A 144,179-nucleotide genomic window follows, 5' to 3' on the forward strand; every position below is an offset into this window, starting at 1 on the left:
ATGCTGAGACTTATAGTGCCTCTACCACTTTTGTATCAGTCTACATGTGCAGGCTGGTACCACAGTGGCAGAACATGCTGGTAAGGGGCAGCTGTCCCTTGTATTGCTACACTTCTTGGGTGCAGGGGCGTATCCATAATGGATGCAGGGTGTGCGGGGAACACGGACCCCTAGGTCCAGGGAGGCCCCGCACTGCACACCCTGCATCCATAGTATTACTTACCTCTCCGGAGTCCTACGTCGGCGCGGGGGTCCAGCACTGTAAAACGACTGGAAAATGGCTGCGGCGGCCATCTTCCCGTCGTTTGCGCATGCACAGTACAGGAAAAATGGCCGCCGCGGCCATTTTCCTGGTGACCTGTGCATTCATTATAGACTCTGGGCACACTCTAGTGCCCAGGGTCTATAACTCTGGCGCTGGCCACGCACAGCTTGGTGCGCTGCCGGCCGGAGAGGAGGGGGCCCGTGTCAGAGACTGAACACGGGCCCTCTTCTCTCTAGAAACGCCCTACTTGGGTGCTTTAGAGATTTGGTGTGTGTCTGGTTCTCAGGCCTTTATTCAGATTTGGACGAAAACGTAACGCTATATGCCTTGCATGTTTTGCGGCCTATGCAGAGTTGGTGGCATACGCAAGTTTGCGGCTGCGGCCCCCTCCCCTTCGCGTGTCTGGACCGTGAATGGAGACGTGGCTTTCTTTGAGTACTAAAAAAAATACTAAAAATCACAGTACACAATGCGTGCACATTTCATTTAACAGACGGATAGTACAAATAAGTAGCTTGGAGCTTCTGAATAGCGAAGTGAACCAGATGCAATTTTAATATTTATTTTTCCATCACAACACTTGTATGCAGGGTTCCCCTTCCCCATCTGGGTATTAATCATTTTAACTTGTGTAAAACGAGTGTTTGGTGCAGTGTAAAGTGACTGTTCCAGCAGTTTTGCTGATTTGGCATAAATGGGTGTGATTTTAAACATTTGCGAACATTTAGACACAGTCATAGTCAATGTGCAACTTACACTAAGGTGGGTAGCACCCGCAAGTCAACTCCAACCGGCTACGTTTGCAACCCACAGCGCTCCTACCCTCTTGCATGAGGGGTTTGCCGCTGCCGAAGGAGAGAAGGAGACAGTCCCAGCACCTCCGCAATGGATCTGTCAGGTGCAGGGACCGGAGCATGCACAAAAGAAGCTGTGACACTGTCAGAATGCGGCCTGGGATCATCCGCTGCCCACCTCCACGCCGGCGTCCTTGAGCTTAGGTGTTCAGTCTCCGGGGGTGGAAGTGAGTGGTGGCTGAGTATTCTCCCTGGGGTCTGCTAGGGCATTCGGTCTGTGCGTCCTGGTTCCCGTGGTGGCGGACATGGGCGCAGCCATGTTGGTCCATATCACCCGACTAGTCTCTCCCAATGGTAGTCCTGCGGTCACTCAGCGGATCCAATGACCTACTACCTAAGGGTATTTAGTCTGACTCCAGGAAGAGAAAGCTGCTGTTCAACTTCGTTTTCCCAGTGACTGTGATGCCAGTTTTTGTACCAGGCTCTAGGTTACTTTCATAGCAAATCCCACAGCTAGTACGTGTCTGGCTATTGGAGCCAGCTCGCATCTATATCACGTGCCATTCCGAGCATATCCGTGTCTGGATTCCTAGTGACTTACTTTTGTGTTACTTCAAGTTTCGCTTCAGATATTCCTCTTGTGTTTACCCAGCTCTGGTTCATTTACCAGTTTCCTGTGTCTTATCCTGTACCATTCCAAAGCACTAGTTTCAGTAGCTTTCCCTGCGTCTGGATTCATGAAGCACCTTCCTTTCCCCCACGACTGGATCTACAGTGAATAAGTTCACTAACCTGTGTCTGAGTTCCCTGCACAGTTATTTGTATTTCAAGACTGGATCTACAGAGTGCCTATACACTAACCTGCGTCTGAGTTCCCTGCACAGTTATTTGTATTTCGTGACTGGATCTACAGAGTGCCTATACACTAACCTGCGTCTGAGTTCCCTGCACAGTTATTTGTATTCCGTGACTGGATCTACAGATTGTCTATACACTATCCTGCGTCTGGGTTCACTGTACACCCGGTATCTCTCTGTATCTGGATTACTGAGCTTACATTACACTATCCTGCGTCCAGGTCTTCCGAGTTTCCCAAGGCATCCAGTATCTGATCTTCCCATACTAATTTTATACTAGTCTGTGCATGAATTTCCTGTGTCACTTCCTGGTGTAATCCTGCCTCTGAATCACCTGCAACATTTCATAGAGCATACCAGCGCATCATTCCACAGAATACATTGCATCCATTATCCTACATACTCCTGTCCGTTTTTTAACTCTAGGTTGCATACGCAGTCTTCCACTCATCTTATTAGTATCATCCCCTAGTCTCCTCGTCACTCCTAGGTACCTAACCAGAGGGAGTGACCTGCTCACTCGATGCGGCCAAATCCGAATAGGAGGGGTCACTGGTGATGACCACCGAATGGGTTAGACTCCGCGCCTCTGGTTAGGTCTAGCCAACACAGGGTTTGACCTTTATTGGTGACACTACTACTGTCACTCCTCTAGCTGTTTCCTATCCATCCTGACACCCCGGCTCCCTGTCCTCCACAGATGAATTCCTTATACCGGATAGTGACTGACACCACACATGCAGAAAACATGGCTTCTAGGGACTACATCAGCTGCAGCCCCTAGAAGCCAGGTAGGGTAGGCTTGCCCGAAAGGCAGAGGAGCAGCAAGCCCTGACTGGCAGTCCTAGGGAGAGAAAACACCTTCCAATGGGAAATCAGTGCCAATCACAGAGTGTAGCTAGTGCATTCACGGACTGCAACTGGCTGACTGAGGTGGCGGATTTTACTGGAGGAGGCTTGGGGGGGGGTGTGCAGACCCTTGGTAAAATCCACCACTGTTTGCAACCTTTCACTGGTCTTTATAGTTTCAATTCACAATGCCTTTACTGTACTTTAGCTGTGTCTTCAAACCACTGTGTCACGCTCAGAGGTTTTGTTTTTGTGAATTCGGCTTGGGATCAGAGAGAATGACAAAATGCGTGATGCTTGAAGACTCTGGTTATTTCAGGCGACTTGGGCTGAAATCGTCCGGATCTGTACTTGGACTGAACCGGACTGGATCCGGACTTGGACTTAATACGAATAGTACAGGTGATTTGCTGAACTGGGAGCAGCATCCACTGTAAGGGACTCAGGAACAGGTCTCTGAGGAGCACAGGCAGAGCTGTGGAAGACATTGCACTGGAAACCAGACTGTGAAGCAGGAAGTCTCTTTATATTACTGCCTGAGCACTGATTGGCTAACAGTGTCAGGTGTCCGCTGTAGTGAATGATTGGCGAAAGGGAACCAGGCGCTGAGTGGTGCATGGAATCATGTGACCGCTGTAGAGACAGAGACTGGAGGATCAGCGGTCAGCTGACTGAAAGTGTCATGGCGGCTCCCAGTCACCAGAGCACATGGAGAACGCCGGATCTGGTATCTCAGAGAAGACAACACTGCACACTAGAACCATGCAGGGAGAAAGATCAGCACTAAAGGACTGGAACAGTACATCCACATGATCTCTGCAGCTCAGGTCTAAAGGTGCCCATACGGTGCAATTTTTTACACGATTTGGCCGTTTTCGATCGATTGTAACGACCAATCATGTAAAAAGTGGGCTATTCCTGGACAATGCCGATGCGCGTCCCCGGCATCATGGATCAACTGAACCTGCAGTAAGATTTCAACCTATCTTGTACGACGTGACACACATGGGGCCTCATTCAGATCCGCTCGGGTCAATGGGGCACTGCGCACGCGTGAGCCCCGGAGCGAGTGAGAAATTCACTCGCTCCGGGGCTCGCTACAGAGGGGGCGGCTGTTGATGTTGATCAACAGCTCGCTCCGTTTTGTAGACGGGGAGGGAGGGTGGCTGGTCTAACGGAGGCGTTCCTGAAGGAACGCCTGCCGTTTGTGGGCGGCCCTACTGACATTACTCGTGATGTCAGTAGTGAGCTTCCTGCTCTATTTGAGCAGGAAGCTCACTTGGGCTTGCGGCAGACAGGACCCTACCACAAGGGTCTCGTCGCAAGCCCGATGGTCGCGATAATTGCGACCATCACCTGGCCGCTCGCAAAAGCTGTGGGTGGTTAGCTTAGCGAGCGGCCAGGAGGCCAAGTAAAAAAAAAAAAATCGGCTGCCCTGATTCAGAGCGAGCGCTCGCTTTTTGCGAGTGCCTCTGAATCAGGCCCATTATTTGCTGTTTTGGTTGCTGAACGATACGATGTCCCTGACCACTCCCCTCCTCCATTTTGTGACAGATGGCGTTGGAGAAGCAGATGCATCGTGAGGTTTGCTGCAAAGGATATATCGTTAATAGTTTGCAATCGTTTTACGACAGATCTAATTGTTTGTACAATCGTTCCATTGGCACAAATCGTAAAGAATTTCAAGGGAAATCGTAAACGAGATTGGATCGTTTACAAATCGCACCGTGTATGGGAACCTTAACTCATCAGCTCTCACAGACAGAGAGAGACTCACAGATGTGCAATCAGTTCAGAAATGAATCCAGGAGCTAGTAACACAGACATGCTGCAGCCTGCAGGCAATCTGGATATCCTGACCTGCAGAGCAGGTTGCAGAGGTAAGTCACAGGACAATTAGTAAAACATAAGTCGGAATCGTGACACACTGGCTGCATCTAAATGCCTATTCTGTTCCTCCGTCCCTGTCAAGTTGTGCACAGTCTCATGTCCGATCAGGGCTGCCATCAGGGGGGGGACTGTCGGGACTGGGGTCCTGGGCCCTGACAAGGATGGGGACCTGTCTGCAATCCAGCTGCCTGACCACTTTGTCGCCCATCCACATTCTTGCCTGCTGCCCATCGCGCGGTGTGATGCCATTACTTCACACACAGGGTCTCATAAATAAAAATAAAAACTTACTACACAGGCTGGTGTGCGGACGGCAGGTGGGCTGGATGGAGGGCGAGCAGTGGGCAGGGAAGTGGACAGAATTTTATTTTTCTATAGAGATCCGGCGTGTGACATTATGGCATCACACCGCGCCCCTGAAAGAGAGGAGCCGCGTCGCAGGGGGACTGGTGTAGGACTCTGAGCAACAAGAACAAGGTAAGTGTGGTGGCTGGCTGGGGCTGGAGAGACAGAATGGGGGCTGGATGTGGAGACACAGAAGGGGGGCTGGCTGGGGAGACACAGAAGAAGGTCTGGCTGGAAAAACAGAAGTGGGTTGATCGGTGAGATATAGAAGGGAGGCTAGCTGGGGAGACTCAGAAGGGGGACTGGCTTTGGAAGCAGAAAGGGGGCTAGGTGGGGAAACAGAAATGGGATGGCTGGAACTGGAGAGACACTGCATGGATGGTGTTGCAGAAACACTGGAGGGGGGCTGCCTATTAGCCCTGTGTCTGGCCTACTCCTAAAAAAAAGATGCGTAGTGCGACAAGACGCTTATGAGCACTTAAAATAAATTGCAAGTTGCGGAGGAAAAAAGCTGCATCTTGCACTTACATCTGACTCATGGATAAGGCTCTCACTGGCTAACCGTGTAAATACAAAATATATGTCATAATAGAACTTCAGTCAGTATACTTTCCCACCATTAGAGCTGAGGGCCTGATTCAGACCCGGATGCTATTTGCGTCCGCTCGCTGGCTAAAAGGGGCCGGCTACTTAAATCATGTGCTCGCACTGCGTCACGTAAAGCCGGCCGCTAAGTAATAGTGAGAGGCCGCACTATGCGCTCGCACCTGTATGAAGACGCCCATTTGCCACTCGCAACACACGTCATCTCCGGCAGTTGTAGGATTAATCGGGAACATCGAGAGCCATCGGAGCTGCTCGCAGTGCTTGTGGTAGCCTTTTCCCACCACAACATTGCCAGCAGTTCTGGCTAAAATACAACCCAGTCACGTGTGTAATGACGCTACTTTGCTAATTATGCACGCCCATTAAACGCCGTTCTGACGGTCGGGCACGCCTGTGTTCGCAAATCCACACCCCCTTTTTCAAGCACCTTCCCCTGTTACCACCCACAAACGGCACTATCTGTCAGTCAAAATAGCGGCCCGACTGCGTCCTACAGGCGAGCACTTTCCCATCGCAATGACTGGTTCGCGCACGCGCATTGCGACTCATACGCATGCGCAGGTTGCGAAAAATCGCTCAATGTGAGCACAGCATAGCGTCCGGGTCTGAATCAGGCCCAGGGTTCACAGTACAATGGGCCTATTGGAGAGTGGGTACTATGCTAGTTGGGGTAGCATATTTTGTATGACTTTGATCTGCATATGCCCAGGACAGTCGATGCACACACTGGATTTGTATGATCATGCTAGAGATGTATATTGGAATCCGATGATTAGCAACTATCCACGTTCCTGATCCAGTTTAAATATTTTTTCTATCAAATTGCAGGTTTTCGATGGTTGCCAGTCATCAAATGCAGCTTTCTGATACCCATCCGTTGGTTGACAGCTTCATATGCAGCTGCAGACCCCCCAAAGTGGTGTCCGCAGTTCAATTAATGAGCACATAGTAACCATTGATGGTTATATCATCGAATGGTTTTGATTAAATGACTTGTAGTCATCGTATAACTTAATTTGATGTCAGAAGAGGGGCCGTATTAACCCATGGCCGGGCCCCTAGGCTTTTAGGTATTTCTGGCCCCCAATCTTTCACCCCACTACAGCTCACAGCCTGACCCTGGTACGTTAGGTACTAGACCGCAGTACATAGCCCTATATCCATTTTAATGGTCTTCTGAAGAATTCTATGCACTATGCACTTACCAGTAGGCTGCGTCCGTCCTGGTGTGTGCTTTCTGGATTTTCAATCCAGTTGGCTTCACGCCTATCTTGGAGTATCCTTACTCTGCACTCGGTGGTGATTCTCTAGTGGACGGCTGGAATCCCCACAAGTCCTGCGGAATCTCATGTCCCTGCGTGTGCTGAGGTCTGGAGGAGAGAGATCTTCTTCCAGGTAGCAGCAGTGACAGTAGCTGTAATGGCAGTGGTCACATGTCTTCTCATGGAGGTGCAACAACCGTGATGCTAGTGCGCTATTGGTCCGCTGTCTCCTCCCCATTGTTTCAAAACTAACCTCAGCTGACTACGAGTGAGCCTTACAACCTTCCTGTGGGGCCCCTAGCCTTCAGCCTAGTCAGCCTTATGAATAATACGGCCCCGGTTGGAAGCCCGGCAACCATTCAATGCCGTTGTCCATCCCTAGATTCTGCCACTTACTCCTGCCTGCGTCTGAATGGGCGGAACTAACGTCATCCAAGTTACACAGGTGTGATTATATGCAGGCTGGGATTACGCATATACCTCTTGTGATTGGCACTTTGGGGGTCATTCAGGCACGGCCGCAAGCGCTGAGCGCTCGCAACCGGGTTGATGTACCCCCACTGGGCCTGCGCATGCGCGAGACCCGGCTAGCGATGGGTGCTCTGTCGCTAGGGGTCTCGCACCAAAGGGGGCGAGCTGTCGGTGTTGAGTGACAGCTCGCCCCGTTTGGGAGGCGGGCAGGGGGCGTGGCCGGCCAAACGGAGGCGTTCCCAAAGGAACACTTGCCGTTTGGGGGCGGCCCCACTGACATCAGCAGTGATGAAAGTGGGGAGCTTCCTGCTCGATCAGAGCAGGAAGCTCCCTGGAGCTTGCGAGTGCCGAGACCCAACCTTAGAGTCTCGTCGCAAGCCCCGATGGTCTTGACCATCGCGACCATCACCCTGGTCGGTCGCTAGAGCTGTGGGTGGTAACCCACATCTTAGCGATCGACCAAGAGGCGGCACTACAAGATGCTAGCAGCCGCCCTCATTCAGAGCGACCGCTTGCATCTAACGACCGCCTCTGAATGAGGTCCTTTGTCCTATCTTCCCTGCCACAGACAGGTGCTTTCCTCGTCGCTCATGCACAGATTATGCTTTTGTGAGCATAGGCGTAACTAACGTGGGTGCGGCTGCTGTGGGGCCCCCATACCTCTAGTTACGCCCCTGTTTGTGAGCACGTGTAAGCAACTTTTTATTTTCTCTGCGTACACAACATGGACAGTTGTTACTACAGTAATCAAGGATTGGTACATTCAATCAAGCACGGGATTTACCACTGGGTTTTAATTTCAGGGTTAAGTGCCCGGAGCTATTCAATAATTTCCCACAGTAATCCCGTGGCTAACACACACTAAGCCACAGTTGCCAGGTTAAGTGCCCAGAGCTATGCAATTACCGCCGACTAGCCCCGGAAGCACTAGTTAACGTGGATTTCTGGGCCTGATTCAGACCCGCTCGCGAGCGATATGCGGAGTCGGCTCCGTCGTGCGCATGCGAAAGACCCGGATAACGACGGGCAAACCGTCGCTCCGGGTCTCGTACCAAAGGTGGCATGCTGTCGATGTTGAGTGACAGCACGCCCCCTTTGGTGGGCGGGCCGGGGGGGTGGCTGCCTAAACGGAGGCGTTCCCATCGGAACGCCTACCATCTGGGGCCGGCCCCACTCACATCACAAGTGATGTCAGTGGGAGTGGTTTCGGCTCTGTTAGAGCCGAAAGCTCTCTGGGGCTTGCGGCAACGAGACCCTACCCCAAGGGTCTCGTCGCAAACCTGATGGTCGTGATGGTTTTGACCATCGCGACCATCATCATGGCCGCTCGCTATAGCTGTGGGTGGTCACCGACAGCTATGCAAGCTGCCAGGAGGCCGCTCTAAAAAACCAGAAGGGCGGCTCTGAATTAGCGAGCGCTCTGTCAGAGCGACCGGCTCTGAATCAGGGCCACTGTTCGCACCTCAGGAGGGTACAAGCAGATATCCGTGTTAAATGCAACCTCTGAGCTAGAGTTTGGCAATAATTAAACAGATTCGGGCACTTAACCCAGGAACTAACACCTTGCAGCAATTGAAATTGCCCATACATACTTCTCCTAAGTAATGTTTCTACATATGGATACTTTTTACATATTCGTACAGGATTTTCCTTTCACTTATATGGAAACGCACACACCAGAGTTTACAGTTCCCAACATAACATGATCACTGGGCACAAGACAGTTATAATCTATTTGAAATTTACTAAGGCCCGTATTGAATTTAGAGCGAAAAGTCCGAGGCCGGACTTTTCGCTGTCATCTGAGGTTTTGGGTGCGAAAAAAGTATCGCGTGTGTCTCCACTTATCCCCGTATTCAATTCCAAATCGGCGAAAACGGGACCCGGTGAGAATGAAATGAGCGAAAAGTGATGTAATTTTTGGGGAAATCAGTCTGACACCCCCCAAAGATGCTCTGACATGGGGGTTCACTATGATTACCCCTGATTAGCCCTGCTGAATGTATTTGGGGTCTTTGAATGGTCTCAATAGGCGCTATTTAGTGTCTTTGGGACAGTGGTGAAGAATAGCATTTAGCTTTTATTTTTTTTTTTAAATAAGTAGGGGGAGATGTATTAACGGCGACATCGCCGTTGCGGTACATCCCCCCCGACTTCGCGTACATACCGCGGTTCATTACCGCGGTATGTACCAAGGATTTCGCAAAGGACAGCTCTCTCGATGAGAGCTGTCCTTTGCGATGCTGCCGGGCAGAGGGACTTCCGGGTTGAACACCCAGAAGTCCTTCTGCGCATGCGCAGAAGGCCGCGGGCCGCGGGGGCTCATGGGAGGGATCCAATCGGATCCCTCCCAGCCCCGAGCGTCGCGCTAAGAAGCCCATAGGCTTCTATTGGGTAACGCCACCTGAAGGTGGCGTTACCTAGCGACGCAAAGCAGCAGAATGCGCTGCATTCTGCTGCTTAATACATACGGGGAATGCGGTAAAACCCCCGAAAACTGCATTTTCGGGGGTTTTACAGCATTTTGCCGTTAATACATCTCCCCCGTAGTTCCATAAAATTTGGGGTACATGAAAATGGGTGCAAGCAAATTTTAAAGTTGCTAAAGTTAAACATTAAAAAGCGCCAAAAACGCACCTTTGGCAAGCACCTGCAATCCCAAATACATCTCCCCCATACTACCAGACCCCCCCAAAAGCTATTTCACTCGTTTTTGATTTTGTACCCCCACTTTAATTTTTTTGCCCGCCCACTTTTTCAAAGTGCTTTTTTGGGGTGTCTTTTGAGGGGGGTTTTAGCATTTTTTTTAATGCAATTAGCGTCAAAGGGGGTGTAAAAAGTGTTTTGGGGAGTTGCCGCAGTTTTGCACCCCAAAACCCCAATTCTGCACCTTTTTCCGCCTGGTATCCATTTTTGAAACTTTTCCGCTGGTCACAAGGCGCAAACTTTTCGCACCAGTGAAAAGTCGGACAAATTGAATACGGGGATAAGTTGAATCAGCGAAAATGATGTCATGGGCGAAAAAGTTTTGCCGAAAACGGCTTTTCGCTCAAAATTGAATAGGGCCCTAAATCACACAGTACACATAATAAAATGGATGACAGAGCCAGTAACCTGCATCCACAATAACTGATAGGAGCTAGGGGCCTGATTCAGAGCCGGACGCTATTTGCGCTCGCTCGTTCAGAAAAAGGGGCCGGCTATTTAAATTGAGCGCTCGCTCTTTGCGGTCTGTTGACGCCTCTATGTCTGAGTGAGCGAACGAAACAAGCGCTTGCTATTTTGTAAAGACGCCCCCTGGCCGCTCGCATCCTACGTCATCTCCGCTATTTATTAGATTAATCGAGTACATCGAAAGGAGTCTGAACTGCTCGCAGTGCTTGTGGTAGGATTTTCCTACCGCAATCATGCGAGCAGTTCTGGCTAAAAGACAACCAAGTGATGTGGTCGAAGACGCTGCTTTGTTAATTATGCACACCCTTAAAACGCCCGTTTTGACCGTTTGGCACGCCTGCGTTCGGATCACCACTCCCCGTTTTCAAGCACCTTCCCCTGTTACCACCCACAAACGCCTCATCCTGTCACTCAAATTAGCAGGCACTCGCTATTTTGCGAGCGCTCGATTTCCGACCGCACTGACTGGTTGGCGCATGCGCATTACGACCCATACGCATGCGCAGTTGTGCGAACATCGCTCGGAGCGAACGAGCGGTCGCTTATGAGCGGCTTTGAATCAGGCCCTAGATCCCTCTGTTAGAGAATGTACCCGACCAGCAATCGTCCATAGCCTAGGATACCGTTTATATTTACCATTTAGGTCTATTTTGCTTCAGCAAGCCAATTTAATAGTAAACTTGACATCTAAGGGCCTGATGTACGCTAATGCCGCCGCTCATTTGTAGAGGCACCGGGACTCATGCGCTGTAATAAAAGCATCGGCAACTGCGTATTTATCGACATAGCATACAGGGCCTGATTCAGACCCGCTCACGAGCGCAGGACGCTCGCAAGCGGATCGATGGTGCCCTACTGCGCATGCGCGAGACCCGGCTAGCGACGGGGTAGCCGTCGCTCCGGGTCTCGCACCAAAGGGGGCGTGCTGTCGATGTTGATTGACAGCACGCCCCCTTTGGTGGGCGTGTCAGGGGCATGGCTGCCAGACGGAGGTGTTCCCATAGGAACGCCTACCATCTGAAGCCGGCCCCACTGACATCAGTAGTGATGTCAGTGGGAGTGATTTTGGCTCTGATAGAGCCCAAATCACTCCAGGGCTTGCGGCAGCGAGACCCTACCGCAGGGTCTCCGTCGCAAGCCCGATGGTCGCGATGGTCAAGACCATCGCGACCATCATCATGGACGCTCGCATAAGCTGTGGGTGGTAACCCACAGCTATGCGATCGTCCAAAAGGCCGCTCCAAATTTAACTAGGACGGCCCTGATTCAGAGCGAGTGCTCTGGTCAGAGCGTCCGGCTCTGAATCAGGCCCAGAGTGTGAGTGACAAATTTGTCAAGACCATCGCGACCATCATCATGGACGCTCGCATAGCTGTCGGTGACCCGTCCAAGAGGCCGCTCCATTTTAATGTAGGAGGACCCTGATTCAGAGCGAGCGCTCTGGTCAGAGCGTCTGGCTCTGAATCAGGCCCTAAATTAGTTGTAATTAAAATAATGTTAGTGTTTTTGTTAAAAGGAAATTAAAAAAAGGAAACAATTATTAAAAAGACATTTTTAATTGTGTACCTGACACTTTATTTGGATTTAATTTGGTCTAAGTAATTAAGGGACAAAAAAACATTGGGACTGATTCAGAGCCGCTTGCGAGCGCACAGTGCTCGTAAGCGGCTCGATGTGTGGCCACTGCGCATGTGCCGCGTCCGGAGTGCGCATGTGTGAGTCCCGCTGAGCGACTGCAGTTCGTTGCTACGGGGCTCGCTACAAGATGGGGCGGCTGTCGATGGTGAGTGAGAGCTCGCCCCGTTTTGTAGGTGGGTAGGGGGGTGGCTGCACAAACGCAGGTGCTCCCTTAGGAACGCCTGGCGTTTATAGAAGGGGTTACTGACACCACTACTGATGTCAGTAGTGGACATTCTGCTCTATTAGAGCAGGAAGTCCACCTGGCCTTGCAGCAGCCTAGACCCTACCACACGGTCTTGTCGTAAGGCCGATGGTCGAGATAATCATAGATTGTAAGCTCCACTGGGGCAGGGACTGATGTGAATGGCCAAATATTCTCTGTAAAGCGCTGCGGAATATGTGTGCGCTATATAAATAACTGATAATAAATAAATAAAAATAAATAATCGCGACGGTCTCCAGGCCGCTCGCACAAGCTGTGGGAGGTCTCCCACAGCTTTGCGAGTGGCAGGAGAAAAAAAAAACGCCCACAGACCCTGCGAGCAGCCAGCGGCCGCGAGCGGGTCTGAATCAGGGCCATAATTTGATAAAATATAAATTCTCCGGCTATCTTTCTTTGCTGGTCTAAGGAGCCAAATTAGCCACAAATTAGGTCCCATGTCTTTTTTACTCTGCAAATACCAGCAGCTGCAGCTTGTTGCAATACACTAACAAAATCGCTGTAAAATAATGCGGCTTTGAAAGGGAGAAGTGGCGGCTTTTAGTTTGCAGCTTCATAGTGATAACTTGATTAAAAGTTCTTATTTTAATCAGGGGTCTCTTTAGAGAGGAGGGGGCCCGTGTGTATTCCCCGTCATGGGCCCCCTCCTCTCACCCTGGCGGCCGGCAGCTGACTGACCGGCAACCGCAGAATCAGTAGACTCTGGGCACTAGAGTGTGCCCACAGTCTACTGCGCATGCTCAGATCTCCATGAAAATGGCGCAGCAGCCATTTTCCCGGCAATTTTCTATACAGCGCATGCGCAAAACTCAGGGAAAATTTCCACAGCGGACATTTTCTGGCGTTTTGAGCAGCGCTGAGAAACCCAACGTGGGACCTCGGAGAGGCAAGTTCTAGATAATATGGGTGCAGGGTGTGCGGGCCCGTGTGTACCCATTATAAATACGCCCCTGATTTTAATGTAAAACGTCAGAATATATGGCCTGTTTTAGAGGTGGATGCGGATCCTGTCGCGACCGCAAACCCGTGACCGCGAACCCGTGACCTTGGGGAAGATGTGCGAAAATATACAAATGCCTCAGCTGCTTTGTATTGAGATGCCCTCTAATGGCACTTCAAGTCCACTACATGCCTATCCAGATGCACCATCGGCTGCACATCGGTGCTAGCATCGATGCTCTGAACATCCTATGGGCACTCAGAATGTCCGTGTCAAATAAGCCGTCGGAACCTTAACCACTGCGTACGAGTTTGCAGTCACAGACACGCCCCCAAAATGGCCGCAACACGCCTGCGTTTCATTTGCCTCCCCTCCACCCATTACCTTCCACAAACGCCCCCTGGCTGTCAATCACTCTGCGTCCAGTCCTCACAGCGACCGCCGTGGATAATGATACTTGACGTACGCTCAGTACGACTCTGACTCATGCGTGGTACAAAAGTAATCGCTCAACGCCGGGAACATCAGCATTTCATCCGCCCTGTGAATCGGGACTATAGTGCAGTCCCTCTGGTACTCCCCTCCTAACGAATAGTCGGACGCAATATTGTTGTTTGCGCAGTTGATCAATTTTTTTATACTGCTCATGAGTCGCCTTGCCCATGGGTCCAGGGTCCGTGCGCAGAGAGTCGCAGTTGCGATTGAGACGCACCGTCTCAGAAATGTCTTGAAAATGTATCGGGCGTTTCTTGGCAGTTACAGCGAGGTGGCTAAGAGGGCGCGCGGAGATGGGTCCACCTTATGGGCAAAAGTTCTTGCACATTCACACGCACGGCGTTACCCCAGGGAAGGGCATTTGCAGAAAGTTGCAGGTGTGCGTTCAAGCAATAGATGCAGCTCCTAAGTTTATAGCACTGGTTTATTATATCAGCTTAGTCAGGCTACAGGTATGACCTCCATCCATCTTAGCAGGCCGTGACCTCTGGGGTCATGTATCAAACAACCTTCTGTAGAGGACAACCGGAGGTGTTGCCCATAGCAACCAATCAGCTTCTACTTATCATTCATTTAATACATTCTATAAAATGATAGCTAGAATCTGATTGGTTGGTGTGGGCAAAACCCACTCTTGACCTCTTGAGTAGGTTCAGTACATCTCGCCCATAGTTTTACATCACCTGAAGATGGCCAAAACGTCTGTATGACGCACGGCAGCAGATTAGCTATGTAAAAAAAATACTTGAAACTGTCCTGAAAGCAAGGAAAACATTTACAATATCCAAGATGGAGTCCAACAAAGGCAGTAAAAAAAAATACAAACGTTAATATTCAAATGTAATATCGATGGAATGAAAGTCACTTTGCGTCCTCTTTGTCCGTCTCTGAGAACGCGGTCCACATGTCTTTGAAATCCAAAGTGGTGCCTGTCATTCTTTTGAAGAGGTCTTTAATGTCATCACAGGTGGTCTCAAAGTGAGTGGTGGCGTCATATGATCGGGAGATAAAAATCTGCAAAAAGACAAATGAATACCCTTAGCAGTAATTGGAGGGTATACAGGTGTCTGGGCACGTTATATTATGGAAGTGTTGTTATCACCATACAAGTTGGACAATGTAAAATATTTTATGTTTCTCTAAACTTTCTCTTCCTGCCACCCATGAGGTTTAGGAATTTGGAATCCAATCGACATTGCTTTGTGCTACATTCTTTTCCTGTCCACAGGGGTACCGAAAGGGGGGGAGTGGGTACTGTGTATCTGGACCCGGGCTTGTGGGAGGGCACCGGCAAGGGCAGAGCTGTAACTAGACTTTTTGGTGCCCTGTGCCAGAAAGAGCATTAGCGCACCCCCCCCGTTATTTTTCAAATAGGTACATAAGAAACGCACCCGAAAAAGGGCCATGGCCTCATGGGGAAGGGCCAGGGAAGAGATAGGAGAGGCCAGAAGATGCTGGGGATAAAAGAAGAGGAAGCTACAAGTGAGAATGATAATAAACAGGAAAATTAACAGGCCCAAACAGCGCCCCATGCCCTGCGGTGCCCTGTGCCCTGGCACTGGTCGCACTACCCTAGTTACAGCCCTGGGCGGGGGCCTGCTCCAGCTACTGAAAGGGACAAATATCCCCTGTTTGCATAGTATATTTAAATTATGTGGGGGCGTGGCCAGACCTGGATTTGCCACGCCCTCCAGGTACTCTGGCCCAGCTGATCTCTGAACTGCCCTGCCTGTCCATCTCAGTCTGTATTTACTTGTATCCAATTGTGCCATCCATCACCTGTTAATTATCACTACTTATAAAGAGTACAAGTAATACATCTCCCTTAAATCCTGGTGACAACCACGTATTGGCAAACATAACCAGTTCTATGGGTTACTGGGGTTTGCTATAAGTATTTATAAATGTATGCAAATGCAAGGCCGGCTCCTGGGGTCGGAGCACACTGTGCTGCCTCTGTTAATAGCGCCCTATAGTACTGCGCGGCGTAGCCGTGTGCGAACAGAAATGGGCGTGGGGCCTAATTACCATAGTCCACGCCCCCTAAGTGATGTTATTTGGCGGCGTGTCCGCATGGCACGCCTCCAAATTACATCATGCTGGGGGTAAGCCGGGCACTCCGTCACTAGCTGGGCTTCCCCCAGCCATCTCCCAGCACTGCGCGCAGCATCCATTCAGCTACTCCGGGGTCCGGCACCGCCGCACAGCTGCGGCAGTGGGGGTCCCCGACCTCCCGATTTGACCACCCACAGGCCACTTCGGCCCATAGGTGGAATAGCGGGACAGTACTGTCCCGCTGAAATCGGGATGTTGGAGAGGGGTGCGCCCTCTATGCGGTGGCGCCCCTGTTCGACCGCACTGGTCGAACACCCCTTGACCCTGTGCAAGTGTGACAAGTTTGCACTACTCATGTACAACCTTGATCGGTGCCTATGGTCTGGAATTTCAAGGACAAAATACCAATAACCAAAGTTATCTGCTGCTGTGAAACACAATATGAATAAGTCAATACGAAGTCAGTTCAACAAGCAATTGTGTATGTGACAGGGGGGATACGGTTTTGGGGGGCTCATCCCAAAGCACTTTTATCCGGCTGACGCTCATATGTAATATCAAAGTACAAGTTATATGGCGCTGGCTTCTCTCCTTACCTGGCTTTTTGTTCCATCGTGTTTCGGGATGTACTGGTCCGTAATGGCCACAAATCTTAGAGAAAATTAAACATAACATTTTTTGTTAGCTGTTGTGACCGTTAATATAAACACAACTAAGCACAATAATGACCTAGACATTGGGAGTGAATAGACCCTATATTAGTAATTGCACACCCTACATATTTATGCCAGTTATCCAATACAATCCCCTACTGTTTTACTGCAAAAAAAAAGTGGTGGTTGCTATGGACACGAGAGTAAAAATACAAAAGAAGATTTGCAACAAAAATAAAGTAAAATACACATAATACATTTGGTGCTGCCCCCTGAGCAGAGCAGCCTTTCACATCTGCCTACATATGCTGAACAAAGATATGACAGGTAATGGAAATAAATAGGGGGGAGGGGCAAAATAGTGCAATATATTTTAGTAAATCTAGAATATAATAATCTCTTTATATGTATATATCTGCCATAGAGCAGAAGGGAGGCCCTGTCCCGGCCTCACAGCTCTAAGTGGCAGCTATAGTACAGGAGAAAAGAGGAGCAGGGAGATGCGAGACTGAGCGCACGTGCGCAGGGGGTGGCTGTTGGATGGGATTGGAGCAGTTGATAGAGAGGGGGCAGGGCTGGACAGAGCAGGGGCGGGGCAGAACCAAGGGCAGACTGAGGTGACTCTTTACTAGTCATATACATAAGACTGTCTGAGTGTGACTGGCCACTATTATTAATAAATAACAAACTCTCAGCCAATGAGAAGCGGCTGCCGACTGTCATGCTCATCAGTGCGTATTTGGAATAGTGGGTTGAGCACCCGTAAGTAACACACCCCCTGACAGGTTTTTGTTGGGGTCTGCATTGGTTTGCATCCTCATTTCGGCCTCTCTCAACATAAAGAGGCGTAATCGCAAAACGCGTCAGGGCCTGCATAGTGCAGTACAAAAAGGTACAATTTGCACCAGAAAATGTGTTTATGTCCAGATCTCAATCAGCCCCTTCATATATTAAAATAACATCCATATTCTGACTCGCGAGCAAAAAAAAAAAACCCGATCTCTTAGCAATGCCTTGGTACCATAACATGCCGCTGAGACACATCACGCCAGTCTCCTACGGGACCTCACGCTTAATAGATTCTGCCCAGTTTACTGTATTAAATAAATAAGTCTTATTGAAACTGCCTGTAAATGTATACAAGTGGGAAAGAAAAAGATTTGAACAACTTTAATATTGTGCCCTTGCCCTACTTCCCATCTTGTGATAACATGGCGACCTTCTGGGCAGAGACCGACTCTGTGGGTCGTTTTTGATGTTTCACCCCCTCCTGCCACCCTGTGAAGGTTACACAATCTCATTGCCAGAAGTGTAACATCAGCTCACACCAGGAATTGTGACTCATCACAACTGTATTTCCTGCATTCCGCTCAGGTTCTAGGAAATTTACCGTCCACTTCGCAGTTGCAAAAGAATAAAAAAAAAACAACTTTAATTCTACAATTTTACAGCTTTACACCCATGAGCTTGTGGTAACTTCCTTCAAGTACTGAAAGGGTTAACTCTTGGGAAGAGAGCCGGGCAATCCTAATCCGGGCTAATGCCTGCCAATGCAGATGTCATAATCTCCGCCTTGCAGGTCATGTGCCAAATATAATGGTTGACACCAATTTATAAAAATGCCTAAAATTGAAATCCAATCGATATAAGTACAGGTATGGGATTAATTATCCAGAATGTTTTATCCGTGATGTGGAGCATGATGTACAAATTATATAAAAAGATATTAGTGCGGATGACGATCTTAATGGTTTTAACTTTCTGGAAAGCTGTTTTTTTTTCAATAAGTGTGTCCTTTATTTATTTCATATTAGAAATCTTTCCCTTTCAGATGCCCTGTTATTCAGCTGGTGTCTTGTTCCTTGTTTGAAAAAAATAGTAAAAATATTATTACTATTATTATAATTATTATTAATAATACTTGTCAGAAATGGTTGGGTACGGGATACCAGGGGTCGAGATGCCGGCAGTCAAAGGGCCTGATTCAGACCCGCTCGCAAGTGGGTCGATGGCCGAGCAGTGCGCCCCCGCGGCGTGCGAACTGCGCGTGCGCGAGCCCCGGAGCAAGTGAGAAATTCACTCGCTCCGGGGCTCGCTACAAACGGGGTGGCTGTCGATGTTGATCGACAGCTCGCCCCGTTTTGTAGGTGGGTCGGGAGGGGGGTGGCTTGCCAAACGGAAGCTTTCCCGAAGGAACGCCTGCCATTTGGGGGCGGCCCTACTGACATCACGAGTAGTGAGCTTCCGGCTCTATTAGAGCCGGAAGCTCACTGGGGCTTGCGGCAGATGAGACCCTACCACAAGGGTCTCGTCACAAGCCCGATGGTCGGGACCATTGTGACCATCACCTGGCCGCTTGCTAAAGCTGTGGGTGGTCACCCACAGCTTAGCGAGCGGCCAGAAGGCCGGTCAACAACAAAAAAAAACCGCCCTTCAGACCTGCGAGCGGGTCTGAATCAGGGCCAAAATACCAACAGTGGCATCCCAACAGTCAGAATCCCGACAGGTTTAGGTAAGTACAGCGCCCCTCTCCTCAGCTCGCAGCACAGCTACAAGAATCATTTTTTATTTTTTTTTACTCCTAAGGGGGCATGGCCACGTCTCCTGCCGTTAGGCCGCACCTCCCGCCATTAGGCCATGCCTCCCGCCATTAGGCCATGCCACCTTCCCCAGGGCCCGGCTTGCCTCTCAGTGCCCCCGTTAGTTATAACCTTTTTATGAACATCTCAGAAACAAAAAAACAAAACACATATTTATATTATTCTCAGGAATTTGGCCAGAATAAAGCTTTCTTGCTGCCCATTGTATGTGAGAGAGGTAGGGGAGGCTGGAATATTTAAATAGTACTCAGGGCTGTCTAAAGAGGATGCAGTCAGGAAGCCGACGGTCGAAATGCCGACCTCCTGTTTCCCGACTGTCTAATCCCGGCAAGGTACTAATGACAGGTGTCGAAATCCCAATGTCTGTCATTAGACCTAAGACGGGAGCCCGACGCCCGGCATAACGAATGAAGATAAGCCGGATGCCGAGCGTGGACAGCCTCAGGGGGGAGAGGGTTAGGTTTTAGGGCTCCCGGGGGCACTTAGGGTTAGGCACCCCCCCTGGAGGGTTAGGTTTAGGCTAGGGGAAGGGGGGGGTTAGGGTTAGGCACCCCCCGGGGAGACTTAGGTTTAGGCTGCAGGGAAGGGGGGGTTAGGGTTAGGCACCCTCCGGGGAGACTTAGGTTTAGGCTGCAGGGAAGGGGGGGTTAGGTTTAGGCACTTGGGGGGGAGGTTAGGGGTAGGCACCCCCCCCCGGGAGGGTTAGGCTAGGGGAAGAGGGGGTTAGGGTTAGGCACCCCCGGGGGGAGGTTAGGGTTAGGCACCCCCCCCAGGAGACTTAGGGTTAGGCTGCGGGGAAGGGGGGGTTAGGTTTAGGCACTTAGAGGGGGGTTAGGCACTTTGGGGGGAGGTCTGGGTTAGGCACCCCTAAAGGAGGGTTAGGGTAGGGAGTTGGGTTAGCGATACTTACCCAAATTAACGATCGTAATCTTCACCCCTACCGGGCTTCCGCTGTAGGGATTAGAGGCATGCTGCCGGTGGTATTACATACTGATTCCGTCTAAAGCTGGGTACACACCTGAATGACCAGGTGACCCAGACGCGATGTAACAATATATTGCACCAACGTTCAAACTGCATGATCCGCTGTACGACTGTGCAATATATATTGTTACATGTATAATGCAACCATATTGCACCATCCATGGCATTTTCCCATCTGATCATCGCAGACAATATATCATTTAGGACCTCATTCAGAGCCGCTCGCTATTTGCGGTCGTTCGTTCAAAAACAAGGGGTGGTTATTCAAATGAACCGTTCGCTCATTGCGGTCTGTTCACGCCTCTAAGTCTGAACGAGCGAGCAAAACTTGCGGTCGAAATTTTGAAAAATACGCCCCCTTGCCGCTCGCACCATACGTCATGTCTGCTATTTATTAGATTAATCGAACAGCGTATGAACTGCTCGCTATTCTTGTGGTTGGTTTTTCCTACCACTATATTGCGAGCAGTTCTGACTATAAAATAACCAAGTAACGTGGTCAATGACGCTGCTGTATTAATTATGCACACCTTTTGACCTTTAAGCACGCCTGCGTTCTGATCTCCACTCCCCGTTTTCAAGCACCTTCCCCTGTTACCACCCACATACGCCTCCTCCTGTCACTCAAAGTAGCAGGCATTCACTATATAGCGAACAAACGATTTTCGGCTGCACTGACTGGTTCGCGCGTGCGTATTACAAACCGTACACATGCGCAGTTGTGCGAACATCGCTCAGTGCGAACGAGCGGCCGCTTACGAGCGGCTCTGAATCAGGCCCTTAGTGTGTACCTAGCTTTAGACCACACTTGCCTGCTAAACCCTAAATCAACATAAGAATAATAATGTCCAGCAATGCAGCGTAGTACTACATGCCATCGCCGTTTGCGGAGGTTTGACTGCATTTACCATCTGTATCAACTATCAAGCACTAGAAAGCAAAACCCTGTGGATCTTACAAACGACAGGCAACGCCATCTATGGGCTTCTTTTTGGATAATTCTCTGAGAGGGAGCCAATAGGATTCCTCATTGGGTCCCCGTTCGCTCGCGCATGTTGACTCCTATGTCATAAACCCATAAGTCTACACACCGCAAAGGACGGCTTACCGGAAGTGCTGTCCTTTGCTGTTTTACTGTAAATGCCATTGCACATGCATACGGGCAGATATGCATGCGGTAAGTGGCGGGATGTACTGCATTCAAAGGGGTCTATTTACTAAGCAGTGTTAGGAGACAGAGGGCCTGATTCAGAGCCGGACGCTATTTGCGGACGGTCGTTCTGAAAAAGGGGCCGGATATTTAAATTGAGCGCTCGCTCTTTGCGGTCTGTTGACGCCTCTATGTCTGAGCGAGTGTTCGAAAAATGCGCTCGCTATTTTGTAAAGACGCCCCTTTGCCGTTCGCATCATACGTCATCTCCTGTATTTATTAGATTAATCGGGAACATCGAAAGGCGTCTGAACTGCTCGCAGTGCTTGTGGCAGGATTTACTTCCCGCTATCACTGCGAGCAGTTCAGGCTAAAAGACAACCAAGTGACGTGGTCGATGACACTCCTTTACTAATTATGCACTCCCATAAAACACCGTTTTGACCGTTAGACACGCCTGCGTTCGGATCTCCACACCCCGTTTTCAAGCACCTTCCCCTGTTACCACCCACAAACGCCTCATTCTGTCACTCAAATTAGCAGCCTCTCGCTGTTTTACGAGCGCACGATTTCCGACCACAATGACTGGTTGGCTCATGTGCATTACGACCCATACGCATGCGCAGTTGTGCGAACATCGCTCGGAGCGAACGAGCAGCCGCTTACGAGTGGCTCTGAATCAGGCCCAGAGTGAAAAGTGATAAGAAAGTGATAAGGTGTCAGCCAATCAGCTCCCAACTGTCATTTTTCAAACACAGCGGGGTATATTTACTAAAGTGCGGGTTTTTAGAAGTGGAGATGTTGCCCATAGCAACCAATCAGACACTAGCTATTATCTTCTACAAGGTGCTAGATAAATGTGAAGTAGAATCTGATTGGTTGCTCTGGGCAACATCTCCACTTCTAAAAACCCGCACTTTAGTAAATATACCCCAGCCTGTGAGATGACAGTTGGGAGCTGATTGGCTGGCACCTTATAATTTTCTTATTACTTTTCAATCTGTCTCCTAACACTGCTTAGTAAATAGACCCCTAAATGCGATGCTTGATACATCCCGTCACATGACTGTCTGGACTGTTACTACCTTGGGGGCAACGATTGGCCAGTGAATGGCATTTCCGGCAATCTAAAAGCTGACAACAATGAATAATATGCTTAATTGTGTCTAGTACAGGAGAAAACCACGCACAACCAATTTTACTCTCAGTGCATTCATTTACATTGATGAACAGGATATTTTTGGAAGACAGAAAGAGACTGTGGGACAAAGAGAAAAACCAGGGCACTCCGGACAAAGCAGCCTTTGCAAGCAAACTTGGTAACACTCATCTAGATGCCAGGTAAAACTGGAACATGAATATTATTATACCTACTGTACAGATAAAAGCTTTTCATAGCTTGTTACATGTTCTGCAGATGGGACATGGGAATATTTGCAAACTCTGGTGTCCAGAATAATAACCTAATATAACAGGCGGCCTAATGCCATATTCCACTCACTTCTGATCAACAGGTTCCAGGAGTTCTAGAGCCGGCTGGATCTCAGTCTGAGGATTCTCAGTTTCCACGGTTGTGCTAATTATAGCGACGTATTTCCCATCTGATGCCACACAGTGCGAACAGGAGACCATACACACATAGATGTCTGAGCGGGGGGGGAAAGACAGCAGCCTGCAGTTATAATCACCACTATTAATAATCACATATATCCACACTCTGCAGGGCCCAAGCTCTCCTTCCCTGACTGGTCCATGTGGGGGTCTGGGAAGTCTGGACGCATGTTGCTAGGGAATGTACGAAAGACACTTTAGCAAAAACAACAATTATTATTTCTGTTCTGCAAAGCGAATTAAATGGGGGTACACGGCGCAGATGCCTAAACTCCATATTTACAAGGGATTACTTTTCTTGACAACAAAGCAATAGTGTCACTGCGAGTGTAAGGTGGCGTGTTGTCAGTTCCTTATTTGAGATAAGTCAACTCAGCAGCTGCATGTTTTGGTCTATCTAAGGTCCTGATTCAGAGCCGGACGCCCTGACCAGAGCGCTCGCTCTGAATCAGGGCCCACCTCCATAAATATGGAGCGTCCTCCTGGACGCTCGTATAGCTGTGGGTCACCACCCACAGCATATACGAGCGTGCAGGATGATGGTCGCGATGGTCTTGACCATCGCCACTGCGAGCCGGAGCCTGCGGTTGAGTTTCTCAACCGCAAGGCCAGGAGTGATTTTGGCTCTATCAGAGCCAAAATCACTCCCACTGACATCACTAGTGATGTCAGTGGGGCCGGCTTCTGACGGTAGGCGTTCCCTTGGGAACGCCTCCGTCTGGCAGGCACGCCCACCAAAGGGGGCGTGCTGTCAATCAACATCGACAGCACGCCCCCTTTGATCAGACACAACGAGCGAAGGAAAGTCCTTCGCTCGTCGCGTCTCGTGCATGCGCACGACGGAGCTCCCTCCATCGTGCGCATGCGCAGTGCACACCATCGACCCACTTGCGAGCGGACAGCCGCTCGCGAGTGGGTCTGAATCAGGCCCTATGTAGCCATTGGTGATAGTCTGGATGAAATATGCCAATACACGATACTTCTGTATAAAGCTATGGCATGACATACAGTGTGAGTTCTGTAGGGAGTTGCTAGCCTTAAGCATTTTGGAAACTTAGGGCCTGATTCAGACCCGTTCGCGAGGATGAGTTCGCACGCAGTCGTTGGCAATAAAAGTATGCAAATGCCGCGATCGCTAGCAAGACATTAGCACGTCCACTATGTTTTGCCGTGCGATCGCGGTATGTATTTAGACGTCCACCGGCCTGACACAAGACGCCCACTTTCCCTTAGTAACATACGTCATCTCCAGGAAGTGTATTAAACAATCGGTAACATCGGCTGACATCGGACCCATACGTAGCACTTGTGGTTGGCCATACCCTACCGCAAGCACTGCGAGTGCTGCTGTGTTTTATTCAGCCATGTGACATGTATGCTGACGCTGCGTCTTTATAATGCACGCCCCTGAAACGGCGTTCAGACGCACAGACACGCCTGTGTTCGCACCACCGCACCCCTGTTACCATCGACCAACCCCCTGTCACCACCCACATATGGCATGTCCTGTCACTCATGCTTGTGGAGCGTCTGTGTACTGGCAGCAAATGCTTCCCAATCGCAGTGACTGGTTCGCGTACTGCGTCTTGTATGCAAGCGCAGATTGCAAACATCGGCAGGCTGAATCAGCCCCTTATGGCCTAAGGGTCGCACGCAAAGTGTGCTGTATTATAGGGATGGCCACCGGTGGTTTTTCATCGATGGTCACCATTGATGGAACCATCGGTGATAACAATTGATGGTACACTACCCATTTATTGTGAACCATCGATGGTTTGCACCACTAGATGGCCACAGCTGCCAGGTGCACGGCAAGCAGCGGGCCAATCAAAAAGAGGGCGGGACTTAGCAGACCACCAGTGTCTAAACTCAGTGGGGAGCAGAAAAAAAAACCCATTGGGTTCCACATCGATGGCGGAAAACCATTGTCTCTCTGCCATTGATGGCAAAACCATCAGCAATAGGTAGAAAAACATCGATATTTGTTAACTATTGATGGTCGATGGCCATCCCTATTGTATTAGCGGGCAGCTGCGGAAGCCTGATTTTCTGCCTTTATGCTAATCTGAAGGCTTGTGTGCCTTCAAGCGGAAAGTTGCGCCACCCATTAATTTGACGCTATTTTGCAACCATCACCTTTAGCCCCATGTTAGGTTAAAAGATCCGTCCGAAACAGTCTTCCCTTTCCCGAACGCACAACAATCGTACAGAGGTTTTGATACGCCCTCTCATATGACACTCCCACAAGACACGGAGGTTCCGTGCGGTTGCATTGTTACCGTCCAGTTTCCACCCCGAAACGACCAATTTCACACAAAGACAGACGTGTCTAGGTTCCGCATGACTCAGAATAGAACTAAGATATGCAAAAATACGGAGATGCTCGTTTGCGCATTCGCTATGTGCGAACACTCGCGCCCCGTAGACAAGAGATCCATCTGACTTAGAGTAAGTCGAATAATTGGCCTCACCTGATTTTCTGTTGACTTGCGTCTGGGGGATGATGATTTGGCAGGATGTGCACTCATTCGTGTTCCTGATTGGATGGCTGAGGATGCAGATAGCCCGTATCACCTGCCCCGTCTTCTTCACTTGATCAGGAACATAACTGGGGTCACAGATTAGCTGTTTACAGTAAGCGATCTGCAATGCAAGAGAATGCCTCGCTTGGACTTCATTTGTAACAAAATTAACGAGAAAAACTTAATGAAAATGATTGATTTTTTCAGGGGTGTGTGCAGGGGTGTAGCCAGAATTTTGTGGGTCTCATAGAAACATTTTGAAGAGACCCTCACCCTAATACTTGTAGCGAGACACCTCTCTCCGCATCAGCTATTTATTTTATGCCCCATAGAAGTGCTATAGTTCATTTTATGAACCAGTAGTACTCCAGGTAATGTTATTCCTCATAGTACTGTCTGGTTTACAATATGCCACATTGTAGTGCTGCCAGTACAGATTATGCCACACAGTGACCCCAATTCACACTATGCCATACGGTGTAGCCAGAATATACTACGCAACTAAATTGTCCAAGTTCATAGTATGCCACATTGTAGTGACCCCAGTTCATATTATGCCACATTGTAGTGCCCCCAGTTTATAGTATGCCACATTGTAGTGCCCCCATTTATATTATGCCACATTGTAGTGCCCCAGTTTATAGCATGCCACATTAAAGTACCCCAGTTTGCCACAATGCTGTGCCCCCAGTTTATAGTATGCCACATTGTAGCACCCCCAATTCATAGTATGCCACATTGTAGCACTCCCAGTTCATATTATGCCACATTGTAGTGCCCCCAGTTTATAGTATGCCACATTGTAGTGCCCCCATTTATATTATGCCACATTGTAGTGCCCCCAGTTTATAGTATGCCACATTGTAGTGCTCCCATTCATATTATGCCACATTTTAGTGCCCCCAGTTTATAGTATGCCACATTGTAGTGCCCCAGTTTATAGCATGCCACATTAAAGTACCCCAGTTTGCCACATTGCTGTGCCCCCAGTTTATAGTATGCCACATTGTAGTGCCCCCAGTTCATAGTATGCCACATTGTAGTGCTCCCATTCATATTATGCCACATTGTAGTGCCCCAGTTTATAGCATGCCACATTAAAGTACCCCAGTTTGCCACATTGCTGTGCCCCCAGTTTATAGTATGCCACATTGTAGTGCCCCCAGTTTATAGTATGCCACATTGTAGCACCCCCTGTTCATATTATGCCACATTGTAGTGCTCCCATTCATATTATGCCACATTGTAGTGCCCCCAGTTTATAGTATGCCACATTGTAGTGCCCCCAGTTTATAGTATGCCACATTGTAGCGCCCCCAGTTCATATTATGCCACATTGTAGTGCCCCCAGTTTATAGTGTGCCACATTGTAGTGAACAGAATTATTAAAAAAAAAAAATAACACATGGATTTTACCTTGCTGATAGCTCCAATAATTATTTAAGTTATCATATTTGTGTTTGTGTTATGCACAAATATACATCTGTATTTTGATTTATTTAACACAGGTTTTGTCAACAAGTGTCTCTCTGTGGGGGGGGGGTACCCATCACAACTAATAAGATTGCATCTATCATTTTAAAGGGTTTACTAGACTAATGGTAGCTATAATTCGATTGGCTGCTGTGGGAAATACTTCCCCTTGCTCACTTTAGAGGATTTGATTAAACTCCCCCAGATGAGTCTCTAAGTCCCTTGACAGCTACAAGCTACAAGCCTTTGACAGTGCATTATTGAACTTCTAAAAGATGGAGAGTCACACCCAGGAGGGGAACTTTGCATTTCTGAGCCCCCTAGCAAAATTACTGGCAGGGCCCGTCAATACTCCCCAGTCATTTTAAGCATGCACTGGAACGGAGAGTAGAGCCAGGGCCTTGGGAGTGGGACCTGGTATCCACAGACCCCCCCTTCACATACTTGCCTACTCTCCCGGGACTGTCGGGAACCTCCCGAAAATCGGGTGCCGCTCCAGACACCCCGCAAGACTAGGCAAGTCCCCCGGAATGGATGCCAGCACCCCGCTAACCCCCTGCCACCCGCAAAAGTGGGCGGTGCGGGGGTGTGATGATGCGATTCACGCTGAATCGCATCATCGTAGCCCCGTCCCCTGCCTTATAATGCCAGTAATATTGGCATTATAAAGCGGGGGGCGGGGCCACGATGACGCGATCGCATCGGCACGCCCCCCGCTCCGCCTATTTGATCCGCCCCCATCCTCTCTGCTGGACGGACCTGTCAGCCCCCTCCCGGATTCCCCTGCCGAAATGTCGGCAAGTATGCCCCTTCACCCCAGGCTAGGGATAGCCATCAGTGGGTCAACAATTGATGGTCACCATCTATGGTTAACCTCGATGGTATTACAACATCAACAGGGAACAATCGATTGTATCACCTACTGATGACCATCCCTGCTCTATATCTCACCGGGCCAATCAGAGGTGGGGGCGGGGTTTTGCAGTTTAAATTAGGGAGGGGAGGCGTAGCTAGGCTGTATGTCCAGGCGCCAAGTAGAAATAAAAAGCATGGGAGAGCTCTGTACCATCAATGCTGGAGAACCATTGGATCTCCGCCATCGATAATAAACCCATCTACCCTTGGTGGTTAACCATCGATGGTTATTAAAGATCGATGTCCATTCCTACACCAGGCCCTGTGTTAGCTTCACCTTTTTCAGTGACACCTGTTTGGTAAAGTGTGAGAGCAGATGCATCAGGAAGCTGGATGGTGAAACCCCTGTCTGTCTGTTTGTAGTAAGACGTAATATAACTGTTATAACGGGACCTGTGCAACAAATGACGTAGACAATTGTAATCCATGCTCACCTCTCCCTTGGACCGTACTCCGATGGCCTGTCCCTTTTCCATTAGGATCTCATTGACGGGTTTATTGAGCATGTAAATTCCCCCGTACAAAGCACTCAGCCTAAGGGAGCAGAGGGGAGACAAATGTGACATCAGCTATTTGTTCTGTACAAGGCAGATACATTTCTCGGTAGCCAGCAGAGATTAAAGGGGCTGTTCTAAGACAATTCAGTATTTCTTCTGTGACTTTCTATGTTAATCTATGGGCGCCATGTTCCGCAGACTGGACACACTGGTTACCACCAGGGATAGAAATCAAATCATGATATAATTCACTTTATTTTCCCCCATATCTCTCAAATCGAGACCTGGGATATAGATGGGGGCTGCGGCACTAGACATGGGGTCCCCATGTAACAGGGGCTCCCACAACCTAAAAAAGGTAATAAAACGTTAGACATAAAGCGAAGTTTAGGGGTGACTGTAGACCAATAAGAAGCCTCCACCTTTCTACCTCCAGCTTCTTATTGGTATTCAAGGTCATGCTATGCAGATGCTGGATGCGCAGCCAATCGGGGATGGGACCATATGGAGCAATAGGAAGCCACTAGCAGAGAGCTTACAACAGTAGTATTCAACATGCGGCCACAGTTTTACCATTCGGACATACTAAAACATTTTTATTTATTTATTTATTAACAGTTTCTTATATAGAGCAGCATATTCCGTTGCGCATTACAATTGGAAACATTTATAGAGCAAAACAGGTTAATAACAGACAGATATAGGTAGGAAGCCCTGCTCTCAAGCTTACAATCTATAGGGAAATAGGCATTGATACACAAGGATAGGTGCTATATATTGCAATTTGGTCCGGCCAGAATGCACAGTTTCTTGGTGGGCTGCATGATCCAGTCACACAGGAATGTCGGCCAAATGTCAGGAGTATGTGAAAGAAAGACGATGTGTGAGGTTATGTGTGGACTGTGAGAGGGGATGTAATAAGACATGGAAGCTATGAAGGTTATGTGGTCGGTTCTGGAATCTGATAAGCTTGTCTGAAGAGGTGAGTTTTCAGGGAACGCTTGAAGGACTGGAGACTAGAGGAAAATCTTATTGTGCGTGGTAAGGCATTCCATAGAGTGGGTGCAGCCCGAAGAAAGTTCTGTAACCGTAAATGGGAGCAAGTAATGCATGGGGATGAGAGACGCAGATCTTGTGCTGAGCGGAGAGGTCGGGTTTTGAGATATTTTGAGATGAGTGAAGAGATGTATGTTGGGATGCTGGGATGTGTAGTTCCACAACAGCTGGAGAGCCCAATTGTGAATATGAAGTGCTCAAACAATACTTTCCCCATGCACCCACTTAATCTGGTATATAATTATGTATTAAGAGCATCTATAATATAATCTCCTTAAATGTCTGTTTAGTAGATGTGTGCTAGAGCTGAAGTGAGGGGGTGAGAGAGACAGATGGGGGAGGAGAGGGAGAGGGAGAGAGAGGGGGAGAGAGAGAGAGGGGGGAGAGAGAGAGATGGGGGCTGAGAGGGAGCGAGGGAGAGAGAGGGGTAGAGAGAGAAAGAGAGAGCGAGAGAGAGAGGGAGAGAGAGAGAGGGGGGGGGAGAGAGAGGGGGGGGAGAGAGAGAGGGAGTGAGCGAGATAGAGGGGGGGAGAGAGAGAGAGAGATCGGTGGGCCCTTCAGTTCCCAGTCTGACACTGGATGGGCAGTAAGACACTTTTCAGGACCTCCCTGTGGTCCTTGGTGCCTCAGACCAGTATACAAAGAGACAAAAAATTGGTCATGTCTAAGAGGACCAGAAGAGAAATCTCACAAGGGCCACCAAAGGCTGCCAGTTGCCCAGTACTGCTCTGGATCGTGTATTCCCAATTGATGTTCTATATGGAATTAATTAGTAGGATCTGATAATTATCACATGGTGGTGTCTCACCTGGCAAAGCCCTGCGTCAGCTCTCCCAGGCCATACAGAGGGTACAGGTAAGGGCTTTTGCTGTTTTTGGCCAGGGACTCACAATACAGTTTAATTCGGTTAATGGTCTCTAAACACGGCTGATCCAAGTAGCTGCAGTGAAAGAAACAAAGAAAAACAAAAATAAAAGATTATTTCCTTCATTCCGCTCTCACATCCTAATCCTTTATCGGCTTCTTACAACCTCTTGTCACCTCCACACTTGCTTGGATTTAGATTGTGGCTGAAACTTATTTGTAATGCATTTGTTCTAAAACTGAATGAATGCCTGACAGCAGTTTCCAGAACACAGCTTACACCAGTCCACCCAGTGCCGTTAAAAGGTTATCAGGCACCTCTCAGCCTGTGATGCCCAATCAGGCGCTGGTCCCCTCCCCTGCTTCCTACATTCCATGGACTAAGCAAGGGCAGAAGATAGAGAAGGGCGATGTCAGTCCTTGTGATGCTGCCTGTTGCTGCTCCTGCGTGGCTTGTTGTCTGGGGGTTGCATGCCGACATCGCAGTACAGCGCTGTGCGCATCACTAGACAAGGTGGGAAGTGCGCAGGACATGCTCAAGTTAATTTACTTAATTATGTCAGTTAATTAAGCTCCCTCTTACCCACTGCCAGTCAATGAAATTGAGGATGTGTTCAGTTCAAATTAGTGGAGCATTTTGGAACACGGCATTTTAGGTGCCCCCAACATATTGGATCCCTAGTTCGCTTATAATGTTATCATCCACCCTACCCAAAATAATGAACCCTAGCCGTTAAAACCAGTCTCTACTTACTCATCTGTCCTGTACAAGGCCAGGGCGTGACCAGTGAATGCCACAACCTCTGGACCTAGGTCAAATTTCCGATACAATTCCCGCATGGTCATTCGCTTGGGATCTGTATCCTGATGGGTCTTGATGTCTTGTTCGTTAAAGTGCAAAACGAATAGTAAGAATTTTCGGAAACGTCTCTTTTCAAACATGCCCATTAAGTCTGGAACCAAGAAAAGCAGTGTAAAGTATAGGGGTCCTGTAAGGGCAGATTGTAGCCTGTTGGCAGTCAAAGCACTTGGCATCTCAGTGATCTCACTAGGTCATACTGAATGGATAAGGTGCATAATGGGCCACCATTGGGTGGGTATGGAAGTGCTGGTATAAAGGGCCCAGACTGACTGAGGTGGGCTCATCGTGACCTGTCTGCCCTGCACCCTTGAATTAACACATCAAGTCAAAGAGGAAGTGGGCAGAAGAATGGCATGGGAAAAGGGAAGCAAATTGGGAAGAGGTCTGATGGCATGTAAAGGGTATGTGGGGAGGTCTGTGGGTATTTGAGGAGGTCTTATGGACATATAAAGGGCATGAAGGGAGACTCGATGGTATATGGGGGAGTTCTGGTGGCATATGAAGAGGTAAGATGGGAATGTGGGGAGGTCTGATGGGCCTGTGGAGATGTCTGGAGGACATGTGTGTGGAGATATCTGGACATATGAGGGGGTTTGATGGTTATATGAAGAGGCCTTTGGGGGCACACAAAGAGGCCTAAGGGGCATGTTTGGGCATGTGAGGAGGTCTGAGTAGCATGTGGGGGAGTTTATAAACACTGGTAGGATCTAGAGTCCTGTCTGTTTCCTTTGTACTGGGCCTCGCAATTTCTCATGGAAGCTGGCTGTATACTCTACAAAATGGCTGCCACCACAGTCTCCTCATGAAAAGAGGTCAAACTGTATTTTTAACAGACAAATAGAATGATGACAGAAGTTATTGAACCTCTCCCCTCACCAGAGGCTAAGGCTTCTTCCTCCGTGCATGGCACCTTGTGGATCTTTCCAGCTTTGTACACGTAACTTCCATCCACCACTTTGAAATCGATATATCGGGTCACTTCTGTGTATAAAAGCAACTTCACCAGCTGTCCTAACAGGAGCAGAAGGAAGAGCAGAGACATTAAGATAGATTTTTGTAACCCTCCACGACGCCGCCCCCAAACGCCAGCAGCATGTCAGTCATTCCACGGCTTACAGGGTACTGCGGCCGACGCTGCAACTGTATGGAGGCACGTGCACACTGCGCTTGTGCAGTCCCCCAACCATCGGCTGCAAAAAAAAAAAAAAAAAAACAGCATCCATTTCTGAATCAGACCCAGAATAAATATAATATACCTTAATTAAAGTAGCGCTAACCAGAAAGATATGAAAGACCAGGAAGCGTAGCGAGCCCGTGAGGGGACACTTTTGGGCACCCCATTCTCATCCTTGCCCCTTGACGTCACAGGTCCCCTGCAGCCCTCTATTCTAGACCTAACCATATACTTAGGGCATAGTTGCCGACATTCAGCTCCCTCTTTCCGGGAGGGAGCTGAATGTCTACTTTCAGTAGGGGGCATGGCTGGGCAATACTGCCAAATTGGGTCCGGGATCGGGACGTGAACGCGAGATCGCGTCATCGTGGCGCCGCCCCCTCTTTACAATGCCGGAATAAACGGCGTTATGAAGCAGGGGGCAGGGCCACGATGATGCGATTCAGCGTGAATTGCGTCGCCAACTCTGTCAGGTGTCGGGAGGGACGGCGGCTGTCGGGAGGCTTGCCTGACTTTCCGGCAAGACCGGAGCGGCACTCGATATTCGGGAGGCTCCCGCCCAAATCGGGAGGGTAGGCAAGTTTGGCTTAGGGCCTGATACAGCTTGGGTCGCAGGTCTGTGTTTGCACACACCCGGTCGATGTTTGCGCTCTGCACATGCGTTTGCACCACAGTGCGCATGCGCGAACCAGCCACTGCGATCGCATATGCGAATGCAGCGGATACGTAGAGACACAAGGAAATGAGTGACAGCAAGTGCCGTTTGGGGATGGAGGGGGGAGGGGTGGTCAAAGGAACGGAGGCGTGCTTGTGCGTTTAAACGCCGTTACAGGGGCGTGCATAATTAAGCCCCAGCGAGGGCATACGCAGCCAGAGCTCTACATGGCGACAGAAAACTGCGCAGATTGTGAGGCATGTCAAGCTCAACCACAACTCTGCGTATGGGTCCGATGTTACTCGATGTTGCCGATGTTTTCACTGACTTGCGGATGTATGTAATGGGAAGTGGGCAGCTTTATAAGAGGCATAGTGCTGCGATCACATTCATTCGCATAGTTTTGCAGCGAACGGGTGCGTGCGATTGCAGACTTGCGATCCGTGTTGTATCAGGCCCTTAGAGCAATGACAATGCCATTTTAATAGAAATGTTTTGCGCTAACAGTCATCGATCCCATCATAAAAAAATTGGGTCAGCAAAAGTGACAACGTAGAATGTAAAAGAATTATTACATCCCAAAACTGGAAACGATTCTCTCTCTTGCGGTCTAGTGTGTGGTCGATAGACACCATGCTGCGGCCTTGGCTGGAGTAACGGGACTTCCCGGATCTCATTTCGGGGATGCTCAGCTGGCTCTTATTCATACAGGCAGTGTGGGATCCAACTAAGTCATATTTTGATTTAGATTTAATTGATTAGATTCAAGAGACTATCTAATAAAGTTTACAAACTATAAGGACAAGCAGTGAAAATCTGCTGCTCAGCACAACCCTGGTGAGTGACTAATACTGTAAAACATTTGCTAAATCTTACTCTCGTTACTTTTGGGGACAAGCAACGTCTTGTTATAATAAATAGTATGGGTTACAAGGCTACAAGGCTACAAAAAACAAAAAGGGCAGCACAGACGGTGTAATGCAGTGATTCCCAACCTCAGTCCTCAAGGCACACTAACAGTCCTGGTTTTAGTGATATCCATGATTGTGCACAGATGGTTAAATCAATATAACTGAGGTACTAATTATGTCACTTGTGCTCAAGTATGGCTATCCCTAAAACCTGGACTGGTGGTGTGCCTTGAGGACTGTGGTTGGGAACCCCTGGTGTAATGGTTAGCATTACTGCCTCACAGCATTAAGGTCATGGGTTCGATTCCCACCACAGCCCTACCTGGACGGAGTTTGTATATTCCCCCTGTGCATGCGTGGGTTTCCTCCCACACTCCAAAAATATACCGGTAGGTTAACTGGCTCCCAACACAAATTAACCCTAGTATGCATGCATGTGATAGGGAATATAGATTGTAAGCTCCACTGGGGCAGGAACTGATGTGAATGCCCAAATATTCTCTGTAAAGCGCTGCTGAACATGTGTGCGCTATATAAATAACTGGTAATGAAAAAATGGGATGCTTTTGTGTGTCTCTGGGGTCTATTTACTGAGCCTTGGATGGAGACAAAGTCCCTGATTCAGAGCGCTCGCTCTGAGGGCCTGATTCAGAGCCGGACGTTCTGACAGAGCGCTAGCTCTGAATCAGGGCCATCGCGACCATCGGGCTTGCGACGAGACCCTTGTGGTAGGGTCTTGTTGCTGCAAGTCCCAGAGTGCTAACAGAGCCGAAAGCACTCCCGCGTTCCCATGGGAATGCCTCCGTCTGGGCAGCCACGCTCCCGGCCCGCCCACCAAAGGGGGCGTGCTGTCACTCAACATCGACAGCACGGAGACCTGGAGCAACGGCTCGTGCATGCGCACTGGGCCACCATCGACCCGCTTGCGAGCGCATAGCGCTCGCGAGTGGGTCTGAATAAGGCCCAGTGTTAGCTGTGTTAGGAGATAAAGTGAACGGTGATAAGGTACCAGCCAATCCGCTCCTAACTGCCATGTCACAGGCTGTGTTTGAAAAATAATAGTTAGGAGCTGATTGGCTGGTACCTTATCACCATTCACTTTATCTCCTAACACAGCTTATACCTCTTTTCCACCAAAAACCCAGGTCCGACCCATTTACACTGCACCTTTGATCTGGGTTACTCCCAGGTCCGCCCTGTTCACACTAAACTCAGGTCTGCCCTGCTAAACCTGTGAGGTCATAAAAAGTGGGAGGTGAATGCTCCACAACCACCAATCCTCTCATTTTAGGCATGATCCAGGTCAGATAACCTGGGTTGCACCATTTACACTGCACCATTACCTGGGTCCATCCTGGGTCCAACCTTGGTAGCTACCTGGGTTGGATTGCAGCGTCACTTGACCCAGGTTATTTTTCAGAGACCCTTTTACACTGAGCTGCGACCCGGGTAGACCCAGCAAAAACCCAGGTTTTTGCTCTGGTGTAAAAGGGGTATTAGTAAATAGACCCCTTTATCTCTCTTTACTTCTTCCATGGTTTGATGCATCTCCCCCTCAGTTCCCAGGTTTCAAGCAGTGAAAAGAGTGGATATGTGCACCAGTGGAGAAGTTGCCCATAGGAACCAATCATCTCCTTATAGAATGTACTTGATAAATGCTACCTTGAAGCTAATTGGTTGCAATGGGTAACTACTCCAGTCTTTTCACAGCTTGATACATCTCCCCCTAGGTTATTCCATTACCATTTGCCATAAGAAACTTTGGTACGAGATCGACATTCCATTCTCTCCCTCTACCCATGGGCTCTGGGGGACCAATCACATTAAACCTTCGATAAAGCTGGAAAATAAATAGAGAATAATTTATATTAATGATATTAATTCCAGTAGACAAGAAGGCTCATTTAAATTGCAAAATATTGTATAGACCCTGCTTTTTTATTCACGTACTTAAGTTAAAATACATAGAGCCTCATTTATCAACGAGTTTTATCATTCACAACGAGTGATAAAACTCATTGCGTGTGATAAATGATGCTCCAGCCAATCAGCACCCAACTGTCATTTTTCAAACAGATGACAGTTGGGAGCTGATTGGCTGGAGCCACATTAACATACACAATAAGGTTTATCACTCGTTGTGTAGGATAAAACTCATTGATAATTGGGGCCCTTATTTCAGCGTTAACCTGAAATTCTACTGCATTTGTGTAAAAAAAAAAAAGTTCTTTAGATTTCCTGAACCATTACACAGCTGTGGACCCTGTCACATATCTTTGAGGAATGTTAATAAATAAACCACTGTGACCTAATGGGATGTAAAGTACTGTAGGTCAAAAAGATAAAACTGCAGTCAGGCTGCTGTGACATCACTGACTCTGTATTATCAGTGTTTGTGTTGTGGTTTTGGCTAACTAAACCACCCTCTAGTCAGGGGCGTATCTATAATGGGTGCAGGACAGAGCCGTAACTAGACATTTTAGTGCCCTGTACCAGAGAGAGCATTGGCACCCTCCCCCCTAATTTTTAAATAGGGACATAAGATAGTGCACCTGAAAAAGGGCCATGGCAGAGATAGGGGAGGCCATGGCACTGGTCGCACTACCCTAGTTACGGTCCTGGTGCAGGGTGTGCGGTGCACGCGGGTCCCCCCTGGATCCGCACACCCTGCACCCATATTATCTAAAACTTACCTCTCCGAGGTCCCGCGTCGGGTGTCTCAACACTGCTCTAAACGCAAGAAAATGGCCATTTTTCCAGCGTTATGCGCAGTGAGGAAATCACTGTGAAAATGGCAGCTGTGCCATTTCCCTGGCGATCTGCGCATGCGCAGTAGACTCTGGGCACACTCTAGTGCCCAGAGTCTGCCGATGCTGCGGTGGGCGGCCAGGCGCGTTAGTCGGCTACCGGCCACTGGGGAGAGAGGAGGAGGCCCCGGACGGGGAATGCACACGGTCCCCCTTCTCTCCAAGACGCCCCTGCCTCTAGTGTCTTGATTTTCATTAAATATTTTTTTATAAAAACAGCTAAAATCATGTAACTTGGGCCTGTTTTTGTTCCTATAGTATTAATAAGATAATTTCCAGTCAGTTCCAGTGAATTTTGGCACCTGAAATCACAAGGGAGACACTTACATCCAATCAAAAACACGCAAGATCCACTTTTTAGATCAGAGATCCGACTTGCAGGAAGACCCGAGCCGGGACTCAGTTGTACTCGGAACCCAAAAAATGATATGAGTTGGGACTTGTTGAGACTCAGAACCCCAAAGTTCTGGTGTGTTCTGTTTTCAGCAAAATCCGAACAGCTCATCTCTTCTCTGTATATGAAGCTCATTCAGTGGGCGGGTGCAGTTACTGAATTAGAAGGGTTAGTGGTATTTGAGGGGTCCTATGAGAGCCCCTCAGCAACCGGGTGTTATGTTCTGGGTTATTTGTGGACCCAGGGTGGTAGCAGGAGCGATCACAGAAGCGGGTTTGAATAAAAAACTAGGTTTTTAATAAGTGCTTGAGTAGACATAAAATATGGCAGTAAATAAAAGTCCAGGAATATATAAATGCGCACAAGAGTTCTGTGGTGGGAGTAATGGGTTAATGTCCAAGTAGAATCAATTAGAGCTGTCCAGGTGTGCAGGTAGTGAGACTGAAAACAATCAAGCAGGTATGCAGGTAGTGATGCAGGAAATAATAAGCCAGGTATGCAGGTAGAGAACTAAGGCAAATGAGCAGGATGTCAGCAGGCTCAGGCACTCAGGTATGGGCAAGGGTGATGGAGGAAGCGGGGTAGTCCAGCGGAAGCGAGGAGCTGACAGGCAGACTGGCAGACAGCGAATTCACAGGAACAGGATAAAAACAGAGAACTTCCTCTCAGCTAGGCTGAGATACACGTTGCACTGGCAAAGAAGGAAGGCACTGACCCTTCCTAAATACCCCATGCCGTGCTGTTACTGGCCGGAGGGAACATGTGACTCACCAGGATTGGCCAGCCGCATCACATGGCCAGAAGGCAAGATGGCGGCGCCCATGCCAAACGGAACGGAGACACCGCCAGGCCTTACCAGCGCAGAGTGACAACAGGTGCGCAGCCAAAGCCCCCCGCCAGACACCAGCTCCGCCACCAGACAGCCCGCGCCACAACGACCTCACAGGTAACACTCTCCTAACGCCATGCTGAAATACCCTGGCCGTGACACCGGGCTCCTTATTGTGCCACTCATGCTGTTCCAAACTTCTGCCATCTTCTCTGAGTGCTAGAGGAGGAGACTAGTCAGGAGTCTGTGGATAGCAGGAATCTTACTGACCTTGTTGTGTGGCCGCTGACATCTCATGACATCAGAAGCCACAGAACACAGGGCCTAATTCAGACCCGCTCGCGTGCGCACAACGCAAGCGTTTCGATGGTCCCCCACTGCGCATGTGCACGCCAGAGCCGGCTCCGGCATGCGCATGCGCGAGACCCGACCAGCGACGGCCCCTCCTCCCAGCTCGCCCAGTTTTTTAGGAGCGCAGAGGGGGTGGCTGGTCAAACGGAGGCGTTCCCGAAGGAACGCCTGTCGTTTGGGGGCGGCCTCAGTAGTGAGCTTCCGGCTCTATTAGAGCCGGAAGCTCACTGGGGCTTGCGATGGACGAGACCCTACCACAAGGGTCTCGTCGCAAGGTCGAGGTCACCCACAGCTTAGCGATCGGCCAGGAGGCCGGCCCCAAAAAAAAATGCCGCCCTGATTCAGAGCGAGCACTCTGAAAGAGCGACGGCTCTGAATCAGGCCCACTGTACATTAGGGCTTCAAATTTAAATTTAAATTCTGCTCTGGGCATGAGGGAACGGGAAGAGAGAATGACCTTCTCTAGACACCAATATTATGCTATGGGGATCTCATATTTCTAGTTATGACCCAGGCACAGGACAGGACTACAAATTTGTCACTCACACTCTGGGCCTGATTCAGAGCTGGACGCTCTGACCAGAGCGCTCGCTCTGAATCAGGGCCGTCCTAGTTAAATTTGGAGCGGCCTTTTGGACGCTCGCATAGCTGTGGTTTACCACCCACAGCTTATGTGAGCGTCCATGATGATGGTCGCTATGGTCAAGACCATCGCGACCAGCGGGCTTGCGACGAGACCCTGCGGTAGGGTCTCGCTGCCGCAAGCCCTGGAGTGATTTTGGCTCTATCAGAGCCAAAATCACTCCCACTGCCATCACTAGTGATGTCAGTGGGGCCGGACCCAGACGGTAGGCGTTCCCTTGGGAACGCCTCCGTCTGGGCACCCACGCCCCGGCACGCCCACCAAAGGGGGCGTGCTGTCACTCACCATCGACAGCCCGCCCCCTTTGGTGCGAGACCCACAACGACAGCTACCCCGTCGTTATTTGGGTCTCGTGCATGCGCACGACGGAGCTCCCTCCGTCGTGCGCATGCGCACTAGGGCACCATCGACCCGCTTGCGAGCACTCAGCGCTCGCGAGCGGGTCAGAATCAGGCCCTCTGCCTGCTCAGTTACTTCCTTTAACAAGGCAACCTGCCGCAGACGGGTGAGATAGCATGATGGACTTGTTAAATGAAGTATAAAGAGTTCAGCTATTTCAGGAATATATTTGAATTGAGCAGTACACAGCCTTTATTATATGTCAAGGTCAGATAGTGGCTTTGATGGCCTTTTAAGCATAACCGGAAAGTTCCATATTCTGTCCATGGCCTCGTGTACAAACTCTCTTTAGCACAATTAGGAAACCTTAGGATGATTATAAAGTACCCACCTCTTCCAGTGGCGTGATTGATGCACTTTCTCCTCCGTAGTAGTTATTCCGATCTATATGCAAAACTTTTTTCCCATTCACGGACATGATCCCGGACAGCACACATTCCTACAGATGGATGGAAGATGCTGATTATTAAACTACTAGTATTTTTGACCCATCATTTGAGGGTTAATATCTGTTGTGCAGTGATTTTTTTATTTTTTCCTTTCTCTCTCCCTATTTTCTCCCCGTGTTCCTCCCAGCTCCTCCTGTTTTTCCCCTTTCCTGCCCTGTCCTTCACCCTTCATTCCCATCTCCCTCTGTCCTTCCCTCTTTTTCTCTCATCTCCTCCTTCTTCCCCTTTTCTCCCTTCTCCTTTGTTCCTCCTATCTCCCAGTTATTCCCAGTCCTTCCCCTTACCCAGTGGGTGATGGTAAACAGGTTGGGCCGGGCTCTTCCTTTGGCGGGGTGGTCTGTGACCTAGCAGGCAGTCAGTGAGAGCTGTGAGGGGGCGGGCCCTCCCTCCAGCTCTCACTCATCGTCTGTCCCCACCAGGAGGGAGGGGGAGCATGTGCTAGACACACACCATGGGAGATTATATAATAGATAATACTAATCTGGCCATTACGTGGCAATATTCTATTGTATACCTTTGGACACTAATTAGCAGAGCTCAGTTATACTAATACCCCTTTCACACCGCTTTCCTGGGTCGCACCCGGGATTTTGTACACGGGTCCATCCGGGGTGAGACCCCTATCAGACTGGCGACCCAATGATGTCACCGCCATCACGTGCCGAGCCAGCACAGGGAAATTAGATAATCTCCAGGCGCTGGCTCTTCCTATGCTGTGAACTGGTCCCAGGTCACATCGACCCAGATTACCTGTTCACACCGCACCGTATCCCGTTACTCGGGATGAAATGCCGGGTCACTCAACCCGGGTTATTTTAACCTGGTCCTTTCACACTGAGCAATTGGATTGCTGCGCGTTCATGTGAAATAGCCCGGGTTATTGCTGGGAGTGTGAAAGGGGTATCAGTTGGTCACCGTGGGCCCAATGCAGCATGTAACGGAAATCAGATGTACATAAGCCTCCACATACAAGGTAAAGGCTGCATCTATTCGCTGAATGCCGTGCATCCGCCCCCTACAGGCACCCTTGGAGTACTACTAGTCATCATCGGTGTGCAATTGTGCCCCCTATACAGAGCCTGGATATGGTGGTATTTACACTTATGTGCAATTATGCATAACCCGTAGTGCTGTGACATGTCCTCACTCAACTTGTATTTCTTCATGACAGCGCTCCGTTATAGCCCCGTTACGCCTTTTTAGCGGTATATGGAGATGTTCCTTAAATGTGTATGACTCGACGTCGCCTGCACCTGCGTGCGCACAGTTCTGGAGCTTCCGCAGTGTGAGAACATTCAAGAAAAAACTGACGTACGCCCCACAATGGGTCGCAATGCGGAATCCTTATCTCTATTGATATTACATACTTCTAAAGAAACAGCAATGTGCAGCTCTTTTTCAAATTTAATCAACAGAAACTCAATTTACCAATTAAAGGCCCGGATTCAGCTACGGACGGAATTGCAAAGCTGCTCGCAAGCAGCTTACCTATTCCGTCTGTGCTGATATGATAATGCAGCAGGAGGCACCACACCTCCTGCTGCATTACGTAACCGAGCTGCGCTGTCCAACGCAGCATCGGATACTTTGCGGAACATCGGCCGGCTAAGGTGACCCATGGGGTCAAGCAGCCGTCCGCCGCCGATGAGAGGAAGAAGCCAGGAAATCTCCATCAACCGACGGAGATCCTGGCTTCCTCTCTCCCTGTCAATCAGTCTGCAGCCAGTACCGTGTGGGATCGCAGACCCGTTCTGCACCTGCGCAGATTCCCGATCGTGCACTGCTGAATAAGGCCCAAAGTTCTCTAGGGCATCTTAGCAATTCTCAACTCCCCAGCGGTACTGGATGACAGCCATGAGAGGAGACTCTGGGGTAGATGTATTAAACCTTATAAATAATGGAGAACAAAATCAAATGCCCGAGTTTGGGCTTCCAGCTGCAGATTTGGCCAAAAATTAAAAAAAATTAAATAAAATAAATAAATAAATATATATATATATATATATATATATATGTTTTTATATATTTCTCAAACCTTTAAACTGTACTTGGCAACTATACACATAGGATGGACCATCCAATCAAATTACTGGGAACTAGTGACATCACTCAGCAAAGTCTCAAACCTAGTTCTGCAAGAAGGGGATAGATTTACTAAGGCAATGTTTGACAAGCCTTTAGCATTTATTTATATTTCCCTTTGAAAACGATCGGTCAAAGACACTAATGATCAGTGGCTTTGACAAACTACTGGTTAGTAAATATGCCCCAGGTAGGCTTTTTGGAAAATACTGTAATGTATGTGACAATAAAGGTAATTCCTCTTTTGCAAAAATACATATAGGTCTTCCTAAAATCCCTCGAGCAGGGAACTCAGGGCCTGATTCAGATTCAGATTCAGACCCGCTCGCGAGCGCTGAGCCCGGTGCGCATGCGCACGACGGAGGCGGCTCCGTCGTGCGCATGCGCGAGACCCGGATAGCGACGGGCACGCCGTCGCTCCGGGTCTTGCTACAAAGGGGGCGTGCTGTCAATGTTGAGTGACAGCACGCCCCCTTTGGTGGGCGTGCCGGGGGCGTGGCTTCCCAGACGGAGGCGTTCCCATGGGAATACCTACCATCTAGGGCCGGCCCCACTGACATCACAAGTGATGGCAGCGGGTGGACTTCTTGCTCTGTAAGAGCAAGAAGTCCACTGGGACTTGCGGCAACGAGACCCTACCACAAGGGTCTCGTCGCAAGTCCGATGGTCGCGATGGTCTTGACAGAGCCAGAAGCTCTCCGGGGCTTACGACAAGTGAGACCCTACCCTAGGGTCTCGTCGTAAGCCCCGATGGTCGCGATGATCTCTGACCATCGCGATCATCACCGGAGCGGTCGTTAGAGCTGTGGGTGTAAACCCACAGCCTAACGACCGAAACAGAGACGGGCGGTCAGGATGCAAGCGGCCGCCCAGTTTCTGAGCGACCGCTTGCATCCTCCGACCGCCTCTGAATGAGGCCCTCAGCTTGAGAACCACTGCTCTAGTCCCAAAGGTTTTTTTTTGTAAATGTGGGGCCCTATGTGCCTCCTATTGCTTTTAGATACAATATCTATGAACCCCACAACAATTCCGATACCTGATAACAATACAGATAAAAGTGACCAGATAATTATTGGACAGGTCGGTTAATGTGGACTGAAGATAAGGAGAAGGCTGTGTGACCAGCTTTACCTGCACTTGACAGATACAGTAAGCATCAATAGCTAATTAGTTGCTAAATTCATTTCCTATTTTCTCTGAGTGACCTGAGTAAATGACAGGCTGGAGGCTCAGGGTGCTATGGGCCTGATTCAGACCCGCTCGCAAGGTCTTTGCGCTCGCAAGCGGGTCGATAGTTGTGCATTGCACACACGCGGCGTGCGCAAAGCACGTGTGCAAGTCCCGTAGCGAGTGAGAAATTCACTCGCTCCAGGTCTCGCTACAATCGGGGCGGCTGTCGATGTTGATCGACAGCTCGCCCCGTTTGTAGGCGGGGTTGGAGAGTGGCTGGACAAACTGAGGCGTTACTGAAGGAACGCCTGCCGTTTGTGGGTGGCCCTACTGACATCACCAGTGATGTCAGTAGTGAGCTTCCGGCTCTATTAGAACCGGAAGCTCAATGGGGCTTGCGGTAGATGAGACCCTACCACAAGGGTCTCATCGCAAGCCCGATGGTCGCGACCATCGCGACCATCACCTGGCCACTCGCAAAAGCTGTGGGTGGTCACCCATCTAGTTATATGCGTGACAGATAGTGCCGTTTGTGGGTGGTAACAGGGGAAGGTGCTTGTGAACAGGGGAGTGATGATGCGAACGCAGGTGTGTCTGGGCGCAAAAACTGAGTTTAATTAGCAAAGGTGCGTCATTGTACACGTCACTTGGTTGTATTTCAGCCTGCCATGATCGCAGTGCATAACCGATGTCCGGATGGTTACATACACTTCCTAGAGATGATGTGCGCAAGTGGGCGTCTGCATACAGAAAGTGATCGCACGCCAAGACATAGTGGACGTGCTTATGCCTTGTCGTGCGATCGCCTGACTTGCTGGGTGTGTGCCAGATTTGCATACGCTGGGAGCGAGCGTACGCATCTAGCGAGTGGGTCTGAATCAGGTCCAAAGTACCAACCAATCAGATCCTGTTATTTTTTAGGAGTTAGTTAGCTGACTAACTGGGAACAGGAGCGGCAGTACAAAACGGTACGTCTAGGGAGTTATCATTTCCAGGTTTGAATCTGGAGGACGTTTAGTGAGCAGCCCCTACTGTGCTTCTGTTGTGGTGGACAAAATAAGGCTAATCCCGCTTCCCTGACATGTTAGATTGATATATAAGCCACTGATTGGTGGCAGAGTCTCAATCCTCCTAGCAGCTTAAATTTGACAGCTTCGCTGATCTGCCAGTGATGTCAGCTGAGGCGGCAGCGCGCAGACAGGAATTTACATGACACAGGAGTGACTGTAACTGACCGCATCACATGGGGACACAGGACCTCATTCAGAGGTGCTCGCAAGAAGCGATCGCTCTCTCTGAATGAGGGCGGGCGCTTCTTTTTCTTTGGTGCGACCTCCTGGTCGCTAGCTAAGTTGTGGGTTACCACCCACAGCTTAGCTAGCGACCAGGGTGATGGTTGCGATGGTGATCAACATCGCGACCATTGGGGCTTGCGACCAGACCCTAAGGTTCGGTCTGGGCACTCGCAAGCCCCAGGGAGCTTTCTGCTCTGATTGAGCAGGAAGCTCCCCACTGACATCACTGATGATGTCAGTGCAGCCGCCCACAAAACGGTAGGCGTTCCTTAACGCCTCCATTTTGGAAACCACCCCCCCATCCCACCTACAAAGAGGGGCGAGCTGTCGATCAACTTCTACAGCCGCCCCTTTTGTAGCGAGCTCCGGAGCGAGAGAGTTTCTCTCTCGCTCCGGGGCTTGCGCACGCGCAGTGCGGCCGCTGCGCGTGCGCAGGGCTACCCATCAACCGGGTTGCGAGCACATCGGTGCTTGCGACCGGGTCTGACTGACCCCCACAGTCCCGGAAGTAGCGTTGACCGGACTTTTATGAAAACATTGCTGCATGAGTGATGTATTATGTGTAAAGGTGCATACACACACAACGATTTTTTGAACGATTATCGATAACGATATCGTTTATCGTTCAATTGTTGAAAAAAAAATCGATTCTCATTCATGCGCGTTCACGTTTGTAGTTTGTAGTTCAGTGAGACTGACCAACTCAACGATTTTCAGTAAGGGAATATGCAAAAATCGTTTGTAGTTCCAAAAAATCGTTCATTACATTTAGTAAATGATTTTAGTAAACGATTTTCGTTCATTTTTCCCTTGAAAAAATGAACGAAAATCGTTTACTAAAATTGTTCAATAACTAAATCGTTGTGTGTGTATGCAGCTTAAGAATTACATTCATGCTGCAGGCCTCCATCTGGGGTGTGATATAAAAGATAGACAGTTAAAAGGTCAACATGGAAGAAGGTCGACAGGTACAAATGGTCGACGGGGTCAAAAGGTCAACATACAAATGGTCAACACTTTTTTTTCTCTAACCCTGACCCTCCCCCTTGTGCCTAACCCTAACCCTCCCTTCTAGTGCCTAACCCGCTGGTAAGGGCCTAACCCTAACCCTCCCTCCTGGTACCTAACCCTAACCGTTGCTGTAACTGCCTAACCCTAGCTCTAAAAATAAAATAAAAAAATGTGTCGACCTTTTGACCATGTCGACCATTTGTACAGGTCAACCTTATTTCATGTCGACCTTTACTGTTTTGACCTTTTGTCCCTGTCGACCTTTTGCCTGTCTAACATCTAGGGCAGAATTTACGAAGCAGCAGCTTCTGTAAGCCGCTGCTTTCCGACGGGTTGCAGGTGAATGTTTTAAACGGCACCCGGAGTCAGTGTAAAGCAGCCGTTTTAAATATGTACCTGCAACCCACCGGGAAGCAGCGGCTTACAGAAGCGTCGGTTTGACGGCGGTTTCTATTCTATTGTAAATCCCGGCGGTTTGGTGGCGGATTCTATTCTGTTCTAAACCCCGGGGGTTTGGTGGCGGTTTCTAAATGACAGCCCTGTTCTATTCCATTCTAAAATGTGTTTTGACTGCGGTTTGGTGGCGGTTTTGCTATCTGCAGATTTACTAAGGCCAAAACCGCTGCAAAACTGCCATCAAAACACATTTTAGAATAGAATAGAAGGTAGCAGTGTGCGTCCCTATGCTCGGGTAAGCTTTGGAGACATTAGCATATTGTCGCAGCTGCGTTCCGTGCGAAAATCGCAGATGATGTTGCGTTAGCCTACATGTCTGAATCAGTTCCAGCATTAGGAAACTACCCCTACCCCCGGGGACCTGTTTTGTAACTTGTATCATTGATTTGTTTTTTTGTTGGCTCTCTACGTAAATCCCGCATGTAATATCTTGTATCTGGGTGTATCGCTTTCTGCCTTGTAAAACAAATGAATTATGCTTTTATTAATTAACTATTGCAAAGTTGAAAAAATACAAATATAAAACACAACAGCCTCCTGAGCGCAGTAGAAGTTATGAAGCAAGTGCAAACAGTAGATAAAACATTAAAATAACAGATACAGCAAAAAAAAACCAAAGATCAAATACTGGGAAAAGTTATTACTGCCCCTATTCGCTTACAATGTAACTAGAACTAGCTATAATCATTGCAGGACAGGCCTGATTGGCTGTTGTGTAAATGACGGTCAGTTGCCTATCCCAGGATGAGCCCCCTCTTGACCTAGAAATGCCATAAGATGTAATCTGCAGCCACGGATCCCAATGCTGCCCGACATGTGCCCGGGAGATCCCTAGGGGAGCCGGTTCTCCTACCTTCAGTCCGGTCCCCAATACAATGACATCATATTCTTCCTCCATGCCAGAGACGGGTCCGTTACTCACATCCGTGGAGACCTCGGTTTTCACTCCAGGGTGTTGTCTTAAGCTGATCTGCCAGACGCTGATTACCTACCAGCTTTCAGCAGCCACTGGGCCAATGACCCAAAGCTGGGACAGCCTGCCTGTAATCCATCTGAGTAATACAGCCAGGCTTCTCCTCCCAGCCTGGGAGAGCGGAGACAATGTTATAATGTTATACTCTATAGTCGTTTTGTGATGAAGGTTTATATTTTAAAACGCATTATAGCTCCTGAGGGAAAATTCAGATAAATTATCCCCAGTGCTGTCTCAAACCCTAATAAATGGGAAATCTCAAACCAACTTTGGATCATTTTACTCACATCAGGCCTAATTCAGGGGTTCCGGACTATAGACAGACAGTAATTAGTTAGACAATGTCTAGATAGACACCACATGTTAGACAGTTAATAGTTAGACAAGGATAAAAGTTCGACACAGACAAAAGTCAGACACACTAAAGTTAGACATGCAAAAAGATCGACAGGGTCAAAAGTTCGACATGAAAAAGATCGACAAAAATGGTCGACACATTTTATTTTTAGTTTTTTAGGATTAGGGTTAGGTTTAGGGTTAGGCACTTACCCCACGGTTAGGGTTAGGCACTTACCCCCACGGTTAGGGTTAGGCACTTACCCCCATGGTTAGGGTTAGGCACTTACCCCACGGTTAGGGTTAGGCACTTACCCCCATGGTTAGGGTTAGGCACTTACCCCACGGTTAGGGTTAGGCACTTACCCCCATGGTTAGGGTTAGGCACTTACCCAGACGGTTAGGGTTAGGCACTTACCCAGATGGTTAGGGTTAGGCACCTGGAGGGTGGGGTAGGGTGAAGATTAGAGCTAGAAAACAAAAAAAAATAATTGCTGACCATTGTTATGTCGACCATTTTCATTACGAACTTTTGACCCTGTCGACCTTTTGTACCTGTCGAACTTTTTACATGTCTAACTTTAGTGTGTCTGACTTTTGTTTGTGTCTAACTTTTTTCAATGTCTAACTATTGACTGTCTAACATCTGGTGTCTATCTAGACATTGTCTAACTAATTACTGTCTATCTCTTATACCACATCCGCATTCAGAGCCGCAGGTGATGCCAATGTTCACTGAGTTCAGCCATTTTTTTTTGTTTGCTACTGTGCGTGCGCAACAATCCCTAAAGACTCTCATGGCGCAAGTGTTACAAGGCCCTGATTTTTGCGCAGTTGCGCAATTTGCTACTGCGTAAGCGCGAGAAGTCCTGAAAACCCCTACGGCGCATGCGGGATCATTCCCATTTTAGCTTGCGGCGGGAAGCCACGGGAATTCCTGGGAGGTGACTGGGAGATGGCCTGAAGTGAACGGAAAAAAAAGGCCATCTCATGGGCGTGTTATGGGAGTGTCAGGGGCGTGGTCAGTGGACGCAGCTTCTTTCTCACATGCAGAGTCGCACATAGGAGGCCGTACTCAAAGGGGGTGCAGACTCCCCCTCAGTGACAGGAGCCGTGTGCTGCACTGCAGTATTAAGTGCAGCACTTGGCTCCTGAAACTGTGAGGGAGCCGGCACTGCAAACAACACAGTCCGCACCTCCTGTAACCCCCCTCCCCCCACGCTCTCCGGTAGGAAGCACAGGATTATGGGAATTCGGGCCGCGAGGCCATGCCCCCTGCCCGCGTGCTCACGCTCCTTGCCCACGAGGCCACGCCCTTTTGCGCATCCCTCCCCGCATCAGGTAACACCATGGGGCGGGACACCATGGGGGAAATTCTGCACCTGTCATCGGGCTGGTGCAGATTTTGACGGTGTGACTGATGGTGGTATCTAAAGTTACACCGTACTATAGAACAGCATCTACACATGCCGATAGCGGGCGGACACCAGGGAGGGGCTTTGTGGCTACATTTGCATAAAGTCGCAGATGGGCGACCGCCAAAAGATGCACACACGGATGCCGCTGCAGAATCAGGCCCATAATATCATGCATGAGCAATAGCAAAAATAAATTTGCACTAGTGCAAGTAAGGGTCAAAAAATGCTCTTTATTAAATGATTAAAATTTTAATATCCTTGTCCTGGAGAGCTCATTCTCCAATAGGTGGACAAGCAGTGGGCCTGCTTCAGCGCTGGACACAGTGGCGTTGTCGGACGCAATCGGGCAATGTTTTTAGTCTGCGTATGCGTCCAAGCCGCACTGTGTATATGTTCCGATGGCCAGAGCCGTAACTAGCATTTTTGGTGCCCTGTGCCAGAGAGAGCATTGGTGCCCACCCCCCCAATTTAAATAGGGACATAAGATAGTGCACCTGAAAAAGGGCCATGGCCTCATGGGGAAGGGCCAGGGAAGAGATAGGGGAGGCCAGGAGATGCTGGGGATAAAAGAAGAGGAAGCTACAAGTGAGATAATAAACAGGAAAATGGACAGGCCCAAACAGCGCCCCCTGCCTTGCAGTGTCCTGTGCCATGGCACAGGTTGCACTACCCTAGTTACGGCCCTGTCAATCAATTTGGATGCAAAGAGAGGCAATTTTAGTGGGCGTTGCTGGGTGGTAACAGGGGAGTGGCTAGCCAGACGCGAGCGAGTCGGAGAATTACGTGTGCACTATATAAATTACTTTTAATAAATAAATACTGTGTTTTGGTCATTAAGATGCTCTCTGTATTATATTTCAGACATCAAGATGCCTTCTGTATTGTGTATCGGTAATTAAAATGCTCTTTGTATTGTATATTGCTCATCTATATGTTCTCTGTATTGTATATTGCTCATCTATATGTTCTCTGTATTGTACCTAGGAGCTCATTCAGACCCGGTCGCAAGCGGGCGCTCACTCGTACGCGGCTGATGTTAAGTGACCGCGCATGCGCACGATTCGTTCTGCACGTGCGCGAACTACTCGGAGCGATCGCAATCCGCTTGTTCGCCCAGCAAAGACAGCCCAGTGTAATGAGTGACAGGAGAGGCCGTTTGTGGGTGGTAACAGGGGCAAGACTCTAATAACGGGGGAGTGGAGGTGCGAACGCAGGCGTGCCTGAGTGTTTCAACGCCGTTTCAGAGGCATGCATAATTGACAGGCAGCGTCATAGTACACATCACATGCCTGTTTTTTACACTGAAGTCCTCGCAGTGCTTGCGGTAGGGTAAGGCAACCACAAGTGCAGCGATTGCTTCCGATTGTCCTCGATGTACCAATGTTTTAATACACTTCCTGGGGTATGCAGTCGGGAATCCGGCGGACCTAATCCCAACAGCCGGCTTCCCGACTGTCATAGCCCGGCAAGGGTCTAAAGACAGGCATCGATATGCCGACGCCTGTAATTAGACATACGCTGGGAGACTGACGCCCGGCATCCTGATCGAAGGGACGCCGGGCGCCGAGAGCAGATAGCCGGGCGGGGGGGGTGTGTGTTAGGTTTAGGGTTCCCGGGGGGAGGGACTTAGGGTTAGGCACCCCCCCGGAAGGTTAGGTTTAGGCTAGAGGAAGGGGGGGTAGCGTTAGGCACCCCCGGGGGGGGGGACTTAGGGTTAGGTACTCCCCTACGGGACTTAGGTCCCTAGTGTACTCTTTCGGTGGAGATTTTATGGTTTCTCAATGCTGCAGCCTCTTTCATTGGCTGGTGTCTAAATAAGCATTTGTATGGCTAGAAAAATATGATTGTAAGTTCTACCGGCCAAGGACTGCAGAGTATGTTGCCACTGTAAGAAAGGGAATTTATAATAAAAGATGCAGCACAGCTTTAACTAGGGTATATTGGGCATTGGGCATACATGCCGACTATTTTTTTTTCTCCTCCCTGGGAGAAGTCCCCTGCGCGGGGACCCGCAATCGCCACGGAAATTCTCCCCATTCTGCCCACTTCACTAGGAAATGGGCAGGAATGCAGGAGAAATTCCTACTCTACTGGGGGTGTGCGGGCGGGTACCCAAAAAATCTGGAGCCTCCGGCGACTTCCAGGAGAGTAGGCATGTATGATGTTGGGTTCACTTTACACACCTGGATAATAGGACTTCACATATTACAGATGTTAAGATAAGAATTAATCAATACTATATGGGCAGGTGGACTAAAATGCGGTAAAGCCCCCGAAAATGCAGTTTTCAGGGGTTGTACCGCATTTCCCATATGCACTAAGCATGCATTCCGGTGTTTTGTCCCGTTGGGTAACATCATCTTCAGGTGGCGTTACCCAATAGACGCCTATGGACTTCTTTTCGGGCTGCCCCCCTGAGAGAGATCCATCTCCCCCCGCAGCGTGCGAGTCTATCTGTGCATACACAGAAGGACTTTTGGGTGTTATACCCAGACGTCCCTCTATCCGAGAGGGAGAGCTGTCCTTTGTGATTTAAATCGCATTTCTAAGTACATACTGCTGTAATCAACCCCGGTGTGTATGCAATAAGAGGTGGGATGTACCGCTTTGCCGATTCGATGCTTAGTACATCCTGCCAGGGGCGTTTCAAGAGAGGATGGGGCCCATGTGCAGTCTCCGTCACAGGCCCCTCCTCTCTGTCCGGCAGCTCACTGAGTGGTGCACAGTCAGCGCTGCACTTATACATTCTGGGCACTAGAGTGTGCCCACAGTCTATAGCACATGTGCAGGTCACCGGGAAAATGGCCATGGCGGCCACTTTTTCTGTACTTCGCATGCACAAACGACGGGAAAATCGCCACGGTGGCATATTCCAGCCGTTTTTTACAGCGCAGACACCAGCGCCGACGTGGGACTCCTTAGAGGTAAGTATAATATGGGTGCAGGGTGCTCGGTGTGGGTTCCCCCGTGGACCCAGGGGCCCGTGTGCCCCGCATACCCTGCACCCATTATAAATACGCCCCTGTACCCTGCCCTATACCTGATAATTTCCAAGCCATGGGAGTGGGTATGTGTGAGATCACGATAATTCATTTTGTTGTTTTCACATTTTATTAATTGTACTGCACGTTTCATCACAACAGACAGAAATAAAGAGAGAGAAAAAATAAAATAATTTTCTAGGCTGATATAAGTCCATCATTTGAGTAAATGAAGTATTCAGCATTGGACCATATTCAATTAGAGGCGAAAAGTCAGAGGTCAGACTTTTCGCCATCATCAACGTTTTTGCAGGGGATAAAGTAACGGGCGTGTGCCCGCTTATTCCCGTATTCAATTAGGAATCTGTGAAAATGAGACCCGGTGGAAAGGTAAGTATCGAAAAGTCCTGTCACTTTAGGGGAAATCAGCCTGTCACCCCCAAAAAGATGGTCTGACATGGGGGATCAATATGGGTACCCCCGATTTGGCCTCCTGAAGGTAATTGGGGGTTTTAAACAGCCGCGGCAGGTGCATAAATGCGTCTTGGAAGAAGTGGTGAAGAATAGCATTTAGCTTTTTTTTTTTTTAAATAAAATAACTAGTCCCATCAAATATGGGGTACATGAAAATAGGTGTAAGCATACTTTGAAGTCCCTAAAGAGATTTTTTTTTTAAATCTTCAAAAATCCACCCGCCTCAACCACCTGCATTCTAGAAAACACCTGCCGCATACATGGGGACCCCCCATAGTCAATTTAGCTAGTTTTTAACTTTGCCCCCCAACTTTTTTTTTTCGCCCCCAAATAAAAAACACTTTTTTAGGAGTGTTCTATGCTTATTTTTTTTAAAAAAATGTACACAGATTACTTTAAGGGGACATTCCAAAGGCTGCAGGCTACTTTTTTTTAATTCTGCACCCCAAAACCCCAATTCTGCACTTTTTTTCGACACCTATGCAGTGGTGAAAACTAATCCCCATTTTTTTCTACAAAGGCTTTTAGCACCTCACAAATGGCGAAAATGACGTCATTGGCGATAAATTATTGCCGATAACGGACTTTTTGCTCCAAATTGAATATGGCCCATAGTCTTTAATGGAGCAAGATCGCCACCTGCTGACCAAGAATAAAAGCCAACACTGGATTTAAATGCACACCACATAAAGGTAATGGTGCATACACACACGCGCAGATTTTTCTTCAGATCTGAATGATAACGATTTTAAAAATCGTCCAGTCGTTCATATCTGAAGGAAAATCTGACATATCTGACATGGTTGTCAGATGAACGATGCGCGTTCCCGATGGTCAGATAACGATATCTGACATCTGATGTGTTTGGACGATTCCATTCATTTTAATGCAGTCAAAAATCGTTCGTAGTTAAAATCGTTGAAATCGTTCAATCGTTCATCTGACAAATCTGACCGTGTGTATGCACCTTCAGAAGAAGTTTATTTAATAATAATTCACCTTTATGAGGTTTAAAAGTGCCACACACTGTCTTGGCCATACGTGTCAAATTTTGAGTGAGCTCTGCTACTTAGCCCTACATCAAGATGTAGTCATAATATTGACATTTGCAATGACGACATTCATAATGTCGATACCACAATATCGGCAGACACAATATCGGCCCCCGGACCCGCCATACCAGGTAAGTCACCACTAGACCACCAGGGACGTTTTGGTGACATTCTAATCATGTCGACATTTCATCAGTGTCAACATGATTAATGTGGACGTGGTCAATGTCGACATGCCAAACACATCTTACACCCCTCTAAATCAATATTTAAATATCTCATCTCAATATTTTAATTGAACTGAAAACTCAGGTGAGGCTTGCTCATGGCCTGCACATCATGAAGCCCTGTTGACTGCAGGCTGCTGAAGTTACTGTGACTTTTCAGACGTTAGGGACCGGTCCTACCAGGAGTTCAGTGCCCCTTGGATGAACAGAGACATTCTCCTACATTAGCGGGAGCATTGGGCATCCAACGCACTCCCTTTGCATATGTAGATTGGGTGGTGGCGCAAGCTTGCTAAATACCTGCCAGCCTGCTGTAACCCTTTTGCCATTTTAGTGGCAAATATACTTACCGGCTCTCCCTGTCTGATCCATGGCTGGAACTTCGTTTCAGATTGGGAGACGATCCTTTATGCAGCCCTGTGGTGCCTCCTCTGTGGAAGACTCAGCAGGTACCTCACTGGCTGCATGGAGGACATTGTGGTTCAGCTATCCTCGTTGCAGTGCCTGTAAAGGAGTGTTAGCGTTGCGTCTCAAGTGAGCAAGTAATTAACTGTTGCTTGCACAGGGCAGTAGCGATGATCGACAAGTGCTAAATATCTCCACCCCTTGCCTGGACCAGTCATCTCACCGGAGGACTTCTGGCTGATAATTACCTGTAAGGTGACAGGGAATGAGCTGTCGGCTATGGCTGGTCTACAGTAATAGAATAGATTTGGGCAAGTCTGCTTTGAGGTTTGGCACAGTGAGAAACTTTGCGCAAAACGCATCAGAGTTTTTGGTGACAAGTGGTTGGTTATATTCTGGAAGAAAGACCACGGCAAGCTACAAACCCGGACAGTGGAAGGGATTCTTGTTGGATTCCTTGAGAGTTCAGCAGGATAAAGAATCCTAGACCCAAGGAAGTTCTAAGGGATGATGTGAAGGCCTTGCTAGATTTGTGTGAAGGGGAGATATCCAACACTAAATAGACCGCCAATATATCTTCTGGACAAATGATTCATTGTACAGTGGTCAAAATGGATGAGAGCACAAGAACAAAGGCATTCAATAAAGGACAACAACGGTAAGCCACCTGTACGCCTCTCATACAAAGCAAGTGCAATCAGTATATGTGAACCCACATCCTGAGAAGATATAGCTCAACCCCCACATGGGAGAGCCAACAGAAGGGCAAATCTGGCTGAATGAATAAATTTAGAAACTCATTGAACCACCAGCAGAGGGAAAGGCCATGCACACTTCAAAACCAGTGTAGTACAGCTGGCAAAATTGATATTTTACCAAGGAAAAAGGGATTAACTTGGAAGTTCCCAAATACTGTGCTCAAGGCACCCCAACAGCTCGGGAGATATCTCTGGTTGAGCACAGGTGGTAAATCAAATTGACTGAGGTGCTAATTAAGTCACCTGTGGTCAAGTATGAATATCCTTAAAACCTGGACTGTTAGGGTGCCTTGAGGACTGAGGGCCTGATTCAGCAAGGATCGCAAGTAAGAATTTGTTCGCAGTTGGCCGATGTTGTCTCTCTGCGCATGTGTGTGCGTCTCAATGCGCCTGCGCGAACCAGTCATTGCGATCAAGTAAGGGTTCGCACGGCATATGCAATTAGCACGGAGAGACCTCCAGTTGATTGACAGGAATTGCCGTTTGTGGGTGGTGACGGGGGGGTGCTCGGGCAAACTCAGGCGTGCCTGTGCATCTGAATGGTGCCACGGGCATGCATAATTAAGCTTGTGCGGCGGCATAGGCAGCTTTAAGTCTCGATGTACACAGGAAGCTGCCACAATCCTGTGGTTGGTTAGGGCTCCCACAGTTGTGCGTATGGGTTCGATGGTTCCCGATGTTTTCGCTAGCATGCGTACTGATCAAGCATAGAGTAAAGGGAGGTGGGCTGGCTTTATGTAGTGCTGGGCGTCTGCATCTTGTGTTGCGATTGCCGTGCGTATGCATTAATTTGCATATTCTCGCAGCGGCCAGGTACGTGCAATCTCTTCTTTGTGATCCTTGCTGAATCAGGGCCTAAGTTTGGGAACATCTTGATTAATGGATTAAGGAGCCTATTTATTAAAAAATAGAGATATCTGACATCGTAGACATCGGTCTATGGGGAATGCAGGTACAGGGTACCCAGGAGGTGCAGACATGACGCCAAGATTGTGTGGCCACGCCCCTTTAGCGACGACTATTTACGCATGACACTGGTATTAACAAGAGGTTGGCACCATGCCCCCACACCTGTAGTACTGGTGCCCAGAAAGTAGCTTCGCTGGTTGTGAAACATATTATAGGGGAGGTGTAGAAATGTGAAGTATTCTTGCTGCAATGGCATTAGAGCCACATGGTCATGTTTCAGTCTATTTATGCTTTTTCCTGCTACAAACCTCCTATACAGCTGCAGGTTTATTAAACCAGTGCTATGCAATAATATCTCAGGTTTTATTTGCTGCATATACTATAAATCGCAGCTATTGACAATGAAGGACATAACCCGACCTAGCCAGCATGGAAATATAATAACGCGAACACTGACATAGATGAAGTTAGCAGGAAACAGAAGATAGCAGCTTTCATTACACAATTACATTTAAGCAAAAGTTCTGTTTGCTTTATCCTGAGGTAACCAGGTAACATCCATAATCCTGTAACAGGCTCCAATGGCTGGCCGGTTCTAATTACTATGGAAACCTCCTAATGAACTTAAAAGACGTCATCCTTGTTTGCACCATGGGGAGGTAACGTGAGGTGAAGGAATAGGATTTGCTATACATCAGCTATGAACGTGCTGCATAGGATCTACTGTATGTCCCCCATGTGCAACTACCATAATTCTTAGAAGATAGGTCGCTCATACTTGTCGGCATTCTGGGTGGGGGGGGGGGGCTGGCGGTAGAGGGGGCGTGGCACTGTTTATCACGTGATCAGAGCTCTGCACCCAACCTCCCACCCCTGGTGCTCAATGCTGCGATTCTGACAAAATGCAGCAGAGGGCAGGGTTAAGGTGATGCAATCCACCACGAATTGTATCATAGACCCCCCTAGGCTGCCCACTACAGTGGGGAATCGGGTGGTATCTGGGAGGCTTGATTACTCGAATCGAGCGTAAAGCTGGCCATACACCTTGGGATTATCTGTCCAGTCATCCAACTAATAGGCTGGTTGGAATGTAAATCAGGTAATGTATGGGAGCAAATTGCCAATTTTAATTTGCTCCCATATTTTGCCAGATTTTTGTTCCAACCAGCCAACTAGTTCATCAGTTGGGGGTCTAGTTACTAAGCTGTGTTAGGTGACAGAGTGAAAAGTGATAAGGTGCCAGCCAATCAGCTCCCAACTGTCATTTTCAAACACAGCCTGTGAGATGACATTTGGGAGCTGATTGGCTGGCACCTTATCACTTTTCACTCTGTCTCCTAACACTGCTTAGTAAATAGACCCCTTGGTCTGATAATCTTAAGGTGCCAGTGCTTTCCTCATGTCCACTAAAAGCCTTCACAGCTGGAAAGCCGCACAAGCGCATTAGCCGCAAGGGGGTCCGTTGGTGGATGTAAACTATACTTACCTACTTTTAAAGTCTCCTCTCCAGGAGAAGCCCAGAGAGGCGATGCAGCATACCACTTTAGGGGGTGGAGCCAAACTATCACATCATTAGGCCCAGTCACAGCAAAATGCAGCAAATTGCGCATCTGTGGGGAGTGGCCGAAGTTAAAATAAAACGATTTACATCATTTTAGCCCCACCTCCTTCCTACGGACCAGCGATTCCCGGTATTATCTGCCCATCCTGCCCAAATTCACTAGGAAGTAGCGGGATGCAGGAGACCTGGCCACTCCTCCAGGGTTGCGGCCTACTAACCGAAAAATAGAGTCTCCCACACCGTCCAGGAGAGTAGGCATTTAATCACTTTACTTCTTCCTGATTGCCAGGACGGGCTCTTATCAGCGATTGAAATTGGTACATTCTGGTGAAAATAAGAATCATTATTGCCCTCATATACTGTATAACTATAATAATTCTTAATATTAGGGTATCTGGATGCACATTTTAATAAATAATCCCCAAAAGAGCCTATTTAGCAAATAATATATGCGGGTCTTTTTGAGGGGAACCCACAAATATTAAGTATCCTCTGAGTGCACCATGAAGGGACATGAGCATGCCGTTTTCCCTCAATTTCCAACATCAGAATCAGCCCTTATACTTTTCTATGGGGGCTGCTAGGCTGTCAGATTTCATTACAGGACTTGGCCCCCACAGCTAACGCATAGTTGCCTACCCACCCACATCCTGTGTGAGAATCTTGTTTCAATCTCTAATCTCCCGCTCCCCCGAATTGTAAATCAAAACCCCTTTATTCTTTACTGCAGCTGGAGAGGCCACCAATGAGTTTCTGGGCAAGAACAGTGATTTGCCGCAAGTCACTATGACTACTGTCCGGGTTCTGCAGCCTCTGCGGTCGACTCTCAGCAACTCCTTGTTGGACCCCTAGCTGTAGAGAATACAGCTTGCCTGACACCTGTGATTAGTGTCTTCTTATCTCATGCTGGGTACACAATGGGACGATGTCGGTACGATTTGACCGATTTGGACAAATCGTAACGACATATTGTGCATATCGTGCAGTGTGTATGCATGATGTGCGTGCTCCTGCGGTCGCATTTGACGTCGTTTGATGTGCTGCTCATCAAATGTGACGATATCGCGTGTGGCCCCATTCAAGTAATCGTTCCATTGTTCATCACGTCGTTCTAATGTGTACCCGCTGTATGAAAAGTCGGCCCAACATATCGTCCTGGTACTCATCATCCAGCGTCTGCTGCTATTACAAGTGTGTGTGAGCTGTGGCTGACAGTATGATTTTTTTACTAGTAATCTTTAGTTAAACAGACAAAAAGGACAATAAAACAAAAATACTTAAAAATCTTTTTTTTTTTTTTAACCAAGAGGTGATTATTAAAGTAAGTCTGTAATTTCTTATCATAAATGATGTACCCACTTGTAAAGCGAATGGTATATTCTCTGCTATATAAGTAACTGTTAATAAATAAACAAATAATAAACTAATAATAATAATAATAATTATGTGGTAAACCATGGGTATTTGGGCAAAATATAGGTTCAAAAGTAGTTGAACAATATATAGCTAAAAGAGAACATAAAAATAATGGCTAACTCAATAAACTTGATTTAAATGTAAGTATATTTTAGCTGGTTAATACAGCGATTTGTGGCGCACTAAAAACACTATCTTCCCGTTTCCTTTGAAGTTCATCACATCATTTATTGTGGAGCACAATCCTGAAGTTACGTACTCCACGTCTGAATTTGGCTACCAAAGTAATTGCCTCCAGAACAATGGACCTTAATAAGAGACATAATGACTCTATTCACTGTTCCCTCTAGTGATCACAGCGGATTTCTGTACTTTACAGTACGCAGGCGGGGCTTTAGGAAAGCAAGCGCGACCATAGGTGGAAACAGCTGTCACTCAGCAAGTAAGGGTGAAAGTTAGTGGCAAAGAGTGCGGCGATTCACAGGCAGTTCTCTCTGTGATTGGTCCATTCGGACTGTGAGGCTAAGTGGGGCAAAGGTTGAGGCGGTAACCCTTGGCCAGTGTGGTGGAAGCGGCTGTCACTGTGCTCGGTACACCGGCTCCGATCTCTGCGCTCAACATGTCCGACAAGCCGCAAGCCATCAGCCCCTTGAAGAACTTCTTCGCCGGGGGGTTCGGAGGGGTCTGCCTGGTCTTTGCCGGCCACCCACTAGACACCATCAAGGTGAGAGCCGGCTGTCAGCGGACATTAGAGTGACCCCTGAGAGTGCGTTGAAGGCAGAGGTGGCTGGAGTGGGGGCAGTGCTGCAGGCAGCGGTGGATGTGCTGCAGGCAGCGGTTGCTAGTCTGGAGTTGGGGTGCTGCAGGCAGAGGTGGCTGGTCAGGGGTGCTGCTGGTCTGAGGGTGGGGGTGCAGGCAGAGGTGGCTGGTGTGGGGGTGCAGGCGGAGGCGGCTGGTGTGAGGGTGGGGGTGCAGGTGGAGGTGGGTGGGGGTGCAGACGGAGGTGGCTGGTGTGGGGGTGCAGGCGGAGGTGGCTGGGGTGGGGGGTGCATGCGGAGGTGGCTGGTGTGAGGGTGGGGGTGCAGGCGGAGGTGGCTGGTGTGAGGGTGGGGGTGCAGGCGGAGGTGGCTGGTGTGGGGGTGCAGGCTGGGGTGGGGGTGCAGGCGAAGGTGGCTGGTGTGGGGGTGCAGGCAGAGGTGGCTGGTTTGAGGGTGGGGCTGCGGGCAGAGGTGGCTGGTCTGAGGGTAGGGGTGCAGGCGGAGGTGGCTGGTGTGAGGGTGGGGGTGCAGGCTGGGGTGGGGGTGCAGGTCGAGGTGGCTGGAGTGGGGGTGCAGGTCGAGGTGGCTGGTCTAAGGGTGGGGGTGCAGGCAGAGGTGGCTGGTCTGAGGGTGGGGGTGCAGGCAGAGGTGGCTGGTCTGAGGGTGGGGGTGCAGGCAGAGGTGGCTGGTCTGAGGGTGGGGGTGCAGGCAGAGGTGGCTGGTCTGAGGGTGGAGGTGCAGGCAGAGGTGGCTGGTCTGAGGGTGAGGGTGCAGGCAGAGGTGGCTGGTCTGAGGGTGGGGGTGCAGGCAGAGGTGGCTGGTCTGAGGGTGAGGGTGCAGGCAGAGGTGGCTGGTCTGAGGGTGGGGGTGCAGGCAGAGGTGGCTGGTCTGAGGGTGGGGGTGCAGGCAGAGGTGGCTGGTCTGCGGGTGAGGGTGCAGGCGGAGGTGGCTGGGGTGGGGGTGCAGTCAGAGGTGGCTGGTCTGAGGGTGGGGGTGCAGGCAGAGGTGGCTGGTCTGAGGGTGGGGGTGTAGGCAGAGGTGGCTGGTCTGCGAGTGAGGGTGCAGGCAGAGGTGGCTGGTCTGATATTATTATAAGATTTATTACACATTTTGTGCATTAAAACAAATAGCAGTCACAGCAACAATGTAACCATATTAAACAAAGTGTGTGTGTGTAGTGTGCACTCTAGGTGCAGGGTGCTGATCACTAATGGGGGCATATTTTAATTTTGAAGGGCAACATTTTCAATGTAGTGCAATGCTACAGCTATTGTAGCTGTAGTGATACATCAGGCCTAAAATGTTGCCCTTCAAAATTAAAATATTCCCTCTCTGATCAGCACCCTGCACCTAGAGTGAACACTGTGTGTGTATGTGTGTGTGTGTATATATGTATATATATGTGTGTGTGTGTGTATATATATATATATATATATATATATATATATATATACCTCAAGATAAACTACTACTATTGATTTCCAACGACCTGCACAACAGGACTAGAGTATAAATTGAGGTGCAGTTGGGGATTTATGGGACTCTCAGTAAGTATAGGGGGAATTTGCTGCCAGAGTTTAAGAAATGATCTGTTACAAGTCTGGTGTACAGCCATGGCCAAAAGTTTTGAGAATGACACAAGTATTGGTTTTCGCAAAGTTTGCTGCTTCAGTGTTTTTAGACCTTTTTGTCAGATGTTACTATGGTATACTGAGGTAACATTACAGCATTACATAAGTGTCAGATGTTACTATGGTATACTGAGGTAACATTACAGCATTACATAAGTGTCAGATGTTACTATGGTATACTGAGGTAACATTACAGCATTACATAAGTGTCAAAGGCTTTTATTGACAATTACATTAAGTTTATGCAAAGAGTCAATATTTGCAGTGTTGAACCTTCTTTTTCAAGACCTTTGCATATCGCCCTGGCATGGTGTCGATAACCTTCTGGGCCACATACTGACTGATAACCGCACATTCTTGTTTGTGGGTTTTGTTTGTCCACCCGCCTCTTGAGGATTGACCACAAGTTCTCAATTAGATTAAGGTCTGGGGAGTTTCCTGGCCATGGACACAGAATTTTGATGTTTTGCTTCCCGAGCCACTTAGTTATCACTTTTGCCTTATGGTAAGGTGCTCCATCATGCTGGAAAAGGCATTGTTCATCACCAGACTGTTGTTGGATAGTTGGGAGAAGTTGCTGTTGGTCGGATGTTTTAGTACCATTCTTTATTCATGGCTGTGTTCTTAGGCAAAATTGTGAGTGAGCCCACTCCCTTGGCTGAGAAGAAACCCCACACATGAATGGTCTCAGGATGCTTTACTGTTGGCATGACACAGGACTGATGGTAGCGCTCACCTTTCCATCTCCGGACAAGCGTATTTCCAGATGCCCCAAACAATCTGAAAGCAGATTTATCAGAGAAAATAACTTTACCCCAGTCCTCAGCAGTCCAATCCCTGTACCTTTTGCAGAATATCAGTCTGTCCCTGATTTTTTTACTGGAGAGAAGTGGCTTCTTTGCTGCCCTTCTTGACACCAGGCCATCTTCCAAAAGTCTTCACCTCACTGTGCATGAAGTTGCACTCAAACCTGCCTGCTGCCATTCCTGAGCAAGCTCTGCACTGGTGGTGCCCCGATCTCGCAGCTGAATCAACTTTAGGAGAGTGTCCTGGCGCTTGCTGGGTGTTCTTTGGCTTCCTGAAGCCTTCTTCACAACTATTGAACCTCTCTCCTTGAAGTTCTTGATGATCCGATAAATGGTTGATAGTGTTCACTCTAGCCCCAGCGGCAGGCAGGGCACCGGAGCTAGAGAAGGCATGCGTGCGCACCCGAAAAGGGGGCGTGGCCATTGAAAAGGGGGCGTGTCTATAAGACGCGTCACCTTTTCGTCACTCTTGGGGGCGTGCCTGGCACTTAAGGACACGCCAGGCAGCCCCGGAGCGCTGCTGACAGAATAGATGCCGGGCGCATGCGCCCAGGGTCTATTCACCGGCGGTGACCGGGGCACCGCACATTTTGCCACCCACGGGACACTGCAACCCACGGGTGAGGACGGCACCCGTGGGCTGTGAGGGCTGGACGCTTTTTGTCCTCCTGAAGGAGGGCTGGGCGCAGCGCCCCGCTAAAACAGCCTAGTTGATTTATCTTACTAGCAGCAATATCCTTTCCTGAAGAGAAGTCCTTTTTGTGCAAAGCACTGATGACTGCACGTGTTTACTTGCAGGTAACCATGGTTAACAGAGGAAGAACAGTGATTTCAAGCACCACCCTCCTTTTAAATCTTCCAGTCTGTTCTAACTCAATCAGCATGACAGAGTGATCTCCAGCCTTGTCCTTGTCAACGCACTCTCACCTGTGTTAACGAGAGAATCACTGACATGATGTCAGCTGGTCCTTTTGTGGCAGGGTTGAAATGCAGCAGAAATGTTGTTTTGGGGATTAAGGGCCTGATTCAGACCCGCTCGCGAGCGCTATGCGCTCGCAAGCGGGCCGATGGTGGCCCAGTGAGCATGCGCACGACGGAGCCGGCTCCATCGTGCCCATGCGCAAGACACGGATAGAGACGGGCAAACCGTCGCTCCAGGTCTCAAACCAAAGGGGGCGTGTTGTCGATGTTGAGTGACAGCACCTCCCCTTTGGTGGGCAGGCCGGGGGGGTGGCTGCCCAGACGTAGGCGTTCCCATGTGAATGCCTCCAATTGGGGATGGCCCCACTGACATCACGAGTGATGTCAGTGGGAGAGATTTCGGCTCTGTTAGAGCCGAAATCTCTCTGGGGCTTGCGGCAACGAGACCCTACCACAAGGGTCTTGTCGCAAGCCCGATGGTCGCGATGGTCTTGACCATCGCGACCATCTTCCTGCCCGCTCGCTATAGCTGTGGGTGGTCACCCACAGCTATGCGAGCGGCCAGGAGGCCGTTCAAAAAAAAAATAGCCCGGCCCTGATTCAGAGCGAGCTCTCTGTCAGAGCGTCTGGCTCTGAATCAGGGCCTAAGGGTCTCATTCAGACCCGCTCGCGAGCCCTGTACGCTCGCAAGCGGGTCGATGGTGCCCAAGTGCGCATGCGCACGACGGAGGGAGCTCCGTCGTGCGCATGCGCAAGACCCGGGGTCTCGCACCAAAGGGGGCGTGCTGTCGATGGTGATTGACAGCACGCCCCCTTTGGTGGGCGTGGCTGCCCAGACGGAGGCGTTCCCATGGGAACTCCTACCGTCTGGGTCCGGCCCCACTGACATCACTAGTGATGTCAGTGGGAGTGATTTTGGCTCTGATAGAGCCAAAATCACTCCAGGGCTTGCTGCAATGAGACCCTACCGCAAGGGTCTCGTCGCATGCCCGATGGTCGCGATGGTCTTGACCATCGGGACCATCATCATTGCCGCTCGCATAAGCTGTGGGTGGTAACCCACAGCTATGCGAGCGTCCAAGAGGCCGCTCCAATTTTAGGTAGGCCGACCCTGATTCAGAGCGAGCACTCTGGTCAGAGCGTCCGGCTCTGAATCAGGCCCTAAGTTAATTGTCATGGCAAGGAAGGACTGCAGTTCATCTGATCACTCTTCATGACATTTTGGAGTGTATGCAAATTGCCATCAAAAAAACTGAAGCAGCAGACTTTGTGAAAACCAATACTTGTGTTATTCTCAAAACTTTTGGCCATGGCTGTATATTGTGTTTTGTAACATTTTAATAAATAAAATGACAATGGCCAGTTAAATAAGGGAAGTGATAAATTATGAGTGATAGGAATGAATTATATGAAACCAGCAAAGTGATTCATGATCTGGGTAGTGACAGTCAGGTTGGTATAATACATGCATATAGTGCTGTTTACTGTTTGTTTCAGAGACAACTGACTTGTCAGCAGCCCCCGGCTTTACAAGAACTCATTCAAAGGTGACTCCTTTGCAGTTACTCCTGCATCCTGCAGAGGGCACTCATGTTTGTTAGCAGTTTTGTAGGGGTACAGCAGGCAAAGTGCAGGGTTAGTTAGTGTTTAGAGGCACTTCTCTGACACTGTCACTTTGTAGTACGGCTTACTGAAGCTTGTATGACCCTCAATTATATATAACAATTTAAACCTTAGACTACTTAAACAACATACAGGCAACATTTTCTTGTCTCCAGAATCTGTAACAAAAAATAAAACATAAAATTTGCTCCCACTAGAAGGCACACTCGTTACTCCTCTAATAGCTGCTTATTGAACGCCTGGTAATTAGGCCTGAGTGCTGTCCAGTACATAAATAATGTTTTAAGCATAAGCTAGAATGCAACATTTCTTGAAGGGTAAAATATTTGCTATTTCGAAGAAGGGATTGTTCTGGTTGATACATTTTGTGCTATCGATAACTTGTTAAATTTTGAAAAATCTAACCTGACTGATATAGCCCATGTTCTGTTCCATTCTCTCCCTTCCATACTGACCTATATAGCCCATGTTCTGTTACATTCGCTCCCTTCCATACTGGCCTGTATACCCCATGTTCCGTTCCATTCTCTCCCTTCCATACTGGCCTGTATACCCCGTGTTCCGTTCCATTCTCTCCCTTCCATACTGGCCTGTATACCCCGTGTTCCGGTCCATTCTCTCCCTTCCATACTGGCCTGTATACCCCCTGTTCTGGTCCGTTCTCTCCCTTCCATACTGGCCTGTATACCCCCTGTTCCGGTCCGTTCTCTCCCTTCCATACTGGCCTGTATACCCCCTGTTCCGGTCCATTCTCTCCCTTCCATACTGGCCTGTATACCCCCTGTTCCGGTCCATTCTCTCCCTCCCATACTGGCCTGTATACCCCATGTTCCGGTCCATTCTCTCCCTCCCATACTGGTCTGTATACCCCATGTTCCGGTCCATTCTCTCCCTCCCATACTGGCCTGTATACCCCATGTTCCGGTTCATCATTCTCTCCCTCCCATACTGGCCTGTATACCCCATGTTCCGGTCCATTCTCTCCCTCCCATACTGGCCTGTATACCCCATGTTCCGGTCCATTCTCTCCCTCCCATACTGGCCTGTATAGCCCATGTTCCGGTCCATTCTCTCCCTCCCATACTGGCCTGTATAGCCCATGTTCCGGTCCATTCTCTCCCTCCCATACTGGCCTGTATAGCCCATGTTCCGGTCCATTCTCTCCCTCCCATACTGGCCTGTATAGCCCATGTTCCGGTCCATTCTCTCCCTCCCATACTCGAACGTGTTTGCTGCTTCGGATCTCTATTAGTTTTAAGGCCAGATTCTTGCTGGTGTGGCGTTACCACTTCCTTACAACACATTTGTAATGTTACTACTATGTGGAGCTCTCTCCAAACTTCTAAATGCATTAATCTTGATAGAACAAGATGTGCTCACGAAACTGGAACGCTATCAACACTCGGCGTGGTTGTGATAACACAAGTAACAATGGTTTTTAGATTTAGACCCTTTAAAATATATTTTACCATACTTTTTTTTTAAATTGAGTAAATTTTTATTGGTTTATAGAAATACATTAACAAATAACCAAACAAAATAAAATAATAAAAAAATATATAATAAAAAAAAAAAAAAATATATATATATATATATATATATATATATATATATATATATATACACACACACATAAATACATAGTCAAATAACAGTATTTGGAATATAAAACCTAGATCTACAAACTGCATCCCAGATCCATTGCTTATAAAAAATATAATATTAATCTGTATACCAAAACAATAAACATAGAGAAAAAAAATAAATAAAAAAAATATATATATATATATATATACACACACACACACAAAATATATTAAAAAAAATAAAAAAATACCACACTATACAAATATTGGAATACTGTCAAAAATAACACCTGAAAAATTGGCAAAATCAACTAGATCCCAATAAATTCTGCTCTCAACTTATCACACAGCACATTACCTCCAACAAAGTAATAATCTACCTCATTATCCTAACAATAATATACCGGTCAATCATTAGGCAGTGCACGGGCATAACAGGATTTAAGCCAACTGCTCCAGACACGTTCATACTTCTCAGCTTTGCGACAAATAAACACGTTTTTCATGTTCAACAGTGGTACGGACCAAGGACAGCCAAGCATTATAATCTGGTCCTGTAGGAGCCATCCACGACCGAGCCACACATACCTTAGCTAGTGTACACATATTGACAATGTATTGCTTAAGATATCGGTCCACTACCTCGTCCATAGAGCCTAAACAGCACGTCAATGGCGTAGCTAAAGTGGGAGCAATACCAGTGTTTTTACAAAACTCTCAGAACCTTATTCCAAAAAGTGCTAACCACCGGACATTCCCATAGAAGGTGCCAGAAAGTACCGCTACTAATTTTACACTTAGGGCATATGTCAGATGCTCTCCCCCCAAATTTTAGCAAGCGAACAGGAGTTAAATAAGTACGGTGTAGAATAAACAGTTGAATCTGTTGAAATCTTATAGAAGTCGTGGAAATACGAGGAGCTTCTAGAGCATTATCCCATTCCGTATCACTTATAAGGCCAATATCTCTCTCCCACTTTGATCCAAGATGTGGTAAACTATCCTTATGATAAGAAGACAATATATAGGAGTATAAGTAAGAAAGCGTCTTCCGGGGACCTAAAGATAAAAGGAATTACTTCAATGGGGATATTTGAATTAGAGGAGGGCCATCTGAAAATTGAGCCGAGAGAGCATGCCGTAATTGTAAATATCTATAGAAATATGATTGAGGGAGATGATGAGCTTCTTGGAGTTGTGCAAAAGATTTAAGAATTGAAGTGTCATATAAATGACCCAATGTAGTTACACCGTTAGAACCCCATGTCACCTCAAGCTGTAAAGAGGCCAGTTCAGGTAATATACAATATTTTACCATACTTAAAAAAAATTCAAAAATAAAAAATAAAATCCCTGGTACCGTATGTATAATGCTTGTTAATGTATGTATCAAGTTAGCATATCCACATCTATTATTTTACTGTTTTTTTTGTTTGTTTTTTTTCCCCTCTTCGTCCGGGAACATAAGCCACAAATTGCCTGACTAGAATGTAATTTGTAGAATAATTATATTACATCCTCACAAAGAATGAAGTGCTTGCCGGTCTATTAAGAGAGAAGGCTGCAACTCTAGCATTAGAATATGCAATTAAATACTAAATAAGCAGATCTGAGCTATCGATGACACCATTCATTCCTAAATGGCGATTATTGCTGACCATGTGGTTGCTGTAAAATCAGGAGTCCAACCGGCCATACTACATAGATGGTTAGTACAGCTATTGCCATACTAAAGCTCTTCATCCACCAAGGTGCTAAGTAACGCAGTGCTCTCCCCAGAAAATTTTTCCATCTGGGTGGCATCAAGAAGTAGCCGGGTGGGGACCCCTCGCAATAATAAAATGTTTTAAACCCTGACCTTATAATGATTTAAACTTGAAATAACATTTTATATATAAATTCTCTTCTTCTTAATAGAGGCCCAGTTGTTTGATTATGAAAAAGCTGCAAAGTCTGTAGGATCTGGTCCTTTTTATACAGCTCCCAGATACTGTCCCCACTTGCAGGCTCCCAAAGTGGCGGGTGCTGCACCCGCAAAAAACATCCTGGGGAGAACACTGTAACAGGAGCCAGTTTGCTTCCCCCAATGCGTCAGTTGCTGCTGCTATTGGGGAAAACGCTAGAATCAAGGACTTTGCCCCTTAACAAAGGAACCCAAAGTGGCTGGCTAAGGGGCGCCTAATCTGTCTGCTGGGCAAAGCATCATTTCATTATTTATCGGGCAACTCCATAATGGCAGAATCCATTTAGGTTCCTAAAAATTGTAACATTATTACCTGAGGAAATCTCTCCCATTTAATTTTGGTGCTACCCTGCAGGAGCACTACCCACCTCCCCTCCCCTGCACATACTTGAAAGAACATCACAGAGACTTTTGGAATGTGAACCGGAATTGCCGTGCGTCACAGCAGAATTAGCGACGCCGGCTCACGCCCCCAGTGACTGGATGTATTTACTAAAGTGCAGGTTTTTAGAAGTGGAGTTGTTGCCCATAGCAACCCATCAAATTATGGCTGTCCTGTTCTAGAAGGTGCTACATAAATTACAAGTAAATCTGATTGGTTGCTATGGGCAACCTCTCCATTTCTAAAAACCCGTACTCTAGTAAATATACCCCTAAGACATTCGCATGAGTAATATCAGCTCTTATAATTTTCAGACGGTTGAAAATTATATTTCATTTTATTTTTTAAATTGACTTTTTTGTTCTGTATTTTACAGGTTCGAATTCAAACACAAAAGAAGCCCGTTCCGGGGGTGGCTCCGTTATATTCAGGAACCTTTGACTGCTTTAAAAAAACGCTAGTAAATGAGGTAGCGTGATCTGCTTCTCTTGATTTCGCCTTCGCTGTTTACTGTGTGACTGTAAGAGCTATGTACAATGCTAGTGTGCCAGTAATGGTCTGTACGGAACAGAGCGCAAAGAAATCTGGCTGGGAAACTGTGCAGGGCGGAGATCTGTGCGTCTGCCGCCTTGTATATGGTGGCCGAAAAATACATGGATGCCCACGGCACAGTGGGATAGGGTGCAAATACGTCGTCAACCTTTTCTAGCGCTAACCTCTGATATTGGTTCAGATCTGTGACGTGGGTGAGGCTTCCGAGCGTTAATAACCTTCATATTGCGCATTGTCCAGAGGAAGGAGACATCGTTCTTAAGATGTTATTGTTATTAAGTTGCTCAAGAAGTAACAGATTAAGGTCTGTATTCAATTAATTTCGCACCCGCGATACTTTTTCGCATGCTGGACTTTTCGCCTATATTGCTTATTTTAGCTGCGAAAACCTATCGGTCCCACCCCTGCTATTCGCAGTATTCAATTCCAAAACACGCGAAAACGCAGCCTGGCGAATGCAAACCCGTCAAAGTGCTGTCAGATTTGTGGAAATCACCCTGACACCCCTTAAAAGATGCACTAACATTGGGGATCAATGCTAATGCCCCCGAATAGCCCTAATAAAGATATTTGGGGTACTTAAGGTGTGTCAATTTGTTCTAATTAGCGTATTTGCTCTAGTGGTGAAGAATTGCATTAAGCATTTTTTTGGGGGGTAAAAAGAAGTAGTCCTGTCAAATTTGGGGTACTTGAAAATGTGTGCAAGCATGGTTTAAAGTCGCTAAAGTAAAGTTTAAAAAAAAACGTGAAAAACGCACCTGCAATCCAAAAACACCTCACCCACTTGCAGACCCCCAAAAGTATATTTTGCTACTTTTTAAGTTTGTACCCCCACTTTGCACTTTTTCAAACTAATTTTTTGGGGTGTTCCTCTATTTTTTTTTTAACACCGTTATCCTTTGGGGGGGCTGCCCCAAGGGTGCAGAATGGTTTCCCCACCTTTGCAACCCAAAATAGCGGTTTCGCACTTTTTTTCGACACCTATTCATAGGCAAATCTTTTTCGCCTAGTACACTGCATTGCGTTTACGCGAAAAGTGTTTGCAATTGAATATAGCGATGCTTTTCCGACAGGCGAAAAGTCGCAGTCGGCTAAACTTTTTTTTTTTGCGGATCTCGGGCTTTTCGCATGTAATTGAATACGGGCCGAAGTCCAATTTGAGGTATTTTTCTGGCTCGCTTTGCGCTTGTGGCTCGGTGAGTTTCCGCTGCTGTTGCTGTGACGTAAACATTTATTTTAGCAATGTGACATTTTATTGTGGTGACGTGTGTGTGTGTGTGTGTTTTGTCTCTCGAGTTTGCTGCGAGTGTTTGTGCGGCTATTTAATGCAGGATATAGACCGTTAAAGTTGCTTCTTGTTTTCTCTTGTGCAGGGTGTCAAAGGCCTCTACAGAGGAATGGCGGCCCCCTTAGTCGGAGTGACTCCCATGTTTGCAGTCTGTTTTTTCGGCTTCGGCCTCGGCAAAAAGCTCCAGCAGAAGCATCCAGAGGAAGTGCTGACGTAAGCCCTGTAGTTATCACATCGTAGTTCTGCCCTCATGCTAGGCCCTGGCAACACCCGGAAATGGCTTCATAACATTAGATAAAAGGCTTTTCCAAATCCCCCCCCCCCCCCAACAAATCGCTTCTCATTAAATAGCGTTTTTGATTTGCTTTGTTGTGACATTCAGTTTATAATTAATTCTTTGCTAGTCATTAATCTTCAATAATTCTAGCGATTTGCTGCATTGTAGACTTCATTTGGCATTTTAGCTTTCTTTTTGATTGCAGTTGTTTCAACGATGCAGGAAATATAAATTGACAGGGGCTAGACGTGCCCCCCACCCACTGTGTATGTACGTTATGTCCCGTTGTCAGTAATGTCTGAATTCATCGCCAGGTCTAAATAAATATCAGAAGAATAAATAAATCGCTAAACCTAAAATACTCATTGGTTTACATAAAAGTTCTTCACTATTAACTGTGCAGATCCCGTGCGCAAAAATCCCCCCCTATGCTACTCTATGGGGCCTATTTTTCATTTAATATTTGCGGCCTATTCTCCGAAAACAGGCGTTTACGGGGGATAACAGCAAATATTTAGTATCACCCCAATGTATGAAGTAGTGACTACGGCAGATATCTGAGAAATCTGCTGTGGGTCCCCCATTTCCGACAGCAGCCGCAACCCCCATAGGTTTCTGTTAGGGATGCGATGCTATCGGGATTACCAGACAGAAGATGGCATTGTGCTACTGTACACTTTGTACAATTAACTATACGTCGCCAAGATGAGTAACTCAAATGTTACGCCTTGTGGAACTAACACTTTAAATAAATTGTATAATCAGCTGGTCACGCAGGTGTGCAATGCGTTTAGTCATGGAAGGGTGCAGGGTCAGGTTACCGTCTTGATAAAATTTCAGACTAACCGGTTCCTGCCCCTTTGGTTACAGTTTAATGCCTCGCAGCCCTGGAGTTTGGACGCGAGCTCCTCGAGATTCTGGTCGTTGATGCAGTTGATTGGCTGCTAATATAAACCCTTGTCTGAATAATATATATATATATATATATATATATATTATATATTATATATTATATATTTTTTAGGAACAGTCGTTTCAGGCAGTTTAGATTAAGAAAGGGTTTTGGCATCTGTAGTGCGGTGAGAATAGCCTCTCCAGCAGTTCCACTGGTTTGGTTTAGTTGCCAAATTGGGAGAGATTTGGATTCTTTCCACTTCGTTGGCAGCGGTTTCCGTGTTTGGAAATAGCGCAGTTTTGGCTGAGACCATATCTCTGAACGATGAGGACTTGGCACAAGTAAACGTTTAGCCTGATGGGCCGTGTTTGCTGTACTGCTGCCATTTATGCCTTATTAGACATTGGTCCGTGTTAGTGAGCGGATATGGAACTGAAGGGTTCTCAAGAACTTGAGGATGGGTCTACCAGGCATGAAGCTGTGATACATAAACGGAGGAGCACTGCATGACTTCACCACCTATTCCTGAGTGTGACGGAGCAGACCAGGACAGCATCTGAGGACTAGGGGCCCCCTGGCACGTTATTTGCTCAGGATTGCGCCCAGTTGCCTCCAGCCCTGACACCTCTGCTTCATTAGCAAAAGGATATACAGTATATAGGAAGAGGCTGCTGGAACAGTGAACAATGACTGCTGCCTATCTCGCAATAATTACGGAGTGATGATTATGGAATGAGGGCACAGCAATGCTCACAGCGATGGACAGGTGTGTAGCCAGTGGGCTAAAATAATATTGAGCGTGGCCCTTCCTTTTCCTAGTATCCCAAATGATGGTATTGTTATGTTGGACACGGGGCGCGGGTAATCCGTGTTGTCACCTGCTCTCTTCAGGTCACGGTGAAATAATCACGGAGGTAATAAGAGCAGGTAGCCACAGTGTGGGATCAATGTCCATTAGGGTGCAGTCTAGAACCCAGCTAGAATGGAAGTAACATGGATGAGGCGTTCCATGCCCAGTATACATGAGACATCCGCTGATATTTACTGCTGCAGTGGGACCGCACTTAGCTCAGCGAGAGGAGGATGCCTGGGATCCGTAACGTCCAAGCCGCATGGAAGATGGTAATACTTCCCGCCAAAGCTAACCGTACAGGCACAAAATAACCACCGCAGAGTCTGTGGCTTATCACTTGCCAGTATGTGTGACTCTAATGCCGGTTGTTACTCTGTTCTGTCTTGTGCCAGCTGGAAGGAGGAGGGGGATATGCCTGGCACTCCTTCCTCCATACAGCCTGTGTATGGGGTGTGTGCCTGGCAGTCTGTGTACACTGTGATAATGTGTATATTACTCACCCCAGTCACTGCTTCTAGGTGTCCTCTCCCAGCTGCTCCATCTCCTGCCTAAAATACAACGTTCTGTTAATTATTTTACAGCATGGAACAGGGATATTCAACAGGCAGCCCTACGGCTGCAGTGGAACTACACATCCCAGCATGCTCTGCCGCAGTTTTGCTGCTAAGGCATGCTAAAACTATGGCAGGACATCCTGGTACGTGTAGTTCCACAGCAGCTGGAGGGCCGCTTGTTGAATACCCCTGGTGTAGAAACACAGAACGTTCAATCTTACCGGTTTCTCTCATAAGGGGCAGTTCAGTCGGAGGCGAGATCCGCGTATCGCTGTTAGGTTACCGGCAATGAGGTGCGCAGGAAAATAAGCAATGTTGGGTTACTGTCAATTTTGCACAAACCAGCCATCATTGAATGTTTGTTCCTTTGGTTTGCAGGTACCCCCAGCTGTTTGCCGCAGGGATGTTGTCTGGAGTCTTTACAACGGCAATCATGGCGCCTGGTGAACGAATTAAGTGCCTGTTACAGGTACGTAGAAAACCTATTTCACCACCCCAAAAATACCATTTTACATGCCGCATTGCTGCTTAAATCATTTGTAAGAGTCGATTAGTGGCACTATGGGTTAATGCCGTAACAGTTGAAACCATATTCTGCTAAAAACTAAAATGTATGGATTTATAGATGGAGGGAGAGTACTTCTGGTTAACTGGACACTGGGCCTGATTCAGACCCGGTCGCAAGTGCTGAGCGCTCTCAGCCGGGTCGATGGTGGCCCAGAGCGCATGCAGGCAAACCGTCGCTCCGGGTCTCGTTCCAAAGGGGGCGTGCTGTCGATGTTGAGTGACAGCACGCCTCCTTTGGTGGGCAGGCCAGGGGGGTGGCTGCCCAATCGGAGGCGTTCCCATGTGAACGCCTCCGTTTGGGGGCGGCCCCACTGACATCACAAGTGATGTCAGTGGAGAGCTTCCGGCTCTGTTAGAGCCGAAATCTCTCTGGGGCTTGCGGCAACGAGACCCTACCACAAGGGTCTCATCGCAAGCCCGATGGTCTTGAGCATCGCGACCATCTTCCTGTCCGCTTGCTATAGCTGTGGGTGGTCACCCACAGCTATGCGAGAGGCCAGGAGGCCGTTCTAAAAAAAAAAAAAAAAAAGACCGGCCCTGAGTCAGAGCGAGCGCTCTGTCAGAGCGTCCAGCTCTGAATCAGGGCCACTGTCCCCAAAACGTGCGGTCACCATGCCCATGTCCCCACCCCTCACACCGCCATGTAATTCATTGGACTCCTCAGGGCTGGCTCGGTGCTGAACGTACACCTGCTTGCAGAGTGTATCTTGTTTTTCATGCTGCGCGTTCTCTGTAGCCAAATGTGTGCAAATAGGCCATTACCCAGCTGTGCATGCAGTGTCATGTCTGCGCTAAATCATGCTGATCTGACCAAGGCAAAATGACTTGCGGGTAATGCAGGGGTGTTGCAATCCTAAATTCTGTTCATCAACGTATCATTTGCACCATGTATAGGCCATGCACAGTGATCGTGGTGAGCGAAAAAATGTGTGGGTCCCAGGGACCCCTGGCTTTATAAAATTGGGGTCCTTCTCCACTGTTTCTGGGTCACATCACATATTATGGGGAAGTAAAAGCAGGCAGCAGCTGGGACAGTGCTGGGGCAAGGAGGAGGTTAGGGGCAGGGAAGGGGCAAGGATAGATAGCAACTAGGGCAATACTGGGGACAAGGAGTAAGTTAGGGCTGGGTAGGGAGAGGTTAAGTGTAGGTAGCTGGGGTAGGGCAGTACTGGGGGCAAGGAGGAGTCAAGGGGCAGACAGTGCTGGGGGCAGAGAGGGGATAGGGTTAGACAGCAGCTGGGGCAATACTGGGGGCAAGGAGGAGATTAGGGTCAGGCAGTGGGAAGGGGTAAGTGTAGATAACAGCTGGAAGTATTAGTAGCTAGCACCCCCCCCCCCCCCCCCACGTGGGAAAAAAAAAAATCTTGCCTGCTGGCACAGATCACTGCAGTAGGCACCGAAGTAGGGATTGCTGTTAAGTCCCGGACAGGCCCCTGCTCCGAGCTTCTTGGCCCTCTGTGATGTCCCAGTGATGCACGACCCCAGAACTTGCCCCAAGCGAGACTCCATGGTCACGTCCAGCAGCAGGCCCCCTGAGCACCTGGGGCCGGGCACATGTGCAGAATTAAGTCAGTGAGTGCACCGGATCCAGTTTAGTGCTGACTGTCAAGCAGGGGGATCGCTCCCCCAGCACTCGTCCCTCCGCCAGTCCGGTCCGCTCCAAATGTGCAGCATCCCGCCCACTCCTGCAACTACCAAAAGTTACAGGTTCAACTCCCAAGTCCAGCCCTGGAAGCATATTCCCCTCTGCCTCCCAGCCCTGCCCGCCCCTGTCAGTCACTTCATTGTAGCAAGGGATTGGCTGCTGCAGAGCGCGTCCCTGGGGACCCACCCATTTTTGAAAAGTGTGTCCCCGGTCCTCAAAAGTGGGTAAAATACGCACTATAGCGCGTATTTGCGAACACTGATGCAAGTCCGCACTGATGACTAGTCCTAACACGGGCGTAATCTACAGACACAGATGCATCTCCAGGTGCGTATGACTGCAAATATCTGTTGCTTGGATCTTTTAAACAGGTGACCTATCGGCTTCTGTCATTTGTAGGCAAATTCTCTTTAACAGGTAAATCTGGAACTGGTTCTGCAGCATTGTGCAGTTAGCGCAGCCCCTAACTAAAGGCCTTCCATGGATATTCAATATCATAGGAACAAAAACATTGCTATGCCCATCAATGCAATCATTGCTTTATCTTTTATAAAGCAATGTCTTACAGGAACAATCCACGTTTTAGGGGCCAGTCCTGCAAAAGTAACCTGTAAAAATCATTTACCGGATTGCAGGATACATCATCTAGCAGAGTGTATTCGTACCGGGCAAGCTGGGTATTAGCAACATTGTTCGGTTTTGGACTGTGTTGCCCGTTCAATTGAATAACGCAAAACAAGCTTTGTCCAACCACAGACCTACAGATAGTAATTTCCTGAAAGACTGTAACTATCTTCCGGACTTCTGCATGTAATTCTTATTGAGCAAAATATCTCAACAATTGTTTATCTGCAAAGTCCTCTATAGCTGTAGTGATCCTTATAGAAGGCTGAGAATGGTGCGCGCGCTGCCCCTGGTCGGTCTTGAGCATCCTGTTTGCAGTGATCTATGAAGCTGTTTATACTGTAGCGTTCCAGGGGTGTATAACTGGGTCTAGCAGTTCTGTAGTTATGCTCCGCGAGATGGGTACGGGATGGCGGCGTTCAGGATCCCGACGGTCAAAATCCCAACCCCGGCTTCCCGACAGGGTTAGCAAACCGACACCTTCCTTCCCGGTGCCTAAACCTAACCTCTCCCCTAGTACCTAAACCTAATTAGATTATATATACGAGTAGTGGCCAAAATCGTGGAAACCTTTTGGAAAATGTGTGTTTGTTTTTTTTTTTTAGGATTTAATTTGCGTATAACTGCATTATGTTTAAAGAAGCTCCTATGAAGGTATAGATCACTGGAAATATACTTTTATACACAATATAATGCAGTTCACTGCAAAGAATTATCTTTATTGCATAAAAAGTTATAGCTAAATAAAGATAAGGAGCACATTTGTTGCTGCCAGAATTGATAGTAAAACTTCTTGTTTGATTGTTCGCTGTGTAACTTATTTAGGTGACAAGCAAAGTAAAAAGAGCTGATTGGTCGCCTAGAAAGAGATACAAAATAATGACTTTACGTGAAGAAGGCAACCAAAGGAGGCATTTCTACACTGTGCAATAGGTATCAACAGACTCAGTCGATTCAAAACCAAACAGGTAAAGGTAGGAAGAGATCCACAACACCGTGCTGTAATAGAAGAATGAAAAAACTGCGCTTGAGTGACAGAAGAAAATCATCTCGGGCAATCCACAATGATTAATTACGTGAATGTGGTGTAAACATCGGTGCCAGGACTGCTCCACGCAGACTTCAATATTTTGGATTAAACAGCAGAATTCCAAGGAAAAAGCCGCTTTTATCTCTCAAACAAAGACAGAAAAGATTAGAATGAGCTAAAAAGCACATTAATTGGTCAGTAGAACAATGGAACGGTGTCATCTGGAGTGACGGAACCAGAACATCCATATTTGGTAGTGATGGAATGAAATCTGTCCGCAGAAGAATTGGAGAAGATTTGCTACCTGAGTGCACAACACCGGCTGTGAAGCATCCAGTCAGTGTAATGCTATGGGGATGTATGACAGCCAAAGGTGCGGGACGGATTTGTGTGATCAATGACACTTTAAATGGCATCCGATACATCAGTGTCCCACAGTGGGGGGGGGGGGGGCAGTTAGGGTGAGCACACACAGAGCAGCAGGTAAGCAGCTGGTGAATAGACGCTGTGCACATGCCCACAGCATCTATTCACAGTGCAGAGAGAGCCTGGGGGCAGCCCAGCATCTCATAGAGTGCTGGCCGGGCACATCCCTCAGTGATGGAAACGGGTGTGCTGTGAGGCCCCACCCCCTTTTTCACAGGCTCCACCCCTTCCCCAGGCTCCACCCCCTTTCCTGATGTGGGCGTGCCTTAGGCATGCCAATGGTCCTGACCCACTGGCCACCAATGTTGGGAGGATTGTAATTGCAGCAAAAGGCTTCCAAACAAAGTACTAATGGATATTGTGTAAAGCTAAGACATGTACTTTCCCACAGTTCAGTACGTATAACGGTTTTCAAAATGTACAATTTTGTAACAAAGTTCATTGTATTATGTTCTAAATGAAAGTGCCATTGTAATGATGTATGCTTTTTGTTATACTAAAATATATTAGGGCTATAAGCTATTAAACTTCAAAAATGCACATTTGCCAAAAGGTTTCCACAATTTGGCCCACTAGTGTGTGTATATATAAGTTTTTAGCACTAAATGTATTCATTGTTTGTATGTATGATTGTGTCCTGATAATGTTTCTAATTACCTGGTTATAGCCCAGATCTTCCTTCATAACCCGGTTCAACCTTTCAGATCCAGGCCGCCTCTGGAGAAGTGAAATACGCCGGCCCCATGGACTGCGCCAAGCATCTGTACCGAGAAGCTGGAATTAGAGGAATCTACAAAGGCACAGTGCTGACACTCATGAGAGGTAAAACAAGACCTTTTATTTACAGTTGTAAGAGCTCCTGGGGGAATACGCATTGCAGCATTCAGCAAACAACACTAGATGGCGACGTTACAGAGTGAGAGAGAAGTGCTCTGACCTACTCGCTGTGACATAACCAGAGCACTTGGAATGTCTTAAACGTGGAATGTCTGTGATTATTGCCGTTCCACGGCTCCTACTCAAGATAATGAGATTCAGAAGTAGCATCTAATCTTTTGTAATGATTAAATTTCACGTCTTAATCAGAGTCACGGCTGCGCTGTTCTGTTGATTTGACATTGGGAAGCTAAATTCATTACTCAAGGTCAGATGAGCATTTTGGAACCAATTTTATTTTTCAAGACCCGGCGGTGTTTCTTTGGGAAATTAGCATTTTTTTTCTTATTGGTACACTTTAAAGTCTGAATTGTAGTTTTGTTTCTCAGATCAACATTCACCCACATTCAGGCTAATATTCAGCCATATGCGGCCTTGCATATGGCTCACTGAGGCACGAGGTACAGAAAAGGTCAGTCACCACTGTGCGTAGGTGTCATAACCACTTTGAAATGTACGGCTCTGTAGGAAACTCCTCTTTATAAATATAATGCAGATTAGGGGGAGATTTATCAAACCTTTATAAAGAAACAACGTTGAGGTAACCAAGCAAATTCTAGCTCTCATTATGTAGGTTGTTCGAGATAAACGTTAGCTAGAAGCTGATTGGTTGCTTAGAGCAACATCTCGACTGTTCCTCTTTAACAGGCTAGAAGTTGTGTGATTTGGTAGGTGTCGCACAACTGTTGTCGTGTTACTAGTAAAACTTAAGCCGCACGTCCACTAGGTGACTAGGGAAAGACAGTACGATTACAACATCGTAATCGTACATGCGTTCCCCATCCCCTGCAGTACCTACACTGAGCGATCAGTCGTTCAGTGTAGGCTCCCTCCCTCATCCCCAAACATGGCCAATCTGTCGTTATCGGCAGATTGACCGGCATGTTCGGGCAATGATTTGATGTCGGAAACGACCAGAGGGAGCACGCATCGCTGGTCGTCTGACGTTATAGTGCACGATTAATTAGCGATTGCACGATGACTGTCGTAATCATGCAATCGCTCATTAATATCGCCTAGTGGATGTGCGCCATTATTCTCACTAATAAGATGCACAAACCTTTTTCCCTTTCTTTTTAGACGTCCCGGCCAGCGGAATGTATTTCATGACTTACGAATGGCTGAAAAATGTCCTCACTCCAGAGGGTCACAGGTAATCAGCATCCGAATGACCTTTGTTGTTGTTAGTATTCTAGAACAGAAGGGGGTTTGCTCAGCACTGTACAGAGGATTTCCTGGTAGACTCTCTGGCCAGTTACAATTACATCTATACCTCCCAGTAATCCAGGTTTTTGGAGGAAACTGTCCTTAAGTTCGGACTCTAAAGTGGGTGTGGCTTCATGAAATCGCGGTTTTGTTGGATCTAGGGTGGGGCATATTTTGTACCAAATACGCTGTTTAAAATGTTCTATGGTTTTGTACATTTTATGATGTCTGGGCAGTGACTAGGTCACACTGGGATGACTCCTGGTTCGGTCTGGTATTACCGTCTTTTCAGGATATTCTAAACTGTTACTTTAATGCAAAAAAAAGGTTTTCTAAAACTTAGATGGATATACAGAGGCAAGATAAATCAATGCTAAACCAGGCTACTTAAGCATTTATTTATTTTGCTGCTTTAATCCGATCAGTCAAAGACACTGATCATCGGTGCATCGGTGGCTTTGACAAACTGCCAGATAGTAAATATACCCTTTAGTGTTTTTTTTTGTATTTCCCCCTCATCTTCCTTTTGAATATTGATCTGCTTTAATGATCCAGAACGGGAATGGATTAAAAATGAAGTGCCTTTAAAAATATAATAAAATACAGGCATTGTTATAGCAAGAATAAAGGCAAGTCTGACCCCGGAACAGGGACTGCCTCTGCGTGGTCGGATCATTAATGTGGACTATAGAAGGAGCCAATGATCGCTATAGAAACAAAATAATTACCGTAGGGTTGTGTGTTCATGTCCCATTATAGCATAAATCAGATTAATTGATATTACAGTCTTAGTTGTTGATGTCGCCTCATTTTCATGTTGTCTACTCGCTGTATGTGGGTATTATATGATCTGAAGAAATTGTGCAGCAATATGGGGCCTAATCAGGAGTATAATCTGCACCTTGGTCACAAATATAGATACATTTTTTTAGTCCCTGATATACATGGTCAGCGCTGCCCTTATATACCCTGTCATCTCTGCTCTTATATACCCTGTCACCTCTGCTCTTATATACCCTGTCACCTCTGCTCTTATATACCCCGTCATCTCTGCTCTTATACACCCCGTCACCTCTGCTCTTATACACCCCGTCACCTCTGCTCTTATACACCCCGTCACCTCTGCTCTTATACACCCCGTCACCTCTGCTCTTATACACCCCGTCACCTCTGCTCTTATACACCCCGTCACCTCTGCTCTTATACACCCCGTCACCTCTGCTCTTATACACCCCGTCACCTCTGCTCTTATACACCCCGTCACCTCTGCCCTTACCTGTTGGCAGTGAATGTCATGCACTGCCGCCGCGCCACCTACGGCTTCATATGCGCGGCTTGCGCGCGTGACTCAGCGCCGTAAGGCGAAGTACCGTCCTGCCCCCGTCGCCGTAAGGCGAGCTGCCGCTGTGCTGCCCCCGTCGCCGTAAGGCGAACTGCCGCTGTGCTGCCCCTCTCCTTGTCAGCGAGCTACCCGGATTGCGGTAGCTCATGAGCGACAGGTTGGCGATCGCTGGTGTACAGCACTGTGTAGGATGTCAGCACATTACATATGAGATGATAAGCTAATTTATCTGATGAATCGACATATAACTGTAGGGACTCTGATGTGGTATAAGGGACTCTGTAGCCTGATAGCAGGACCTATGCGACACATCAAGAAACTGACCCCTCCCGAGAACTGCTAGTACTACTAAGCTTCCCCAGGCACCTCCTGCTTGTTGTATGGTTACCATGCAATCCTTCCCAAAATGTGAGCAGGGATGAACCAGGATGTCGGCTACAAATATTTTCTAAGTACAAAGATTCCTAGTTATTAATCAATTCTGCCCTTTAAAATATGCAAACGCTGCAGTTTCCATATGTTTAAGGGCAGAATTAAGTGCCCCTAATCCCGCAGCAGCCATCTCCGTATTTTTTATGGGGAGTGGGGACGGTATATAACAATTTCCGCAAAGCTTTGCTATCTCGCCTGGTTGGGCTAACGCCATCTGCAGATGGCGTTAGCCCATTCACTGGGATCCTGCTGTGCGCATACGCAGCTTGAAAATGCTAAATTGCATTTGCTGCAAACGGGCCCATTAGGTAGAAGTAAAATGAACGCGGATCTAATAAGAGCCCATACAGGAGAAATAAATGTGTATGTTCATGTAAATAAAGAATCCTTATTGGTGCAATATGTATCAATAAAGATTCTTAATATTCGCCTTTTATAATAAATATGTCCCAAAGACACAAACAAAGAAGAAAAGGGGGGAATGAGTGCATGAGTGACGGGAATCTATATGAAATATATCTTTTTGAAAGTAAGCGGCACTGCAAATGTCTAGTTCAGAGGTTCTCAAACTCGGTCCTCAGGACCCCACACAGTTCACGTTTTCCAGGTCACCCAGCAGGTGCACAGGTGTAATCATTACTCAGTGACACATTTTAAAAGTTCCACAGGTGGAGCTAATTATTTCACTTGTGGTTCTGTGAGACCTGCAAAACATGCACTGTTTGGGGTCCTGAGGACCGAGTTTGAGAACCTGTGGTCTACTTCCACTGCATAGTTTATTTGAGCATACAGCAATATGAAGCAGCATTGTTACCAGCAACTTACTGCCCTACAGTATTTCAGGCCTGATAGGGCAACGTACAACCCTTTCTCAAGCTCTATGTAGTTATATAAAGACAGAGTTAGGGGGTGCACAATGCTGAATTATCGCTGGGGCTTGGTGTAGTCTCGCCGCATCGGTCACAGCGACAAACTTGCGTCACAGAGATCTCCAGCCTCATTTTCTATTACGCGTGTGCCGTTCCCAAATCACTTCCAATGCATTTCATCACCAATGAGATCTCTGTGATGTGGGTCCGGCACTGTGACTACACCAAGCTCCAGCGATAAGTTATAGAAAACATGAACAATATATCTTTATGTACGTAATTTTATCCTTTGTTAAACTGCGTATAAAAACATTCTTCACCGTTGTGCACCCCTAACTCTTTATTTTGGAATGATTTGTGGCCTAGCGGTTGCTGCACAATCTGGCGGACATAAAGCAGCGATATCGCCAATAATCTCCTGCTTTCCTCTGTGGTACATATAAGGTATATTTAATTCTTCCATTAAATATGCGGACAAAGCAGTTTCCGTATAGATTAAGGGCAGAATTCCTTTAGTACAGGGGAGCTTCAAGAGAGGAGGGGGTCCATGTGCAGTCTCCGTCACGGCCCCCTCCTCTCTGTCCGGCGGCTGTCAGCGCATCACCGCGCTGATAGATTCTGGGCCCCATAGAGTCTATAGCGCATGCGCTGGTCACCGGGAAAATGGCCGCGGCGGCCATTTACCCTGTACTGCGCATGCGCATTTTCCAGGTGGTTTTTACAGAGCTGACACCGGCGCCAATGTGGGACTCCGGAGTGTTGAGTATAATCTGGGTGCAGGGTGTGCGGTGTGGGTACTGCACGCCCTGCACCCATTATAAATACGCCCCTGTTTAGTGTTCACTCTAGGTCTGGCGTCGGGCTTAGAGCAAGGGCTCTTCTGAGTGCGCGTCCACCAAAAAGTGGGCGTGGCCAATGAAAAGTGATGTGTCTTTATGACTCGTCCCCTTTTCGTTATTATTAATAATAGAAATAGTGAAGGAACGGTGCCTGCAGTGTACCAGTTCTAATTTAGAATCTTTGTAGCAGAACATTCATAGAGAGATTGTGATCTTTGATATAAATCCTTGCAGTGTCTTCATGTATCAAACCCACGATGTAGATCTCAAAGAAAACAAAATAAATACAAACACAAACTTAGTGTAACCTCATAATAAACAATATGTATATACATATAACTGTGCTTTTCATGCAGCAGTGATGTGATCATCCAGAGACACAATAATAGTGTCTAAAACACTTCACTTGTGTATTAAATCCAAAAAATCACAATATGCAACTCTCATACCAGCTATAACCTTTCACAGGTCACTGTTAATAAGCTTCTCTCCTCCTTAAGGTATCTTCAACTCCAAAGAAAATCCAAACGTATATGGAAATATAAAAGAGAGAGCCTCCAAATCGTATGATACGTTTTAAACACACACATTTTATTTTAATCGAAAATCAATCAAGACTCGTACAATGTAACAATATAAAATGGGCTTATCTGTCCAAATGTTATGGAGGTAATTACAGGAGGTCCAGTTTTCCAGCTCAACGCGTTTCGTCCCGCTGTGGTCACTGGGGGCTCCTTCAGGAGTAGATTTAGCGATAGGGGTAATCTCACAAAGGTACATACATTTATACCTATATCTGTTAAGTTAATAGCCTGCTCCAGGTGCTCATCAGCGTCCCTAGCCGAGTGCATGCGCGAGAGTGCCCAACTCTCGCATGAGTGGGACAGGAAGTACTTACATCCTGGCAGTCGTGTCCGCGCACTGTGGGCCTGATTCAGAGCCGGACGCTCTGACCAGAGCGCTCGCTCTGAATCAGGGCCGGCCTACCTAACATTGGAGCGGCCTCTTGGACGCTCGCATAGCTGTGGGTTACCACCCACAGCTTATGCGAGCGTCCATGATGATGGTCGCGATGGTCAAGACCATCACGACCATCGGGCTTGCGACGAGACCCTTGCGGTAGGGTCTCGTTGCCGCAAGCCCTGGAGTGATTTTGGCTCTATCAGACCCAAAATCACTCCCACTGACATCACTAGTGATGTCAGTGGGGCCGGACCCAGACGGAAGGCGTTCCCATGGGAACGCCTCCGTCTGGGCAGCCATGCCCACCAAAGGGGGCGTGCTGTCAATCACCATCGACAGCACGCCCCCTTTGGTGCGAGACCCCGAGCGACGGCTTCCCCGTCGCTCGCCGGGTCTCGCGCATGCGCACGATGGAGCTCCCTCCGTCGTGCGCATGCGCACTAGGGGACCATCGAGCGCTCGCGAGCGGGTGAGATTCAGGCCCTGTGTCCACGGTTTTACTCTCCCGCGACCAAGTGCAACGCATCCAATAGAGAACGGCAACCTTGCCTCTAGTGGCACTGTTACCTTTTACCCACGTATCCTTAACAAAACAAGACCCACGGCCATGTTTATGTAGGTCCGGACTGGGGCAGGTAAGAACCCTAACCCTTACCTCCCCCCAGGGGTGCATAAACCTAACCCCCTCCCTCCTAGGGGTGCCTAACCCAGCTAGAGTCCCTATTTCTAACCTGACCCCCTCCCCTCGTGGCTATCGTTAAGAGCGCCATGGACTTACCTTCGTTCGGGCTGGCGTTCCGGCGTCGGGATTAACATAGGCGCTGGTATTTCGACGCCTATGTTAACTCCCTTGCCGGGATTCTGTTGGGATTGAGACCAACTACATCCCGAATGATGAGTTCTTATTTTTTTTTTTTTTCTCCTTTTTTATAAAGTTTCAAAGAACTGTTACATTTGGACCTTTTTTTTTTCTTGTTTTTGGTTCTTATTAATAGATAACAGCAGACGTCTGTTCAAAAATGGTTTGTCTACAATTTGATTAGAGTTAATTATGCCCACATGTATTACCTACATTGTCTCCTTGGAATTCCATATCTTTGTGTAACATGCTGGAATTGTACATTCATTGTGACAACTGACTTGTATATCTAATGATGTTACAATATTACCCCCATTATTAGATAGCTAATTATTGGCTGTCTGTTATGGGAAATAATTGTGTTTGATTAACTATGCCACATCTGGCCATTAGTAACCTTATATAATATGTTTAAATATATTATAATGGGGTCTTGGTTCCATCTGACAGTTTGAGTCTGGACTAGAATATAATAATATATATATAGTATAGTAATATATAGTGATGTGAGGTTAACAATAAGAATGTGGCTGGGATACATAGATTATTTGTTAAGTTTACTATTTGTGTTTGTGAAATAAAGTAGCGATATTATGCCGCTACGTCACTTCCGGCATCTAGGAACCATTGCTTCTTCCCCGGGAACATGGGCTTTTGCGTGGTTCCGCTTGCCGTCGTGTTGTTCGGCAGTATGCGGATGACGCGACATGTTGGTCCGGTGATCGTTGAGTGGCATAGCTGGCATGTGTTGGATACACAGGTGAGTCCCGTTATTCCTTAATGGGCTAATTGGTGGGAGGATTTAAGCCGGCTCTGGTAGTAGCTTAGAGCAGCAGTCCCCCGAGGAAAGGAGGAACCGAAACAGCTGTTGGGATGAGACGATCTGGGTTTAGGGCATGACTCCCCAGAGACTACATTGGACTTCATCACGTTAAGTATTGGAAATTTTTTCCAATCAGTGTTTTATGAGAGAGCTATTTTATCCCACATTTGGATTTTGACATTAAAGGCCATATAAAATTACCCGTGGTAAATTACCGTGGCTAATTAGTTCGCTCGGGGCTATCCAATTAGCCCCGTAGTCGTCCTGACGATGGCACTTATTGGTTTTTTATTTTCGGGACCTGATGTGTCCCGAAAAATAATCCACGATCAGTGCCGGTTTTTTCGCCCCAAAAAGACGAGAACACATAGGGCCGCGAGCTTATCGCGGCTCCTGTGTGTTAACGGGCGAACTATCCTATTAACTTGCCTGAATTAATAGGGTAGGGAGACAAAAAATCGTCGTAAATCGGGGATTATCGGCGAAAAATCCCCATTTTTTCGCCGATTGCGGGGAACAATTAGCGCCCGCACAGTGTTCGGGGCTAATTGGATATGGCCCTAAATATTTTTGCAGTATAAATGGTGTGCTGGTAAATTTTAAAATTAAGAAAGAAAAAAAAGAGGATTCCTGATTAATAGGTCCACAGGAAATCCTTCTGGGATCAATTCGGCATCCAGGTGTCACTGTTGTTTTTGTTATCTATACAAAATGTTTCCATGTAATTATTATGAGGCAGTGACTGACTACTGCAGCTGTGTTAAACACTCCCATTATTTTTGTTATTATGTAGAGGTTAAAACGTCTCTTTAAATGTATGTTTGTTTTTTTGTGTTTTTACCCCTCCCAGCGTGAGTGAGCTGAGTGTTCCTAAAATTCTCTTTGCTGGAGGAATGGCCGGAATCTTTAACTGGGCTGTTGCAATTCCCCCAGACGTGCTAAAATCCCGTTTCCAGACAGGTGGGTGAACGGCTTGTCTCACTGCGAGGATCTGCATTATATTACATTCAATGCCCTGGTATAGGCTTTCCTTTACTTTATTTATTTTTTCCCACCTCTTAAATTGCTGATAATTCTTTAGCCTGCTGTGAGCTGAATTGGGAGCCATTGCAGGCAGGTTTATTGCACCGTTATATGGGGTGTAGGAGAAATCTGTGCTCTGTGCTGGTGCATAAAAAGTACAGTAATATACACATTTATGTACCCGGCTTTAATGTTCTCACATATGGAAATACAACCCCGAAAATATGACCTTACCTGGGGTCCGGTTCTGAGTTGGTAGTAAAGCAAAGTAACTTTGTAGCTGGACAAGTCGTGTTGCACTGCGATCGGTGCAGTGTTTGCATGCAGGGTAAATGCTGGCTGCTGTTGCATGTAGCTTTATTTTTACACTGCAATTTAAAACTGGGATTTGAACACGCCCCTCCCAAATCTAAATCTCTCTGCATGTTTGACACACGCCCCGTCTGCAGCGCAGCATAGTGTTACCCAGGTACAAAGTTACTGGCTCGCTCTTGCTCTACTCTCAACTGAGAATCGGCCCCATGGCCTGTCCCTGCCTGGAGTATGAATGTATCCCTCAATAAGATTAAATGTCAGGTACAGTGTCTATCAGTGATAGATAAGGAAGTACAGTGCTTCCCTATTGGAGGAGATAATGATAAACTGCTGTATCAATCAGAAATAGCACCTATGGGCCTGATTCAGACCCACTCGCGAGCGGCTGTACGCTCGCAAGTGGGTCGATGGTCTGCACTGAGCATGCGCACGACGGAGGGAGCTCCGTCGTGCGCATGCGCCAGACACGACGAGCGAAGGACTTTCCTTCGCTCGTTGTGTCCGATCAAAGGGGGCGTGCTGTCAATGTTGATTGACAGCACGCCCCCTTTGGTGGGCGTGCCGGGGGCGTGCCTCCCTGACGGGGGCGTTCCCACGGGAACGCCTCCCGTCAGAAGCCGGCCCACTGACATCACTAGTGATGTCAGTGGGAGTGATTTTGGCTCTGATAGAGCCAAAATCACTCCGGAGCTTGCGGTTGAAAACCTCAACCGCAGGCTCCGGCTCGCAAATTCGATGGTCGCGATGGTCACGACCATCGCGGCCATCAAAATGCACGCTCGTATAGCCTGTGGGTGGTGACCCACAGCTATACGAGCGTCCAGGAGGACGCTCCATGAAAAAGGAGCCCGGCCCTCATGCAGAGCGTGCGCTCTGCTCAGAGCGTACGGCTCTGAATGAGGGCCTATGTCCGTAGTATGTGACCAATTGGACTATAATTGTGTAAAAAACATTAACAAACCTATATTGTATTTAAGCTCTCGGAACACAAATTATCTAAAGCCACAAAATTAGACATTATTAACATGCATAGGACAAAAATAAACCTAGGACTCATTCTTAGGCCCGTATTCAATTAGATTTGCATGCCGGACTTTCCACCTATATGGCGTATTTCAGCCGCGGAAACTTATCACACGCATACGCGCGATTCGCCCTAGTCAATTCCAAAAGACGCGAAAACGGAGACACGCGAAGTCAAAACAGGCGAAAAGTGGTGTCAGAATTGGGGAAATCAGCCTGAACCCCCTCCAAAAGATGCACTAACATTGGGGATCTATGTAGCAGTGCCCGATTAGTCCTAATACAACTGTTTGGGGTACTTAAGTTCACACAATTGCCACTAATTAGCGTATTTGCACAAGTGGTGCAGAATAGCATTAAGCAGGAGTTTTATGAGAATATAAGTTCTCCTGTCAAATTTGGGGTACTTGAAAATGGGTGCAAGTTGCTAAAGCTGCGTACACACGTTCAGATAAAGTGAACGATTTAAACGTTAAGGATCTTATCGTTTATCATTGAAATCGTTCACTTTAATGCCCCTGCAAACTATGGTCGATGCACGGGCGCGAATGGTCGTTATCGTCCGTCGCCCGGGAAAGCCGGCATACATGGTTGATTTTGACCATGTTAGCCTGTTTATTATAGGAACCCACGTTAATGCATGTGTTGGATGTTTGATAACGATCATCCAAAACATGCAGAACGATCAGATGACTATCATTATCTGATCGTCGCTGTGTCTGACCGTGTGTACGCACCTTAAGCGCCTGCAATCAAAAAAACAACTTACCCATACTTGCAGACCCTCCAAAAGTCTATTTTGCTACTTTTTATGTTTGTACCCCCACTTTGTACTTTTTTGCCCCCGATTTTAAAGTACTTTTTTGGGGTGTTCCTCACTATTTTTTAGGGAAAAAATTTTGCGCTACTATTCAGAGGCGAATCTTTTTCGCCTATTACATTGCGTTGCGTTTTCGCGTACGCGAAAAGTGTTTGCAATTGAATACGGAGATAAGTTTCCACCTAGTGAAAAGTTGCAATCGGCGATACTTTTTCGCAGATTCCGACACTTCGCTGCTAATTGAGTAGGGGCCTTAGAGTCCACCATGAGCTGCTAAACCTGGATTAGTGCTTAATCCGCAGGTGGGCACAATCCTGGCAGGGATTACCGAAGATAATATAAGTAGAGGTAGGCCAGAGCCAGGGGCACTGAGAGTTGGAGTATTTTACAGTGACCCGCATACCCCCCCCTCCTCTTGTAGGACTAGAACAGATGTCTTGGCCACAGCAAATGTCTGATTTGTGTCCTAAAATGATATGCGCTTGTGTCCCAGAGGGTTATATACATTAGTTATTGGAGTCCTTATTGGCTTGCAGTTTATCTGGTCTCCTTCGCTCAGTATGAATAGATAATGGTTCAACAATCCCAGTGGTAAGTGTAAAGCGGCGAATAATAACCTATTTATCTTGACGCGTTCCGTTGCGTATAAATAAAACTTCTTCAGAAGACCTATAGGGGCAGATGTACTAAGCTCTGGAAAGTGACAAACTACCAGCCAATCAGCACCTAACTGTCATTTTATAAACACAGCCTGTAACATGACAGTTAGGAGCTGAGTGGCTGGTAGTTTATCACTTTCTAATTTATCACTTTCCAGAGCTTAGTACATCTCCCCCTTAGGGTTCCAATCTATATTTTTTTTAATGTTTTGAGATTCGCGAATAATCTAACGCGTTCCCGTGTCTTGTTTCCCTTCACCAGCTCCAGCCGGAAAATATCCCAATGGATTCCGTGATGTTTTACGGGAGCTGATCAGAGAGGAAGGAATAGGATCTCTATATAAAGGCTTTACAGCGGTCATGCTTAGGGCCTTCCCCGCTAATGCTGTGAGTGTTGATTTGTTGGTTTTCAGTATATTTTATTTTAATTTTTATATGTGTATAAACTCAGCATTCTAGAACATAATCAGTATTGGGGTCTTGTTTCCCAAAGACTCCAGCGACCTGTTCCAGGCTGCCTAGCAGACATTTAATCATTTTCTGCATGCGCCACGTTGGCAGTATATAATTTACCAGCCTGTTAAGTGCGCTTGGCAGAAAGAGTTACTACAGAAACCATTATTAGGGACCGAATAGCCTTCCAGCTTTCAAAGTTCCAGTCCCAACCATTGATAAACCATGGGAATCAATTTTTTTTTTTTACCATATACTCCTAGAACACTGGTAGATTTATGATCTGTTGTTAGTGTTCATACTAGCACCCGTCGCAACCCGTGCAGTTGTTCTTCCCTGCCCTGGGGTGTCTCACTCTGCTCTGGTGCTTCTAGCACACTCTGCTAATGCAACAAACGGCCGAGATACAGACCAGTGTGTGCTAGAAGCACAGCCCCCAGGCAGGAAAGTGGAACTGCATTGGTTTTGACAGGTGCAGGGTGCTAGAATGAACACTATACAGTTATAATCAATAGACTTTTACATAATGGTTGTTTAATGACACTAATTAACTTGTCTCTTCGTCCCCAGGCATGTTTCCTTGGATTCGAAGTAGCCATGAAATTCTTAAACTGGTTGGCTCCAAACTTGTGAAAAACACCAAAATTAGGGGAGAAAATAAAAATAAGCTGGGTTCTGTGCACACCTGGCGATCCTCTGTCATTGACGAAAACATTCTGCCTTAGTAGTGACCTGCGGTAACCGGCCGCAGCTCTTTTTTAAAAAAACCTGAGTGACTCCTGAACGATACAGATTCATAAACTTGAATAACGAATGTATGTATTATTCAGCATAAATGAAATAAGCTGCTTGTTTTTTTTTTTTATAGACCACAATGAATTAGACCTCAATTTACCAAGGCATTTATTTTTATCTTGCGGATCAGTAAGGCAACGATCGGGTGCTGACCTCCTGTCTTAACCACTTCTCGTAATAAAACAACAGGGCTCGTAACCCAATCTCTCTTCACACATTAAATATACATTGTGTAGCCGGGGCCAAGAAACCTGCAGCTCGCCAGCTGTCCATCCGCCATGAATTCTACATGCCGGTAAAATATGCAGAGAGTAAGACGTAGCAATCGCATCTAGCCCGTACACAGGTGACCTGCCCCTGCTCTAAGCCTGCAGCAATTCTACCTGCTCTTTACCCAGATAAGTTCCACGCAGTGTTTCTACACGCTCGGTGCCCCCCCTCCCTAATCTCCGAACACCGGCTGTATGACTGTTCTCTCATTGCGTCAATACCGTGGGTAACCTGATCAGGGTGACCTCTGAATGTATACAGCTGCTCATATTAAATATCTGGCACTTGGTACAGATGATTATGCAATATTTCCCCCACATATCTGCCTGCCTCCTTGTGCGGCGGGGAATGCCATGAATTGTTTTCAGCTCCTGACTTTGGACTCTGTTGGGTGGGGTGGGGGGTGGGGAGAGATTTTTATTTTATATGGACATTTAACATCAGTAAACCTTATGCCTTATAAAACCGATTCATGTTATTGGCGTATTATTTTACAGAGGGATGCGCTGGTTACCACACATGTCATAGTGCAATACATTTTTTTGTGTACTCGTCGCCAGGAAGTTGGATGCTGTTTGGATATTTAATGAGAACGTCGCCGCCTAATAATACAATATAAATTGGTGGATCTTGTTTGTTACTAGAAAAAGTGCAAACTAGCGAATAGCCGCCTGGTGCACAAAATGGCAGCCTTCTCTGCTTCCTATGGCATTGATGGACTGTTGGTTCAGCCAGCAAAAAGCGTGCCCAGATAAGTTCCACGCGTGCCACCGATATGTGTTGGCAATACATGCAACACTGACGCCAACCTGTAACAGAATTCTGCAATATCTGGAAATACTACAATAACGAGCCCATATTCAGTTAGTTTCGCACCCGCGAAACTTTTTCGACTACATCGGCAGTTTTAGGTGCGGAAACTTTTCGGGCGCGTCCCTGCGGCTCGCCCTATTCGATTTCAAAGGACGCGAAAACGCAACCTGGCGAAACTTAAACAGGCGGAAAGTGCTGTCAAAAATGGGGAAATCAGCCTGACACCCCCCAAAAGATGCACTTCCATTGGGACTCAATATAGATGTCCCCGATTAGCCCTACTGAAGGTATTTGGGGTACTTAAGTGCTGTCAATTGGTTTAAATTAACGTCTTTGATGAAGTGGTGAAGAATAGCATTTAGCATAGTTTTAATGTGAAAATAAGTAGTCCTGTCAAATTTGGGGTACTTGAAAATGGGGGTAAAAATAGTTAAAAGTCGCTAATTTGTTGTTTACAAACATGTTTCTGCAAGCATCTGAAAACAAAAAAAACCTCAACCCTACTTGCAGACCCTCAAAAGTGTATTTAGCAACTTTTTAAGTCTCTTCCCCCTCTTTGCACTTTTTCAAAGTAATTTTTTGGGGTGTTCTCCATTATTTTTATTTTTTTTAGGACTTTTTTGAGGCGATTTTGCGCTTTTTTTTTCCCCCCCGACACCTGTTCATAGGCAAATCTTTTTTTGCCTGTTTACATTGCATTGCGTCTCTGCCGACTGCTCGACCTACGCTCCATTCAGTTCCCATACTTACCTTATCAGCCAGTCCTCTCCTAAGACTGTCCCACCTGGAGCTATGGGGGACGCACGCCCAGGCTTCCACTGCGTGTACATTGGGGAGACGGGGAAGATCTTCTACAATTATTATATAGATGTAGATATTTTAAAGGATAAACCCCACTCCACAAAACCTGAGATTTTTTTGGTTTTGCTGAAATTTGTGAAAAAATTATAATTTAGCTTCTGAGTCCTGTCGCCTGAATCTGCCTGACCTCAGCCATGAGCTTGGCAGCATTCTGATTCAGTCTTGTAGGTTGGTTTATTTGAAACGTGCCGGGTGGGTGTCCATTACCCCTCTCCCCTGTAAATTTGGAAGAAGGGCAGGGGAGGAAACGATACATACACAGGCAGGTCAAGCAAGACGAGAGGAATGCGGCGTTGGGACCGTTGGACCAGGCGGATTTGATGAACCGAATGTGGAAGGTGAGTACAATTTTTAATTATTTAACAAATATAATCATTTTGCTGATAGCGGGCGTCACCCTTTAAACTGTTCAGCATGTACACAGCTTACTTACTGTGCCAGCACGCGTACGAGAGACTGTCCGATGTGTTTTGTGCGCGGCGTTGGCGAGGGATGCGCCTGCGGGGAACCGCTGTATGACGAGAGAAGACGTGTAACAAGCCTGGCAGCGGCACAGGAGCCTCCTGCCCAATAGGGGTTCACGTATCTGGCACCTCGGTTTGACAAAGTCAATGAACAGTGGAAATGGTTTTTTTTTTTTATTATTATTTCTTGAAAAATAAATGAAACTTCAGCAATGAGTAAGACGTGGCGGCGCGTGGCTGTGAGAAGCGGCTGACCGTTTCCTGCTGCGGAGCGATCTGTGTAGGGTGACTGTGCAGTGAGTCATGTGCTGCGTTCTAGGTGCGAGTGGGCGGAAAATAAAGGTATCTGTAAAGTGAAGCATTATACAAGACTGGAGCTATGAGAAACCTACTGCAGTTCTGCGTTTCTCCTCACCTCTATTCCTGCTGCTTGTGCTTAAGATCTCATTCACTTACTTCTGTTCAGGCTAGAAATGCCGGAATCTGGATGTGTTGTCCTATTGTACTGTGTGTTCTCTCAGGGAGCAGTTTATTAGGTACATCTGTCTAGTACTGGGCAGGACCCCAATTTGTCCCCAGACCAGCCTCTTCTTTCTGTTATGGATTCAACAAGGTGCTGGAAATATCCCTGACCCCTGGTGATATTATGGCATCACACTGTTGGGGATGTGGTCAATATCTCGCTAAGTGGGATGCCGACACTTAGAATAACGGCGCAGGAATCCCGACACCTGCATTCCGAAGGTAAGTAGTGAGGTTAGGGGGAGGGCTAGGCACTGGGGGGTTAGGTATAGGCACCGGGGAGGAAGGGTTAGGGGAGGGAGAGAGGGGAGGGTTAGAAAACCTACCGACAAGTGTCGGTATCGTGATTTTGACCGTCGGCATCCTGTACCCAACCCCACTGTGTCAGCTACACGTTAAAGCTGTGAATCTCCCATGTTACCCCATCACAAAGGTGCTCTATTGGTTTGTGATCTCTAGGTATATTTGTTACGTCACCGGTCGAGAAAGCGGCCGATCATCGGATGTCTTTGACTGATTGCTTTAAAGCGACGATAGATATTCCTATTAAACAAGTCTGGTTAAGCATTAGTTATTACAGCCGTTTTAATATTGCTGGTCAAAGTCGCTGATGGACGCCAACTTTGAGAAGCTTTGGCATAGTATATGTTTCCTTGGATGCAGTCAAGAAGCCGACGGTCGCAATGCCGACCGCCGGCTTCCTGACTGTCAAATTTCGGCAGGGTACTAATGACAGGCATCGAAATCCCGACTCCTGCCGTCATACCTACGCCGGGATCCCAATGCCCGGCATACCGAACGAAGGTAAGGCGGGTACGGACAGCCGCGCGGGGGAAGGTTAGGGGCTCTCGGGGGGGGGGGGGGGGACTTAGGGTTAGGCACCCCCCAGGAGGGCTAGGCTAGGGGGAAGGTTAGGTTTAGGCACCCCCCTGGGAGACTTGGGTTTAGGCTTTGGGGACGGGGGGGGGGGGGTTAGTGTTAGGCTCACCTGAAGGAGAGTTAGGGTTAGAGGGGGGAGTAGGGGTAGTTATACTTGCCTAAATCCCGTCAGGATTTTCACTGCTGGCGGTCTGCTGGCGTCGGGATTTGAACCATCCATCTATCCCCAGGTGCGTGGAACCGGCATGAGATGTCATGTACTGTGTGGCATGGCGTGTCCTCCTGTTGGAAGTAGCTCTTAGCAGCAGTGGCCATAATGGAGGATGCACATGATGAGAGAGAAAGTACTAGCCAATCAGCTTCCAGCTGTCTTTTAACAGGCTATGCTAGAAAAATGACAGGAGCTGATTGGTTGGTACTTATCTCTCTCCACGATTGGATGAATCTCCCCACAGGTGAGGTTTTTCCAGTCTTCAACAGATGTGTTCCCGCTATATCCTCAGTTATTTGTTAGCTGGCAGGCGTGGCCCTCAGTGTGGTCTCTTGCCGCAATAGTCCATCCACTTTAAGGTTCTACGAGGAGATAGAATTCCAGCCTTGGAGCGAGATAAAGTGCCTATAGCAACCAATCCTCTACCAGCTGTATTTGCAAAGACTATGCTAGATCAATGAGAGAAGCTCATTCGTTTCTTTAGGCAATATCTGCCCTATCTCTGGCCAATGCTTGATCTATCTGCTCCCATGTGCTGTGCAGTAGGGATGATTCTGTATACTCCGGTCACGTTAGCTGGAATCAGTCCGGCCATTCTCCTCTGACCTCTCCTTAGCAAACCTTGTTTTTTGCCCACACAACTTCCCCCTTTAGCCGGATGTTTTTGTTTTTTTTGCGCCATTCTTTGTAAACCCTAGAGACTGCGGCGGGTGACAATCCCAGGAGATCAGCCCATTCTGAGATACATAAACCAGACCGCTAGGCACCAACCATCATTCCAGGGTCAATTCCCTTGGATCACATTTCTTCCTGTTATCGGCATCTGGGAATCTATTTACAGTGTCCTGTGTGAATTTTATGCATTAAATTGCTGTCACGTGATGGCCTGGTCATTAGCATTAATGTGGGAATCGGCGTGATTTACCGCCGGACCCCTGGCTGGCGGTTCAAATCCCGACAGCGGCAGCCTGACAAGGATGAAAATCCCGATCGTCCTCAGGTAAGTATTCACTAACCTACTCTACCCCCTAACCCTCCCTTAGGGCTGCCTAACCCTAAACCCCCTCTAAGTGCCTAAACCTAAACCCCCCCTTCCCTGCTGCCTAAACCTAAGTCCCCTGGGTGGAGTGCCTAACCCTAAGTCCGCCCCAGGGGGTGCCTAACCCTCCATCCTCCTAGCTTAACCCTAACCTCCAGGGGGGGTGCCTAACCCTAAGTCCCCCCCGGGAGCCCCTTGCCTAAACCTCCCCCCCTCGTTGCTGTCTGCACCGGGCGCCCGCATCACTTTGATCGGGATGCCGGGTGCCGGTCTCCTGGCGTTGGTTAAATGACAGATGTCTCGTTTTAGACGCCTGTCATTTAACCCTCACCGGGATTAAGCAGTCGGGAAGCCGGCTGTCGGGATTAGGTCCGCCGGCTTCCCGCCTGCATACCTTAATGTGCGAGTGCACCTAATAAAGTGGCCCCTGACCATGTATATTCTATAAACTTATCTTTCCCATCCCTTTTTTTTTTTTTTGTTTAAATGTTTTATATATAGATTCTCAGGGTGCTGCCATTCCCAAGAGTCATTTATACAGATATGCAATCACTTGTCACTATTGGGCTCATTGGACATTGTTTGGGACGCTGTTGTAGCACTGCACGTGTGACAAAAAAAACAAAACATTTTATTCCAGACAGCGAAATGTTAATTACTAAACCCGCTGTACAAATCTATTTTGTCAACAGAAAAAAAAAATAATTTGTGGACAAGTGACGGTGTTCTATGAAGTTTGTAAAAGTCCTGGGCGGTGCCCCTGACGCACTGTGCCAGCCCCCGGCTGTATGATTTACAAGGCCTGATTAGTACTTGTGTGTATATGTGCGCTCTGAGGCTATAAAACAAAAGACCTTGAGGGTGTAGGGCACACTGACAGCTTGGTACAGGATTAATGTATTACGGGATTACATAAACGGCTAAGAAGTGACAGGTGACGTCAGAGCACATTGTGGGGAATGAGAGGGGGGCAATTACATGACTGAGGTAATTAATCCAGCTGGATGATATCCCAATTACAATGGTTTCACTAGGCAACAGAATGTATGTTTATAGCGGCCCCCTCCTGTGATGAATGGAGATTAATAATAAGGCAATAGGATTCTTTCTGGTTACAGAGGAAAACACAATGCAATTCCATCCAAAGTGTGTGTGTGTGTGTGTGTGTGTAGATCTATGTATCCATCCAGCGGCGTTTATAGAGGGGAGGGGGCCCGTGTACAGTCTCCGTCAGTGACCACCTCCTCTCCGTCCGTCGGCCGGCAGCGCACTGAGCGGTGTGCGTCCAGCGCAGCACTTATAGACTCTGGGCACTAGAGTGTGCCCAGAGTCTACAGTGCATGCGCAGGTCACCGCTGCAGCCATTTTCCCTGTACTGCGCGTGCGCAAACGATGGAAAAATGTCCGGCGGCCATTTTCCAGCCGTTTTTTTTTTTTTTTTTTACAGCACACACACACCAACGCGGGACTCCGGAGTGGTAAGTATAATATGGGTGTGTGGTGCGGGCCCCCCTGGACCCAGGGGCCCGTGTGCCCCGCACACCCTGCACCCATTATAATTACGTCTATCTGTTTCTATGTATGTACAGTGCATGTGGAAAAAGTGAAGCGTTGCGAATACTTTCCAGATTTTGTTATGTTACAGCCTTATTCCAAAATGGAGTAAAATCATTTTTGTCCTCAAAATTCTATACACAATACCCCATAATGATAACGTATAAAAAAATTTTTTGGAGATTTTTGCGAATTTAATAAAAAAAACAAAAAAACCCCCACTAAGATCTCACATGTATATAAGTATTCACAGCCTTTACCACGAATCTCAAAATTGAGCTCAGGTGCATCCTGTTTCCACTGATCATCTTTGAGATGTTCCTACAGCTGTCCACCTGTGGTAAAATCAGTTGTTTGGACATGATTTTGAAAGGCATACACTTGTCTATATAAGGTCCCTCACTTGACAGTGCATATCCGAGCACAAACCAAGCATGAAGTCCAAGGAATTGTCTGTAGACCACCGAAACAGGATTGTCTTGAGGCACAAATCTGGGGAAGGTAACAGAAAAATATCTGCTGCTTTGAAAGTCCCAATGAGCACAGTGGCCTCCATCATCCGTAAATGGAAGAAATTCGGAGCCACCAGGACTCTTCCTAGAGTTGGCCGGCCGATTAAACTGAGTGATCGGGGGAGAAGGGCCCTAGTCAGGGAGGTGACCAAGACCCCGATGGTCACTCTGTCAGAGCTACAGCATTCCTCTGTGGAGAGAGGAGAACCTTCCAGAAGGACAACCATCTCTGCAGCAATCCACCAATCAGACCAGTATGGTAGAGTGGCCAGATGGAAGCCACTCCTTAGTAAAAAGCCAATGAAAGCCCACCTGGAGTTTGCCAAAATGCACCTGAAGGACACTCAGACCATGATGAGACAAAGATTGAACTCTTTGGCGTGAATACCAAGCGTTCTGTTTGGAGAAAACCAGGCACCGCTCATCGCATGGCCAATACCATCCCTACAGTGAAGCATGGTGGTAGCAGCATCATGCTGTGGGGATGTTTTTCAGCGGCAGGAACTGGGAGACTGGTCAGGATAGAGGGAAAGATTAATGCAGCAATGTACAGAGACATCCTGGATGAAAACCTGCTCCAGAGCGCTCTTGACCTCAGACTGGGGCGACGGTTCATCTTTCAGCAGGACAACGACCCTAAGCACACAGCCAAGATATCGAAGGAGCGGCTTCAGCACAACTCTGTGAATGTCCATGAGTGGTCCAGCCAGAGCCCAGACTTGAATCCGATTGAACATCTCTGGAGAGATCTGAAAATGGCTGTGCACCAACACTTCCCATCCAACCTGATGGAGCTCGAGAGGTGCTGCAAAGAGGAATGGGCGAAACTGCCCAAAGATAGGTGTGCCAAACTTGTGGCATCATATTCAAAAAGACTTGAGGCTGTAATTGCCGCCAAAGGTGCATCAACAAAGTATTGAGCAAAGGTTGTGAATACTTATGTACATGGGATTTCTTAGTTTTTTTTTTTTTTTTTTAATTAAATTTGCAAAAATCGCAAAAAAAAAAACTTTACACGTTGTCATTATGGGGTATTGTGTGTAGAATTTTGAGGACAAAAATGAATTTATTCCATTTTGGAATAAGGATGTAACAAAATGTGGAAAAAGTGAAGCGCTGTGAATACTTTCCGGATGCACTGTATGTATCGCCACAGTAATAGAGAAATATATTCAGACTACAGCAACACAGCGTCCATCTTACGCCCATCTCTGTTTATTGTATAAAATGGATTATAATTTTAAATATTCCTTGGAAAGATAGTTTAGATTTCATTACAAATACAAAACGATATAGAAAAATGTGGTGTCCTAAGTAAGGACAGTTAGTGTGTAGGAGCTATAGAGAATCATAGTTGTGCGCTAGAGCTATATTTTCGCAGTTTTAACTATTTCTGATCTGAGCAGGAGCCGCACTGAGCATGTGCAGATCGAGTTCTGCGATGTCATTCTCCATGCCCCAAAAGCCGCAGCATGATTGATGACGGGAGGCAATCGGGAAGCCGACTGCCTAAATACCGGCAGCCGGCTTCCCGACTGTCTTATCCCGGCAAGGGTGAAATGCCGGGCGTCTAGATGTAGACGCCCGCATTTCCCCGACGCCGGGAGACCGGCGCCCGGCATCACGATCGTAGTAATGCCGGGCGCCGCGAGCGGACAGCCGCGGGGGGGGGGGGGGGAGGGTTAGGTTTAGGGCTCCCGGGGGGGGACTTAGGGTTAGGCAGCGGGGAAGGGGGGGTTAGGCACTTGGGGGGGAAGTTAGGGTTAGGCACCCCTAAGGAGGGTGAGGGTTAGGGTGGTTAGGTTAGTGGATATTTACCTATCCACGATCGGGATTTCCAGCGCTGTCGGGCTTCCGCTGCGTCGCACTCTGCTCCTGTCGGGCTGCCGCTGACGGAAATGCGGCCGGCGGTATTTCATACCAATTCCTTGATGACAGGGGGGGGGGTGACAGCAGCCAAATGCAGAAGCCAGTGGCTACATTCTCAGATGCAGCTGCGCTGGCCCTGGCAGCGAGATGTCACTGGACATCCTGAATAACCTGAGGACGTAGTGAGGACTTGGCGCGGCATTGGGGTGTAACTGCGCCATCGTGGCCCTGCCCCCACTACACGGTCCTGTGGTTACGGGCATTGTGATGCAGGAGGGGGCAGGACCACAATTCAGGACTTCATGGGGGCTATTAATGTAATGTGAGAGCTGGTGCGGTGTATTGCATGTAGTGGTGGGTGTTAATGTATTGTGGCTGCCTGTGGGGGTAATGTGAAATGTGAGCACTATGTATTCCATATCTCAATATAGGATCATTTTATTCTTCATGTGAGACTAGTTCATTTGATATGATGGGGCGTATTTAGTGGGTGGTGTTAGTGTCATGGAGTGATTGAGGAGCGGAAAGCCTAGAGCACAGGTTCTCAAACTCGGTCCTCAGAGCCCCAAAGTGCATGTTTTCCAGGTTTCCTCACAGAATCACAAGTGATATAGGGCCTGATTTACTGTATCAACGAGTTTTATCCCTCACAACGTATGATAATTGGTGCTCCAGCCAATCAGCTCCTAACTGTCATTTTTCAAACAGATAACAGCTGTGAGCTGATTGGCTGGAGCACCCTTATCATGCACATATGTTTTATCACTTGTGAGGCCCATTATTATCTCCACCTGTGGAACTTTTGAAATGTGTCAGTGGGTAATGAATACACCTGTGCACTTGCTAGGTGACCTGGAAAACGTGAACTGTGAGGGGTCCTGAGGCCCGAGGTTTGAGAACCTATGGCCTAGAGTAGTTCTCAAACTCTGTCCTCAGGACCCCACACAGGTCATATTATCCAGGTCATTCAGCAGGAGCACAGGTGTATTCATTACAGGTGGAGCTAATTATTTCACTTGTGATTCTGTGAGGCGATCTGGAAAACATGCACTGTTTGGGGACCTGAGGACCGGGTTTGAGTACCTGTGGCCTAGAGTACGAACACGAGCCTGAAAATTCCAGGATCCAGACAAGAAACAGGAGAGTTTAAGGGGTAATTCCATGTGAAGGGTGCGATGTGCCGTTGCAACGGCGTTAAAATGGCAGCAACGGATCTGCACATCGCAGCCCGACTCGACCCTGAATTCGCCAAACTTTGCTTGCTGCCCTATGGGGCTGTGAGCAATATTAGGTTAATCCGGGCTAATAGGATTGACCCCTAAGACACCATCAGCATCAGGTAGTGAAAGCTCCAAGGACAAGTAGGAGGGTGCACCTCAGTTTGCCACCGATGTTGATTGTGGTGGGACAGTACCGATAGTTTGGAACTCTACTGTACAGTCAGGAATTTGCCCTGTCCGGAGACATGTCCATCTTTATACTGATCTCCCAGTCCACTTATGCCAGCAGCTCTTACCCTTCTGCACAGTCCAGAGAAGAGGATTTAAGATGGCCGCATTACACAACACAGCTCGCACTGCTGTCCAATAATATGATTGGTCTGTGCAGAGTATCAATGATGTCATCAGTGTGAGCCACCTGCCCTGTGCACACAGGGCCTGATTCAGATTTGTATGGAATGCCGATATTTACGCAGATCGATTGTTCGCCATTGTGCATGCGTGTAAGCTGCACTGCGCACATACGGCAATTGGTGTGCAATTATGCTCACGCAGTGACCGGTTTAAAAAAAAAACGCAGACATGTCTGTGTAAATGCCGTTTTCTGGGCGTGCATAATTGTCCACAGCGTCCTTGCTGGCAGCAGGAGAGCCCTATGGTGGCTGGAGACCTGCTGTGTCAGCGGCATGTTAGACTTACTCACAAGGCTGACTGCCGCCTGATCTGCGATTTGAGGTTTACGGTTTTGTGCGTGAGTGGAGGATGTGAGATGCTTTCAGTGGGCGTCTCTGAGCCCTGGAAGGTGAGAGTGTTTCATTAGCATATTATCGCAGCTGTCTTCCGTGTGAAATCGCAGCTGCGATTGATTTAGCGCACTTCCTGGAATTAGGCCCAGAGCTGCTTCCCACATGCAGCTGAAGCTGCTGTGACCACCAGACCCCAGTGGTCTCCACACTAGGCAGGAACCTCCCACGCACAATAAGACTTTCCTCTAGTCTCCAAACATTAAGCGTTCCCTGAAAACTCACCTCTTCAGACAAGCTTATCAGATTCCAGAACCGCCCACATAACCTTCACAGCTTCCCTATCTAATTACATACCTTCTTGCAGTATACACGTATCACCACATATTTTCTCTTCAATGTCACATTCTCCTGACCCTAGGCCAACTTTCCTGTGTGACTGGATCATCCAGTTCACCAATAACCTCTGCAATCTGGCTGGACCAATTTGCCATATGTAGCACCTATCCTTGTATATCAACACTATAGATTGTAAGCTTGCGAACAGGGCCCTCTTACCTTTATGTTTGTCTGTTACTACCCAGTGTTCTATTCATGTCTGTTTCCATTTGTAAAGCGCAAAGGAATACACTGACGCTGTATAAGAAACTGACAATAAATATATAATAAACCTGGAAGTAGGTACATGGGGAGAATGGTGGGGATGAATAGGTGACAAGGGGAGAGAGTGATGGTTGGGGATATGTAATGTATATAAATATATCTCTTACTGTTACATATATTCACATTCACCTGCCACTTGTCGCCAGGGCAGTAACTAAGGTTGTGCGAACGGTCACAGGGCGCAAGGCAAAGGGCGGCGGTGATGATGCTGGCGGCCTGGAAATCGACCTGAGAGCCGCCCTGCGAGTCTTTGGTGGTGAGGCCAGACCAAGGTGCAGTATTGTCCTTGTCATATATGTGGGGGCAGCAAGAACTAATCTTGTACATAGACTCACTATGGGGGAGAAGTTGCCCAAAGCAACCAATCAGCGTCTGTAATTTCAAAGACTGTGTTCGATAAATGAAAGCTAAAAGCTCATTGGATGCTTTGAGCAACTTCTCCACGTTCTCTCCATGCCTTGATACATCTCCCCCTATATGTATACAATGCACCTAGGGGCCAATTCAGACCCGGACGCTAAGCTGCGCTCTCTCGTAGCAGTCAGGGCGGATATACAAATGTCGCAATCGCACAGCCAGGCCGAAGGACGCCCTCTATGTCTTAGAGCGACGGCAGAGTGAACGCTCGCCGGTGTAATGACGCCAACTTTTCTTTCTTGGCACACATTATCTCCAGGAAGAGTATGCAATATCAGTAACAGCGAGAGCCATCGGAGCTGCTCGCAGCCCTTAAGGTAGACCCTACCCCGCCGCAAGCACTGCGATCACTGCAGGCTGAAATACAACCAGGTGACGTGTGCAATGACGCTGACATGCTAATTATGCACGCCCAAAGAACGCTGTTTTGAAGCTAAGACACGCCTGCATTCGCACATCCACTGCCCCGTTTTCCCAGACCTTCCCGTTACCACCCACAAACGCAAAATAGCGGCCCGTCAGCGGCTTCGAGCAAGCACTTCCCCATCGTACAGACTGGTTCGCGCATGTGTATCTTGCTGTATGCGCAGATGGGCTCTAATCGCCCATAGCGAGCGAACGCGGCTTTGCGTCCGGGTCTGAATCTGCCCCCTAGTTCCTCACCCTACTACTACTTTCGAGTGCGGTGCCTTACTTGACTGTAGCACAGTGGTGTCAAACTCGGGCCCTTCAGCTGCAGTAGAACTAGACATCCCAGCATGCACTGCCAGAGTTTTGCTATTAGGGCATGCTAAAACTGTGGCAGGGCATGCTGGGGTATGTAGTCCCACAGCAGCTGGAGGGCCCGAGTTTGACACCACTGCTCTAGCATGATGAAAGTCTGAAAAAGAATAGCATTCGAAATAGGAGTCTCCTCACCAATGGTCTCTTTAATGTGAGCAATCCACAAAGGAAAGAGGGCCTGATTCAGAGCCGGACGCTCTGACCAGAGCGCTCGCTCTGAATCAGGGCCGGCCTAGCTTAAAATGGAGCGGCCTCCTGGCCGCTCGCATAGCTGTGGGTGACCACCCACAGCTTATGCGAGCGGCCAAAAAGATGGTCGCGATGGTCAAGACCATCGCGACCATCGGGCTTGCGACGAGACCCTTGTGGTAGGGTCTGGTCTGCTGCAAGCCCGGAGTGCTTTTGGCTCTATCAGAGCCAAAAACACTCCCACTAACATCACTAGTGATGTCAGTGGGGCCGGACCCAGACGGTAGGCGTTCCCATGGGAACGCCTCCGTCTGGCCAGCCACGCCCCCAGCACGCCCACCAAAGGGGGCGTGCTGTCACTCACCATCGACAGCACGCCCCCTTTGGTGCGAGACCCCGAACGACGGATTCCCCGTCGCTCGCACATGCGCACGACGGAGGCGCCTCCGTCATGCGCATTTCGGTAACCGACCCGCTTGCGAGCGTACAGTGCTCGCGAGCGGGTCTGAATGAGACCCAGAGTTCAAATCCAATGAGACAGCAGCTTGTATATAGAGCATAGCGGAGCTTGTGTATGAGGAACCAGCTGCTTATGCTGTTCTATAGAAAGTGTCAGAGTTCTGTTCTGTCTATGGGAAGCTTTCTCCAGCCTGGGTACTGACTGACACACACTGTAGTCATTGGGATCCGTGGTTCCCTGCATGAGAGCATTTTATCTGTATATGGTTATTTGCTTTTTATGATAAATACGGCATACAAATAACCCTCGCTTCCTTCTCAGGGACGGCATAGTATGTTTCTTAGTGCGCACTATTTAATTAACATAATTTGAACAAAAGGTGATAATTTCCATTTAACTAATCATTAATATGCGCATTTAAATATTCAATAGCAGAATCAAGGTAGTTTATATTCATCAACATGTATAGCAATCAACACGGGCGCACGTAGGTTTTTATTCTCCTTGGAACTGAATACAGTAAAAGGCCATTTACTAATTGCACAATATAGAGAGCAGCAGAGCATTTTATATCACGCAAATGTCATTTTGAATGTCCCCCCCTCCCCATTTCACTATTGGGACCACCCTTCCTATACAAACACCTGGAAGATAGAATTATACAAGACTGATAGCGTAAAACTGTTCCAATCACATAACTGAGGCCCTTTGGTACATTTGGGAATAAACACCCAGATCGCTGTCTTTTCGTGTCCAATAGTAATCTGGTCAGCGTCGATTTAATTATTATCGTACGTCGTTAGGTGATTGTATTGCCACAAAAGCTGCAGTATTGATCCTATTTGCCGCTAGTGTTGCCGATTAGTGCAGGATGCGGTCAGCATTATAGACTATAGAGTTATGGAAATAATATACCACACTCATAGTAAGCCCGGACTGTGATGCTGCCGTGGGACATGAAATCACAGATCCCAGCAGCATCACTATCACCGTTATACTCCTTTTACACCAGAGCTAAAACCTGGGTTATTGCAGGGTTGACCCGGGCAGCGCCCTGGTGTAAAAGGGGAGAGGGTTGGATCACTGGGTCGAGTGACCCGGCAATCCAACCCATGTAACTAGCAGGGTTTAACACGCGGCATCCATTCAGTGACGGTTAGTGAGGCTTTCCCCCCCCCCCCCCAGCCTGACGCCTCCAAATAACGTCACGTAGGAGGCGTGGCCTATGATAATTAGGCCACACCCCCGTTTCGGTGTAGAGGTGCACTAGAGAGCCGGCACAGGGTGCTCCGACCCCTGGAGCCGGCCCTGGAGGGTAGGGCCCCCAGTGCTTTGCCCCGGGGCTTACAGTGCTGTTTAGGCCCACCAAGAGCCACAGCGGGCCTGGGTAACGGGGCATGGCCTAATCACGGGAGGCGTGGCCATACCCCCTTCGAAAAAATTAATATATATTTTCAGCGAAGCGGCGCTGTGCGCTGGCGAGGGGGGCGCTCTTAGCCCCCTCAGCCAGGCGCAAAGCCAGGGGGGGCGCGATCAGTGTGATCACTCCCCCCCACAGGCATAGGAGTTTCCCACTGCAGCTCAGCAGTTGGGCTGCTGTGAGGGGGGGTGGGGGCGGCTTGGACCCGGGCACAGGGCCCCTCAGGAAGCCCGGGTAATTTGTACCCGCTCCTCCCCCCCCTCTCGGCGCCCCTGGTGCTGTTAAGCCTAGTGTGACTGAGGGCCTGATTTGGAGATGGACAGTATTGCACAGCCGCACACAAGCGTCTGTGCAATACCGTCCATCTGATATACTTATGCTGCAGGAGGGTCTGACGAGAAGAAACTCTTCCTGTCAGCGAGTGCGATCCCAGCTCTGCAACCGAGGTCACAGCCTAGGATCACCATTGTTCCCCAGCATCTGCCAGCTGAGTAAGTATCAGCTTACGCAGGCTTGCTGGCTCTTGGCTGCTTGCGAGGCCAGGAAGTCTGCGTCCATGAACGCGGACCCTGCCCTCAGCACTCCTAGAAAATGGGGGTTACGCCTGCACCACCCCCAAACGCTTCCACCTGTCAGTCAGGCAAAGGCTTGGGGGAATTGTGTGCAAAAACAAATACAATATTTATTGGCATCATCGATGCAAGAGATAGGTGTGGCACCATGCGCGTGGGCGGTAAGGGGAGGGGGAGAGGGGGGGTGAGAGGTGCCTTGGGCCCACAGTCACTATAATAGGATAGGCTACATAGCAGTCTGTGCACAGGGCACACAGTGACATTGGTGAGATAGGTGTGGCACCATGCTTGCGCCCTGTAAGGGGTGGGGGGGAGGTGCTTTGTGCCCGTGGTCACTTGAATAGGATAGGCTACATAGCAGTCTGTGCACAGGGCACACAGTAACATTAGTGTGAGTGGTGGGTGAATAGGAGAGGTTACAAAGCAGTCTGTGCACAGGGCACACAGTGACATTGGTGTGAGTGGTGGGTGAATAGGAGAGGTTACATAACAGTCTGTGCACAGGGCACACAGTGACATTGGTGTAAGAGGTGGGTGAATAGGATAGGCTACATAGCAGTCTGCACAGGGCACACAGTGACATTGGTGTGAGTGGTGGGTGAATAGGAGAGGTTACATAGCAGTATGTGCACAGAGCACACAGTGACATTGGTGTGAGAGGTGGGTGAATAGGATAGGTTACATAGCAGTCTGTGCACAGGACACACAGTGACATAGGTGTGAGTGGTGGGTGAATAGGATAGGCTACATAGCAGTCTGTGCACAGGACACACAGTGACAATGGTGTGAGTGGTGGGTGAATAGGATAGGTTACATAGCAGTCTGTGCACAGGGCACACAGTGACATTGGTGAAATAGGTGTGGCACCATCCGTGCGCCCTGTAAGGGGTGGGGGGGAGGTGCTTTGTGCCCGCGGTCACTTGAATAGGATAGGCTACATAGCAGTCTGTGCACAGGGCACACAGTGACATTGGTGTAAGAGGTGGGTGAATAGAATAGGCTACATAGCAGTCTGTGCACAGGGCACACAGTGACATTGGTGTGAGTAGTGGGTGAATAGGAGAGGTTACATAGCAGTCTGTGCACAGGGCACACAGTGACATTGGTGTGAGTGGTGGGTGAATAGGAGAGGTTACATAGCAGTCTGTGCACAGGGCACACAGTGACATTGGTGTGAGTGGTGGGTGAATAGGAGGCTACATAGCAGTCTGTGCACAGGGCACATAGTGACATTGGTGTGAGTGGTGGGTGAATAGGAGATGTTACATAGCAGCCTGTGCACGGGGCACACAGTGACATAGGTGTGAGTGGTGGGTGAATAGGAGAGGTTACATAGCAGTCTGCACAGGGCACACAGTGACATTGGTGTGAGTGGTGGGTGAATAGGAGAGGTTACATAGCAGTCTGTGCACAGGGCACACAGTGACATCGGTGTGAGTGATGGGTGCATAGGAGAGGCTACATAGCAGTCTGTGCACAGGGCACACAGTGACATTGGTGTGAGAGGTGGGTGAATAGGAGAGGTTACATAGCAGTCTGTGCACAGGGCACACAGTGACATTGGTGTGAGTGGTGGGTGAATAGGAGAGGTTACATAGCAGTCTGTGCACAGGGCACATAGTGACATTGGTGTGAGTGGTGGGTGAATAGGAGAGGCTACATAGCAGTCTGTGCACAGGGCACACAGTGACATTGGTGTGAGTGGTGGGTGAATAGGAGAGGCTACATAGCAGTCTGTGCACAGGGCACACAGTGACATTGGTGTGAGTGGTGGGTGAATAGGAGAGGTTACATAGCAGTCTGTGCACAGGGCACACAGTGACATTGGTGTGAGAGGTGGGTGAATAGGAGAGGTTACATAGCAGTCTGTGCACAGGGCACACAGTGACATTGGTGTGAGTGATGGGTGAATAGGATAGGCTACATAGCAGTCTGTGCACAGGGCACACAGTGACATTGGTGTGAGTGATGGGTGAATAGGAGAGGTTACATAGCAGTCTGTGCACAGGGCACACAGTGACATTGGTGTGAGTGATGGGTGAATAGGAGGCTACATAGCAGTCTGTGCACAGGGCACACAGTGACATTGGTGTGAGTGGTGGGTGAATAGGATAGGCTACATAGCAGTCTGTGCACAGGGCACACAGTGACATTGGTGTGAGTGGTGGGTGAATAGGAGAGGTTACATAGCAATCTGTGCACAGGGCACACTGACATTGGTGTGAGTGGTGGGTGAATAGGAGAGGCTACATAGCAGTCTGTGCACAGGGCACACAGTGACATTGGTGTGAGTGGTGGGTAAATAGGAGAGGTTACATAGCAGTCTGTGCACAGGGCACACAGTGACTGGTGTGAGAGGTGGGTGAATAGGATAGGCTGCATAGCAGTCTGTGCACAGGGCACACAGTGACATTGGTGTGAGTGATGGGTGAATAGGAGAGGTTACATAGCAGTCTGTGCACAGGGCACACAGTGACATTGGTGTGAGTGGTGGGTGAATAGGATAGGTTACATAGCAGTCTGTGCACAGGGCACACAGTGACATTGGTGTGAGTGATGGGTGAATAGGAGAGGTTACATAGCAGTCTGTGCACAGGGCACACAGTGACATTGGTGTGAGTGATGGGTGAATAGGATAGGCTACATAGCAGTCTGCACAGGGCACACAGTGACATTGGTGTGAGTGATGGGTGAATAGGAGAGGTTACATAGCAGTCTGTGCACAGGGCACATAGTGACATTGGTGTGAGTGGTGGGTGAATAGGATAGGATACATAGCAGTCTGTGCACAGGGCACACAGTGACATTGGTGTGAGTGGTGGGTGAATAGGAGAGGTTAGATAGCAGTCTGTGCACAGGGCACACAGTGACCTTGGTGTGAGTGGTGGGTGAAGGCGCTGCAGGTCACGTGGGCCACTCCCGCCACAGGACCCCTATGCAGAGCAATGCAACTAGAACACCTCAAATAAAAAAATATATTGGCAAAAGAAAAATATACAAAGCTCATCAGACAACAACTAAGTTTGGCCTTTGGCTGTTGATTCCAGCAATGTCTTGAGGAAAAAGAAAAAAAAAAAAGACAAATAACAAGCCCGTCATTGTCCCATCCATTCAATTTCAACCCATCAACCCAGACGAAAAAAAAAAAATCTATATACTGTATAAATCTATAGGACCACCAAATAAATGACATTCAGGCAATTATTAGTATATGCACCAAAATAATGCATCATTGGCAATTAAAAGAGGATAGCCATGCTATATTATATTGTTATATTACTGCATAATTACTTTAATAGTAATGTTATAATAATAGTATTAAAAGTATTGTTTCCAGGAATACAACAAGCACCTATCCACAATCAGGGATTCACCTCACTTCCAAGTCATACTTGCCTACTTTTCATTTTTCCTCCCCGGGAGGAGAAACAGATGGGGGGGGAAGCCCTGGCAGTTAGCGTCATTAAGCCACTCCCCCTTGTGCTGAATTGCTGCGAATAGCGCATCTTTAAATAGGAGGCGGGGCCAAAATGACGCAAATCTTGTAGAATCATGTCATTAAGCCCCCACCCCCCTAGTCGGGGACCCCCGATCTCCTTGAAAATTCTCCCCATCCTGCCCACTTTACTAGGAAGTGGGGAGGAATACGGGAGAAGTGCCTACTCTACCGGGGGTGTGGGGGGAGGGGGGGTTACCCAAAAAGCCTCCCGCGATTTCTGGGAGAGTAGGCATGCATTTTACAAGTGTCTCACATGGCCATGCCGCTACCATGAGGCCATGCCCCCTTTTCATTGGCCCAACTCTCCTGCCCGCACCGGGTGCCAATCTGACCTAACTGTCATGTCACAGGCTGTGTTTGAAAAATGACAGGAGCTGGTTGGCTGGTACTTTATATCCTTCCACTTTATCTCCACCCAAGGCTTGGTTAATAGACCCCTTACTTTAGAAACTTCCTGCCACCTTCAGTTAACCAGTCGTTTTCATGTCCGGTCATCGCCTCTTATTTCTGTCTGTGGCCTAAGGGCCTGATTCAGACTCGTTCGCTATCTGCGTAGGCTCGCTGGATGCGTATGCAAATTTGTCAAAGTGACGCCACGGGAAGCGAACGCTCGCCAAGGCATAAGCACACCCACCATGTCTTAGCGAGCGGCCAGCGTACGCCCAATCGCACAGGCAGAGCCGCCCACCAGCAACACGTCATCTCCAGGAAGTGTATTAAAACATTGGTACATCGAGCACCATCGGATGTGAATGCAGTGCTTGTGGTAGCTTTACCCTACCACAAGCATTGCGAGGAAATCAGTGTAAAAAAAAAGCCAAGTGACGTGTACTAGGATGCTGCCTGTTAATTATGCACACCTCTAAAACGGCGTTGAAACACTCAGGCACGCCTGCGTTCGCATCTCCAACCCCCCGTTATTAGTGTCCTGCCCCTGTAACCACACACAAACGGCCTCTCCTGTCACTCACTAGTCTGGGCTGTCTTTTCTGGGCGAGCAAGAGGGTTTCGATCACAGTGTGTAGTTCGCGCATTCGCAGAACATCGGGCCACTTGCGAACGCACAGCGCAAGCGAGCGGCTCTGAATCAGGCCCTAAGGCTGGATTGGAGTCGGAGGAAATATTGGAGATGTGTTCGTATAAGCCAGGATATAAATATACAGCTTCCCATAGCGGGATATGCAGCTTAGCAATTGTTTGAAATGAATTCAGTCTCGGGATCACATTCAGTTGTCCTAATACATCGCAAGTCATTTGTAGGGTCTGTAAAGCCTCTATTTCGTAAAAGTGAAGCCTACTTTTCACGGGGATCGGCAGCAGACATGTTTAGGTTTGTAGAGGCAGTATGTAATTGGTGGTGTGTCCACACCTAAATAATGTGCCACCCTCTCCAGAACATATACCTCGGTCGGCACATTAATACCATTGAAGAACTACAAATGCTAATTTTGACTAATTGCAAGATAGGGCCGAATTCAATTAGAAGCGAAAAGTCAGTTTCCGCAATACTTTTTCTCCGATGATGTCATTCTCTCCGGTTTCAACTTATCCCAGTATTCAATTTGTCCGACTTTTCGCCGGTGCGAAAAGTTTACGCTTTTTTAGCCAGTGGAAAAGTTTCACCTATGAACACCCGGCGGAAAAAAGTGCAGAATTTATGGTTTTGGGGTGCAGAATTGCGGCAACACCCCTAAACCCTATTTACACCCCCCTTGACACTAATTGCGTCAAAAAATGGAAAAAATCACAAAGGACACCTCAAAAGAGCACTTTGAAAAAAATGGGCGAAAATAATCAAAGTGGGGGTACAAAAACAAAAACTATCGAAATAGCCTTTGCAGGTGTTTGCTGAAGGTGAGTTTTTGGCATTTCTTAATGCTTTACTTTAGCAACTTTAAAATATGATTTCACCCATTTTCATGTACCCAAAATTTGATTGAACTACTTATTTCCCCTAAAAAAAAGTAGCAAAATGCTATTCTTCACCACTTGCCCAAAGACGCTAAACAGCACCTATTGAGACCATTTAAAAAACCAGAGCATCTTTTGGGGGGTGTCAGGCTGATTTCCCCAAAAATGACATAACTTTTCGCCTGTTTGCGTTTCGCCAGGTCCCTTTTTCACCGATTTCAAATTGAATACGGGGATACGCGGGGACGCGCGCGATACTTTTTCGCACCTGAAACCAGCGATGATGGCAAAAAGTCCGGCAACTGACTTTTTGCTTCTAATTGAATTCGGCCCATAGTTGTAAAATAAATCTCTTATGCCAGCAGAAAAAGTCATCACGCAGAGAGCATTGCAGGGAGTGTCTGTTTGGGGCATTAAGGGCCCACCGGGGGAATGCAGTAAAAGGGGCCATTGGTGTATCTATAATGGGTACAGGTTGTGTTGTGTCCTCCTCTCTTAAACCACCCCTGGTAGGGGTCCATGCTTAATGTTACTGTTCTGTTTTGTCCCTTGCTTTGTACTTAAGAATTACATATGTTTATTACCTCCAAACCTTATCAACCTTGATTAGCTTACGTAACTTAACTACAAATAAAGACACAGACACCAGAGCTTGGCTAAAAAAGGTCACAGCTTTTATTTATAATTGAATCAATCAACCTAACCAGGGTGGCAAAGAGACGCAGCAGACTCAGTTCTTGCTTTTAACTTACTCCAAAATACTCAGGGGACATTCCCCCTTCTAGACGCACTTAAGCCATGAGGGTCTCACTTCCCTCCTGGGCCAATCCGAGGCGCTTCATGCAAAAACGCCCGGGTCCCCCCGTGCGGAGCAGGACAAATTTGCCATGTACATCGAGGGCAAGTGCCCCCACAGTTATCTTGCGCCCCATAAAGCCACTGGGACTGGCCAGCCACCCAAACAAAACTTACCAGGAAAAGAAAACAAATCCTGCACAAAAAGATTCATACCCAGACCATTCAAATGCACACCATCATGAAAGAAACGTACTAGATCACCCTCCAAAAAGCCATGACTCACGACCAAGCCACCTATAGACACGACATGCTTAGACACTGCCACGTTCACCTTCCTTCGCGTTCTATCCAAAGCACCAAACTTTCTCACTCCTCTCCACGTCAAACGGGGCGTCATCTCTGACCACACAATCTGAACGGATGGCCATCGCATGCGAATCGTATCCACAATCTCACGCAAACTCACAATTAATCCCACACCTGTCAGCTGACCGACATCATTCCCACCAACGTGAAGAACCAACCAGTCGGGCATTCCCCATTTTGCCACAGAGGAAACAATCAGTGCCAAAACAGCTTCCACACGCAAACCTCTCACCCCTAGCCAACGCACTGTCCGACCACCAAATTACAAACCACTACTCCGACCCGAGACATGCCTTTCCGCCCCAAAAATGTAGGAGTGGCCTACTAGCCACACCTGCCCGTCTTCCTTCGCCAACACTGTAAAAGAAGAAACCCTGGCCATGAGAAACCACACCAAACCTGACTCAAAACAACACAACTTAAGAACAACACATAGCAACTAACTAGCAGGGATGCAAAAAAGGCGGGAAAACAGGAACCCGAGTGAAGAAGAAAAAACTAAAAAACCTACTCGTGAACTAAATTGGGCTAGATCATGGCTAACGGGAGGAAGAATTAAAAATTCCCTTCACACCCCCAATTGTTGAACGCTAGCCGTTCAACTATTGGCAGGTAAGGAACGTTTTCGGGTTACCGCAAGGTGCGCACCTACAACTTATCGCAGCGCACATATCTCTTATAACTCCCTGACTTCCAACGCCCCACCTTTTGAATGGCCGAAGGAGATGCCCCAGCAAGCGCTGCGCAAGTGGCTGCCCCTATTCAAAACGAATGGGTGCCGTAAGCTGAATGGTCTAAACCCAACTCTGTTAAACCACGCTTAAAAACTGCAGCGAACTGAAACTTCGTAAGAGGCCTGGAATCCGCATGCACCAACCACTGAAACCCCCCAACTGGGCGTACAATCATATACTGAGATGCTAAATGAACCGGGCAAATATTACTATCCTGTTGCTGGGCAAGCGTAATCCATTTTCCCCTACCTGTCTGGTCTGTTTTAGAGAAGCGAAGTTTGCAAAGCACTGCTGGATCTCTAAACACAATGTCCTTGAACAACAGCCCAGAGGACACAGATGAAAGCTCCAAAAAAAAAAAAAAAAAAAAAAAATGGAAAAGAGCAGCCCCAAACCTATCAGAAGCTACCTTCTCCATGATCCTAAGCAACGCTGCCAAAAGTTGGGTGTCAACCGGCCGACGGGAATCGGCGCGAGCAGGAGCCTTCCTCGCCCAACCCTTAAGAGCCTTAACTAGAAGAAAAGATTTGGTTGGGTCGTGTAAACCTTTAAGGTCGCAAAAGAAGGAGACTCCCGCCAGCACCGACCCCACGTAGGCCCTGGACCTCCCTTGCTGATACCTCTCCCAAACAAAGGAGAAAAGCAACTCCTTTGGAGACTTACCCTCCGAATCTAGGCGCAGTGACCGCTCCATTCCCGCCATGCAGCTGAGTACTTGGGGGGAGAGTTGATGGAGCGAGCGATTACATCGCCAAAGCCTCTAAGCCGGCCTGATGATCTGCCACACAAACAGGGGGCATATCAAACCAACAGCAGAAGCAGACGGTGCAAGCGCCCGAAAACGCTCAAATTGAAAACGAGACAACGCATCTGCGATCTCGTTAACAACACCTGGCACCTGACGCTCTAAATCGTATATTGGCCTCTAAACAGCGCAAAACTAACGGAGAGGACGATTGCTGGTTGTTGATGGCGTGTACCACTCCCAGATTGTCGCACCAAAATATCACATGCCGGTTACGGAGTCGTGCTGACCAGAGTTCCACCGCCACAACAATTGGGAAAAGTTCCAAGAGCAACAAATTACTCGTTAAGCCTTCCTCGCGCCCAACTAAAGGCCAAGCAGCAGCACACCATTCCCCATTGAAATGGCCCCAAAACCAGACGATCCAGCCGCATCAGTAAAGAGCTGTAATGACCCATTCGCTACCGGAGGAGCTGGCCAAATAGGTTCACCATTGAACTGAACCAGAAACTTGGCCCAAACACGAAGATCATCCTTTATCTCCGCCGACAAACGAACATGATGTCTCGACCCAGCAGTGGCCCTCTCCAATTTCCTACAGAAAACCCTGCCCATGGGAATTATATGACAAGCAAAATTAACGGAACCTAGTAGTGACTGAACTCCGCTCAATCTAACCGTGTCTACTGCTAAGCAACCCACAATTTGCTCCAGCAATCTGCCCACTTTGTCACTCGGCAACCTACAACAACCCGCAACTATGTCTATCTCAATTCCCAAGTATGACAGACAAGAAACGGGACCTTCTGTCTTATCGTGCGTTATGGGAACCCCTAAAATGCGAAAAAGAGCCTGCGTGGAAAAGAGGAGGTCTGAACAGACGTCGCTCACTCCTGGACCTATGAAGAGAAAGTCATCCGAATAGTGCGCCACGCCCGCTTGTCCCATGCCGGCATGAACACACCAGTGTAGAAAAGAGCTGAATTTCTCAAAATAGGCACAGGAAACTGCACAACCCATCGGCAAACATTTGTCGACAAAGTAACCGGAATCCAGCTTGAATCCCATAAACTGCATAGCGTCTGGGTGTAACGGCAATAAACGGAAAGCTGACTCAATGTCTAATTTTGCAAGCAGAGTGCCATGCCCAAAACTGCACACTAAACCCAACACCTCATCGAATCTTTGATACTCCACTCTACAAAAACTATCCGGAATGGCGTTGTTCACCGAACAATCAGCCGGATATGACAGGTGTTGGATCAAGCAAAACTTACCAGGTGCCTTCTTGGGCACTACACCCACCGGAGATATACAAAGATCCTGCAACGGAGGAACAGGGAAAGGACCCTCCATCCTCCCCAGCAGCACCTCCGCCCCTACCTTAGCCTGCAAAACTTCTGGGTAGTCCCTAGCCGAGCGCAAGTTACGGGGGGTCCTGACCCATAAAGGCCCCATTACTGGCAGAGGAAAACCAAACAAAAAACCTAACAAAAACGAAGCTTCCTCCTTGTGAGGATATAAATCCAACCAGCGAGCCAGTGCAGCTAAACAAATAATCGAATTAGCCTTAAGCAGCTCCTTTTGATCCCTCACCACGATCCTGGGTGACACTAGCAGACCCTCGACGGCAATCCTTGGCCGGATGCTCTCCTTCACAGAGACGTCAGGAGTGTCGAAATCGACAGGTCGCCCCCTGTTTAAAGGTAGGATATCCCCTGCGAGGGGGCATCACATCCAAGGGGGGCCGACGCTGCTGCAATACCTCTAGCCACACCTCCACATCTTTTGCTCCGAAAGGAATAATCATGCTACCGTCATGCTTTCTTCTAAATTGCACGTCATATTCACACCATGCTAAGGCCCGCGAACGGACAAACATGTCCAGGACTAGAAAAATATATTTGACTATGTTAACATGTTCATCCGCCCGCGTCTCCAAATAGCACGCCGCAAATATCAGCATGCCCTTCAACCAACTGGTGAGACTACAGAAAGCCTCTTCGCCAATACCCCCTGCCTTCTTGGCTTGACTAAAAGCCTTCTTCATATCATCAGTGAGTGTAAAGAAGTCAACAAATTTACCTTTGCGAATTCTCCCCCTCACACTTTTGCGCAAACCGTGAAGAACAGCGGTGTTTGCACAATGCACTGAATCAGCCCCTGTCGCTACTGTTACTTGCTCAGCACTAACACCTTGTGTATTCGCACTACCTGACTTCTTGGCTAAACGCCTAGCAACCATTCTGGCTATTTTATGCGGGCGCGCAGGGGAACCAGAAGAATGAGAAGAATAGGAAGAGTCAGAAATTGACGAACAAGACAAATCATGCTCACCAGCACCAGAAGGACCCAGAACAGCTTCCTCGACTTGATCATTCGTCACGGCTGAAGGTTCGCCTGCCGGTACCGTCTCCACGCACACAGGGTCAGCAGACGCACCATTTAACAGGTCACTTGAAGGAGCCTCGGTCATCATTCTGTTATCTGCAACTGGAGTAGACTGATGAGCTACAGAGCCGGAAGGCACTACCGCCTGCGCGGGGGGGTTGGCCATGGCGTGAGCTGGAGGAAGGGGTGCAGGCGCGGTTAACAGACGAGCCGGCGGAACCAGCCCAAGGCCGGATGCCGAGGGCACACTGGTGGAGGTTTGACTATACATGACAGGCGGTGCGGAAGGGAGCAGAGGCATGGAGGCTATTGCTGAATTCTGCTGTGAAGTTGGCAAATAAGGGTAAAATAGTTGCGGATAAAACCCTGGGTAAGGGTAAGATCCAAAAGTGGGCGCAGTATAGGTGGGATTAAAAGGGGAAGAAGAAACAACTGAGGTGGAGGGATAAACAGGGGGCGCCACCCCAGAGCTCCATGAAGCCTGACCCCAGGAAGGGCCGGCCATTGACAAGGGGGGTCCATTGTAAATGGGAAGGGGGGGGCACTGACAGCGGGGAACCAATGGGAATGATATGTGTTAGGGTGTAGAGCACCCATGGCCCCAGGGACTGTTGGTCTTGGCAACCACCTCAAAGGGGAATTCTGCCTTACTGTGGGGCTGCCTATTTCCTGCAGGGGAATTCCCTAAAATGGGCGCCGGGGTTAAGATGGTCGCCGGGCCCGTCGTGTCAACCAGGCCGCCGGGACCACCCACTCCCTGGGGACTGCAACCTATTGCCCCCACGTGACCCGCGGCGCTAACCGCCGGCAGGTCCGATGCAGAGTACCCAGCGGGAGCCGCGAGCACTCGCGCTCCCGCTGGTGCAGTGTAAGCGGCAGCCGCCGCGTGACTGCAGCGCCGGCAAGGAGCGTCCATCGGACGCTCCCGCCGGAGCCGCGTGTAGGGAATTCCGGACAGGGGAGGCTGCCAAGGGCGCGACCTCCGCCGGAGACCCGCAAGGATCGCTGGGAAGGCCGCAGCAGCATGCCCGGATGGAGGAGAAGCCGTCGGGGCCGACGGATGAATAGCAGGAGGTAACGGGGGGGAAGGAGGACGCGGGGAGAGGAAAGGGGGGTGCGCGGCCACGCTGGGGGAGAGCTGAGTCGCCTGGCATAATCATCCAGCTGCCGGGGTGGGGGAGCAGTGCGACGGGGACGAGGCATGCTAAGCGGGGAATGTAAAATAACAAATGCTGTGTTTTTAAACTAACAGGACAGATACTTAGCCTGATCCTGGTTCCAAGAATCCTGCAAAGAGGCTGATCCACAGGGCCTAATTCAGACCCGCTCACGAGCGTAGGACGCTTGCAAGCGGGTCGATGGTGCCCTCCGTCGTGCGCATGCGCGAGACCCGCATAGCGACAGCCAAGCTGTCGCTCCGGGTCTCGCACCAAAGGGGGCGTGCTGTCGATGGTGACTGACAGCACGCCCCCTTTGGTGGGCGTGCCAGGGGGCGTGGCTGCCAGACGGAGGCATTCCCATGGGAACGCCTACCGTCTGGGTCTGGCCCCACTGACATCACTAGTGATGTCAGTGGGAGTGATTTTGGCTCTGATAGAGCCAAAATCACTCCAGGGCTTGCGGCCACGAGACCCTACCGCAGGGTCTCGTCGCAAGCCCGATGGTCGCGATGGTCTTGACCATCGCGACCATCATTATGGACGCTCACATAAGCGCTATGCGAGCGTCCAAGAGGCCGCTCCATTTTTAGGTAGGAGGGCCCTGATTCAGAGCGAGCGCTCTGGTCAGAGCGTCTGGCTCTGAGTCAGGCCCACAGTCTCTTATATAGGCTGCTATAACCACTCCCCCAAACTATATTACTGGCCCTAGGAAGCAGCTGACCACATTCACACTGAAAGCAATTTACCCAGCAACAATGCTGCCATTCAAACACACTCATTCAGTAACAAAAACAGTAATCTTAACTCTCCTCAATCCTATTCATATTTCGTCAGCCATACTATGCACTAAGGTTACCTGTTGTGTACTGTACGTCTGCTCTGCAATTCTCGTATATTTACCCCTTGTACGGCACTACAGGCACTTTGTGGTGCCTTACACCGTAAATAATAATAATTACAGATAAGGAAATGGGCAGGGGAAGAGTAGTCCAGTTAGTTCGCACTGAATTTATTCAAAATATAAAATTAAAATCAAACTTGAAGACATTATTCTAATTCTAAGCACTTGTAAGTTATGTGCAAAAAATGAAACCATAATGAAAATAAAAACCTCATTGATAGGCCTGGCACGTATCCTGCAAACAGGAGGAAGTTACTACGGCCGGCTTCCCCTGATGGAAGCGTCTACCCAACTATAACATTTCTCAGAGCACAAGTGGAAAAGTCCCTATTTGGTAAGATGTTTATGTAAGGCTGGGTCCCGGCAGGGAGACAGCTACAAAGAGGTTTTGGTGGTTGGTCTTAGGATAGCAAATATTTGTCTTCAACGTCTAACTTGTGAAAGCCTTGTGCAGAGTAAATTGTTATTGTACATCCTCACCACGGGGCTCGTACAGAAATATTCATGCTTGTTTTTATTACTGGAGCTCTCCCGAGTGATTCAGCCGCACCTCCTGGGCTTAGGGGACAACTAAAGCTTATTTTTTTTTTTATTTCTTTGGTTTATTATTATTATTATTTTTATTTTATTTTTTTTATTTTTTATAAAGAACATTTAGACTCAACTTCTCCTGAAATTCCCTTCTGTCGAACTACCGGGACCACAGGCATCACATGCTACTAGCTCCATCATAGGGAGATAATCACCCCCCTCCCCCATCCCCACCCACCTACTTTGCCGCCACAGTCCATACTTCAGCCTTTGTAGAACAGTGTATCAAGGGGCTCAGTCGCACGCAGTGACGATGTCGCACGCGGTTGGCCGATGTTTTGAGTTTACGCCTGCTTCCCGGAGACACCAAGTGTGCGGCCTGATTTTTAGCGCTCAGAGAAGCAGGATGTGTGGAATTGGCATTCTTGGGAGCTACCAATGGGGTGGCTGTGCTATGTAAGCGGCTGCCCCCGAAAACACACAACCATACACGCATGATGCTGCTGTCAGACAAACTGCACCTGCCATAGGGCAGGTGCAAGTTTTGATGGTGCGTCCGATGATGGCGTCTAAAGATGCACAGAGATGGAAATGCACTGTCGCAAGGCTCTGCAAGAGGGCATCCTAGTACTATGGAAATCAGCTGCGGTATTAGCAGAGGAAGCAGACACATCTGTGTGTGACTCAGACGCAGCCCCCAAATGTCTACTCTGGTGATGTATGTCGTAGGGGGCCAGAGATTAGTTTCTGGGTAAAGTTATGTTTGCCCCTGTGTAGCCTACACGGCTGTTGCAGTGTTAAGCCGCGTATCCACTAGGTGATGATTAAAATGAGCGATTGAACCATAACGACATCGTTATCATTCAATCGCTCATTAATCGTTAACAAACCGGGCATTAAAATGTCGAAAATGACCAGCGATGTGCACTCCCGCTGGTCGTTTTTTAAATCAATCATCGCCAAAACATGCCGGTCAATCTGCCGATAACGACAGGTTCGGGGATGAGGGAGGGTGCCTGAACTGGATGACATATCGTTCAGTGTAGGCACTTACAGGATGAGGAACGACTGTACGATTACAATGTTGTAATCGTACTGTCGTACCTCTATCGCCTAGTGGATACGCACCTTTAGTCACATGGTTTTCAATAATGACCGGGGTTATTTTTCTGCCCATATACTGAGGCCTATGCATCAGAAGCTGCATAAAGGTCTTAATCAGTAGAGTATGGGCCAGGTGGCGGATTTTAACCAGTAAAATCCGGCACCTCAGTGGGCCAGTTGCAGTCCGTGTGCCTGGCAGTGACTTCCCATTGGAAGCGCTACCTGCCAGTCACGCACAGGACAGGCAGTCCCGGGGAGCGGTGTTGTCTCCCCCTGGCTCTGGCAGTCCGGTCTGCGATTAGCTGAGAGAGCTTCCAATGGGCAGCTACTTCTTTGCTTATCGGGCATCCCTACGCGGCTTTTAGGAGCTGCCGCCGATGCAGTCCCTAGAAGTCTGTGTTTTGCACATGTGACAGTCCCGGCACGGGATGTGGCCATAATCCCGACCGTGGGGATTCCAGCGCTCAGAATGACGGCGCCGGAATGACGACACCTGTCAGAATCCCAGCGCCGGCATCCCGTCTGCCGGAAACCCGAAGGTAAGTAGCGGGGTTAGGGGGAGGGTTAGGGTTAGGCACTAGGGGAGGAAGTTTGGTTTAGGCACCAGAAATGGGGGGAGGAGGGAGGATACCGACCAACAGTTGTCGGTGTCCTAACCCTGTCGGGATGCTGGCGTCTGGATTTTGACCGTCGGGATCCCAAGCGCCGGCCCTGCCCATACCCAACACCTGTCAGATCTGTTGCACAGGCGCCAGGACTCGGCTACCCGGGCCGCGACTACAGTGTCTCCTCCTCTCCCCCGATGTGCATGGCAGGTCGGAGCACCAGCAGCGGCAGCCCCCCCTCATCTAAGACAGATACACATACACACAACCAGGGCACAAGCAGCAGAAACTCCTTTTATATTTATTATTATTTTGTTATGTTTCATTTCCTTTAATAAAATTATATATATCTCAGAAAACAGTATTGTCATTGCTTAACATATTGTGAAAGGTCCATTGAAAATCAAAACTATAATAATCAGTGGCGTCGGAACGATTTTATGTCGGATGGGGGGGCAACATAAAATCGTTCTGTCGCCGCCCCCCCTCCTCTCCCCTCCCGCTTAGCTACGCAGCAGTCGCGGCCTGTCAGGGGCTGTGCAGCTTTATAGTAATAGACTGCAGTCCGCGGCCGCTCCTTTAAATGTTGGGGGGGGGGTGAGGGGCGAGCCGCTCCCTTTCCGACGCCCATGATAATAATAGTGTTTAGCGATTACCTAAAACTGTAACCAGTAAAGGCAGAAGTAGATAAGAACACATCAGATAGATACAGTATTATATATTATAGCCTTGATAAAATCAAACCATTGAACATTCAGACATAATGCATCATAAAACAAAATCAAAATGGGGGGGGGGGGGGGACTCATTTGTTCATCAGTTTGATTTAAAGTGAAAACACCCAGGAGTACGAATGCCTTTCAGCTACAGAGATGAATGCATGATAGGAGCCGGTTGGAATTAATACGATTTACCGCCGGTTCAAATCCCGACAGCGGCAGGCCGACACGGCTGAAAATCCCGATCGTCCCCAGGTAAGTATGAACTACCCTAACCCCCCTAACCCTTCTTAGGGGTGCCTAACCCTTACCTTCCCCCCAGTGCCTAACCCTAATCCCCCCTCTAAGTGCCTAAACCTACCCCCCCCCTTCCCCGCCGCCTAAACCTAAGTTCCCCTGGGGGGTGCCTAACCCTAACCCTCCCTCCCCCTAGCCTAACCCTAACCTCCCGGGGGGGTGCCTAACCCTAAGTCGCCCCCGGGAGCCCTAAACCTAACCCTCCCCCCCCCACGGCTGTCCACAGCGGCGCCCGGCATCACTTCGATCGGGATGCCGGGCGCCGGTCTCCCGGCATCGGGAAAATTACAGGCGTCTAGAAGTAGACGCCTGTCATTTAACCCTTGCCGGGATAAAGCCGTCGGGAAGCCGGCTGTCGAGCTTCCATGCACCGGCTTCCCGATTGCATACCGAGCCGGTTATCTAGTGCTGGTAATTTTGTTGCAGAGTGACCATCCTATCTGGTAAAACCCCATTTACATTACAATATGCAGATCCTCTATGTCTCTTCCTGAACAAGGGTTGGATGGAGCATTTATTTTACTTGAGTTAAAGCGAGTTAAATTATAATGTAAGGAACAGCCGCGGACGGTCAGTCAAATTGACATTATTGAAGCCTGAAGGCATGCGCCCATTTGCTGTCTAAGCCCCACCTCCTCCAGCAGCCCACCCCTCTTTTACAGAGTGTTTCCTAATTGCACTGTGCCTGTCACAAAACTGAAAATAGGCCCGTTTCTCCACCGAAATCCATTTATTTTGCTCAGTCATTGCTATTTCCAGAGGAAAACAAATAATGCACGTTATACATACACTCAGGAAAAGAGCGCAGCCACTAGGGGCTAAATTGGCCCTGGAGACTAGGCCCGCTAACAGGTCTGTCAAGCCCCCGTACTAGTGGGCCTGGGCAAGCGTTGCGTCATATTTCGTTGCGTTGTGAATTACGGGGCCCACATTGTCGCTGGGATGTGTCTATGGCACCCGCAGGCACGGCCTCTACTGACCTCTCTAAGCAGGAGATGCTCTAAGCCTTGGGGAGTGATAAAGTCATACCTGCCGACTTTCTGGCTGCCCCTGCCCGGGAGGGAGCAGCCAGATCGGCAGGAGGGAGGATGTGGCCGGTACAAGGGGGAGTGGCTGGGCGGGGTCACGTGATCGCGTCAGTTTGGCCCCGGCCCCGCTACATAATGCCAATAAAATAGGCATTGTGAAGCAGGGGGCAGGGCCAAAATTATGCAAATTGCGTTACCCCCCCCCCCGCTGTGGGGGTTGCAGGGGTCATTGTGGGGGTTAGGAGGGGTGTGCGGCAACCGGGAGAATTGCCTGCCTTCCCGGGAGGTCGGGAGCGGCACACGATTTTCGGGAGGCTCCTGACCAAATTGGGAGGGTAGGCAAGTATGGATAAAGTGAAGAGATGAAATACCAACCAATTGAAAAATGACAGTTAGGAGCTGATTAGTTGGTAGTTTATCACTTTCCAAGGCTTGCTACATGCGTGAATCTTTGCTGGAGATATCTGGATGAATGACAGGAATATTGGGGAAAACGTAATAAAACTTCCAAGAATGGACAATTAGAGAAGTTGCCCATAGCAATAGCAACCGAACAGCTTGGAGATAGCATTTATCAAGTACATTCTATAAAATGTTAGCTAGAAGCTGATTGGTTGCTAATCATACATCACCCCCAAAATTCTATACCTGGCCGGATGCCGTAAACCAGAACAACCAATCCGCTACTGCTGTCTCTATCATTGACGGCTATGGGTTACACCAGCTTTTGGCATGGTTTAGTGTCACCAGTTTTCAAAAGTTTTCCCTATCCAAGTTATGAAGACTGATCGTAAAATGCATGTTGCATGGTGCCGAACTCATCCGTCACATTTTCGGCCATTGTACAACACCCACAGCTTATTTTCTGAATGAGAGGCGCTTATCCGTCCACAATTACCTCGCCGAGCGCTGGATACGAGGCTGCAGTGTGTGTGTGTGAAGTGCCTGTAACTCCGTCGTCAATCCCCCCCCACACCTTTGTTCATGATTCAATTTGTTTGAGAGCCCCTGTTCACTGCGGGATCTCCATGGAAACCTGACTCTTATTCCACGGTCTCATGATATAGCGAGGTGAAATGCACTTCATTCAGCCGGGGAAAAACATGTAAGGTAGAAATAAAATACATACATTAGGATCGTGGATAAATTACAGTAGGTGCAGCGAGAAAACTCAAGGTATTGTTTTGCTATGGTTCCTATTTCACCCTCACTGTACTATGAGGTAAATTTACTAAAGTGCGGGTTTATAGAAGTGGAGATGTTGCCCATAGCAACCAATCAGATTCTATTTATCAATTATCTAGCATATTCTAGAAGATAATAGCTAGAATCTGATTGGTTGCTATGGGTAACATCTCCACTTCTAAAAACTCTAACTTTAGTAAATACACCTCTATGTATTCAATTCATCAAACAGAAAGGGGGAAGGTATTGGAATATTATGGCAGGACTGTAATGGGGAATAAATATATTTTATTTAAAAAAAAATATTTTAGTCACTTTTTATTTCTAAATTGAGTACAATAGATAGATCTCTATGCGTCGTCACTTTTATCTGCTCTCGAAAGACAGATTTTTCAGAATTATATCTGCATTAGACACGACAGCATATAACAGGTGTGATATATTATTTAGACATTCCAAATCTAGAACATCAGAATAAAGGCCCCCATACATCAGAGATTGATTGCCCCAATCGTGCAATTTGCAATCGATTGTGTATAAAAATCTTTCCCTTTTTCAATCGACTGCAAAATTGCCACAATCGATTGAAAAAGGAAATTTTTTTTATACACAATCGATTGCAAATTGCACGATTGCTGCAAACAATTGCTAATGCATGGGGGCCTTAAGATAGACACCATAATGTCAACAGGCAGATTATGTAGGCCACAGTTTCTCAAACTCGGTCCTCAGGACCCCCAACAGTGCATGTTTTCCAGGTCTCCTCACATAATCAAGTGAATTCATTAGCTCCACCTGGGGATCTTTTTAAAATGTTTCTGTGAGTAATGACTACACCTGTGCCCCTGCTAGGAAACCAACAAAATGGGAACTGTGTGGGGTCCTGAGGACCGAGTTTGAGAACCACTGATGTAGGCAATCAAAATGTCGACATGGACTATGTGTCGACAATCAATATCAAGACATGGACATGATGTAGGGGCCTATTTATCACAATTTACATTTTTAATGCTGATATTATAAATATTATAAATATTTTACGCCTAAATTCGTAATGTTGTTAAAAATTTATTTTTTCATGCGAATGTAAGAAAAATCTTTTGCTGGGAAATGGGTTCTGATCAGAGCCCATCCCGGCGAAGAGCCAAAAGCAGATTGATAGCTTACGCTGAGTTGTGTACGAATATGAATAGCGAGTACTTGCGTACGCCTGGCTCCGACAAGTGCGCAGTGCAAACACACTCTAGATCAGTGGTTCTCAAACTCGGTCCTAAGGGCCCCACACAGTTAACGTTTTCCAGGTCACACAGCAGGTGCACAGGTGTGTTTATTACTCACTAGCACATTTTTAAAGATCCACAGGTGTAGTTAATTATTTCACTTGTAATTCTGTGAAGAGATCTGGAAAACATGCACTGTTTGGGGTCCCAAGGACTGAGTTTGAGAACCTGTGCTCTAGATCCATCTCCCATTCATATCTGCATTGGCCCTATTTAGGTGTGAACGCAAAACGGCCTCAGTACACTTATGTCCAGGAAGCGATGAAGAACTCTATGGGACAAGCAGGAGCAACGTATTGCCCCGATGACAGGGAGAGATGTATCATGTATGTGCTTCCACCCCTACATTGTACACAAGATGCGCAATGCGCCACCATTACTCTACCTGTGTTGCGCTAACCAGCCCGTTCCCTTCTTATGTCCACCTCTATTCATATGGAGTTGTAACTTGTAAGCATTAAATATGTTGGACTCTACATACAGAGTGGCACTTACACAAATTTAGGGTCTGATTCAGAGCCGAACGCTCTGACCAGAGCGCTCGCTCTGAATCAGGGCCCTCCTCCATAAAAATGGAGCGTCCTCCTGGACGCTCGCATAGCTGTGGGGGACCACCCACAGCATATGCGAGCGTCCATGATGATGGTCTTGACCATCGCGACCATCGGGCTTGCGACGGAGACCCTGCGGTAGGGTCTCGCTGCCGCAAGCCCTGGAGTGATTTTGGCTCTATCAGAGCCAAAATCACTCCCACTGACATCACTAGTGATGTCAGTGGGGCCGGCTTCAGACGGTAGGCGTTCCCATGGGAACGCCTCCGTCTGGCAGGCACGCCCCCGGCACGCCCCCCAAAGGGGGCGTGCTGTCAATCAACATCGACAGCACGCCCCCTTTGGTGCGAGACCCGGAGCGATGGAGAGCCCGTCGCTCGCCGGGTCTCGTGCATGCGCACGACGGAGCTCCCTCCGTCGTGCGCATGCGCAGTGGGGCAACATCGACCCGCTTGCGAGCATCCTGCGCTCGCGAGCGGGTCTGAATGACCCCCTTAATGCGAACGGGCAGCATTGGCACTTAAAAGTTGGACATCTATATGAGCCCCTCAGTGTCTGGTTACCATAATACCAGCTGAACGAAACCTGTGCAAAGTACAGACTGTGCATAGTGTATGGATACACACGGTCAGATGAATGATGAACGATTTTACCAACGATTTGAACTATTTTACCAAGCATTTGAAAGATTGAACGATTTCTGACCGCATTAAAATGAATGGAATCGTCCAAATCTGACTGCAAACGCATCAGATGTCCGATATCGTTATCTGACAATCGGAAACGCGTATCGTTCATCGTTGAAGGCTCACATGTGAGATTTTCTGTCAGATATGAACGATTGAACGATTTTTAAAATTGTTATCATTCAGATCGGACAGAAAATCTGACCGTGTGTATGCACCAATATCTGACAGAAAATCTGACACGTGAGCCTTCAACGATGAACGATGCACGTTCCCGATTGTCAGATAACGATATCTGACATCTGATGTGTTTGCAGTCAGATTTGGATGATTCCATTCATTTTAATGCAGTCAGAAATCGTTCAAATTGTTGGTAAAAACGTTCAAATCGTTCATCTGACAGATCTGACCGTGTGTATGCACCATATGTTGCAGTTTCAACGCCTGTTCTGTTATACCCCTTTTACACCGGAGCTAAAACCCGGGTTTTTGAAGGGTTAACCCGGGCAGCTCCCTGGTGTAAAAGGGGAAAGAGTTGGATCGCCGGGTCGAGTGACCCGGCAATGCAACCCAGGTAACTAGCAGGGTTTAACACAGGCGTAGCCCGTGAAACCCTGCTGTGAGAACAGCGCACTCCGGGTCACGATGACCTGGAGAGCGCTGCTAGCCGGCCGATTGGTCCGGCTTCAGTGGCGATTGGAGATGACGTCATCTCCAAGCGACCACTTTCACTCCGCAAAAGCCGGGTCTATGCAGACCCGACTGCCGTCTGAGCGGCGCTGACTCGGGAATATCCCGAGTCGGCGCCGGCAAAATTCCGGGTCTGATCCGGATAGGAACTTTGTTCCAACTCCGGGTCAGACCCGGAATTTAGGTGGAAAAGGGGTATTAGATACTACACACATTACATCACAATATAGCTGGCAGGGGTCATCTAAAGGTGGACAGCCTCATTAAGTAGGCCTGAATGCATGCTATTGTTACAGCACTTAACCTAGAGTTAGTATTTCCAGACTCACAAATGTTTTCTTTGATTGTGAATTTGAAAATAAAGCAGACAGAACTGAAAGATAATTTTAATGCTTTTTTTTTTTTTTTTTTAGCCAAATGTTTTTAGGTACATGTTACTAGATGTCAGAGCACAATTTGTTAACACATTGAGGGCCTGATTCAGACCCGCTCGCGAGCGCACAGTGCTCGCAAGCGGATCGATGGTCCCCCACTGCGCGCACCGGAGCCGGCTCCGGCATGCGTATGCGCGAGACCCGGCCAACGATGGGCGCTCCGTCGCTACGGGTCTCGCACCAATGCGGGGCAGCTGTCGATGGTGATTGACAGCTTGCCCCGTTTTGGAGATGGGCAGTGGGGGTGGCTGTGCAAATGGAGGCGTTCCTGCAGGAACGCCTGCCGTTTGTGGGCGGCCCTACTGACATCACTCGTGATATCACTAGGCGTACTTCCTGCTCTATTAGAGCAGGAAGTCCACTGGGGCTTGCGGCCACGAGACCATACCACAAGGGTCTCGTCGCAAGCCCGATAGTCGCAATGGTCTTGACCATCGCGACCATCACCTGGCCGCTCGCATAAGCTGTGGGTGGTCACCCACAGCTATGCGAGCGGCAAGGAGGCCGTCTTTAAGAAAAAAAAGGGATGCCCTGATTCAGAGCGAGCGCTCTCAACGGGCGTCCAGCTCTGAATCAGGCCCTGAGTTCTGACTAGTGAATGGTGAGGGTATTGTAAAAGTTGCCAATTTTACCATAGTTGTGGATATATAGGGGCCCTTTTATTAAGGATCGCATTTTGCAATGCGATCAGGGCATGCAGTACCGCCCATGATCGCATTGCAAAATGCGATCATACCGGCCGAATGTATGACCCGGCACATGCAGGGAGACGGGCTCCGAAAAGAGCCCGTCCCTGCGATGTGGCCGGAGCGCATTCCAGGCTACTGCGCATGCGCAGTCCCGCGGACTGCACATGAGTGGCGCCCATTGCCGGCGGAGGGATCTGGAAGTAATGCCGGCTGAAATGCGGGTAAGTGCCCATAGGACACAGCAGCTAACGCTATCTTCAGATAGCGTTAGCTGCTGGGGTCAATATCGGGAATGTTTCGCATTCCCGATATTGATACATTTGGTAGCATCACATCCCCCATAGAGGCGGCTGCCGGCGGTAATGGAGGGATCGCAGCAGGTATCGGAGATAGCTGCTGTGGTTCCTCTTTCATACATCCGGGGGATACTAAGTATTTGAGGTAAACCCCCGAAAACAGGTGTTTTCGGGGAATTTACCTCAACTGCACTTTGATAAATGGGCCCCATAGATACAGTGTTCGCAAATACTGTACATTCACCCTACAAAATACATTTCTTATACCCAATTATGTATAAGTGCTGGTCTCACTTCTTAACCTGGTTAGATACACTCTTTTGAAAAGTTAGCTAACTATGGCCCTCATTCAGAGCCACTCGCTAGCGGCAGTACGCTCGTTCCGAGCGATGTTCGCACATCTGCGCATGCGTACGGATCGTTATACGCATGCGCGAACCAGTCAGTGCGGCCGAAATTCATGTGCTCGCAATATAGCGAATGCCTGCTATTTTGAGTGACAGAATGAGGCGTATGTGGGTGGTAACAGGGGAAGGTGCTTGAAAACGGGGAGTGGAGATCAGAACGCAGGCATGCTTAAAGGTCAAAACGGGCGTTTTATGGGTGTGCATAATTAATACAGCAGCGTCATTGACCACGTCACTGGGTTATTTTATAGCCAGAACTGCTCGCAAGATTGTGGTAGCAAAAACCAACCACAAGAATAGCGAGCAGTTCATACGCTGGTCGATGTACTCGATTAATCTAATAAATAGCGGACATGACGTATGGGGCGAGCCGCAAAGGGGGCGTTTTTAACAAATAAACGAGCGTATGTTTTGCTCGCTCGTTCAGACTTAGAGGTGTGAACAGACTGCAATTTGCAAACGGATCATTTGAATAGCCACCCCTTGTTTTTGAACGAACGACCGCAAATAGCGAACGGCTCTGAATCAGGCCCTATACCCCCAGGAAAAAAATTATTACAATAGTCACTCTTCAGTGGGAGGGATACGTGTTGTCATCTGTATAAAGCCAGGTACACACTGACCGATAAATTGATCGGCCAATATATCGTTCCCCCGTTGGCCAGCGTGTACAGTCGATATGTCTGTGAACGACATCAGCAAGTGTGTACGGACGATCAGCCGATCGCCTGTACACACACAGCAGCAGCCTAGAGGCAGGACACGCCCCCTACCCGCCTCTAGGCCAGCCCGACCAGCTGCAGCATGCAGATGATGGTCGTTCAGTTTATATGAACGACCATCCTCTGCAGATATATCGCTATAGTGTGTACCCACCTCAATTCTCACCGGCTCCAATACATCAGCCTGGTGGTGTCACTGGTTTTATATCACCTGCCTAAAAAGTTATGACTTTTTGGTGTTTTTTAAATGCCGACAACCAGCAGTGGGAGATAGGTGTACTGAGAGAACCACAAGTGACATTTCTCCCCGAAGGATCTACTACTAGAGAGTATATCTAATCTAATCTAATCTAAGGTATTCCAATATTCAAAATATACCTGGCAGTCAATAAATAAATAGAACAACATGTACATGATGTGTACCCAGAAAAGGGCTGCTGGTCTCAGACTGAGGGGAGATGTATCAAGTCTTGAGGGTCTATGTACTAAGCCTTGTAAAGAGATAAAGTACCAACCAATCAACTCCAAATGGACATTTTTCAAATACAGCCTGTAAAGGCGTGATACATCTCCCCTATTTTCTCCAAAATAGCTGTGAGGTATGCATTTGTCATATAATTAGGGACAGTAAGCTAGATGTATCAACCTTTGGAGAGAAATACAGGGGTATATCTACTAAGCCTTGGAGAGAGATAAAGTGGATCCAAATAAAGTACCAGTCAATCAGCTCCTAACTGCCATGTTACAGACTGTGGACCTGATTCAGAGTTGCTCGCATCCAACGTATGCAAAGTTGTCAAAGTGACAACATGGGAAGCGATCGCTCGCCAAGGCATAAGCACACCCACTTTGTCTGGGCGAGCGATCGCTCTGTGTATGCAGACACCCATTAGTGTACTATGACGCTACCTGTTAATTATGCACGCCTTAAAAATGGCGTTGGAACACTTAGGCATGCCTGCGTTCACACCTCCACACCGCCGTATGACTTCCCCAGCGGCACCCCTGCTCCATGCCTGTATCGCATCACCATACTACTGTATGATGAGAGCGATTCATGAAGGAATTGAAAGCTCAGCTTTCCCTTCCCCTCCTGCGGTACAGATTCGCTATCTGAGGATGGAGTTGTCTGTTACCGCAAGCTGGGCAGAGCAGGGAAGTAGCATACTTCTGTGCTGTCTGCCCGCCACCCGGCGCTGGCTCCGCCCCATTACCCCAGCGTCTGTAGCAGCAAGGCTGACGTGACCTGCTGCTCTCAGATGTCGAGGCATGCGCAGTGAGGAACAGGTTTGTCTTCTTTCTGTGCTACATGGATCGCGGAGGGGCCGGACATGAATGGCTACTAAACTTCACTATACTGTATATCGCATCGATGTGCTGCGATATATAGCGGTATCTTTTAGTAGCCTCTTCATGTTCTACATGAATAGACCCCTCTATACTTGCTGACATTCCTGGGCAGCTTTCCGGGAGCAGCAGGAGGGGACCTGCTGCTCTCCCCTTTCGGGGAGGGGCGGGACCAGATGATAGATGGCATTAGGCCCCACCCCTTTACAGTAACCCCCACGATTCGCGGGTCCGTGAGGAGGGGGCGGGGCTAAGTGAAGCGATTTGCGCCATTTAGCCCTGCCCCTTCACATACGGACCCGAAAATTCCAGGTAAAATCTCCACATCCTGCCCACTTCACTAGGAAGAGGACGGGATGCGGGAGATATACCTACTCTTCCGGGGGTGCGGGGGGTTACCCAAAAAATCCGGAGTGTCCTGCGATTCCTGGGAGAGTAGGCATGTATGCCTCTATCTCTCTCCACTTTATCTCTCTCCAAGCTTTGATAAATCTCCCCATATGTCAGATGGGCGCTCTAGAACCCTGAGATTTAGAGTTAGACCATCACGGTTTTCTGATCTGAAAATGTAAGTGTTGTAAGGTCTGACACTATCTGTTATGATAATTTAAAGATCCAATGTTTAATAGAAGATAAGCACATAGCCTTCAGGTAGAGAACATATTAGTGTCACTGTCAATGCATTTTTCAACATAGGCTCCATGCATATATTATTACCCATTGCAGTGTAACCTTATTCAATTGGCATATTTTGTTATCCTATTGTTTAAATCGTAGGTTACAGCAGCTTAGAGTAGATAATGAGCCCATATTGAGGAATGATGACATGAGGTTGCTATGACAACCAACAAAATGTCATTTCACATGTATTCTTTATAATTACGCCTGGAATTTTCATCTTATTATCCCGAGGAAGAGGTATAAGTAGGGCCAAGGAAAAACGTTCTCATTCTGTAGTGCTTAAAGCATACCTTCCCACATTCCAGGGAAACCAAAAATTGGGACAATAAATTATGGTCATGCCAGCAGTGCAACTAGCCATGCCTGATCCATCCAGCCGAACCTAAATTTTGTAGAGACAACACGAATGCCCCTATTTAAGGCTACTTTTATACACAAAACTCATTTAATCTGAAATTATATTTGAATTACACAATCAGATTTATTTTACCTCATGCTGCGGCGGTGTCATTGGTGAGATCACATCACCGCAGCTGGGGTCAATCCGACGTCAGCGTAGGAGCGGTAATGAGCCCCTGAAGACCAAAGAAGATAGAAGACACTGGAAACCCTGGGAAGCGTCAGCCTTTGAAAAGAGCTTGACCAGGCCGCCCTTCACCAGGTGAAGATAGAAAAGCCAATGCCCGACGGAAGAAGGTGATGGTGGAGCAGTGTCCTATGTAAAAGAGCTTAAGCAGACCACTGCCCTCCAGGTGAAGGCCATCACCAGAGATGCTGGCTGCCCTGAGACGATGAGGAGTGGCCCATCTCAGGTGAACATGGTCAGAAGCTCCCGGGGTGGCGGGGATTGGCCCGCTTCAGGTGAACACCACGCGGGGGACTCTGCCGGAACCAGGATTGATCCGTGGGCACTGTGGGCATTAGGCCCAAAACCGCAGAGATCACCCATATGGATAGGCGGGCACTAGGCCCGAGCCACTGTGGGCATTAGGCCAAATTATTGTGCACTAGGCCTTATAGTAAGATCGTCCGCCCACACTTAGGTGGGCACTAGGCAAAATAGTAGTTGTATTACCCATGGTTAGGCAGGCAGTAGGCCCTTGGCGCAGAGAGGCACTAGGCCCCAGTTTAGGGTGCAGGTCCCATTAATAGGAAGTGTCCAGGGGTAAATCACCTTGTCACCACGTAAATGCATCTCCCACAGTCAGCCCTCCATTAGAGGTAGGCGCTAAGGAATCTGCTTGTGTTTATTGCATGGTTTCGTAATTGTATTGTTAGGGAATATAGTAACAGTGTGTTATTGATAGGTTAGTGCACTACACCTAGCCTTTGACTGTCATATGCGTTCCACCAGGTCAGTTAGAATTATAGGGCTCTGAGACCTTTTTTCGTAGTCAGGCTGTTGTGGGTGGTGCACGCTTAGGGAAAAGGTAGTACCAACATGTGGGTGAGGTGTTTCTTTGTGCTTATTTGCAGATACTGAGATAGTGGCCTCTATCCATCAAGGTGACAAGAGTACCCTAGGTTAGCACAATCAGTGTTATGCCGGTTACCCCTGCCCCCTTCCCTTTAAGATTTTTTAGCTGTGGCATTCTGGTGCTTGGCACCGTGGTGTCACTATGGGCACCATTTACTAACGAGTTGAGCTATTCTAAACTCGTTGTGAATGTTATTTTTAGCTGCTGCTATTTTTTTAATGTAGATAGCACTGCTGTAAAGCAGCACTATTTAATTTGTTTATGTGCATTAGAAATACCCCTCGTTGGCTTAATTTGAACTCGCCAGGGTCCTGCTTCTGTTACTGTGCGGCCAGTAGCGATGCGGTAATGTCGCACACACTGCCACACCATCATTATCTGCTGCTGCTGACCGGTACAAGGGGCTGCCCCCAGACCCCTACCTGCTGGATGCCTCAGATCCCCGAGCATGGCCCCTCCCTGCAGGCTCCCCGGAGTACATCCCTGCAGGCTCCCAGAGTACATCCCTGCAGGCTCCCCAGAGGCCATCCCTGCAGGCTCCCCGGAGTACATCCCTGCAGGCTCCCCAGAGTACATCCCTGCAGGCTCCCCAGAGTACATCCCTGCAGGCTCCCCAGAGTACATCCCTGCAGGCTCCCCAGAGTACATCACTGCAGGCTCCCAGAGTACATCCCTGCAGGCTCCCCAGAGGCCATCCCTGCAGGCTCCCCGGAGTACATCCCTGCAGGCTCCCCGGAGTACATCCCTGCAGGATCCCCAGAGTACATCCCTGCAGGCTCCCCAGAGTACATCACTGCAGGGTCCCCGGAGTACATCCCTGCAGGATCCCCAGAGTAAATCCCTGCAGGCTCCCCAGAGACCAACCCTGCAGGCTCCCCAGAGACCATCCCTGCAGGCTCCCCAGAGACCATCCCTGCAGGCTCCCCAGAGACCATCTCTGCAGGCTGCCTGGAATATGTCCATTCAGTGAAGGAAAAAAAAAAAACCTGCCGCTCAACAGACAAAAAATTGCAAAAAGAATTTTAAAACAATACAGATAGACAAGGGACAGAAGAAAAAAAACTTACCTTAGTTTTAATGGTGGACACAAGCCTGGGCAGAGAGACTGCGCCTGTGCCAGGAAAAGTAGACAAACAGCGCATGCGCCGATTTTCGAAAAAAAAATGTCATTCATCTTCGCTACTGGTAAGAGAAAAACAGCACTGTCTGCACTCGCCGGCGAGCGCAAGTACATACAAGTAAAATAAAGATATTAAATGCAGAGAGTGAAAACGGTAACTAACGCTGCAGTTAAGATACGTTAGTAAATGGAGCCCATGTCTGAGGCCAAGCACACCATTGATGACCTTTCACTGAACCGAGTGGAGGACTTAGTGCATCTGGCTTGCTTTGCAAGGTAACCAGCACGGTAGCAGGTTTTCATCACCGCCCAGGCACCTCTCACACACTGTTTGGCTGGGTGATTTATTTATCCTATGTTGGGCAACGGGAAAACAAGTGGCGACACATAAGGTTGACCTACAGGCGGACCAGCTGGCTGGCAGGCCTTAAAGAGTGCTCTGGCGTCCTCACGGCACTATATAATGACATTCAACTTGTTTTGAAAATTCTTTTAATATAAATAATGTTGCTGTTTTGATTTTATTTCCCTTTTTTCAGATGGGTAAAATCACACAGAGAACTTTTGGTTTTAGCGCAAATTATAGATTTAAAGATAAAGGGAAATAGTCTATGTTCAAACACTCGCCACGCTGACAAGAGGAGGGTTCAGGAACCCTGGAAAAGTGCGCCTTATTACATCCAGCCGGGAGAAATAGCTACTAAGCCTGGGAAACACATCAAAGTAAGAAGCCATGAAAGGCAATGCTTCATTGTCAGACTGAAACCGAGCACAGGTTGGGTAAGTCCAACACCTCCGCAGCTAAGTCATAGATAAAAAAGCGCAGGTTCACAGGTCTCTCTATAATGTCACATCTATACATAACAGCCTAAATTATACAGGATTACAGATATATTCAGCGGATGGAGAGTTTGTGAGACACCATTATAAGTGGTTGAAGCATAACTGCGACAATGTATTTGCATGCCCTTCCCATTATTGTTTAATTTACTTTATATTTTTCAGTGTCTGCCATTATAGTACTGGCCTGACAACTATACCTATGTATTTGTCTGTAGGGAGAAAGGGTGTTGCTTAAATGTAAAACGCGTCGGGTTGATGATGGCTGTGCAAGGAAACTGTAACCTCTAAAGATTTTTTTGGGGGGGGTTAATTGTGGATTAAATATGGGGATGTTTTCTCTAGCCAAAGGGGCATATTTACGAAGAGGGTGCTCTTACAGAGTGTGGCTTCTCGGGAAGGTTTGACCTCAAAACTTAAAGGGGCACAAATAGTAATGGGATGAAGTCAGGGCCAGCTCCAGAGGTCGGAGCACCCTGTGACGGCTCTCTACAGTGCGCCCCAACATCGTGCGTGCAGCGAAGTCGCGTGTGTCTGAAAATGGGGGCATGGCCTAATTAACATAGCCCAAGCCCCCTGGATGAAGTCATAATCCCAGATGTCAGGATGACGGGGCCAGAATCCCAACACCAGCCAGAATCCCAGCACCAGCATCCTGACCACTGGTATCCCAACAGTAAGTAGTGGGGTTAGGCGGAGGTTTTGGGTTAGACACTAGGGAGAGGGTTAGGTTTAGGCACTGGGGGGGAGGGTTAGGTTTAGGCACTAGAGGGGGAGGGTTAGGTTTAGGCACTAGGGGTGGAGGGTTAGGTTTAGGCACTAGTGGGGGAGGTTTAGGGTTAGACACTAGGGGGGAGGGTTAGGTTTAGGCACTAGGTGGGGAGGGATAGGTTTAGGCACTAGGAAGGGAGGGTTAGGTTTAGGCACTAGGGGAGGAGGGTTAGGTTTAGGCACTAGGGGGGTAGGGTTAGGTTTAGGTACTAGGGGGGTAGGGTTAGGTACTAGGTGGGGAGGGTTAGGTTTAGGCAATAGGGGGGAGGGTTAGGTTTAGGCACTAGGTGGGCAGGGTTAGGTTTAGGCACTGGTGGGGAGTGTTAGGTTTAGGCACTGGGGGGGAGGGTTAGGTTTAGGCACTAGGAGGGGGAGGGTTAGGTTTAGGCACTAGTGGGGGAGGGTTAGGTTTAGGTACTAGGGTGGGAGGGTTAGGTTTAGGTACTAGGTGGGGAGGGTTAGGTTTAGGCACTAGTGGGGTAGGGCAGGGGTGTATCTAGGGATCCAAGCGCCCCTGGCAATGTAATGGACTGGTGCCCCCCTACCCCCTCCCCTATGTAGTGCCCCCAGTAGTAATCCCCTATGATGCATTGCCCCCAGTAGTAGCCCCCTCTATACAGTGCCCCCAGTAGTAGTCCTCCCTATACAGTGCTCCCAGTAGTAGACCCCAGTAGTAGTCCCCCCGCTGGCGGCTGTGTGTTTGTAAACTGTGTAGGGCAGACCGCTCTCACTGCAGTCTGCCCTACACTTGTGGGGCCGGGGGACTTGTCCACCCCATGGCTGCTGATGGCACTGCCAGACGGCGCCCCCCCTCTAGCCGGTGCCCCTGGCGAGTGCCATCCTGGCCAATGGGTAGATACGCCCCTGGGGTAGGGTTAGGGTTAGGTACTAGGTGGGGAGGGTTAGGTTTAGGCACTAGGGGCGGAGGGTTAGGTTTAGGCACTAGGGTGGGAGGGTTAGGTTTAGGCACTAGTGGGGAGGTTTAGGGTTAGACACTAGGGGGAGGTTAGGGTTAGGCACTAGGTGGGGAGGGTTAGGTTTAGGCTCTAGGGGAGGAGGGTTAGGTTTAGGCACTAGTGGGGGAGGGTTAGGTTTAGGCACTAGGGGGGTAGGGTTAGGTACTAGGTGGGGAGGGTTAGGTTTAGGCACTAGGAGGGGAGGGTTAGGTTTAGGCACTAGGGGGGAGGGTTAGGTTTAGGCAGCAAGGAGGGAGGGTTAGGATACTTACCAACAGGTGTAGGTATCCCAACCCTGTCGAGATGCCAGCATAGGAATTCGTAGTCAGGAGCCCGAGCGCGGGCACCCCATTTCTAACCCATATTAATATATCCTAAAGTGATAGATCCTCCCTTATAGGATGCATGAATATGGGCCAGTCCCATTGCCACTGTCTCCTGAGGTAGCACTGACCAGAATAGAATACAACTCTAAAGGGGGATTTAATCAAAGACCATTAATCTCTATGTGATTCACATTCGGGTCAGCACAGAGAAAATGGCTGGCTGAGCATTGCCAGAAAGCAAATCGTGTTCTTGCTGCATTGCCACAAACGGTATTTACGATCCTCATTGCACTATGTAATACTGTATTTCTCATCTAAGGAAAAGTGCATTATTTAAATGTTAGATGGAAGTTGGGTCATTGATAGTCACATTAAGTTTCTGTGACCTCGGTTTAACAAAGGGTTCTTTGTATTTCCCCAGTGATACAATTTAGAGAACATATTTAATCATGCCAAGATGGACATCACAAGAACACAATACTCTGTTGTGTAGTACAAAGTAAAGCCCATTCTGCATAGTTCACTGTGTTACCAAGTGACTAATAATCTCCGCAGTTCTTACTTTCCCACCAGATAAGGTGCCAGCCGATGAATTTATGACTTCTGAAAGCGCCTTGACAGATTTGTTGAGTTTTCGTTGGGCTGACACTGACTTATTGCATTGAGAGAACTGTGCATTCATTAGGTGTGTTTGTTGTCAGGGATCAAAGTTGAGCCATTGACGTCATGCTTATCCGCATGGCCCAATTGTGTCTATCGTATTCAGTGGAAATTGGAATTTCTTAAATGGCCACTGGACCAAAAAGTTAAAGTTGGTCCAATACGATGTTGTAACAAGCACAGGTGTAGTAAATTACAAGGGGATGTAGTTATGAGACCGGAGGCCACCAGTCTCAATACCGACATCTGAATCCCAACAAGGGACTTAAGATAGGTGTCGAAATACTGACGTCTATCTTAATCCCGACACTGGAATGCCGAAGGACGCCAGCCCGAACGAGGTAAGTCCGGGGCGCCCTTAGTGTTAGCCGTGGGAGGGGGAGGGTTAGGTTTAGGGAGCGTAAGTGGGTTAGGTTTTTGGGGGGAGGTTAGGGTTAGGCACCCCCGGGAGGAGGATAGGGTTAGGCACGCCCCCCAGAAGGGTTAGGTTAAAGGTGCGGTCAGGGTGGGTTAGGGTTAGCCCCCCCCCGGGAGGGTATGGTTTATGGTGCGGTAAGGGTGGGTTAGGCCTAAGTACCCCTCGGGGGAGGTTAGGGTTAGACACTAGGGGAGGAGGACAGGGTTAGGCACCCCTAGGGGAGGGTTAGGGGGAGAGGGGTAAGGATAGGGATCTTACCTGCCTTGGGATCTTCTCCCTTTCGGGCTGCTGGAGTCGGGATATGAACCAGCAGCTATTCAGCCTCTGGGACTTCATACCAATTCTATTTACAAGCCGTGGCATAACTGTATTGCCCAATGGCAAAACTAACCTAACATAGAAACATGGGATAGACAAATAAGACAGGACCCCTTCAGCTGTGAGTCCCATAGCGGTTACACCTATGATAGTTGCGACCTTGTTTACAAGCCATGATCAGTATGGAATAATTTTTGTCCAACAGATTTTGAGACTGATTTATCAATGGGTTTTTATTTTATTTTTGTAAAGTTTTACCCAATACATGAAAAATTTACAGCTGGCGATAATGGAGCCGTTTCCTATGATAACAGCAGGGTTGCCGATACCCCTTCCGTGAGGGGGCAGTCAGATTGGCAAAGCTAGGGGGCGTGGCCGGCATTGGGGGGAGGGGGGTCATGTGAACACATCATTTGGCCCCGCCCCACTGCACAATGCCGAGGTTACTGGCATTGTGAAGCAGGGGGCGGGACCAAAATGACGCAAATCAGCGCGAATCGCGTCAGGAACCACCCTTGTTGCGGGGGAATCCTCTCATAACCGCGCGGGCGGGAGGCTTGCCTGCCTTTCTGGGAGGGGCGGGAGAGGCACCTGATTTTCGGGAGGCTCCCGGATGAATCGGGAGGGTGGGCAAGTATGGATAACAGTCAGTGGCAGCGTGAGTCTTTGCATGGCAAAGCCTGTTTAAGAAGTATCACATATTCTTTTGTTATCTTTGTTTCAGGATTCAATGACTGTTAGAAGTTAAAAGTTAGAAGCTGATTGGTTGGTATGAGCAATTTCTCCACTCTATTCCTCTCCAAGATTTGATATATCTCCTCCTAAGTGTTGCCAATAGTCCTGATTTAGGGCTGCTATCTCTGTCCCTGACATTAAATGAGTAGCAAAGACCATGAGTCCCTGATTGGCCAACTGTGAGGCAATTATTTATAATGCAGGGATGACCATCGGTGGGTGAACCATCGATGGTTGCCAGCCGATGGTTCATACTATTGAAGTCAATTACCGATTGTACAATCGATGGTGACCATCGATGGTTGACCCACCGATGGCCATCACTAGGTTGGGGCAGAGCCAGACCACCAACGTGATGTAACCAAGCTTCCATCTTGAGGTGGCCATACTCCCATTCTTTCCCTTACTGGAAATATAGTGATATAGGATTCAACCAACGTTAAGCTCCATACACACCCTCCATGGTGTGCTGGATGATCGATATCGAACATCCAGCACACCATCAACTTACCGACGATTATAGCGATCGTGGGTCCCTATAGTAACCTGCTCGATATCGAGCAGGTTGGCCTGCATGCGCAGCAGATAGACAATATCGCTATCGTCCATACGTGCCTGCGCATCGCAGGTTGTTGGGCACTGAAAAATGCACAATATGAACGATAATTATATGAGCGATATCGTTATCGTTCATATAGTCCATTTGAATCGTACCATGTGTACGCACCTTAAAGTTGTGACACTTGGTTAAAAACAAGGCCAGTACATTTCACAAAGTGCGTATGGAGATTAATATCAAAATGCAGAATAGGGAACAGACTCCAGTGCATTCACATAGTAGAAAGTTGAACGCGTCCATGCATAATGTGATGCCCTTCATCAAAGCCGTAACTAGACATTTTGGTGCTCTGTGCCAGAAAACGCATTGGTGCCCCTCCCCCCGACTTTAAATAGAAACAGTGGGGCACGTCCAAAAAAGGGGCGTGGTCTCACAGAAGAGTGGTGTGACCACACAATAGTACCCCCAATTCAAGTGATTAGTGCACCTTATTCACGTTAAGCCACACAGTAGTACCCTTTATACACATTATTCCACACAGAAATGCCCCTTACACATTATGCCACACAGTTGTACCCTTTATAAATGTTATTCCACACAGAAATGCCCCTTACGCATTATGTCACATAGTAATACCCCTTACACATTATGTCACACAGAAATGCCCCTTACACATGATTCCACACAGAAATGCCCCTTACACATTATGTCACACAGTAATGCCCCTAACACATGATTCCACACAGAAATGCCCCTTACACATTATGTCACACAGTAATGTACCTTACACATTGGGAACATTTGTATGGTTCAGGGGGGACAGTTGCAGGGTGCGGGGGTTTTAGTTGCGCGGGGACAGTTACACTGTACAGGGGTGGGAGGAGCATGTTGCAGGAGTGGAAGGAACAGCGGGGGGGGGGTGAGGTCATCTCTTTGCAACCATTAATTCCTAAACCTCAGCATCACATCCCAGCCTTGCACTAACCCCCCTCCCCACTGTCTTATCTGCTCCTCTGTGTGTTCCCAGTGTGAACTTGAAGGAGCCACCGGGCGCGCTGCTAGTACCAGCATACTAGTGTCCAGCAAATGGGCATTGTGGAGATGACCAGTTCCGCCCCCAGAGAAATCTGCACACTGTGCAATGGCACTGCCCCAACGGGATGCAGTCAGGAAGCCGACGGTCGAAAGATCAACCGTCAGCTTCCCGACTGTCAAATCCCGGCAAGGTACTAATGACAGGTGTCGAAATCCCTACGCCTGTCATTATACCTACGCCGGGAGCCCGACGCCTTGCATACCAAACGAAGGTAAGCTGAGCGCCAAGCGTGGACAGCAGCGGGGGGGGGAGGGTTGGGTTTTAGGGCTCCCGGGGGGACTTAGGGTTAGGCAACTTCCCCTTGGAGGGTTAGGCTTAGGCTAGGAGAAGGGGGGGTTAGGGTTAGGCACCCCCCTGGGAGACAGGTTTAGGATGCGGGGAAGGGGGGGTTAGGCTTAGGCACTTAGAGGGGGTTAGGGTTATGCACTAGGGAGGGAGTTTAGCATTAGGCACCCCTAAAGGAGGGTTAGGGGGGGAGTAGGGTTAGTAAATAGTTACCTTTGGAGCTGTCGAGATCTTCACTGCTGCCGGCCTTCTTTGATCGATCCCTCCACAACACCCTAGTTACGGCCCTGCCCCTCATTGTTGCCGACCGAACATTTCTTCTCATTGATAGTTATTATCAATTCTCTCTAAAGAGAACTTGATCTATGTAATTTCTACGTTTCCTGCAGGCGCCCCTGTTAAAGGAGTGGGCAGCAGGGGCATTTTACCAGAGGTGGGGGCCAGTGTGCACCATACATCCTGCACCCATTATAAGTATGCCATTGATCAGAGGGCTGTGGTATAAAATCGACAGTAATTAGGTCAACAGTCAATAGGTCGACACCACATGGTCAACATGCAATAGGTCGACGGGAACAGAAACGTCAACAGGGACAAAAGGTTGACTGACAAAAGGTCGACATGTTCAAATGGTCAACACACAAGTGGTTGAGACAGAAAAAACTGGTCAACACTTTTGTTTTTAATTTAACCCTAATTCTAACCTCCCCCAGTGACTAAAACTAACCCTAACGTTCCCCCTAGTGCCTAACCCTCCCCCTAGTGCCTAATCCTCCCCCTAGTGCCTAACCCTCCCCCTAGTGCCTAATCCTCCCCCTAGTGCCTAACCCTAACCCTCCCCCTAGTGCCTAATCCTCCCCCTAGTGCCTAACCCTCCCCCTAGTGCCTAATCCTCCCCCTTGTGCCTAATCCTAACCCTCCCCCTGGTGCCTAACTCTAACTGTAAACCCTAACCTTAACCCTAACCTTAAAAATGTTGAAAAACCATTTGTGTGGCGACCATTTGTACCTGTCGTCCTTTTAACTCTGTTGACCTCTCGCATGTCGACCTATTGACTGTCGAACTATTCATTGTCGTTCTTTCATACGGATACAGATCTGAGCGAGCTGTTCTTTGAAACATGGACTTGCCGTGTTTTATCACAGCAATGCAGCTATTTGGTTAGACAATTTCATGTCAACTACTGTACATCAATAAGACGCTGCCTGGTTTCTGTTCCTGCTGTAATTAGGATGCAGGAGCGATCCTGCACCATGTGGTAGCATTTAGAGCTCAAGGTAATTACACTTGCTGATAACCCTCCCATTTCAGACATATTTTATATGGGATGGGTTTGTAATGTCGACATGGTCAACATTCAGCACGTTGACATGCACCCTATCCCTCCACTCCCTGCAGCCTAACCCTAGCCCTCTGCTCCAGCAGCCTGACTCAAATCCTATTGTACCGCAGTCGGACCCTAACCCTCCACTCCCGACGACTGATCCTAACCCTCTGCTCCCGCAGCCTGACCCAAACCCTATCATGCTGCAGTCGGACCCTAACCCTCCACTCCCACCGACTGATCCTAACCCTCCCCCCCGCAGTCTAAACCTATCCTCCCCTCCTGCAGCCTGATCCTAACCCACTGCCCCAGCCGTCTGACCCTTACCCTCCCCCCACAGTCTAACCTTAACCTCCCCTCCCGCAGCCTGACCCTAACCTCCCCTCCTGCAGCCTGATCCTAACCCACTGCCCCAGCCATCTGACCCTAACCCTCCCCCCACAGTCTAACCTTAACCTCCCCTCCCGCAGCCTGGCCATAACCCTCTGCTCCCGCCGACTGATCCTAATCCTCCCCCCGCAGTCTAACCCTAACCTCCCCTCCCGCAGACTGGCCATAACCCTCCGTTCCCGCCGCTTGACCCTAACCCTCCCACAGTCTAGCCCTAACCTCCCCTACCGCTACTTGACCATAACCCCCACATAGTGTAACGCTAACCCGGCCCCTCCCACAGCCTAACCCTAACACAGCCCCTCCAGCACCCCTACCCTAACACTCCACTCCCTGGAGAATGTCGACGTTCTGCAGATGATGACATGTTCCATGATAACATCATAACTGTCAACATAATATAACTAATGACACTCTGAATGTTCACATGGTGACTGTATCCCTTTTATACATTCACTTTCCTGTTCTCAGTCTCATTTTATATGTATCCGTACTTCTGCTGGCTCTGGAGAAAGCGATGTAGTTATTGATAGAATGTATTTCCTACAGATGGAGCATTGGGAATAGTTGGGATCATGGGGATCTGTAGAAATACAAAAAAAGTCTGGCTCTTTGCCAGGTGTCGCCTCATGAGCGCTTGACTTTAATATGACCGATTATGTGATCTCTACACGTGAATTACGTCTCAGACCACGGAGTTGTTGATGTTTCGTTTATAAAGTCCCATATTCAGCCAAGATTGCGGCTCGTGTTATTTTTCCTGTCGCTGCCAAGGGTTCTTTGCAAACAATCTGGGAGATGATCATTTTCCTCTCTGTTTTGTGAACACAGATATTGATATTTATACTGTGCGCAGAGGAGTGAGGGGGTGCTTGCCATCAGCCCGCATTGTCCGCTTGCAGCTTTGTCTGACTGGCAGGTCTCCACAAGTTTTGTTTGAGTCTCTGGCACAGGCTGGTATAAGGAAGGACAGGACAGGGCTGAGGCACGTTGCAGGGAAGGGAAGAGCGGCAGAATAAAAGAAGTCAGATTTTACCGGCTATGGATTTGTAACTTACTGGCTCTAGCTTAATGGCCTTTGTAGTCTTTCAGGGGCCTATTCATCAAACGATAAATGGCCCGGTAACCATGCGGAAGTGTCAGTTTCCGCTTATTTAGGTTACCGGGCCATTCATCATGAGGGGTCTGATGGGACCCCTTTGGTATTCAGCAAACTCAGAAAACTGAAAGTTTCTGCGTTTGCTGCCGAGAACAACCGCCATCATCAGACGGCACTTGCTCTTGGATCCCCACTCCTTCCTATGGGAAGGAGTTCCGGGGATACGAAGAGGGATCCCTCCGCCGCCTCCTCACTACCTCCCCAGTGGCTTTGCGTAGCTGGGACGACGGGGAGCAGGTAAGTAATGCAGATACTTCTGTAGCTGCGATACTAACCATGGGGCAACTGCTTTTCGGAGCAGCTGTCCCCTCACCGGAGCAATGATGAGCAACTGTCCCCGCTGCGAGTGTGAAACTTAAGTATCCCACGCAGCGAGTTCAAAACTTCATCATCGGAGGCCATATGGCCTTCGATGATGAATAGGCCCCATAGTACTAATATTCTTACTCATTGTAACTCATTTCACTGCTCGTTTTCTTCGGGAACTTTATGTATTTTGTTGTTGTAAATTTTCTTTTTAGTACCTGGGACCACTGTTGGTCCCCGAGTCTCGTTACCAAA

General features: G+C 48.3%; 2 protein-coding genes across 4 annotated transcripts; one reads left to right on the forward strand and one right to left on the reverse strand.

The window, feature by feature from the left end:
- Positions 1–14,254: 14,254 nt before the first annotated feature.
- LOC148480691 (rab GDP dissociation inhibitor beta-like) lies at positions 14,255–46,614 on the reverse strand. 3 transcript variants are annotated; one of them, XM_088453983.1, is made up of 11 exons: positions 46,570–46,614; positions 39,585–39,692; positions 35,574–35,670; positions 31,967–32,101; positions 30,983–31,181; positions 30,173–30,304; positions 28,246–28,345; positions 25,373–25,544; positions 22,792–22,936; positions 16,500–16,554; positions 14,255–14,862 (listed from the first exon to the last, which is right to left on the reverse strand). In XM_088453983.1, the coding sequence occupies exons 1-11, from the start codon at positions 46,612–46,614 to the stop codon at positions 14,710–14,712; spliced, it is 1,341 nt and encodes a 446-aa protein (XP_088310109.1). In that variant the 3' UTR covers positions 14,255–14,709. The 3 variants fall into 3 exon arrangements, with proteins under 3 accessions (XP_088310109.1, XP_088310111.1, XP_088310110.1); XM_088453985.1 differs by lacking the exons at positions 39,585–39,692; positions 46,570–46,614 and adding an exon at positions 36,965–37,129 and having other exon boundaries at positions 31,967–32,096; XM_088453984.1 differs by lacking the exons at positions 39,585–39,692; positions 46,570–46,614 and adding an exon at positions 36,965–37,129.
- Positions 46,615–58,646: 12,032 nt separating this feature from the next.
- Positions 58,647–90,630, forward strand: SLC25A20 (solute carrier family 25 member 20). Its single transcript, XM_088453986.1, has 9 exons — positions 58,647–58,950; positions 68,273–68,365; positions 69,822–69,949; positions 72,694–72,784; positions 77,312–77,429; positions 78,624–78,696; positions 85,727–85,836; positions 88,979–89,103; positions 89,740–90,630. Exons 1-9 carry the CDS (start codon positions 58,846–58,848, stop codon positions 89,800–89,802), a joined length of 906 nt encoding a protein of 301 aa, XP_088310112.1. The 5' UTR covers positions 58,647–58,845; the 3' UTR covers positions 89,803–90,630.
- The last annotated feature ends 53,549 nt before the right edge of the window (positions 90,631–144,179 follow it).

This window comes from Taudactylus pleione, unplaced genomic scaffold (genome assembly GCF_031769625.1).
Source record: "Taudactylus pleione unplaced genomic scaffold, aTauple2 ptg000607l, whole genome shotgun sequence".
Taxonomy (NCBI): Eukaryota; Metazoa; Chordata; class Amphibia; order Anura; family Myobatrachidae; genus Taudactylus; species Taudactylus pleione.

What these genes read in the sequence shown, in the direction of transcription:
- LOC148480691 (XM_088453983.1), bottom strand. Translation starts at nt 46,614, where the DNA reads ATGGAGGAAGAATATGATGTCATTGTATTGGGGACCGGACTGAAG. An exon ending in AAAGTTTCTTATGGCAAATG is followed by an intron (nt 32,102 to 35,573) that starts GTAATGGAATAA and finishes TGCTCCTGTTAG; the next exon opens with GACAGCTGGTGAAGTTGCTT. An exon ending in ACGATGGAACAAAAAGCCAG is followed by an intron (nt 14,863 to 16,499) that starts GTAAGGAGAGAA and finishes GTCTTTTTGCAG; the next exon opens with ATTTTTATCTCCCGATCATA.
- SLC25A20 (XM_088453986.1), top strand. Translation starts at nt 58,846, where the DNA reads ATGTCCGACAAGCCGCAAGCCATCAGCCCCTTGAAGAACTTCTTCGCC. An exon ending in AAAAAACGCTAGTAAATGAG is followed by an intron (nt 68,366 to 69,821) that starts GTAGCGTGATCT and finishes TCTCTTGTGCAG; the next exon opens with GGTGTCAAAGGCCTCTACAG. An exon ending in CTCACTCCAGAGGGTCACAG is followed by an intron (nt 78,697 to 85,726) that starts GTAATCAGCATC and finishes TACCCCTCCCAG; the next exon opens with CGTGAGTGAGCTGAGTGTTC.